The following is a 131,608-nucleotide window of genomic DNA, read 5'->3' on the forward strand; positions in this document are numbered from 1 at the left end:
GGGGTTTTGGGGGGTGGAAGGGGTGTGAAATGGCGGGCGTTACCTGGGTGCGGAGCTCTCTGCTTCCACCCCGCGGCCGCCGCGCTCCCTCACGGAGCCCAGCGCTGCCGCCGCCATTCCCCGCCTTCCCCTCAGGGGCAGAGGCGGGCGGGAACGGCAGCGCAGGGGCTCCGCGGCTCCCTGCTGCATGCTGGGAGCTGTAGTCTGCCAGCACGGCACTTCTGGGCAGCCATGTTGGCCTGAAGGGCATGGCGGGAGTTGTCGTCTTCTGGTACAGCCCTGCTGTGGGGGCCATGTCCCCACAGGACGTGCTAGGAGCTGTAGTCGCAGTGCTGTTGCCTCAGGGTGTCCGTTCCATGGAGGCAGGCCAAGGGAGCCTGGAACAGCCCCGCTCTGAGAGGCGCCATGGAGGCGCTGCCCAGCGTTGACCACGCTCGGGCACCACGGGAGCTCTGCTCGGTCCGGGCTGCCCGGCTGAGGGCAACTGGGCCGAACTGGGGGGGGGGGGATGGGAAAGAGGTGGAGAAGGACTAGCTGTCTTGGAAATTCAAGATGGGGGTGACTCTCTTTTTGCCACGGGATCCCCTCAAGACTTGGTCGTTTTCCCTTCCAGTCCCCTCAGGCCTAGGGCCCTCCCCGTATCCACTAGGCCCCTCTGAACCCCTCTCTGGTGCTGGGGTTGCCTCAGCCCGACCCGGTTGCCCCCTTAGAACCTCTCAGCGCCCCAATGCGCCTCTGGATGTGCTCTGGAGGCCTCAGTTTGCCGCCTGCTCCCCGCAGCACCCCTCTGTTAGCCTCCTTGCACCCTCCCTTTGAGCCTCGGGAACCCTCCCTTGATCCTCCTTGTGCACAGAAGCCCACCGTTGGCCTTCGCTGAGGCCAGTGAAGGGCTCCTGGGCACTGTCTAACCACAGGGCTCCTCCATTTGCCCTCTAGCTGTCCTAGGATCGCTCTAGCCCATTCAGGACCCCTCCTGAGGCCTTCATTGCACCCCAGGCTCCTCCGCAGGACCTCTAGCACCCTAAGAAACCCCACTAGACTGGGGGCCTGGCCCCCTAGACTCTACAATACCACTTTACTCCCCTCAGCACTCCTCCATAGGTGTTGGTTATGCCCCAGAGCCTTCTGTTGCTCATCTAGCCTTCTTAGGAACCGTCGAGTCCCCTAAGCATCCCTTCTGAGGCATTCATGGTGACCGAGGCACTCTGTTTGTCCTTTAGTCCCTCTAGGACCCCTGCAGTTGCCCTCTAGCCCCCTTAGCCCTCTGCTTGGAAACTCTCCGGCATCCATCACGGTGCGGGGAAGCGGCGACGCAGCAACAGCAGATGCTGGGGCCTCGCTGGGATGCCCGGAGACCCGCGGGGTTGGCCGCAGCTGGGACCACCCTTCCTGTGTGCTCTCCTCGCTGCGTGTCAGTTACACACGCGAAGGACACCATGTAAACCAGTTTAGGCTTCTTGTTCCAGCTTTGTTAAAATAGAGCCATTTTCGTGAGAAGAGCTGTGCCTCTGCCTGGCGGAGCAGCGCCAGCAGCACAGTGCTCGCAGGGTGGATCCCGATCCCTCGGAGAGCTCAGGATGACGATGGTCTGAGCTGCCAGGGAAGCGACTGAGGCGTTGATGTCTTCTTCCATGGGCTGAAGGGCCGCGACAGAGAGAAACAGAGGCGAGATGAACCGCCGTGTGTGCAGAGACCCCCGTGCATCCATCCCCTCCGGCCCCACCGGCCCCGTGCTCGGGATGCCCTGGGCCGGCAGGAGAGGGCTGAGGTGGTGTTCCCGGTGGGGCTGGCAGGAGCGTGGTGGCGGGGCTCTGGGCTGGCTGCAGGCCTGGCTGACCCACCAGGGCTGGAAAGCGTGGTGGGATGGAGGGTCCAGCTCCTCGGGGGTGTCCTGCGGTATTCCTTGGGTCTGGCAGCCAGAGAGTCTCCCTCTCCACACCGGGAATAAGCCCTCATGGCTTTTGGGGCCAGTACCTGTCTCCTGGTGGAGAGAACTTCACCAGGCTGATGACCGGTTGCGTGGGGGACTGGTCGGTCAGCAGGACAAGCAGCGATGCCACGCTCTGCCGGGCTGACTCCATGTCGATGCTTTCCAGGTTTCCGTGGGTGCAGCTCATGATCTTTGGCACCTGGAGGGGACACAGGGGAGGATGGTGCTGACACTGGAGTGCGGCCATTTCCTCAGCTGCCCCTGCCATCCCTATCTGCTGGCTTAAGGGGGCTTCAGGTGCCCGAGACACCAGGGTTTGGGAGGGAGGGATGGAGGCAGGAACAAGGCCTGACAGGGCTCAAGGGCAGGGCAATCCAGCCACCGGCCACTTACATCCGCCAGCCAGAAGGCAGGGTCTCCCGTGACCACAATCCAGCACGCTGCTGGCCAGCTGCTTCTTGTAGATGTTTTTGTAGATCTGCTGGATCCCTGGTGAGTCAGGGCTTTGCAGGGCCAGGCCGGCCACGGCTCCCAAAGCAGCTATCCGGGCGGCAGCCCCGCGTGGGAAGAGCTGCAGGCTGCTCCGGTGTGCGGGGAGGGGGAGATGGCCTGGCTGGAGGCTGCCTGGCTCCTTACCTCCAGTGTGGAATTGTTGGCCAGCAAACGGCTCGGCGCCCTGATCCTTCCCAAGGCTCTCTCCCGCACAGCTGCTCTCTCAGAGCTGGGCTGGACTCGCACAGGCCATTAAGGCTTCCTCTGCTCTCGAGCAAAGCCTGTAGTGGGCTTCCTGGCCTAGGGGTCTCGCAGGCTTGGGACAAATGCCCCGGGCCAACCTTGTGGCCAGGCAGGAAGGCAGATGCCACCCTCTTCAGCCACTGTGGTCCTTACGAGCGCGCTGGGTGGCCCCTGGTTACCCGAGGGAGGAGGGCACCCTCCCTGCGGTACGCTGTCTCTGCACGGCACTGCCGTCGGGAGCATCCGCTCAAGAGGGGACACCCCCTTCCCCCCAGGCTGAGGAACAGCCCCTGTGAAGCCCGCTCTTTGCACGTGCCAGACCCGCAAGATCTTCTGCAGCTGACTCTGGAGGCAGGAAAGCTGAGCACCACCGTCTCTAGCATGGTGTCCATGGCTTCCAGGGTCTGCAAGGAGGACAAAGAGTTGTGGCAGTGTTTCCCGCTGTCCCTCTCACCTCCAGGAGACCGATCACAATTCCCAGAGCCAAGGGAGGACTCCCGTGCTGCTTCACGGTGCCTGGGAGAGACCCGGGGCCATCTGCTGCGCGTAGAGCAGCCTGCGGCACTGGACGTGGCCAAGCCCATGGGAAGGGGACGAAGGGATGAGGGTGGGATCGCAAAGCCGAGCCCCTGCCCTGCCTTGGATCTCCGGTCCTGTCGCAGCACGGGGTGGGCAGGGAGCAGCCCAGAGGGACTGGGGGCTCCTGTAGCTCAGCCAGCACTTACGCTTCAGTGGAAGGAATAGGCAGGGACAGACATTTCCTCTTCTGGAGGAAGCAAGAAGTCACTGGAGAAGCAGGCTTCCAGGCAGCTTTTCTCTTTGCCCTCCAGCACCGTCTCCGCTGAGCTGCAAAGAGAGAGAGGGGCCAGTGGGACACTGGTGCTTGGAGCAGTGCCTCCAGGCCTCGTGCAGGTGGACACGGAGCTCTGGGGCAGGGGTTCCCAGGAGGGATGGGACAGGTACCTCAATTCGGCGATGGGCAAGCATGGCTTTCAGCCACGCCGCCACGCACCGTTGGTCCCTGGGCTCCTCTTCCAGCAGCACCTGCAAAGCACAAGCGGGATGGGACCTGGCAGGTCCCTCGCCCTGCCCAAGCGCTGTCCTCACGGGGTGCGGGTGCTGGGGGGCCTTGCCCCCTTCCCCAGAGCCGCCGGCTGTCCCCTCACCTTGATGTTCTCTGCCAGCCTGTAGCTGTGGCAGGCGAGAGCAGCGGAAGGAGATCCACCCTTCCAGATGTTTCTGGAGGAGACCATCGATGATGTGGTTTAGCGCAAGCCGATTGTGAGAAATATAATATGCAACAGGATTTTGGGCACCCGAGTGGGAGAGAATAAGGGAAAAAAAATGCTTCGTGCAACTTTCCCTGTTATTCAGTGCTTGAGCAACTCCTGCTCCTTTCCTGTGGCATCAACATCCAGCCCTAAATTTCACCCTTTTCCACCCAAACCCACATTCGGAGGTGACCGAGCTCTCAGCCTTCGTGCTTGCAATTCAGCGAATTTTTCATATGCAAATGATCCCTACGCAATTAATCAAGTTTTTAAAAATCCATTTACTTAGCAAACTTTCCAGTCCAACATTATCTTATGCAAGTGACTCCCTGGGCTGGAGGGGTGGACCCAGGAGTCCAGGGCGGTCTTGAGGGTCACCAGTGAACCCAGACATGGAGTGGAGAAGGTGTCCAGGGGTCTTGAAGGTCTTGAAGGGCCCCAGTGAATCCACACATCTTGGAGGGAACCCAGCGTCCAGGTGTTCCGAAGGTCCCGAGTAAAACCAGAGATCAGGAGTGGGATCCGCGCATCCCGAAGGACCCTAAACCACCATTTTCTGGCCCATTCCAGGGCCAATCCCAGTAGATCTTGGGACAGGGGATGGGGGGCACCCGATTGTGACACGATCAGGTCACAGTGGGACAACCCAGCATCGTGGTAACCTGCACATCCCCATGAGGCCTCGGTGAACCCGAGGCCACTTCAGGGCTGTCTCTTGCAGCTGCCGAGGAAAAGATGAACAAAAAAAATAGTGTTGATTTCACCCTGATACCAACCTGAAGCGAAGGGACATCCAAGATGGAGGAACGCCATCCCAGCGACATCACCACCACTCAAATGGGCAAAAGGCTCCGTGCACACAAGCTGCTGACGCTGCAGACGCTCGCCACCCATGGTGACGTCTCCAGGGGCTCTTTCCACAAAAAACATTGACATTTTCATGCTAAAACACCCAATCTGGAAATGCCGATGTTGACTGGGTGCTGTCACCAGAGAGGCTGACGGCTTTTCTTCTTTTTTTTTTTTTTTTTTGCAGAAATCATTGCTGTTTGGGGGGCCGTGTCGAGTTATGTCAGAGAGGAGATTTTGAAGGACAAGGTGGGGCAGAGCAACGTGTCTTTGTCCTTGTCCCCCCATGCCACCAAGGGGCACATCGGTCTTTCCGATCCGGTAAAAGTCTCCCCACTGAACGTTGACTTTACAGGAGACAAAATGGTGCCGATTGTCTTCTTGGTCTATCGAAGTCAAAGATATAACCCCCAAAAGTCCCAGATTTAACCCAAAGAATGGCTTTGTCACCTTTTGGCCACCTCTGATCCCCACAGCCAGGTTGGAAAGACCAAACAGTTGATATGGGACATGTTTGTGGTTTCTCCCAGGCAGTGGAAACTTCCTGGGTCTTCTCCAGCTGGGGGGACGTTTTCTAGGCTTTGGCTTCACCAAATCTTTTTAAAGCCGAAGAGGGGATATTCAAGACTGTAGGGCTTCTGCGAGGGCTTCCCTGGGATCACGGAGGTACCAAGCACCATCCCACGGGGTAGCACAAGGTCATTTGGAGATATTCAAAACCCAACGGGAGCCAATCCTGGACAACCAGCTTCAGCTGGCCCTGTTGGAGCAGTAGGGTTGGAATATAGGCTCTCCAAAGGTCTCATCCCACCTCAACGGTTTCCTGATTCTTTTTTTTCTAGCAAAACCAAGATCATAATTAGTTCTTCTTTCTGTCAACTCCAGGGTGTGAAGATAGTTGGACTTGGCACTTTCTACTCACTTGAGGTCAAAGTGCCCACTGGGAAGGATCAGTGGTTCCTTGCCACCAAACCGGCGTTTCAGCTGGCCAAGAACATTGTGGACCTTCATGGGCTGACGTATGCTGACGTGGACATACCTGGTGGGGAGATGGAAACCTTCGCTTCTCCCTGCTGGCACGTTCGGGCGAGGGAGGGCTTGGGGGTGGTGTGAAGTGCCCGAGAGAAAAGACCATACCCGTGATCATAACCATGTCCATCACCAAGTCCATGACGGTGTGCATGACTATATTCATGACCGTGATTGGTCAGTTCTGCAACTGGCTGTGGGGCAACCAGAAGCCAGGCTCTTTGTTTTGGGTGACGCTTTCCTTTGGGGTGACACTTTTCTTCGGGGTGGCACCTTTCTTTGGGGTGACACCATCTCCTCATTGACTTTGGTGCCCCAGAGGAACCGCTCTGCCACCAAAGCATCTGCCACTGAGGGCTGAGGGTATCTCAGGGTCCTCTGAAGTTCTCTACGGAGGGTCCATATCAACCCTCGGACGAGATGTCCCATGGGGTGACAGCTATGCAGCAACGTACCCTGCACGTCGAGGAGCCACTGAGACTTTCCCATCACCCACCGACCCGCTGCATCGCTTCTGTATTTCCTCTTCTGTTTTGCTCTAGCCGAGACCCACATTTGTACGATGAATTTTACTCGATTGCGACTCGAAACCTCCATTCCTCCGTCCAAGGCAAAGGCTTGCATCGAGGAGACCCTCATCGTCCTCTTCCACTGCCTGACCGTGGGATATAACATCAACTTTGTCTTCAAAGACATAGGCGTCCTTTCCATCAGAGGCAAAAAAGCCACGATGAGATTTTATGAAGACCTAATTTATTGGATGGATGCAACTGGATGCCTTCGAAATCATTTACTTCGTGTAAGTGTATCTCCACGGGCTGAAGAAGGTGTCTAAAAGAGTAAGGTGTTGGTGGTACCTTCTCGGTCTCGCTCACCTTCCTGAAAGCTGTGTCTTTGTGTGGGAGATGGGTTTCCTCCACCTCATCTCAATGCCTTGCTGTCGCAGAATCCAAGGACAAAGGATTTGGTCATTTTGGCGGGAGAAAGAGCTGCGACCGAGTTCTACCCCGGCAGTCTCATGGAGCTGCCAAGGTGAGGCCACCAAAAATGTCCCTGGTGACAAAAATGTCCCTGCCTTTTCATCCTGGGCTTTGCTTTTGCTCCGTTACGGGGAAGCGTGGGACAATTTTTCCCAGTTGCTGTTGCTTTCTGATTTCCAGGCTGGAGCTGAAGGTGACAACGGGTTCACGATCTTCCTCAGAGGGCTCCACAACATCCAACCAAGAGGAGAATTTGGGCGAAGAGGTTACTTGTTCCAGCAACGAAACAGGTGATACAACAACTGACCATCCACGTGGGTTTCTCATTCATGCCCGGGGTTTGGAGCAATGGTCACGGTGCAACAGGGTTCAAAACCATCTTGAGATGCTGCTTTCAGCTTTGGTAAATCCTTCCCAGCAAGCCTCCATTCTCAATATAGCATAAAAAGACATAAATGGGAAAAAAAAGGAAAAAATATGTATATCCTGAGTAAAATCACGTGGCAACACGGGACTGAGGAATGCGACAAGACGTGGGAAGGGCCGAGGAGCTCCCGGCCAAGATGGGTGGTGCTTTTATCCACAACCGGAGCAAATCCCTGTGGTTTTTGTGCTTGAATTATCCCAGAAAATATTCCAAGGGGATCTGTTGGTTTTCAGGAAGGCATTGCCCTCTCTGCCTCCTTTCCCAAGATAAATTCCCAGGAGGCAAGATGGGAAACGGGAAGGAAGAAACAAGGAAGCAAGCGAAGAGAAGAGGGATCTCCCGCCTGGTGAGTCTTGGAAAACTGGATGCCTCTTCTTCCCCAACACAACCAGGTTTGGCAGTGGCCAGGCAAAGGGCGGGACGGCTTTTGGCACCTTCTTCCCCAGGAATCCTCCATTTTCCATCCCTCATTTCATAACATTTTGCAGGTTGTAGGATTCATTTCTTTGTCTTGTTTTCTTTTTTTGTCCTTTGCTCCCACCACCGTTTAACCGTAGGCGGCTCCTACCGCATCCGAGCAGCTTTTCCAGGCAAGAAGAAGAAGAACCAAGTCCTCCAGGTGCTCCTCCAACCCCATGGCCCAGCACTGACCAGCCTAGCAGAGCGTTCAAGGTACACGATGCGGCTCGGTGGCACTAAGACACTAAACAAGCGATTTTTTTTTTTTAATCAACTCAATTCTGCAGCCCTTAACGTGTGCCTGAATATTAAATTCCTTCTTTGGGATTTTGCTTTAAAAGCTGCAAGCTACTCATTATTATTATAATTTATTATTTAACCTGATATTCTCACAAACCCCGTAATAACGCTGTATTTTGACATCGCTCCTCGCGTTCGCTTTTATCCAGAAGAGGATGAAAAGTTTCTTTTTAAGCCCAGGGGCTTAAAAAGATCAGCAAAAAACCCGTTTCCGTTTTACCTTGACCCGCAAAAAAAAAAAAAAAAACAAAAAATCGCCTCAAAACCAAATTGCATTCGCGTGTCTCTGCGGAAAACGTGCTACCAAACCACACAGTGGCACCTACGGGACCTCCCAACGTCTTGGGTCGAAACGATGGAAAAAACCGAAATGGCTGAAGTGGAAAAGGAGAAAAAAAAGGAGCGAAACCCAAAAGCAAGGGAGGGATGAGGTATTTCACTTTGCTGGAAAAAAAAAAAAAAAGAGGAAAGCTGAACGCCTTGAGGATATCGTACAATCGCTGGTCTTGCTTTGGTCTAAAACAGTCGATTTTGGGGGATTATGGGTTTTTTTCTTTACGTACCACTGGCCGCGGGAGGTGGAACCAAGAATTCCAGAAATTCCATTTGAGTACGACCCACAAAATGTCAAGTTTCAGATCCCGGTGCACATGGTAAGGACTTGGGGGTTTTTTTCCAGGAAAATCCCAATTTCCTCCCTTTCCTGGGCCAAGGAAATGATTTTCCATTTAATCCTCGAAATGTTGCAATGAATCATTTTCAAAATGATTCGGTTTTCCAGTGTCTGCCGTACGCCTAACCCGACGTCTCTCCTTTTGCAGGAGTTTGTGGGAAAGGCGACTCCCAACCCTTCAGCCCTTGTGGGGAAGAGGGAATTTGGCCGCTTTCGAAGGGCACAAAAGGAGGAGAAACGGGGAAAAGACGTCAAAAAAATCCCTCTGCAGAGGAAGAGAAAGCAACGGCCTCGCCGAGGGTATCCCCCAAACCAGTAAGTTTGCCCCGGCCTGGCTGCCTTGGGGGTTGAACCTTCAGTGGTTGAAATTTGGGAAAGGGTTGAACCTTCGGTGGTTGAACCTTCAGTGGTTGAAATTTGGGAAAGGGTTGAACCTTCGGTGGTTGAAATTTGGGAAAGGGTTGAACCTTCGGTGGTTGAACCTTCAGTGGTTGAAATTTCGGAAAGGGTTGAACCTTCGGTGGTTGAACCCTGGGAGAGGGTTGAACCTTCAGGGGTTGAACCTTCAGGGGTTGAACCTTGGGAGAGGGTTGAACCTTCACGGGTTGACCCTTCAGGGGTTGAACCTTGGGAAAAGGTTCAACCTTCAATGGTTGAACCTTCAGGGGTTGAACCTTCAGCGGTTGAACCTTGGGAAAAGGTTGAACCTTCAGTGGTTGAACTTTGGGAAAAGGTTCAACCTGCAATGGTTGAAACTTCAGGGGTTGAACCTTGGGAAAAGGTTCAACCTTCAATGGTTGAACCTTCAGGGGTTGAACCTTCAGCGGTTGAACCTTGGGAAAAGGTTGAACCTTCAGCGGTTGAACTTTGGGAAAAGGTTCAACCTTCAATGGTTGAACCTTCAGGGGTTGAACCTTCAGGAGTTGAACCCCGGGAAAGGGTTGAACCTTCAGCGGTTGAATCTTGGGAGAGGGTTGAACCTTCAGGGGTTGAACCTTCAGGGGTTGAACCCCGGGAGAGGGTTGAACCCCAGGTGGTTGTAGGGCAGAGAAGGCCACCAAAGCCACCAAGAGGATCATTCCCTCCTGGGTCCCAGGACGATCCCAAGCTGACCAGCGGTTTCCTGCACAGGGAGGGGCGACATCGCACCCCAGCGGGGAAGGGAGCAGCTCCCGGAACGCGCGTCCTCACCGCGGCCAGCCCCATTTCACCGCTTTTCTCCCCAAAGCGCAACCCGCTTCCGTTCCACCCCGTAGGACCGCGGCCACGTCTCGGTTCCGGGCAAGGCGGGAGTGGGACGGCGCTCGGCCCCGCCGCGGCGGTTGGGAACTTCCGCTGCGGAATTAAATGAGGGGTTCGATTGTGACGAGGGGTTTTTTGGGGGGAGTTAAGGAGACTCCAGACACCCGGGTCCTCTACAGACCCACCCTCGGACATCTTGGGCCTCTGTGGATCCCTCCGGATGCCTGGTGGGATCCTGAAGGACCAGAGGAGCCGGGTGTTGGGGCGGCGGATTCGTCGAGGGCCCGGGTGTTCGGGTGGGATCAGTAGAGGAGCACCCATGGGTGGGGCTGCCTCCCACCCCCGCGGGAGCGCTGCCCTCCAGCATCGGCTTTGGGGGGACCCTGGGAGACGCAGCCCCAGCGCCCGTGCCCCAACACCCCCCATACACCCCAGCAACACCCCACACGCACCCCAGCAGCCCATCCCAAAACGTCAGGCGGACACAGACGATGCACCCCAGCTACACCCCAACTGCACTCCAGCTACGCCCTGCACCTCAGCTACACCCCAACGGCTCCCCTAAATCCCAGCTGTACACCTGCAGCCCTACAACACCCCAAAGTACACCCCAACTACACCCATACACCCCAACTGCGCCCTGAGAACACCCGACTGCACCCCAAACACACCCCTGTCCCCCAACTACACCCCAGCTACACCCATACACCCCAGCTGCGCCCTGAGAACACCCGACTGCACCCCAAACACACCCCTGTCCCCCAACTACACCCCAGCTACACCCATACACCCCAACTGCACCCCGAGAACACCCGACTGCACCCCAAACACACCCCTGTCCCCCAACTACACCCCAACTACACCCATACACCCCAACTGCACCCCGAGAACACCCGACTGCACCCCAAACACACCCCCCTGTCCCCCAACTACACCCCAGCTATACCCATACACCCCAAATGCACCATGAATACACCTGACTGCACCCCAAACACACCCCTGTCCCCCAACTACATCCCAACTACACCCATACACCCCAAGTGCACCCCGAGAACACCCGACTGCACCCCGGGAACACCCCTGTCTCCCAACTACACCCCAACTACGCCCCCGACATGAACGAACACCCCCAACCCTGCACAACCATGCACCGCCGCGCTGCCCCAGCACCCCCAACCCCACCCTCGCCCCCTGCGTAGGGGGTGCCGCCGGCGTCAGGGTGTCCCTCGTCAGGGTGTCCCTCGCTAGGGTGTCCCTCGTTACAACCGCCTTGTTCAGGCCGCGGGAACTGCAAAACCAGCGGTTTATTTCACAGCTTCGGCCGCCCGCGACAGCGCCCGGACGGGGGAGGGGGGAACCCCCAGCCCCCCCAATTCCCCCCCCCAAAGTACCCCAAAAACCAGGGCCTGTTCCCGGCCACCCAAATCCCCCCAAAATGCCCCCAAAACAGGGCCTGGTCCCACCCCAGGACCCAAAATCCCCCAAAACCGGAGCTTGGTGTGGCCCCCCCCAAAAAGGACCCAAAATCCCCCCAAAACGCCCCAAAACCAGGGCTTGGTCCCAGGACCCCCCCCCCCCAGGGATCCCCAACCCTCCTGAGACCCCAAATCCTCCTGAACTGCCCCCAAACGCCCTGGGGGAAGGGGGGGGGGGAGGGGTCCTGCTGTGTCCTGGGGAGGGGGACCCCGGCTCTGCCCCGGACCCCCCCAAACCCCCTATGGAGAAAAGGGGTCCCCCCCATACCCCCCAAAGCCCCTATGGAGGATCTGGGGTCCCTCTGTCCTGGTGGGGTGTCCCCCCCCCACCCCCAGAGCACCCATGGGTGCCCCCGAATGGTGGGTTTGGGGGTGTGGGGGGGGGGGGGGTTTGGGGACCTCTTGGTGGCAGGGACAGGCGGTGGCAGCGGGGTGGGGGGGGTCCCGGTGGCCTCGCGCCCCCTCATTTCGCCGTCATCATCTGCACGAACTCTGCCAGGAGAGAGGGGGTGGTCAGCGGGGACGGGGACACGGCGGGGACAGGGGACACCGCGGGGTCCCCAAAGGAGGTGACACGGTGGGGTCTGGACCCTCGGAGATGGGGGAACGCGGTGGGATCCCCCGTTCGCGGTGACAGGGGTGACAGGAGATGCGGACGCTGCTCCCGTCCCCGTTCCTGTCCCTGCTGTGTCCCTGTCCCCAACGCAGAGCTCTTGCTACGGGTGACACGGTGGCGCCCCAGGCCGGTGGTGACAAGGGGACGTGGTGGTACCCCAGGCTAACGGTGATGGGGGGAACGCGGTGCGGTACCGGGGAACGAGGAGCCCCGTGGGGGGGTGCCAGCGGGGTCCCATTGGGTGCCTGCGGGTGACAGAGGAGACGCTGGGTGACAACGGGGACCCCCAGGGTGACAGTGGCGCTCACCCTCGTAGTTGACCTGTCCGTCACCGTCGATGTCGGCTTCTCGGATCATCTCGTCCACCTCCTCGTCCGTCAGCTTCTCCCCCAGGTTGGTCATCACGTGCCGCAGCTCCGCCGCGCTGATGTACCCGTTCCCATCCTGGGGTTGGGGACACGGCGGTGACACCGCCGCCTCGCCAACCCCCGCTGTCCCCACGCCTGTCCCCGACTCACCTTGTCGAACACACGGAAAGCCTCGCGGATCTCCTCCTCGCTGTCCGTGTCCTTCATCTTCCTCGCCATCATGGTGAGGAACTCGGGGAAGTCGATGGTGCCGTTGCCTGGGGCGGCGGGGACAGTGAGCAGGGGGACAGGGGGACGAGGGGACAGGCGGGGACAGGCGGCGGGCTCACCGTCGGCGTCCACCTCGTTGATCATGTCCTGCAGCTCGGCCTCGGTGGGGTTCTGGCCCAGCGAGCGCATGACGGTGCCCAGCTCCTTGGTGGTGATGGTGCCGTCCCCGTCCTTGTCGAAGAGCGAGAAGGCCTCCTTGAACTCTGGGGACCGTCACCGCGGGGACGGCGTCAGGCGCTGTCACCAGCGGGGGCCGGGAACAGCCGGGGGGGGGGGGGGGGACACGACGACAACCCCCGCCACGCACCCCTGTCACCCTGACGGCCAGTGTCCCCTCCTGCCTGCCCTTGTGCCACCCCCTGGCACCCAGTGGTACCTCCCGGGTGTCCCGCTGTCACCCCGACAGCCCAGTGTCCCCTCCTGGGTGTCCCAGTGTCACCCCGACACTGCCAGTGTCTCTTCCTGGGTGTCCCACTGTCACCCCGACAGCCCAGTGTCCCCTCCTGGGTGTCCCAGTGTCACCCCGACACTGCCAGTGTCCCTTCCTGGGTGTCCCACTGTCACCCTGACACCCCAATGTCCCCTCCTGGGTGTCCCGCTGTCACCCCAACACCCTAACATCCCCTCCTGGGTTTCTCAGTGTCACCCCAACAGCCCAGTGTCCCCTCCTGGGTGCCATGCTGTCACCCCAACACCCTAATATCCCTTCCTGAGTGTCCCAGTGCCACCCCCACACCCCAGTGTCCCCTCCTGGGTGTCACACTGTCACCCCAGTGTCACCTGCGATCTGCTCCTCGGTGAGCTGGTCAGCCTGGGGGGGGGGCGGACACAGGTGAGGGGGCACCCACAGCCCCCCCCCAACACCCTGACACCCCCCCCAGCACCCACAGCCAGCCCCAACACCTCCCACAGCCCCCCAACACCCCCCCAACACCCTGACACCCCCCCAGCACCCACAGCCCCCCAACACCCTGACACCCCCCAGCACCCACAGCCCCCCCAACACCCCTTCAACACCCCTCCAGCACCCACAGCCCCCCCAACACCCTGACACCCCCCGGCACCCAGAGCCATCCCCAACACCCCAACACCTCCCACAGCCCCCCAACACCCTGACACCCCCCCAACACCGACACCCCCCAGCACCCACAGCCAGCCCCAACACCCCAACACCTCCCACAGCCCCCCAACACCCTGACACCCCCCAACACCCCCCAGCACCCACAGCCAGCCCCAACACCCTGACACCCCCCCAACACCCTGACACCCCCCCAACACCCTAACACCCCCCAGCACCCTAACACCCCCCAACACTCTGACACCCCCCCAACACTCTGCCACCCCCCCAGCACCCACAGCCATCCCCAACACCCCAACACCTCCCACAGCCCCCCAACACACTGACACCCACCCAACACCCCGACACCCCCCCAACACCCCGACACCCCCCAGCACCCACAGCCCCCCGAACCATCGGTGACCCATTGCCATAGCAACCCACCTCCCTCAGCAACCCCTCCGTCGCCACAGCAACCCCCGTAGGGCCTCCCCCCCGCCCCATAGCAACCCCTTGGTCACCATAGCAACCCCAGCAGGGCTCCCCCCCCCCCCGGCCCCATAACAACCCCTTGGTCGCCATAGCAACCCCGGTGGCCCCCCCCCGCCCCATAGCGCCCCCCGTCGCCATGGCAACGCCGGTGCCGCCCCCTGACCATGGCGCTCCGGTGGCGGCGGGAGGCTCCTGAGGCCGCAGCACCGCGGATCCTTCCGCTGGCCCCGCCCCTCCCGCAGGCCCCGCCCCTCCCGCCCGCCAGGGCCCGCCCCCGGCGGAAGGATCCCGCTGGCTCGTTGTGCGCCGCCGCCTCATTGGCTGGGGAGGCGCGGCGGGCTCAGAGCGCCGCTCTGATTGGTCGCCGCTGAGCCGCAATGCGCCAAGGAGGCGGCAGGCGGGGACAAACCCGGAAGGGGGAATGTCACGTGACACGGAGAGCCCCGCCCCCTCGCGGGGACGGTCGCTATGGCAACGCGCGCCACGCCCCGCCCTCCCGCCAACGGCCGCTCCCGTCGCCGTAGCAACGGGGGCGTGGCGACGGGCGGGCCGTGGCGACAAAGCCCCGCCTCCAGCCGGCGGTCTCTATGGCAACAGCGGGGGCTTGGCCCCGCCCCCCCGGCCGCCTGGGTCCCCCCGCCCGCCGCCCGGAGGCCGGGGCCCCCCCGCCCTGTTTACAATAATTACTTTATTTTATCATTAATTACAGACGGTAAAATCGCCCGCGGGGGGGGGGGAGGGGCCACGTCCTGGGGGGGGCCCACGGGGGGGGGGAGGGGGCCAAATCCTGAGCACAGCCCCCCCCCCCAAACCATATCCCCCCCCCCCTCCATCTCCATGCACCTATTGCTTGTTGGGGGAAGGGCAGCCCCCCCCCGGGGGGGGCAACGTCAGCAGAGGGACCCCCCTCCCCCAGGACCCCCCCCCCCCCACGGTGCTGCCCCCGCTCCCCCCCAAACTGGGCAAACTGGGAGCACTGGGAGGGGAATAAATACAATCTTCCAATATATTAAAAACCCCCTGGGGGGTGCTGGGGGGGGGGGGGCACCCTTGGGTGGGGGGCACCCCTGGGTGGGGGGGGTCACATCATGCCCAGCTGCAGCAGGGTGTTGGCGTACATCATGGGCTTGACGTTGGGGTGAGGCTGGGGGAGAGAAAGGGGGGGGGGGGGGGGTGAGGGGGCAAAGCTGCCCCCCCCCCCCCCCAAAAAAACCCCAAGCCCTAGGGCACCCATGGGTGCTACTGCCTGCAATTGCCCCTCCCAACTGGCCCCTAGAGCCCCCCAGCCCCAGGGCCCCCAAATAGCCCCTAGGAGCCCCCCATAAGCCCAGAGCCCCCCAGCAGCCCCAGGAACCCCCCATAGGCCCCAGAACCCCCCAGTAGCCCCCCAACCCATGAGCCCCCCAGTAGCCCCTAGAAACCCCCCCAAATAGCCCTTATGAGCCCCCCCAATAGCCCCAGAGCCCCCCCAATAGCCCCTATGAGCCCCCCCAGATGCCCCAAAGCCCCCCAGCCCCCCAATAGCCCCTAGGAACCCACCCCAAATAGCCCCTAGGGCCCCCCAGTAGCCCCAGGAAACGCCCATAGGCCCCCAGAGCACCCCAGTAGCCCCTAGGGCCCCCCATAAGCCCCAGAGCCCCCCAATAGCCCCCCCAGCCCCTGAGCCCCCCAATAGCCCCAGGAACCCCCCAAATAGCCCTTATGAGCCCCCCCCAGAAGCCCCAGAGCCCCCCATAACCCCTATGAGCCCCCCAGCCCCCCAATAGCCCCCCAGCCCCTGAACCCCCCAAATAGCCCCTAGGAATCCCCCCAATAGCCCCCCATAGCCCCTATGAGCCCCCCAGTAGCCCCAGGAACCCCCCCATAGGCCCCAGAGCACCCCAGTAGCCCCTAGGCCCCCCCAGAAGCCCCCCCAGCCCCTGAACCCCCCAATAGCCCCTAGGAACCCCCCAATAGCCCCCCCAGCCCCTGAGCCCCCCAAATTGCCCCTAAGCCCCCCCAATAGCCCCTAGGAACCCCCCAAGCCCCAGAGCCCCCCAGTAGCCCCTAGGAACCCCCCAGAAGCCCCCGAACCCCCCAGTCACCCCAGGCTGGGGAAGGGGGGACACCAAGGTCTTAGGGGATCTGGGGGGGAGGGCTGGAAAGTTTGGGGGGGGGGGGGCAGGGCTGAGGGTTTTTGGGGAGTCCCACATGTGGGGGAGGGGGTCTGGGGAAAGTTTTGGGGATCCCCCAGAGGGGTTGCGGGGGGGTCCCCAAGGTTTGAGGGGGGTCCTTGGGAGGTTCAGGGAACCTGGGAAGGTTGGGGGGGGGCTGCAGGGTGGCTTTTGGGGGTCCCCCAAGGAGGGGGGGGGTGGGGGGTCCCAGATTTGGGGGTGTCCCCCCCCCCCAGACTCACCACTGCTGTGAACTGGTGGAAGTCGGGGCGCAGGTCGCTGCCTCGCAGGTGGATGTAGGAGCCCTTATTGCCCATCTGGTCGCTGCGGGGGACACGGGGACGCTTGGGGACACCAAAGCAGGGTCCCCCCCGTCATCCCCCCCCCCGCCATGGGGACATCGAGGTTTGGGGACCCGCGGGGACGGGGACGCTTGGGGACACGGAGGCAGTGCTCCGCGTAGGGACAGCAAAGCTCAGGGACAAGCGGGGAAAGGGACCCCTGGGGACACCGAGGCACAGGGGACACCTGGGGACCCGACTGAGGGGACACTGAGTCTCAGAGGACACCCGGGGACCAAGCTGAGGGGACACCGAGGCACAGGGCCACTTGGGGACCCAAACTGAGGGGACAATGCAGCTCAGGGACATCCAGAGACCCAACTGAGGGGACAGTGTGACCCAAGGGACACCCGGGGACCCGACTGAAGGGACAACATGGCTCAGGGCCACCCAGGGACCAAGCTGAGGGGACACCGAGTCTCAGAGGACACCTGGGGACCCAAATGAGGGGACAATGCGGCTCAGGGGACACCTGGGGACCAGGCTGAGGGGACACCAAGTCTCAGGGGACGCCTGGAGACCCAAATGAGGGGACAATTCGGCTCAGGGCCACTTGGGGACCAAGCTGAGGGGACAACGCAGCTCAGGGGACACCCGGGGACCAAGCTGAGGGGACACCAAGTCTCAGGGGACACCTGGAGACCCAAATGAGGGGACAATGCGGCTCAGGGCCACTTGGGGACCAAGCTGAGGGGACAACGCAGCTCAGGGGACACCCGGGGACCAAGCTGAGGGGACACCAAGTCTCAGGGGACACCCAGGGACCAAGCTGAGGGGACACCAAGTCTCAGGGGACACCCGGGGACCAAGCTGAGGGGACAACGCAGCTCAGGGCCCCCCAGGGACCAAGCTGAGGGGACACCAAGTCTCAGGGGACACCCAGGGACCAAGCTGAGGGGACAACGCAGCTCAGGGGACACCCGGGGACCAAGCTGAGGGGACAACGCAGCTCAGGGCCACCCAGGGACCAAGCTGAGGGGACAACGCAGCTCAGGGGACACCCGACGACCTGGCTGAGGGGACACCGAGTCTCAGGGGACACTCAGGGACACCGAGGCCACCCCTCCCCGGTGGCACCCCAGGCGCCGGTGGCACTCACCAGTAGTTGGGGGCGGAGAAGACGGTGACACATTTGCCATCGTGGGCCACCTCGTAGCCCTCGGGCTTCACCTCGTGGCTACGGATGATGTAATCGAGGCGGTTGCGCTCCAGGAAGCTCTTGGTGACATCGGGACCGAATTGGCAGCTGACCCCACGCTTGCTGACGGAGCGACCGTTCTGCGGGAAGGCCAGCGTCACCGGGACGTCGGGGACAAAGGGGGGTGGGGGGGGTGGGGGTGACTGTCCCCAAGGTGGCGGGGAGGGGGACACGCGTCTTGGGGTTTAACTCACCTGGGGTTGCGGGTCGGACCAGAGCAGGTCACACATGGGACCTGTGGGGGAAAGGGAGCGGGGGGTCAGGGTCCCCCGTCCGCCCCAGGAGGGGACAACTCGGCCCCTCGTCGATGACAGGGATGTCACAGGCTGGGGGGGGTGGGGGGGACACACACCGGCCACCTCTCGGGGGCCATCGCCCACCTGAGTCTGGGGGCTGCCGGTTCCTTTCGATCTTTCGGATGTCATCGAGGGTGACGCCGTCCTCGCTGAAGAGGCCCCCGTGCATGATCTGGGACGGAAGCCACCTTGGTACAGGGACAACGGGGACAACGGGGACAGCGGGGACCCCCCCACTTGCAACAGGGAGCACCCACAAACCCCTGGGGACGTGGGTGGCGGGGGACAGGGACCACCGTGACTCACTGGGGACGGCGGGGACCCCCCCAGCCAAACCCCGCCAGGGACAGGGATCGCCCCGGTTCCATGGGGACGGAGGTGGTGGGGACCCCCCCCCCAGGGAAACCCCAGGCATGGGGACATCCCGGGGACAGGGCTGGGGACAGGGAGGGGACGGTCAGGGTGTCCCCTCACCAGGACTTTGCCGTTGATGCACTGGGCCAGCGGCAACCACTCGAAAACTTCGCTGAAGAGGGCGAACATCTGCGCCGTGTACTTGGCCTTCACCTCCCCCTCGAAACCGTAGATCTGGTTCATGTTGTCCGTCTCGTGGTTCCCTGCGGGGACACGGTGGCACTGCCAGGCGCGGGGACAGGGGGACAAAGCCCCGAGGACGTGAGATGGGCAGGGAACGAGGCTCCCGTCAACCAGGACGAGGCACAAGGTGCCACAGCCCGCAGCAGGGGACACGGGGACGCAGGACGTGGCCCCAAAACGAAGGAGAAGGGACACAGCCCCGCGACCCGGTCCCACGCCTGGGGACAAGGTGACACGAGATGATGCCCCACGACTGGGGACAAGGGACAGGGCCCCACAACTTGAGGGGACGAGGCCTCGTCACCGGCGGTGGCCGCGTTACCTCGGAGCAGGTGGAAGTGATCGGGGTAGAGAAGCTTGAAGCCGAAGAGCGTGAGGATGACCTCGACCGAGAAGGAGCCGCGATCCACGAAGTCCCCGTTGAATATCTGTGGCCGGTTGAGGAAAACGGCTCCCCCGCTGTCCCCGTCCCCTCGTGCCACCCGTCCCCACATTTGTCCCCACCGCGGAGGGCGGGAGGTGACACCCCGGGGTGGGGACGGCTCAAGGCCGTTCCCTCCTACGGGGATACGTAAGGGTTTGACTCGGAGGGCAGCCCGTTGAGCTCGAAGATGTTCAGCAGGTCGTAGTACTGCCCGTGGGTGTCCCCGCACACCGTCACCTTCTCCGTCTGCGTTCGGGATGAGCCGGGGTGAAATGTCACCGCTTGGGGACTTCGGCCTCCCCGCACACGCCCCGCCGGTGGCACCCGGCGAGGGGCACCCACCTCTTTCAACGTCGTTTCTACTAACGTGGGGAGCTTGGCCAACACCTCCTTCACCTGCACCAGGATCTGCGGGGACAAAAAGTCAGCGGAGGTGACAAAGACGGGGACGTGTGGCACTTGGGGACAGGCCGGAGCCCAGTAGGGGACTGGGGGGAGTCTGGGGGAACTGGGGTACCTGGTAGGCACATTTTCTGTGGAGTTTCTTCTGCTCCTTGTACCACTGCATCAGCTCCTTCATGAAAGCCAGCGTCACCTTGCCGCCATCCAGCTTGGGGCCGCTGTATTCGTCCTCGATGGCTGCGAAACGAACCCCACCCCCCCCCCCGGTGGCCGATGACGCAAGGGGACAGCGGGGACAAGTCCCCCCAAGGGCCACCGTGTCCCTGCTGTCCGTCCCCGCCAGCTCGCAGCCCCTGACGAACGCCGGCGGCCTGCTGGGGATGCTGAGCCTTGGCTGGGGACGTTCATGGGGACCCCAAAGCTCCGCTGGGCGCCCTCATGGCGACCCCGAGGTGTTCATGGGGACCCCGAGGCCCTCACTGGGACCCTGAGGCCCTCATGGGGACACCAAGACACACAGGGACCCTCATGGGGACCCCGAGACCCTCACGAGGACGCCAAGACCCTCACAGGGACCCCGAGACCCTCACAGGGACCCTCATGGGCCCCCCATGGAGACCCTGAGACCCTCACTGGGACACCAAGACCCTCATGGGGCCCCGAGACCCTCACGGGGACACCAAGACCCTCATTGGGATGCCAAGACCCACACGGGGACCCTGAGACCCTCACTGGGACCCCCATGGGGACCCTGAGACCCTCACGAGGACACCAAGAGCCCCATGGGGACCCTGAGGCCCTCACTGGGACACCAAGACCCTCATGGGGCCCCGAGACCCTCACGGGGACACCAAGACCCTCATTGGGATGCCAAGACCCACACGGGGACCCTGAGACCCTCACTGGGACCCCCATGGGGACCCTGAGACCCTCACGAGGACACCAAGAGCCCCATGGGGACCCTGAGGCCCTCACTGGGACACCAAGACCCTCATGGGGCCCCGAGACCCTCACGGGGACACCAAGACCCTCATTGGGATGCCAAGACCCACACGGGGACCCTGAGACCCTCACTGGGACCCCCATGGGGACCCTGAGACCCTCACGAGGACACCAAGAGCCCCATGGGGACCCTGAGACCCTCACTGGGATGCCAAGACCCTCACGGGGACCCTGAGACCCTCACTGGGACCGTCATGGTGACCCTGAGACCCTCACTGGGATGCCAAGACCCTAACTGGGACCCTGAGACCCTCACTGGGACCCTCATGGGGACCCCGAGGCCCTCACAGGGACACCAAGACCCTCACGGGGACCCTGGGACCCTCATGGGGACACCAAGACCCCCATGGGGACCCTGAGACCCTCACTGGGATGCCAAGACCCCCATGGGGACCCTGAGACCCTCACGGGAACCCCGAGACCCTCACTGGGACGCCAAGACCCTCACAGGGACCCTCATGGGGTCCCTGAGACCCCCACAGAGACACCAAGACCCTCATGGAGACCCCGAGACCCTCACTGGGACCCTCACGGGGACCCCGAGACCCTCACTGGGACACCAAGAACCTCATGGGGACCCTGAGACCCTCACTGGGACCCCGAGGCCCTCACTGGGACACCAAGACCCTCACGGGGACCCCGAGACCCTCATGGTGATCCCAAGACTCTGCTGGGGATCTTCACAGGTGCCCCGAGACCCTCCCGGGGACCCTTCTGGGTAACCCAAGTCTCTGCTTGGGACTCTCATGAGGACCCCCATGGTTCCCCAAGACCCTCCTGGAGACCCCCACAGCTCCTCAAGGCTGTCCTTGGGACCCAGAGCCACTGCTGGGCCACCAAGACCCCCAGGGACCCCCCCCAGGGATCCCGAGCCTCCACTGGGGGCTCTCAAAGGGGCCCCAAGACCCCCATGAGGACCCCAAGCCTCTGCTAGGGACCCTCACAGACCTCCAAGACCCCCGTGGGGACCCTGAGACCCTCATGGGGACCCTGAGACCCTCATGGAGGCCCCGAGACCCTCACTGGGACCCTCACGGGGACCCTGAGACCCTCACAGGGACACCAAGAACCTCATGGGGACCCTGAGACCCTCACTGGGACACCAAGACCCTCACTGGGACCCCGAGACCCTCATGGGGACCCTGAGACCCTCACTGGGACACCAAGACCCTCACTGGGACCCCGAGACCCTCACGGGGACCCTCATGGGGACCCTGAGACCCTCACTGGGACACCAAGACCCCCATGGGGACCCTTGAGCCTTTGCTGGGGACACTCGTGGTCCCCCTAAGACCCTCACCCTAAAAATCTTTGAGGAGAGCTCCAAGACCCTCAACGAGACCCCAGAGCCCCCCAAAATCCTCGAGCCTTTGCTGAAGATCCTCAAGTCCTCCCCGAGACCCTCAGAGCCACCTCAGAGCCACCTCCAGGCCCCCCACGGGAACCCCAACGGGGACTCTGAACCCTTACTGGGAACCCTCGCTGCCCGCTCCTCCTCCCGCCCTGCCGGCGGATAAAGGGGTGCCTGGATTTTGGGGGGACGGAAGGAGCAAGGGGGGGTTTTTGGGGGGGGGAGGGGGGGGCTCACTCATGCTCTCGATGTCGAGGGAGTCGACGACGGAGCGCTTGTGCTCGTCGCTGGCGATGGCCCGCTCGAAGGCCTTCTGCTTGACGATTTTGTGACACTCCTGGTACTTCAGCTTGGCGTCCTTGTCGTTGGGCCTCACCTTCACCACCTTCGGGGGGGGGGGGGGGGGGACACACACGAACGTCAGGGGGGGGTCACGAATGTCAGGGGATGGGGACACCCCCGCCCCGGCACCCCTCGAGGGCCACGGGGACACCCAGGGGCGACCCCGAGAGGGGACAGGGACAGAGGGACCCTCGGATGTGAGGGCTGGGCTGATGCTGGGAGGGACAGGGTGGTCCCCAAGTGTCCCCATGGCTCTGGGGCACGTGCTGATGTGGGGGAAGGGGGGGACAAGGGGGTCCCCAAGTGTCCCCATGGCTCTGGGGCCTGTGCTGATGTGGGGGAAGAGGGGGACAAGGGGGTCCCCAAGTGTCCCCATGGCTCTGGGGCACGTGCTGATGTGGGGGAAGGGGGGGACAAGGGGGTCCCCAAGTGTCCCCATGGCTCTGGGGCACGTGCTGATGTGGGGGAAGAGGGGGACAAGGGCGTCCCCAAGTGTCCCCACAGCTCCAGGGGACCTGATGACGTTGGGGGGTGACAAGAGGGCTCACCAAGGGTCACCTCCAGCTCTAAGGGACATGCTGACATTGAGGAGGTGACGAGGGGGTCCCCAAGCCTCCCCCGAGCTCAGGGGGGACACGGTGACACCAGGGGGGTCCCCAAGCCTCCCCCGAGCTCCACGGGGACACACTGACACCACAGAGGTGACAAGGGTGTCCCCAAGCCTTCCCCGAGCTCCACGGAGACACTGTGACACAGGGGGGGGTCCCCAAGCCTTCCCCGAGCTCCACGGAGACACTGTGACACCGGGGGGGGGGTCCCCAAGCCTTCCCCGAGCTCCACGGAGACACTGTGACACGGGGGGGGGTCCCCAAGCCTCCCCTGAGCTCCACGGGGACACGGTGACACCGGGGGGGTCCCCAAGCCTCCCCCGAGCTCCACGGGGACACGGTGACACTGGGGGGGGGGTTCCCCAAGCCTTCCCCGAGCTCCACGGAGACACTGGGGGGGGGGGGTCCCCAAGCCTCCCCTGAGCTCCACACGGACACGGTGACACCGGGGGGGTCCCCAAGCCTCCCCTGAGCTCCACGGGGACACGGTGACACCGGGGGGCCTCCCCAAGCCTCCCCTGAGCTCCACAGGGACACGGTGACACCGGGGGGGTCCCCAAGCCTCCCCCGAGCTCCACACGGACACGGTGACACCAGAGGGGGGGTCCCCAAGCCTCCCCTGAGCTCCACACGGACACGGTGACACCGGGGGGGTCCCCAAGCCTCCCCTGAGCTCCACGGGGACACGGTGACACCGGGGGGCCTCCCCAAGCCTCCCCTGAGCTCCACACGGACACGGTGACACCAGAGGGGGGGTCCCCAAGCCTCCCCCGAGCTCCACAGGGACACGGTGACACCAGAGGGGGGGTCCCCAAGCCTCCCCTGAGCTCCACAGGGACACGGTGACACCGGGGGGGTCCCCAAGCCTCCCCCAAGCTCCACAGGGACACGGTGACACCAGAGGGGGGGTCCCCAAGCCTCCCCCGAGCTCCACGGGGACACGCTGACACCGAGGGGGTGCCGAGGGGCACCCCGAGGCGCCCGGCCTCACCGTCTCGTAGTCGCGGAGGGCGGCCTTGAACTTGCCCAGGGCCATGTTGCTGGCAGCGCGGCGGTAGTAGCCCTTGACGTATTTCTTGTCGAGCTCGACGGCGCGCGTGGCGTCGGCCAGGGCGTAGCCGTAGCACTCGGTGCGCAGGTAGGCCAAGCTCCGGTTCCCATAGTAGATGGCGTTGGTGGGGTTCAGCTCGATGGCGCTGCTGTAGTACTTCACCGCGTTCTCGTAGTCCTTCCCTGGGCCGCCGGCGGGCGTCAGCGGGACGGGACCCCCGCCCATGGGGGGCACCCCCACCCTAGAGCAAGCCCTGGCCCCCCCACGTCTGCCCCACGTAGCTCCCAATCTGGCAGCGAGGTCGTTCCTCTAATTGCCCCCCAGCGGCTCGCTATTTCGCTGCCTGCTCCTCTACCCCCCTCTGACATGGCTGCCGGGCTAGCAGCCCCCTATAGATCCATATAGGGCAGCCCCCGACCCTCACTGCCCCGCATGGCTCCCTATCTGGCAGCCCCCCGTTGCCCCTTGCCCACCATGGCTCCCTATCTGGCAGCCCCCGCCCCCCACGGCTCCCTATCTGGCAGCCCCCGCCCCTCACTGCCCCCCATCGCTCCCTATCTGGCAGCCCCCGCCCTCCATTTCCCCCCATGGCTCCCTATCTGGCAGCCCCCGCCCTCCATTGCCCCCCATGGCTCCCTATCTGGCAGCCCCCGCCCTCCATTGCCCCCCATGGCTCCCTATCTGGCAGCCCCCGCCCTCCATTGCCCCCCATAGCTCCCTATCTGGCAGCCCCCACCCCTCATTGCTCCCCATGGCTCCCTATCTGGCAGCCCCCGCCCCTCATTGCCCCCCATGGCTCCCTATCTGGCAGCCCCCGCCCTCCATTGCCCCCCATGGCTCCCTATCTGGCAGCCCCCAGCCCTCATTGCTCCCCATGGCTCCCTATCTGGCAGCCCCCGCCCCCCATTGCTCCCCATGGCTCCCTATCTGGCAGCCCCCACCCCTCATTGCTCCCCATGGCTCCCTATCTGGCAGCCCCCGCCCTCCATTTCCCCCCATGGCTCCCTATCTGGCAGCCCTCGCCCCCATTGCCCCCTATGGCTCCCTATCTGGCAGCCCCCGCCCCTCATTGCCCCCCATGGCTCCCTATCTGGCAGCCCCCACCCCTCATTGCCCCCCATGGCTCCCCATCTGGCAGCCCCCGCCCCCCATGGCTCCCTATCTGGCAGCCCCCACCCCTCATTGCCCCCCATGGCTCCCTATCTGGCAGCCCCCACCCCTCATTGCCCCCCATAGCTCCCTATCTGGCAGCCCCCGCCCTCCATTGCCCCCCATGGCTCCCTATCTGGCAGCCCCCGCCCTCCATTGCCCCCCATGGCTCCCTATCTGGCAGCCCCCACCCCTCATTGCTCCCCATGGCTCCCTATCTGGCAGCCCCCACCCCTCATTGCCCCCCATGGCTCCCTATCTGGCAGCCCCCGCCCCCCATTGCCCCCCATGGCTCCCTATCTGGCAGCCCCCACCCCTCATTGCCCCCCATGGCTCCCTATCTGGCAGCCCCCACCCCTCATTGCCCCCCATGGCTCCCTATCTGGCAGCCCCCGCCCTCCATTGCCCCCTATGGCTCCCTATCTGGCAGCCCCCGCCCTCCATTGCCCCCCATGGCTCCCTATCTGGCAGCCCCCGCCCTCCATTGCCCCCCATGGCTCCCTATCTGGCAGCCCCCGTTGCCCCTTGCCCACCATGGCTCCCTATCTGGTAGCCCCCACCCCTCATTGCCCCCCATGGCTCCCTATCTGGCAGCCCCCAGCCCTCATTGCCCCCCATGGCTCCCTATCTGGCAGCCCCCGCCCCCCATTGCCCCCCATGGCTCCCTATCTGGCAGCCCCCGCCCCCCATTGCCCCCCATGGCTCCCTATCTGGCAGCCCCCGCCCCCCATTGCCCCCCATGGCTCCCTATCTGGCAGCCCCCGCCCTCCATTGCCCCCCATGGCTCCCTATCTGGCAGCCCCCGCCCTCCATTGCCCCCCATGGCTCCCTATCTGGCAGCCCCCGCCCTCCATTGCCCCCCATGGCTCCCTATCTGGCAGCCCCCGCCCTCCATTGCCCCCCACGGCTCCCTATCTGGCAGCCCCCGCCCTCCATTGCCCCCCATGGCTCCCTATCTGGCAGCCCCCGTTGCCCCTTGCCCCCCATGGCTCCCTATCTGGCAGCCCCCGCCCTCCATTTCCCCCCACGGCTCCCTATCTGGCAGCCCCCGCCCCTCACTGCCCCCCATGGCTCCCTATCTGGCAGCCCCCGCCCTCCATTGCCCCCCATGGCTCCCTATCTGGCAGCCCCCGCCCTCCATTGCCCCCCATGGCTCCCTATCTGGCAGCCCCCGCCCCTCATTGCCCCCCATGGCTCCCTATCTGGCAGCCCCCGCCCTCCATTGCCCCCCATGGCTCCCTATCTGGCAGCCCCCGCCCTCCATTGCCCCCCATGGCTCCCTATCTGGCAGCCCCCGCCCCCCATTGCCCCCCATGGCTCCCTATCTGGCAGCCCCCACCCCTCATTGCCCCCCATGGCTCCCTATCTGGCAGCCCCCGCCCTCCATTGCCCCCCATGGCTCCCTATCTGGCAGCCCCCGCCCTCCATTGCCCCCCATGGCTCCCTATCTGGCAGCCCCCGCCCCTCATTGCCCCCCATGGCTCCCTATCTGGCAGCCCCCGCCCTCCATTGCCCCCCATGGCTCCCTATCTGGCAGCCCCCGCCCCCCATTGCCCCCCATGGCTCCCTATCTGGCAGCCCCCGCCCCCCATTGCCCCCCATGGCTCCCTATCTGGCAGCCCCCGCCCCCCATTGCCCCCCATGGCTCCCTATCTGGCAGCCCCCACCCCTCATTGCCCCCCATGGCTCCCTATCTGGCAGCCCCCGCCCCTCATTGCCCCCCATGGCTCCCTATCTGGCAGCCCCCGCCCTCCATTGCCCCCCATGGCTCCCTATCTGGCAGCCCCCACCCCTCATTGCCCCCCATGGCTCCCTATCTGGCAGCCCCCAGCCCTCATTGCCCCCCATGGCTCCCTATCTGGCAGCCCCCGCCCTCCATTGCCCCCCATGGCTCCCTATCTGGCAGCCCCCGCCCCCCATTGCCCCCCATGGCTCCCTATCTGGCAGCCCCCGCCCTCCATTGCCCCCCATGGCTCCCTATCTGGCAGCCCCCGCCCCCCATTGCCCCCCATGGCTCCCTATCTGGCAGCCCCCGCCCTCCATTGCCCCCCATGGCTCCCTATCTGGCAGCCCCCGCCCTCCATTGCCCCCCATGGCTCCCTATCTGGCAGCCCCCGCCCTCCATTGCCCCCCATGGCTCCCTATCTGGCAGCCCCCACCCCTCATTGCCCCCCATGGCTCCCTATCTGGCAGCCCCCAGCCCTCATTGCCCCCCATGGCTCCCTATCTGGCAGCCCCCGCCCTCCATTGCTCCCCATGGCTCCCTATCTGGCAGCCCCCGCCCCTCATTGCCCCCCATGGCTCCCTATCTGGCAGCCCCCGCCCTCCATTGCCCCCCATGGCTCCCTATCTGGCAGCCCCCAGCCCCCATTGCCCCCCATGGCTCCCTATCTGGCAGCCCCCGCCCCCCATTGCCCCCCATGGCTCCCTATCTGGCAGCCCCCGCCCCTCCATTGCCCCCCATGGCTCCCTATCTGGCAGCCCCCAGCCCTCATTGCCCCCCATGGCTCCCTATCTGGCAGCCCCCGCCCTCCATTGCCCCCCATGGCTCCCTATCTGGCAGCCCCCGCCCCTCATTGCCCCCCATGGCTCCCTATCTGGCAGCCCCCGCCCCACGCCGGTACCTTTGAAGAACTCGTTCGCGCGGGTCTTGAGGGCCTCGGCCCGCTCCACCTCGGCCGGGCTCGGGGGCCGCCCGGGGCCGGGGCCGCCGCCGCTCTCCGCCCGCTCTCCCTCCGCCATCGCCGGGCCGTAAAGCGCCCTGGCAACCACCGGGAGCGCGGCCCGCCGCGCCGCCAAGCGCCGCCGCCGCTGTCGTAAAGACGGCGGGACGGGAGGGGGCAGTGTCGCAAACGGGCGCGCGCTGCGCGGGGTGGAATGGGCGGAGCCATGGAGAGGGGCGGGAGGACCGGGGAGACCATAGAGAGGAGCGAAGAGGTACCAGAGCGGTCAGGGTACGGCCTCTCTGTGTCCTCCAAGCCCCCGCAGCCCCGCGGGTCCCACGGCCCCCCCGTGTCCCCCCCATATCCCCCCGTGTCCCCGTCACCCTGTCACGTCCCCTCCATGTCCCTGTCACCTCCCCGTGTCCCCCCCCACGTCCCCATGTCCCCCCCAATGTCCCCATCACCTCCCCATGTCCCTCCGTGTCCCCCTCACCCCGTGTCCCCTCATGTCCCCCCATGTCCCTGTGTCCCCTCATGTCCCCCATGTCCCCACATCCCCTCGTGTCCCCTGTCCCCATGTCCCCTCATGTCCCCCCAATGTCCCCATCACCCTATGTCCCCCCACGTCCCCGTGTCCCCCCATGTCCCCTCCACGTCCCCATGTCCCTGTATCCCCCCATGCCCCCACGCCCCTGTCCCCCCCCATGCCCCCCCCTGTCCCCCCGTCCCCATGTCCCCGTGTCCCCATGTCCCCGTGTCCCCCCATGTGTCCCCATGTCCCTATGTCCCCTCATGTCCCCCCATCCCCTTGTGTCCCCTGTCCCCATGTCCCCTCATGTCCCCCCAATGTCCCCATCACCCCATGTCCCCCCACGTCCCCGTGTCCCCCCATGTCCCCTCCACGTCCCCATGTCCCCGTGTCCCCCCCATGTCCCCCCATGTCCCCATGACCCTGTGTCCCCCCATGTCCCCCCGTCCCCATGTCCCTGTGTCCCCCCATGTCCCCCCATGTCCCCGTGTCCCCGTGTCCCCCCATGTCCCCCCCGTGTCCCCATGTCCCCATGTCCCTGTGTCTCCCCATGTCCCCGTGTCCCTGTGTCCCCCCATGTCCCCCCCATGTCCCCATGTCCCCCCCATGTCCCCGTGTCCCTGTGTCCCCCCATGTCCCCCCCATGTCCCCCCATGTCCCCGTGTCCCTGTGTCCCCCCATGTCCCCATGTCCCCGTGTCCCCCCATGTCCCCCCTGCGTCCCCGTGTCCCTGTGTCCCCGTGTCCCTGTGTCCCCCCATGTCCCCATGTCCCCCCCATGTCCCCGTGTCCCTGTGTCCCCCCATGTCCCCCCCATGTCCCCATGTCCCCCCCAGGCAGGGGCAGAGCCCTCGGTGGGTTCAGAGCAGGTTTATGGGGGGGAGGGGGGACAGCGGGGGGGGGGGGAAGGTGACACCAGACGTGTCCCCGTGCGACACCCCCCCGGGGCCGCGTGTGCGTGTGTCCGGGCGTGAACCCCCCCCTTCGCACGCGGCCTGCGCACAAGCGCGTGCGAGCGCACGGGGCGGGGCGGGGGGGAGGGGGACAGGGACAAGGCCCCCCCCCCCCCCCAAAGCGACATTTGGGGGGGGGGCAGGGGGGCGCTCGGCCTCGCACGGGGGGGCCGGGGGTGTGCGTGTGGGTCCCAGCGGCTCTGGGCAGCGGCGTCCGGGGCCCCCCTCGTGCAAGGGCCCTCGTGCAAGGGCCCTCGTGCAAGGGCCGTCGTGCGAGGGCCGTCGTGTGAGGGTCGCCCCCCCCCCCCCCCCCCCGGGCAAGGTCCCCCCCCCCGCACAAGAGCGGTTTGGGGGGGGGGGGGGCACATGGTGGGGAGGGCTCGTGCACGAGGGCGGCTCTCGCACGAGGGCGGCTCGGCCCCGAAGGCTTTGGCGTGGGGCGCCCTCGCACGAGGCTCGTGCACAAGGGGTCCTCGCACGAGGACGGCTCTTGCGCGGGGCTCTTGCATAAGGGAGGCTTTTGCACGAGGCTCTTGCACAAGGCCCTTGCATGAGGACGGCTCTTGCACAAGGCCCTTGCACAAGGATGGCTCTTGCACAAGGATGGTTCTTGCACAAGGCCCTTGCACAAGGATGGCTATTGCACGAGGCTCTTGAATAAGGGAGGCTTTCACACGAGGCTCTTGCACAAGGGAGGCCCTTGCACAAGGATGGATCTTGCACGAGGATGGCTCTCGCATGAGGCTCTTGCACAAGGGAGGCTCTTGCACAAGGCTCTTGCACAAGGACGGCTCTTGCACGAGGCTCTTGCACAAGGCTCTTGCACAAGGATGGCTCTTACACAAGGCTCTTGCACAAGACCCTTGCACAAGGATGGCCCTTGCACGAGGCTCTTGCACAAGGGAGGCTCTTGCACAAGGGAGGCTCTTGCACAAGGATGGCTCTTGCACGAGGCTCTTGCACAAGGGAGGCACTTGCATGAGAACAGCTCTTGCACAAGGACGGCTCTTGCACGAGGCTCTTGCACAAGGCTCTTGCACGAGGATGGCTCTCACATGAGGCTCTTGCACAAGGGAGGCTCTTGCACAAGGCTCTTGCACAAGGGAGGCACTTGCATGAGAACGGCTCTTGCACAAGGCCCTTGCACAAGGATGGCTCTTGCACAAGGATGGCTCTTGCACAAGGGAGGCTCTTGCACAAGGATGGCTCTTGCACGAGGCTCTTGCACAAGGCCCTTGCACAAGGATGGCCCTTGCACGAGGCTCTTGCACAAGGGAGGCCCTTGCACAAGGATGGATCTTGCACGAGGATGGCTCTCGCATGAGGCTCTTGCACAAGGGAGGCTCTTGCACAAGGATGGCCCTTGCACGAGGCTCTTGCACGAGGGAAGCCCTTGCACAAGGATGGAGCTTGCACGAGGATGGCTCTCGCATGAGGCTCTTGCACAAGGTCCTTGCACAAGCATGGCTCTTGCACAAGGCCCCTGCACAAGGACGGCTCTTGCACGAGGCTCTTGAACAAGGGAGGCTTTTGCACAAGGCTCTTGCACGAGGATGGCTCTTGCACAAGGGAGGCCCTTGCACGAGGACGGCTCTTGCACGAGGCCCTTGCACAAGGCCCTTGCACGAGGACGGCTCTTGCACGAGGCTCTTGAACAAGGGAGGCTTTCGCACAAGGCTCTTGCACGAGGGATGCCCTTGCACGAGGCCGGCTCTGGCACGAGGCCCTCGCACGAGAGCGTCTCTCCCCGGAGCTGGGGGCTGCGCAGGACGGGGCGACAGAAAAGGGGGTCCCCGGGGGGGGGGGGGGGGCTCCGGTGGTCCCAGATTTGGGGGGGGGGGGTCCCCGGGGCCCCCCAAAGGGGCATTTTCAGCCCAGCACCGAGTGGGGGGAGGGGCCCCCCCGGGGGGGCCAGGCCGAGGTAGGAGGGGGGGCCCTGGGGGGGGGCCATGGGAGGATTTGGGGGGTCCCCCAAAAGTGGGGGCTGGGGGTGGGGGTCCCCTATGGGGGAGGATTTGGGGGGTCCCAAAAGGGGCGGGGGGGGAGGTGGGGCCCCAAGGGGCGGGGTCCCCATGGGTGGGGGGCTCGATTGGGGGGTCAAAGCCCGCCAAAACTTGGGGGGGGGCTAAGGGGGGATAAATGGGGGGAGTTGGGGGCCCCAGGCGGGGGGGAGGGACACTGGGGGGCACCCCAAGATCTGCGGGAGGGGTCATGGCTTTTGGTGCCCCCCCCCCACTGGGGACGGGGATTTGGGGGGGCCCCACTGGGTGCCGGATTGGGGGCCCCCCCACTTTTAGGGTGGGTTTGGGGGGGGGGCTGTGGGTTTTTTGGGGTCCCCCATTGGGAAGCAGAGGGGGTGTTTCAGGGCCCCCCCTTTGCTTTTTTTTGGGGGGGCGGTGTTTTGGGCCCCCCCCCTTGCGGTTTTGGGGGGGGGCGGGGGTTGGCCCCCCCCCCCTTCCTTTTTTGGGGGGTGTCGGTGTTTGGGGGTCCCCATCCTGGGGGGGGGGCGGTTTGGGGGGGGCCCCTTCCACAGGAGCCCCCCCCTCAGTTGCTCTCCAGACGCCGGCCCTGGGGGGGCCCCCCCGGGCGCCCCTCGGCCTCATCTTGGGGGGTCCCCAGGCCATCAGCCAGCAGCGCTGGGGGGGGGACACACACACACATTATTGGGGTGTCCCCCCCCCAGGTCCCCCCCCCCATTTTGGGGACCCTCCCATTTCCCCCCTCAAATTTGGGCTCCCCCTTTCCGCTTGTGCGCCCCCCCATTTCACCCCTGCTATGGGGGTCCCCCGATTTCCCCCCCACCCCCCAATTTTTTTGGGGGGGGGGAGGTGCCTCCCCAGATTCCACCCCCCTCCCACATTGGGGACCCCCTTCCCACATTGGGGACCCCCCCGGGATTTTGGGTCCCCCCATTATTAGATTAACCCCCCCGCTTTTGGGGTGCCCCCCCTAGGTTTTGCCCACCCCCCAATTACCACCCCCACATTATCGGGGTCCCCCACCCAATTATCGCCCCCCCCAATTATCAGGGTCCCCCCTCATTATCGGGGTCCCCCCATTATCAGGGTCCCCCACCCAATTATCCCCCCCCCCCATTATCGGGCCCCCCCCCATTATCGGGGCCCCCCCCCCCCCGAGGGGCTGCTCCTGCCCCAGGCGGGGGGGGGTCACTCCCGGGGGGTCCTCCCCACTCAGCAGCAGCCCCTGGGGGGGGGACACACACACACGGGGGGGGACACAATGGGGGGACATGGGGACACGGGGGGGGACATGGGGACAGGGCACCCTGCCCCCCCCCGCGCTGTCCCCAACCCCATGTCCCCACAGTGCCCCCCCCCGTGCCCCCCATCCCTACACCCCCCTCCCTCCCTCCCCCCCCCCGTGTCCCCCCTCCCCGTGTCCCGCCCCCCGCCCACGCGCGTGTCCCCCCCCGCCCCGTGTCCCCCCCCCGTGTCCCCCCCGTGTCCCCCCGTACCAGGCCGAGGGGGGGCAGCAGGTGGGGGTCGAGCTCGGGGCGCTTCAGGGGGGCCCCCGCGTCCTCCCCGCTCGGCTCCCGCGCCCTGGGCGGCACCGTCACACCACGCCCACGCGAAGCCACGCCCACGCGAAAGCCACGCCCACACAACCCCTCCGACCACGCCCACACACGCCCCGCCCCCTCCGCCTCGCCCCCACCCTCCCCAACCCCACCCCCTGCAGCCCTTCCCAGCAATAAGCCCCGCCCCCTTAGCCCCAACAAGCCCCTCCCCAAACAAGCTCCGCCCCCAAAGCCCCTCCCCATTAAGCCCCTCCCCATTAAGCTCCTCCCCAGAGCCCCACGCTAACAAGCCCCTCCTCAAGCCCCCCACTCAGCCCCGCCCCGTAGCCCCGCCCCTCCGCCCCGCGGCCCCGCCCACCTCTTCCTGGCGGGGCGGGGCGTCGGGGCGGGGCCGAGGGCGGGGTCGCTGCCCCAGCGAGGGAGGGCGGGGCCAGGGCGGGAGGGGGCGGAGCCGCGGCCGGGGAAGCTGCGGGCGCGGGGGCGGGGGGGCGGGGCCTCGGCCGCCGGCGGGGCGGGGCCTGGTGGTGGGCGTGGGCCCCGCCCCCGAGGCGCTTCGGCCCCGCCCAGCTGGAAGTCGCCGTCCATGGGGATGTAGGGGGCCAGCATGGCCAGGTCCAGGGGGGAGGCCTGGGGGGACAGGGGACAGGGTCACACCCCCCAGCATGGCCAGGTCTGGGGACAGGGGGACAGGGGGGACAGGGGACAGGGGGACAGGGAGACAGGAGGACAGGGTCACCCCCCCCCTCCAGCATGGCCAGGTCCGGGGACAGGGGACAGGGAGACAGGAGGACAGGGGGACAGGAGGACAGGGGGACAGGGTCACACCCCCACAGCATGGCCAGGTCTGGGGACAGGGGGGACAGGGGGACAGGGAGACAGGAGGACAGGGGGACAGGGTCACACACACCCCCCCAGCATGGCCAGGTCCGGGGACAGAGGGACAGGGGACAGGGGGACAGGGTCGCCCCTCACCCCAATATGGCCAGGGCTGGGGACATGGGGACATGGGGACAGGGTCACACACACACCCCCAGCATGGCCAGGTCTGGGGACGGGGGGACAGGGGGACAGGGGGACAGGGGGACAGGGTCACGGTCCCCCAGCATGGCCAGGTCCGGGGACAGAGGGACGGGGGGACAGGGGGACAGGATGACAGGGGGACATGGGGACAGGGGGACGGGGGACAGCAGGGGACCCCCAGCCCCCCCGCACCTGCAGGGCCGTGCCGGGCCCCGGGCTCCCCGCAAAGAGCTTCTGCACCTCGAAGAGCAGCTCATCCCCGGGGGGCTGGGGGGGGGCACAGCCACGGAGCCCTGAGCCCCCCAGCCTGCCAGCACCCCCAGCGACCCCCAGGCCCCACCGGCCCCCCGAGCTTGGGGAGGACCCCCAGAGACCCCCATTTCCCCCCAGGACCCCCCATTTCCCACAGGGACCCCCCATGTTCCCACAGGGACCCCCATTTTCCCCTGGGACCCCCCCAGACCCCCAGAACCTCCCCATGTTCCCCAGGGTCCCCCCATGTTCCCCCAGAGACCCCCCATTTCCCCCAGGACCCCCCATGTTACCCAGGGACACCCCGAGACCCCCAGGACCCCCCATGTTCCCCCAGAGACCCCCCATGTTCCCCAGGGACACCCCCATGTTCCCCCAGGACCCCCCAGACCCCCAGGACCCCCCATTTTCCCCCAGGACCCCCCATGTTACCCAGGGACCCCCCCAGACCCCCAGGACCCCCATGTTCCCCAGAGACCCCCCCATGTTCCCCAGGGACACCCCCATGTTCCCCCAGGGACCCCCCAGACCCCCAGGGACCCCCCATTTCCCCCAGGGACCCCCTATATTTCCCCATGATCCCCCCCCAGACCCCCAGGACCCCCCATGTTCCCCAGGGACCCCCCCAGACCCCCAGGACCTGCCATATTCCCCCAGGGACCCCCCATTTTCCCCCAGGGACCCCCCATTTCCCCCAGGGACCCCCCATATTCCCCCATGATCCCTAATTTCCCCCAGGGAGCCCCCATTTTCCCCTGGGGACCCCTCATTTCCCCCAGAGACCCCCCCTATTCCCCCAGGGACCCCCCATTTTCCCCTGGGGACCCCCCATTTCCCCCAGGGAGCCCCCATATTCCCCCAGCGACCCCCCATTTTCCCCTGGGGACCCCTCATTTCCCCCAGAGACCCCCCATATTCCCCCAGGGACCCCCCATTTTCCCCTGGGGACCCCCCATTTCCCCCAGGGAGCCCCCATATTCCCCCAGGGACCCCCATTTTCCCCCATGACCCCCCCAAGCCCCCCAAAAGGCCTCTCAGGGCCCCCCCCAAGGGGCCCCCCGCCCCCCCCCAGCCCTGCCGGGACCCCCCAAAAGCCCCGAGGCCGGACTCACCGGGGATGGGCTGCGGGGGTGACGGCGGGGGGGAGCCGGGGGGGGATCGAAGATGGGGGCGAGGAGCCGGGCGAGTTCGGGGGAGCAGAAGCGCCGGGGGTCCCGCTGCAGCACCGCTTCGGGGACGTGGGCCGGGCGCACGAAGGCCAGCACCCGTGGGCCCCCCACCCCTGTCCGCACAGTCACATGGGGGGGGGGGGGAACCCCCAGGGACCCCCCCAGGGACCCCCCAGCACCCCCCCCCTGTCCGCACCCTCACACGGGGCTCGGGACCCCCAGAACCCCCACCCCAAGGATCCCCCAGGGACCCCCCAGCACCCGTGGGCCCCCCACCCCTGTCTGCACCCTCACATGGGGGGGGGGAACCCCAGAAACCCCCCAGGGACCCCTCCAGCACCCACAGACCCCCCCACCCCTACCCGCACCCTCACGTGGGGCTGGGGACCCCCAGGGACCCCCAGCACCCACAGACCCCCCCACCCCTACCCGCACCCTCACGTGGGGCTGGGGACCCCCCAGGGACCCCCCAGCACCCACAGACCCCCCCACCCCTACCCGCACCCTCACATGGGGCTGGGGACCCCCAGGGACCCCCCAGCACCCACAGACATCCCCCCCCACCCGCACCCTCACAGGGGGATGTGGACCCCCCAGGGACCCCCCAGCACCCACAGACCCCCCACGGGGCTGGGGACCCCCCAGGGACCTCCAGCACCCCCAGCCCCCCATGCACCAAGCCCCAGCGCCCCCAGTGCTCCCAGTACCCCCCCGTAGCACCACATCTCCCCCCTTCCCAGTGCTCCCAGTTGCCCTAACTGGTGCCCACCCAGGCTGAGGTTGAGGACGGCATCGGGGGTGGCGGGGCCGGGGGCGGGGGGGGGCAGGCGGCGCCCCTCCCCCCGGCGTTGGGTCTGCTCCAGGGACAGCACCACCCCCCGCTGCTCCACACGGCTGGGGGGGGGGGGGGGGGGGGGGGGCAAAAATTGGGGGGACACGGACGGACAGACCGCCCCCTCCCGGGGCACCAACACCCCCCCCCCAAAATGAGTTTGGGGGCTGAACCCCCCCCGGGCGCTGGGCATGGGGTGCTGCCCCCCCCAAGCACTGGGTACAGGGGCTGAGATTTGGGGTGCTGCCCCCCCCCAGGCATCATTTATGGGGTGCCCACCCCCACTGGGACGCAGATTTGGGGTGCTGCCCCCCCCCAGCACCAGATTTGGGGGCTGAGATTTGGGGTGCTGCCCCCCCCCCAAGGCCCCACTTAGGCACCACCAACGCCCTGCGGGCGCCCGCTGCCGCGCAGAGGCCCTGTCCCCCGTGTCCCCATGTCCCCGTGTCCCCCGTGTCCCTGTGTCCCCTCGTGTCCCCCCACCCTGTGTCCCCCCGTGTCCCCCATGTCCGTGTCCCCTCACCCCGTGTCCCCCCATGTCCCCCTGTGTCCCCTTGACCCGTGTCCCCCGTGTCCCCCTGTGTCCCCTTCCCCCGTATCCCCCCGTGTCCCCCCGTGTCCCCTTGCCCCGTGTCCCCCGTGTCCCCCCGTGTCCCCTCGTGACCCCCCACCCTCTGTCCCCTCGTGTCCCCTCGCCCCGTGCCCCCCCCTGCCCCCCGTGCCCCCCCGCCCTGTGTCCCCCGTGCCCCCCATATCCCTCCATGTCCCCCCATGTCCCCCCATGTCCCCTTGCCCCGTGTCCCCCATGTCCCCCATGTCCCCCCGTGTCCCCCCACCCCGTGTCCCCCATATCCCTCCATGTCCCCTCGTGTCCCCTCGCCCCGTGTCCCCCCGTGTCCCCCGTGTCCCCTCGCCCTGTGTCCCCTGTGTCCCCCCTGTTCCCCCCTGTCCCCTTACCCTGTGTCCCCCGTGTCCCTCCATGTCCCCTCGTGTCCCCCTGCCCCGTGTCCACTGTGTCCCCCATTTTCCCTTGTGTCCCCTCATGTCCCCTCCCCCCGTGCCCCCCCGTGCCCCCCCGTGCCCCCCCTCCCCCCCCGTGCCCCCTCGCCCTGCCCCCCCCCCCCCCACGTCCCCCGCGTCCCCCCGCCCCGTATCCCCCCGTGTCCCCTGTGTCCCCCGTGACCCCCATATCCCTCCATGTCCCCCCGTGTCCCCTCGCCCCGTGTCCCCCCGTGTCCCCCCGTGTCCCCCCAACCTGAGGACGAAGTGGAGGCAGACGATGCCCTCGGGCTGGGCGCTGCGGCTGTTGGCGATGACGGTGGCCTGGGTCTGCGCCCACAGGAACCCCCCGCGCTTGGCCAGGAACCGGTACTGGTTTGTCACCGCCTGTCCCTTGCTCAGCACTGGGGAGACGGGGGGGTCACCACCCCATGGGTGACCCGGGAAGGGTCGGGGTACCCGGGGAGGAGGGTGGTGTTGGGGTGCCCCAGGGGGCTATTGGGGTGCCCAGGGGTGCCCAAGGGGGGATATTGGGGTGCCCCAGGGGGATATTAGGGTGCTCAGGGGGGCCAGGAGGGATGGTGGGGTTCCCAGAGGGGATTTTGGGGTGCCCAAGGGGGATATTAGGGTGCCAGGAGGGATGGTGGGGTTCCCAGTGGGGATGTTGGGGTGTCCCAGGGGGATATTAGGGTGCTCAGGGGGGCCAGGAGGGATGGCGGGGTTCCCAGAGGGGATTTTGGGGTGTTCAGGGGTGCCCAAGGGTGCCCAAGGGGGGATATTGGGGTGTCCCAGGGGAATATTAGGGTGCCAAGGGGGGCCAGGAGGGATGGTGGGGTTCCCAGAGGGGATGTTGGGGTGCCCAAAGGTGCCGCAGGGGGATATTGGGGTGCCCAGGGGTGCAGAGAGGGGATGTTGGGGTGCCCAAGGGTGCCCAAGGGGATATTGGGGTGCCCATGGGTGCCCAGGGGTGATGTTAGGGTTCCCAGGGGGATGCTGGGGTTCCCAGAGGGGTGTTGGGGTTCCCAGGGGGTTGTTGGGGTTCCCAGGGGGATATTGAGGTTCCCGGGGGGATACTGGCGTTCCCAGGGGGATGTCGGGGTCACGGGGAGATGTTGGGGTTCCCGGGGGGTTGCTGGTTTCCCAGGGGGATGTCGGGGTTCCCAGGGGGATGTTGGGGTTCCCAGAGGGATGCTGGGGTTCCCAGGGTGATGTTGGGGTCCCGAGGGGATGTTGGGGTTCCCAGGGGGATAATGGGGTTCCCGGGGGGATGTTGGGGTTCCTGGGGGGTTGCTGGTTTCCCAGGGGGAAGTTGGGGTTCCCAGGGGGATACTGGGGTTCCCAGGGGGATGTTGGGGTCCCGAGGGGATGTTGGGGTTCCCAGGGGGATACTGGGGTTCCCAGGGGGATGTTGGGGTCCCGAGGGGATGTTGGGGTTCCCAGGGGGATAATGGGGTTCCCGGGGGGATGTTGGGGTTCCTGGGGGGTTGCTGGTTTCCCAGGGGGAAGTTGGGGTTCCCAGGGGGATACTGGGGTTCCCAGGGGGATGTTGGGGTCCCGAGGGGATGTTGGGGTTCCCAGGGGGATAATGGGGTTCCCGGGGGGATGTCGGGGTTCCCGGGGGGTTTTGGGGGGCACTCACGGGTGTGCACGCTCCTGCTGAGGGTGTCGGAGTCGAGGGCGTGGACGTACTCGTAGAGGGAGCAGCCCAGCAGCTCCTCGGGGGCGTACCCCGCCACCTCCCCGATCCTGCGCACCCCGACTCAGCCCAGGGGGTCCCCCCGCATCCCGGCCCGGGGCGGGGGGGGCCTTGGGGGGGCCCCAGGGTGTCCGGGGGGGCACTTATGGGGTCCTGGGGGGACCCAAGAGGGTCCTGGGGGGGCTCTTGGGGGGCCCTATGGGATGCTGGGGTGCCCCTAAGGGGCCCTGGGGGGCTCTTGGGGGTCTGGGGGAGCCCTATGGGGTGCTGGGGTGCCCCTAAGGGGTCCTGGGGGGGCCCTAAGGGGCCCTGGGGGGCACTTATGGGGTCCTGGGGGGCCCCAAGAGGGTCCTGGGGGGGCTCTTGGGGGGCCCTATGGGATGCTGGGGTGCCCCTAAGGGGCCCTGGGGCGGCTCTTGGGGGTCTATGGGGTCTGGGGGAGCCCTATGGGGTGCTGGGGTGCCCCTAAGGGGTCCTGGGGGGGGGGCTAAGGGGCCCTGGGGGGGGCTGGTGGGGTGCTGGGGGGCCCCAGGAGGGTCCTGGGGGGCTCTTGGGGGCCTGGGGGGGTCTGGGGGGCCCTATGGGGTGCTGGGGGGGCCCTAAGGGGTCCTGGCGGGCACTTGAGGGGACAAAGGTGGGTTTTAGGGTGCTGGGGTCCAGAGGGTGCTGGGATTTGGGGGTGACTGGGTTCTGGGGTGCTGGGGTTAATGGGGTGACTGGGTTCTGGGGTGCCAGGGTCTGGTGGGTGGGTTTGGGGGTGCTGGGGTTCAAGGGGTGGGTATGTTTTGGGGTGCTGGGGTTTGGTGGGTGGGTTTGGGGGTGCTGGGGTTTTGGGGGTGGCTGGGTTTTGGGGTGCCGGGGTTCGGTGGGGGGGTTGGGGGTGCTGGGGTTCAGGGGGTGGCTGGGTTTTGGGGTGCTGGGGTCTGGAGGGTGCTGGGGTCCGTCAGGGGGTTTGCGGGTGCTGGGGTCCAGCGGGTGGCTGGGTTTGGGGGTGCTGGGGTTCAGGGGGTGCTGGGATTTGGGGGCGGGTGGGTTTTGGGGTGCTGGGGTTCGGTGGGGGGGTTTGGGGTGCTGGGGTTCAGGGGTGGCTGGGTTTTGGGGGTGGGTGGGTTTTGGGGGGCTGGGGTTCAGGGGGTGGCTGGGTTTTGGGGTGTTGGGGTCTGGAGGGTGCTGGGATTTGGGGGTGGGTGGGTCTGGAGGGTGCTGGGGTCCAGGGGTTTGGGTGGGTTTTGGGGTGCTGGGGTTCGGTGGGGGGTTTGGGGTGCTGGGGTTCAGGGGTGGCTGGGATTTGGGGGTGGGTGGGTTTTGGGGTGCTGGGGTCCAGAGGGTGCTGGGATGTGGGGGTGCCGGGGTCTGGGGGGTGCGGGGATTTGGGGGTGGGTGGGATTGGGGGTGCTGGGGTTCAGGGGGAGGCTGGGTTTTGGGGTGCCGGGGTCTGGAGGGTGCTGGGGTCCGGCGGGTGGATTTGGGGGTGCTGGGGTCCAGTGGGTGCTGGGATTTGGGGGTGGCTGGGTTTTGGGGTGCCAGGGTTCAGGGGTTTGGGTGGGTTTTGGGGTGCCGGGGTCTGGAGGGTGCTGGGATTTGGGGGTGGGTGGGTTTGGGGGTGCTGGGGTCCAGCGGGTGGCTGGGTTTTGGGGGCGGGTGGGTTTTGGGGTGCCGGGGTCCAGGGGTTTGGGCGGGTTTTGGGGTGCCGGGGGGGGGGATTTTGGGGGTGTCCCGTCCCCCCCCCCCCCCCACCTGTCGTCGCAGTAGGTGAACTTCATGTCCATGGAGTGGCGGCTGAGGACGGTGCCGGAGCCCAGGGGGGTCTCGATGGCCCCCGGGTGGGGGATGGCCTCGCAGATCAGCACCAGGCAGCGCGGGGGGGGGCCCCCCCCCCCGGCCCCCGCGTACGAGCGCATGTGCCCCGCGCAGGGCAGCCCCTGGGGGGGGGGGGGGACACACGACACAGGGACACCCCGAAATCCCTACGGACCCCCCCGCCGAGGGGCTGTGTCCCCCGTGGCGCCCCCATGGCCCCAGGCACCACGCTGTCCCCACCGGTGTCCTGTCCCCTCGCAGCCCCCCCGTGTCCCCTTCTGTCCCCGTTTTCCCCCCACGTCCCCCGATGTCCCCACATCCCCCCACGCCCCCGTGTCCCCCAATGTCCCCATGTCCCCCATGTCGCCGTGTCCCCCCACGTCCCCCACGTCCCGCCGTGTCCCCACGTCCCCGTGTCTCCATGTTCCCCCTGTGTCCCCATGTCCCCACGTCCCCCATGTCCCCCTGTGTCCCCACGTCCCCCACGTGTCCCCATGTCCCCATGTCCCCCACGTCCCCCTGTGTCCCCATGTCCCCCACGTGTCCCCATGTCCCCCTGTGTCCCCACGTCCCCCACGTGTCCCCATGTCCCCATGTCCCCCACGTCCCCCTGTGTCCCCACGTCCCCCACGTGTCCCCATGTCCCCATGTCCCCCACGTCCCCCTGTGTCCCCATGTCCCCCACGTGTCCCCATGTCCCCGTGTCCCCACGTCCCCCATGTGTCCCCATGTACCCATGTCCCCCACGTCCCCCTGTGTCCCCACGTCCCCCACGTGTCCCCATGTCCCCATGTCCCCCACGTCCCCCTGTGTCCCCATGTCCCCCACGTGTCCCCATGTCCCCCCTGTGTCCCCATGTCCCCACGTCCCCCACGTGTCCCCATGTCCCCCACATCCCCCTGTGTCACCATGTCCCCATGTCCCCCACGTGTCCCCATGTCCCCCCACATGTCCCCATGCCCCCACGTCCCCCATGTCCCCCCATGTCCCCCACGTCCCCCTGATGTCCCCATGTCCCCACATCCCCCCGTCCCCATGTCCCCATGTCCCCCACATCCCCCTGATGTCCCCATGTCCCCACGTCCTCCATGTCCCCCCGTGTCCCCATGTCCCCCCACGTCCCCCTGTCCCCCCATGTCCCCATGTCCGCCCGTGTCCCCATGTCCCCCCACGTCCCCCACGTCCCCCCGTCCCCCCCCGTCCCCCTGTCCCCTCGTGTCCCCCTGTCCCCCCACCTTCCAGGAGGCCGCCTTCAGGTTGAGGCAGCGCCCGCGCCCCGTCAGGGTGCTCTTCATCCGCAGGGAGAAGCTGCGCCCCGAGCGCTCCCCCCGCCGCCGCGGCACCGCTGGGGGGGGACGGGGTCAGGGGGGGCCCAGGGGGTCCCCAGGGTGTCTGGGGGGGGGCCCAGGGGAGACCCAGGGGTGCTGGGGGGGGTCCCCAGGGTGTTTGGAGGGGGCAAGGGCAGACCCATGGGTGCTGGGGGGTCCCAGGGGTGTTTGGGGGGGTCCTAGGGGTGCTGGGGGTCATTGGAGGGTGCTGAGGGGGGTCCTAAGGGTGTTTGGGGGTCCTAGGGAAGACCCAGGGGTGCTGGGGGGTCCCAGGGGTGTTTGGGGGGTCCTAGGGGTGCTGGGAGTCATTGGAGGGTGCTGGGGAGGGTCTCCAGGGGTATTTGGGGGGTCCTAGGGGTGCTGGGGGTCATTGGAGGGTGCTGAGGGGGGTCCTAAGGGTGTTTGGGGGGTCCTAGGGAAGACCCAAGGGTGCTGGGGGGGTCTCCAGGGGTATTTGGGGGGGTCTTAGGGGTGCTGGGGGTCATTGGAGGGTGCTGAGGGGGGTCCCCAGGGTGTTTAGGGGGGCCCTAGGGGTGCTGGGGGTCTCAGGGGAGACCCAGGGGTGCTGGGAGGGTGCTGAGGGGGTCCTAAGGGTGTTTGGGGGTCCTAGGGAAGACCCAAGGGTGCTGGGGGGGTCTCCAGGGGTATTTGGGGGGGTCCTAGGGGTGCTGGGGGTCATTGGAGGGTGCTGAGGGGGGTCCCCAGGGTGTTTGGGGGGTCCTAGAGGAGACCCAGGGGTGCTGGGGGGGTCCCCAGGGTGTTTGAGGGGGGCCCAGGGGGGACCTAAGGGTGCTAGGGGGGTCCCAAGGGTGCTAGTGGGGGTCCCAAGGGTGTTTGGGGGGCCCAGTGGAGCCCCAGGGGTGCTGGGGGGGGGTCCCCGGGGTATTTGGGGGGGTCCTAGGGGTGCTGGGGGTCATTGGAGGGTGCTGAGGGGAGTCCCCAGGGTGTTTGGGGGGTCCTAGGGGTGCGGGGGGTCATTGGAGGGTGCTGGGGGGGGTCCCAAGGGTGTTTGGGGGACCCAGGGGAGACCCATGGGTGCTGGGGGGGTCCCGGGGTGCTGGGGGGGGTCCCGGGGTGCTGGGGGCGGCGGGGGCCTCACCCTGCCGGGGGCTGAGCACGTCCTGCAGCTCCTCGTGGTCACAGGGGTGCACGAAGTCGAAGACGCTGTGGCCGATCAGCTCCAGCTGCGGGGGGGGGGGGGGTCACGGGGGTGTCGCACGCCTCGCACGAGCACCCTCGCACCAGCGCCCGTACAGGAGCGCTCTCGTGTGAGCACCCTTGCACGGGCACCCTTGCACGAGCACCCTCGCATGGGCACCATCGCATGGGCACCCTCGCGTGGGGCCTCACACAGGCACCCTTGCACAAGCACCTTTGCACGGGCACCCTTGCACAAGCACCCTTGCATGGGGCTCCGCACAAGCACCCTTGCACAAGCACCCTCGCACGAGCACCCTCGCACGAGCAAACTTGCATGGGGCCTCGCACAAACACCCTCACACCAGCACCCTTGCACAAGCACCCTTGCATGGGGCTCCACACAACCACCCTTGCACAGACACCCTTGCACAAGCACACTTGCACGGGGCCTCACACAAGCACCCTTGCACAAGCACCCTTGCATGAGCACCGTCGCAAGAGCACCCTTGCATGGGCACCCTCACACGAGCACCCTCACACCAGCACCCTTGCACAAGCACCCTTGCATGGGTCCTCACACCAGCACCCTCACACCAGCACCCTTGCACAAGCACCCTTGCATGGGTCCTCACACCAGCAGCCTTGCACAAGCACCCTTGCATGAGCACCCTCACACGAGCACCCTCGCAGGAGCACCCTTGCACAAGCACCCTTGCACAGGGCCTCACACAAACACCCTTGCACAAGCACCCTTGCACAAGTACCCTTGCATGGGTCCTCACACCAGCACCCTTGCACGAGCACCCTCGCACGAGCACCCTTGCATGGGTCCTCACACCAGCACCCTTGCACGAGCACCCTTGCACAAGCACCCTTGCACGAGCACCCTTGCATGGGGCCTCACACCAGCACCCTCACACCAGCACCCTTGCACGAGCACCCTTGCATGAGCACCCTTGCAAGAGCACCCTTGCATGGGTCCTCACACCAGCACCCTTGCACGAGCACCCTTGCACAAACACCCTTGCACGAGCGCCCTTGCACGAGCGCCCTACCCACGCAGCTGCCCGTCCGCCCCCCACCCATGGGTGCCCCCACCCCAACCTGGCTGAGCCCCAGGAGCCGGTTGACGTTCTCGGAGAGGAAGATCATGTCCCCCGCCTCGCTCAGCACCATCACGAAGCCGCTCAGCGCCTTCAGGTAGCACCCATCCACCTCCTCCGCCGCCGCCGCCCAGGCGCCTGAGGGATGGGCACCTCAGGGTGGGGGGTCCCCAGGGGGCTGGGGGGGGGGCTGGGATGCTTGGGGGACCCCAGGGTGCTGAGGGGGGGCTGGGGGGGCTTGGGGGACCCCAGGGTGCTGAGGGGGGCTGGGGGTGCTTGGGGGACCCCAGGGTGCTGGAGGGGGGCTGGGGGTGTTTGGGGGACCCCAGGGTGCTGAGGGGGTGGGGGCTGGGGGTGCTTGGGGGACCCCAGGGTGCTGGAGGGGGGGCTGGGGGTGCTTGGGGGACCCCAGGGTGCTGGGGGGGGCTGGGGGTGCTTGGGGGACCCCAGGGTGCTGGGGGGGCTGAGGGTGCTGGGGGGGGGCCTGGGGGAGCTCAGGGAGTCCCCAGGGTGCTCAGGGGGTCCTATGGGTGCTGGGGGTGCTCAGGGGATCTCCTGGGTGCTTGGTGGGGGGCTATGGGTCCCAGGAGGTCCCATGGTTCCCCAGGGGTCCCAGGAGGTCCCATGGGTGTTTGGGGATCTCAGGAGGTCCCAGGAGCTCCCATGGTTCCCTGGGGACCCAAGGTGGTCCCATGGGTGCCTGGGGGTCCCCAGAGGTCTGAAGAGGTCCCATGGGCATCTGGGGGTCCCAGGAGGTCCCATGGGTGTTTGGGGATCTCAGGAGGTCCCAAGAGGTCCCATGGGTGCCTGGGGGTCCCAGGAGGTCCCGTGGGTGTTTGGGGGTCCCAGGAGGTCCCAAGAGGTTCTATGGTTCCCCAGGGTTCCCAGGAGGTCTCATGGGTGTCTGGGAGTCCCCAGAGGTCTGAAGAGGTCCCATGGGTGCCCCAGGAGGTCCCAGGAGGTCCCATGGTCGTTTGGGGGTCCCAGGGGGTCCCAGGAGGTCCCAAGAGGTTCTATGGTTCCCCAGGGGTCCCAGGAGGTCTCGTAGGTGCCTGGGGGTCCCCAGAGGTCTGAAGAGGTCCCATGGGTGCCCCAGGAGGTCCCCTGGGTGTCTGAGGATCTCAGGAGGTCCCAAGAGGTCCCATGGTTCCCCAAGGGTCCCAAGAGGTCCCATGGGTGCCTGGGGGTCCCAGGAGGTCCCGTGGGTGTTTGGGGATCTCAGGAGGTCCCAGGAGGTCCCCTGGGTGTTTGGGGATCTCAGGAGGTCCCAGGACGTTCCAAGAGGTCCCATGGTTCTACAGGGGTCCCAGGAGGTCCCCTGGGGGTTTGAGGATCTCAGGAGGTCCCAAGAGGTCCCATGGGTGCCTGGGGGTCCCAGGAGGTCTCATGGGTGCCTGGGGGTCCCCAGAGGTCTGAAGAGGTCCCATGGGTGCCCCAGGAGGTCCCCTGGGTGTTTGGGGGTCCCAGGAGGTCCCAAGAGGTCCCATGGTTCCCCAAGGGTCCCAAGAGGTCCCATGGGTGCCTGGGGGTCCCAGGAGGTCCCGTGGGTGTTTGGGGATCTCAGGAGGTCCCAAGAGGACCCATGGTTCCCCAAGGGTCCCAGGAGGTCCCATGGGTGTTTGGGGATCTCAGGAGGTCCCAAGAGGTCCCATGGGTGCCTGGGGGTCCCAGGAGGTCTCGTGGGTGCCTGGGGGTCCCCAGAGGTCTGAAGAGGTCCCATGGGTGCCCCAGGAGATCCCCTGGGTGTTTGGGAGTCCCGGGAGGGGCTCACCGGCGGCGAGGAGGCGGTGGACGCGCAGGTAGCTGATGGTGAGGCGCATGATGGAGGCCTTGTCCAGGTGGGCGCTGACGCCGCGGGCGAAGGGCAGGGTGTGCGCCAGCTGGTAGAAGACCTCGGTCTCCCGGCTGCGCCGGCATCGCGCCGCGTCCCGCGAGCGCTCCTTCCGCAGCTCCGGCGTCGACCTGCCGGCGCCCGCCACCACCGTGGGTGCTCGTGGGCGCCCGCGGCTGCACCCCGGGCACCCACGCTGGACCCACGGTGCACCCGCTGCACCCGCACTGCGCTCACAGCATCCTCGCTGCACCCCACGCTGCACCCACGTTGCACCCCAGGCACCCGCGCTGCACCCTGGGGTACCCACGCTGCACCCACGCTGCTTCCCAGGCACCCACACTGCACCTTAGGGCACCCACACTGCACCCCGTGCACCCCCTGCACCCCACCCTGCACCCACGTTGCACCCCAGGCGCCCACACTGCACCTTAGGGCACCCACACTGCACCCTGTGCACCCCCTGCACCCCACCCTGCACCCACGTTGCACCCCAGGCACCCACACTGCACCTTAGGGCACCCACACTGCACCCCGTGCACCCCTTGCACCCCACGCTGCACCCACGTTGCACCCCGGGCACCCGCGCTGCACCCTGGGGCACCCACCCTGCACCCACGTTGCACCCCAGGCACCCGCGCTGCACCCTGGGGCACCCACGCTGCACCCCGTGCACCCCAGACACCCACACTACACCCACTCTGCACCCACAGCACCCACCCGCCCCGCACCACGTCCCGCCAGCTCCCCCCAGCACCCAGGGGTGCTCACAGGCACCCGCACCGTGGGCGCAGGGACGCTGTCCCCAACACCGGCACTGTGAGTGAGGGGACAATGTCACCGCGAGCCTGGAGACACCATCACAGGGACGTGGGGACACTTTCACCAGGGGGACAACACCGTCACTGGGGGCACAGAGACACCCAGTGACACCAACACCGTCACTGTGAGCACAGGGACACCCGGTGACACCAACACCAGCACTGTGGGCACGGGGACACCCAGTGACACCAACACCATCACCGTGAGCACAGGGACACCCAGTGACACCAACACTGGCACTGGGTGTCCATGCGTGTCCGTGTGTCTGCCTGTCTCCGTGAGGCCGTGTCCATGTGTCTGTGTGTGTCCGTGTGTGTGTCCGGGTGTGTCCATGTCTGTATCCGTGCGTCCGTGTGCCCACGCGTGTCTGTGTCCATGTGTCCGCCTGTCTCGTTGCGGCCGTGGCCGCCTGTCCGTGTGTCCGGGTGTGTGTCCTGTGTGTGTCCACGTGTGTATCCGTGCATCCGTGTATCCACACATGTCCGTGCGCCCACGCGTGTCCGTGTCCGTGTGTCCGCCTGTCTCGGCGTAGCCGTGGCCGCCTGTCCGTGTGTGTCCGTGTGTGTGTCCGTGTGTGTCCACGTCTGTATCCACGCATCCATGCTTCCACACATGTCCGTGTGCCCACGCGTGTCCGTGTGTCTGCCTGTCTCCGTGAGGCTGTGTCCGTGTGTCCATGTGTGTCTGTGTGTGTGTCCGTGTGTGTCCACGTGTGTATCCGTGAGTCCGTGTGCCCACGCGTGTCCGTGTGCCCACGCGTGTCCGTGTGTCCGCCTGTCTCGGTGCGGCTGTGGCCGTGTGTCCATGCGTGTCCGTGCCCGTGTGTCTGCCTGTCTCCGTGAGGCCGTGTCCATGTGTCTGTGTGTGTCCGTGTGTGTGTGTGTCCGTGTGTGTCCATGTCTCTATCCGTGCGCCCACACGTGTCCGTGTCCGGGTGTCCGCCTGTCTCGGCACAGCTGTGGCCGCCTGTCCGGGTGTGTCCGGGTGTGTGTCCTTCTGTGTGTGTCCACGTGTGTATCCGTGAGTCCGTGTGCCCACACGTGTCCGTGTGTCCGCCTGTCTCGGTGCGGCTGTGGCCGTGTGTCCATGCGTGTCCGTGCCCGTGTGTCTGCCTGTCTCCGTGAGGCCGTGTCCATGTGTCTGTGTGTGTCCGTGTGTGTGTCTGTGTGTGTCCCCGTGTGTGTCCATGTCTGTATCCGTGCGCCCACACGTGTCCGTGTCCCCACGCGTGTCCGTGTCCGTGTGTCCGCCTGTCTCGGCGCGGCCATGGCCGTCTGTCCGTGTGCGTGCGGGTGTGCGTGTGCGCCGGGGGTGCGTGCGTGCGGCCGGGACGGGCTGTTCTTGTCCCTGGCGCTGTGCCCGGGGGCCGCGGCCGGGGGACACGGGGGGGGGGCACCCACCAAGGGGGCGGGGCCATGCAAATGCATGCGAATGTATGCAAATGAGAGGCCAGCCCGCACGTGCCTTGGCAGCTCCCGCTCGGGACAGGGTGGCCTCTCCCCCCCCCGCCCCCCCCCCCCCCGCCTTCTGGAAGCACTGGGGAAACTGGGAGGAACCGGGCTCTGACTGGGACCAGAATGGCCACTAAGGGGGACCAGAACCAGCCACTAACTGGGACCAGAACCGGGCACAGACTGGGACCAGAACGGCCACTAACTGGGACCAGAACCAGCCACTAACTGGGACCAGCAACAGGCTCTGACTGGGACCAGAACAGCCACTAACTGGGACCAGAACCAGCCACTGACTGGGACCAGAACGGCCACTAACTGGGACCAGAACCAGCAACTAACTGGGACCAGAACCGGGCACAGACTGGGACCAGAACGGCCACTAACTGGGACCAGAACCAGCAACTAACTGGGACCAGAACCGGGCACAGACTGGGACCAGAACGGCCACTAACTGGGACCAGAACCAGCCACTGACTGGGACCAGAACGGCCACTAACTGGGACCAGAACCAGCCACTAACTGGGACCAGAACCAGCCACTGACTGGGACCAGAACTAGCCACTAACTGGGACCAGAACCGGGCACTGACTGGGACCAGAACGGCCACTAACTGGGACCAGAACCAGCCACTGACTGGGACCAGAACCGGGCACTGACTGGGACCAGAACAGCCACTAACTGGGACCAGAACGGCCACTAACTGGGACCAGAACCAGCAACTAACTGGGACCAGAACCGGGCACAGACTGGGACCAGAACGGCCACTAACTGGGACCAGAACCAGGCACTAACTGGGACCAGAACCGGGCACAGACTGGGACCAGAACGGCCACTAACTGGGACCAGAACCAGGCACTAACTGGGACCAGAACTGGGCACTGACTGGGACCAGAACCAGCCACTAACTGGGACCAGCAACAGGCTCTCACTGGGACCAGAACGGCCACTAACTGGGACCAGAACCAGCCACTGACTGGGACCAGAACGGCCACTAACTGGGACCAGAACCAGCCACTAACTGGGACCAGAACCAGCCACTAACTGGGACCAGCAACAGGCTCTGACTGGGACCAGAACGGCCACTAACTGGGACCAGAACCAGCCACTGACTGGGACCAGAACGGCCACTAACTGGGACCAGAACCAGCCACTAACTGGGACCAGAACTGGGCACTGACTGGGACCAGAACCGGGCACTAACTGGGACCAGCAACAGGCACTGACTGGGACCAGAATGGCCACTAACTGGGACCAGAACCAGCCAGCAACTGGGACCAGAACAGCCACTGACTGGGACCAGCACCGGGCACTAATTGGGACCAGCAACAGGCACTGACTGGGACCAGAACCAGCCACTAACTGGGACCAGAACCAGCCACTGACTGGGACCAGAACTAGCCACTAACTGGGACCAGAACCGGGCACTGACTGGGACCAGAACCAGCAACTAACTGGGACCAGAACCGGGCACAGACTGGGACCAGAACGGCCACTAACTGGGACCAGAACCGGGCACTAACTGGGACCAGAACCGGGCACTGACTGGGACCAGAACCGGGCACTAACTGGGACCAGAACGGCCACTAACTGGGACCAGAACCAGCCAGTAACTGGGACCAGAACAGCCACTGACTGGGACCAGCACCAGGCACTAATTGGGACCAGCAACAGGCACTGACTGGGACCAGAACCAGCAACTAACTGGGACCAGAACCAGGCACTGACTGGGACCAGAACAGCCACTAACTGAGACCAGAACTGGGCACTGACTGGGACCAGAACCGGGCACTGACTGGGACCAGAACCAGGCACTAACTGGGACCAGAACGGCCACTGACTGGGACCAGTACTGGCCAGTAATTGGGACCATAATCAGACACTGACTGGGACCAGCACCGGGCACTAACTGGGACCAGCACCAGGCTCTGACTGGGACCAGCAACAGGCACTGACTGGGACCAGAGCCAGCTACTAACTGGGACCAGCAACAGGCGCTGACTGGGACCAGAACCAGCCACTATCTGGGACCAGAACCGGGCACTAACTGGGACCAGAACCAGCCACTAACTGGGACCAGCAACAGGCGCTGACTGGGACCAGAACCAGGCACTGAATGGGACCAGCAACAGGCACCGACTGGGACCAGTACTGGCCACTAACTGGGCCCAGCACCAGGCACTGACTGGGCCCAGTACCGGCCCCTGACTGGGCCGGGGGGGGCCGGGCGGCCCTGGCCACGTCACGCCAAGGCCACACGTGATGTACACACACGCGCACGTGGGGCCCCCCCGGGGCGGGCGGCACCGCGCGGCCTCGCACACGCGTGTGCATGGGGGGGTGGGACCCCGGTGTCGCGTCACGGCCCCCCCCCCCCCGCCCCGGGCTGGCGCCGGCCTTGTGCAACGCCCCGTTGCCGCGTGGCTCGCACGAGGAGGCACGAGGACGCACGAGGACGCACGAAGCTCGCACGAGGCTCGCACGAGGACGCACGAGGACGCACAAAGCTCACACAAGGCTCGCACGAGGATGCACGAAGCTCGCACGAGGCTCGCACGAGGACGCACGAAGCTCGCACGAGGCTTGCACGAGGATGCACGAGGCTCGCACAAGGCTCGCACGAGGATGCACGAGGACGCACGCGGCTCGCACGCGGCTCGCACGAGGACGCACGAAGCTCGCACGACGCTTGCACGAGGATGCACGAGGCTCGCACGAGGATGCACGAGGACGCACGAGGCTCGCACGCGGCTCGCACGAGGACACGCCCGGCCTCACGCCGACGCACGGGGTGCACGAGGACGCCCACCAGCTGCCGCCCCTCGTGCGAGGATATCCCCGCCCCCCCCCCCCCATCGGTGGGTGCCACAGCCCCCCCACCCCCCACCCAAAGGGGGGGGTCCCACCCCTTTCCGGGACCCCACCCCCCTCCGGGACCCCACCCCCCCGAGGGGGCCCGATCCTGACACACCCCCTCCCTGAGGTCCCTGCCCCGGGCCCCCTCCCCTCCAAGGGGGCCTGATCCTGACCCCTCCCCGAGGGGGCTGGATCCTGTCCCCCTCAGGGTCCCTGCCCTGCGACCCCCTCCCCGGGGGGCCCGATCCTGAACCCTCCACGGGGGGGGGGGGGCGAATCCTGACCCCCCCACACACACTGGGTCCCTACCCCGGGATACGCCCCCCCCCCCACCGCCAAGGGGGCCCGATCCTGACCTCCCCGCCGGGGTCCCCCGCCCCGGGACCCCCCCAGGGGGCCCGATCCTGCCCCCTCCCTAAACTCCCTGCCCCGGGACTCCCTCCCTGGGGGGCCCGATCCTGCCCCCCCCCGGGGTCCCTGCCCCGGGACTCCCTCCCCGGGGGGCCCGATCCTGCCCCCCTCCCCCGGGGACTGGATCCTGCCCCCCCCCGGGGTCCCTACCCCGGGACCCCCTCCCCGGGGGGCCCGATCCTGGCCCCCCCCAGAGGGGCTGGATTGTGCCCAACCCCCCCGAGGTCCCTGCCCCGGGACCCCCTCCCCGGGGGGCCCGATCCTGCCCCGCCCCGGCCCCCCCCCCCAGGTCCCCGGGGGGCCCGATCCTGCCCCCGTACCTCGCCCCGGGCCGCCCGTCCATGGCCGCCGCCGCCGCCGCCGCCCTCTGCGCGCCCGCACCCACCGCGCCGAGCCCCCTCCCCGGCCACGCCCCCTCCTCCGGCCACGCCCCCCACCACGCCCCCCACGCCCCTCCCATTGGCCGCCGGCCAACGCCCCCAGCCCCGGCCACGCCCCCCGCCCTTTGGCCCCTCCCCTGGCCCCCGGCCAAGACCCCAGCCCGGGCCCCCCTTAAGCCCCGCCCCTCCGCCAGCCGGCCAGACGCCCCGCCCCCCCACCTGCCACGCCCCCGTCGACACCCGGCCAGACCCCGCCCCCTACCCCACTTCGCCCCGCCCCTTTCCGAAAGGGCGGGGGGAACGGCGCAGCGCCCCGGGGGTGTCCCCGGCCCCGCTGCCGCCCCCCCAGCCCCGCCCACCGCCTCGGCCCCGCCCCCCTGACCCCCCCTACCCCCCTGCAACCCCCCACCCCGGCCGGGTCCCCCCACCCCTCCCCTCTTCCCAGCCCCGCCCCCCCTTCTGCCGCCGTGGCCGCGCCGAGGCCCCGCCCCTTTTGGTTGCCCCGCCCCCCTTTTCCCCGCCTCCCCTCTCCGCGCATGCGTCGTCACCCGGAAGTGGAACCGAAGCGGCGGCGTGACTCGGAAGTGGGACGCGAGGGCGGCGCGCACGAGTGGAGGCGAGGGACCGGAGCGGAGCCGCCATGTGAGGGGGCACCGGCACCGGGACCGGGACCGGGACCGGGTGGGGGGAGGGAGGCCGGGGGAGGCCGCACCGCGTTTCGTCCCGTCCCGTCCCGTCCCGTCCCGTCCGGGCCCTGGTTCGCCACCCCCCGGGTCCCGCCCCGGAGGCCCCCGCGGCCCCACCGGTGTCTCCTGAGGCCCCGGTTCCCCGTCCCGGTGTCCCCTGCCCCCCCCCAGTGTCCCCATCCCGGTGTCCTCTGCCGCTCCCAGTGTCCCCTGCCACCCCCTGTTCCCTGTCCCGGTGTCCCCTGCCACCCCCCGGTGTCCCCAGACATCCCCAGTGTCCCCTGCCACCCCCGGTGTCCCCAGGCCCCCCCCCCCCGTACCCTGTCCCGGTGTCCCCTGCCACCCCCGGTGTCCCCAGGCCCCCCCCCCCGTACCCTGTCCCGGTGTCCCCTGCCAGCCCCGGTGTCCCCAGGCACCCCCTGTACCCCGTCCCGGTGTTCCCTGCCACTCCTGGAGTCCCCTGTCACCCCTAGTTCCTTGTCCCCAGTGTCCCTTGCCACCCCTTGTTCCCCATCACGGTGTCCCTTGTTAACCCCTGGTGTCCCCAGACACTCGTGGTGTCCCCTGCCACCCTCGGTTCCCTGTCACCAGTGTCCCTTGCCACCCCCTGTTCCCCATCCTGGTGTCCCCTGCCACCCCTGGTGTCCCCTGCCACCCTCTGTTCCCCATCCCAATGTCCCCTGCCACCCCTGGTGCCCCCTGTCACCCCTTGTTCCCCATCCCAATGTCCCCTGGTGTCCCCTGCCACCCTCTATTCCCCATCCCAATGTCCCCTGCCACTCCTGGTGTCCCCTGGCACTGTTAGTTCCCTGTCACCAGTGTCCCTTGCCACCCCCTGTTCCCCATCCTGGTGTCCCCAGACACCCCTGGTGTCCCCTGCCACCCCTTGTTCCCCATCCCAATGTCCCCTGCCACCCCTGGTGCCCCCTGTCACCCCTTGTTCCCCCTCCCAATGTCCCCTGCCACTCCTGGTGTCCCCTGCCACCTTTAGTTCCCTGTCACCAGTGTCCCCTGCCACCCCCTGTTCCCCATCCCGGTGTCCCCTGCCACCCCCTGGTGCCCCCTGCCACCCCCTGTTCCCCATTCCCCATCCCAATGTCTCCTGCCACCCCCTGGTGTCCCCTGCCACCTTTAGTTCCTTGTCACCAGTGTCCCTTGCCACCCCCTGTTCCCCATCCTGGTGTCCCCTGCCACCCCTGGTGTCCCCTGCCACCCCTTGTTCCCCATCCCAATGTCCCCTGCCACCCTCGGTTCCCTGTCACCAGTGTCCCTTGCCACCCCCTGTTCCCCATCCTGGTGTCCCCTGCCACCCCTGGTGTCCCCTGCCACCCTCTGTTCCCCATCCCAATGTCCCCTGCCACCCCTGGTGCCCCTTGTCACCCCTTGTTCCCCCTCCCAATGTCTCCTGGTGTCCCCTGCCACCCTCTATTCCCCATCCCAATGTCCCCTGCCACTCCTGGTGTCCCCTGCCACTGTTAGTTCCCTGTCACCAGTGTCCCTTGCCACCCCCTGTTCCCCATCCTGGTGTCCCCTGCCACCCCTGGTGTCCCCTGCCACCCTCTGTTCCCCATCCCAATGTCCCCTGCCACCCCTGGTGCCCCTTGTCACCCCTTGTTCCCCCTCCCAATGTCTCCTGGTGTCCCCTGCCACCCTCTATTCCCCATCCCAATGTCCCCTGCCACTCCTGGTGTCCCCTGGCACTGTTAGTTCCCTGTCACCAGTGTCCCTTGCCACCCCCTGTTCCCCATCCTGGTGTCCCCTGCCACCCCTGGTGTCCCCTGCCACCCCCTGTTCCCCATCCTGGTGCCCCCTGCCACCCCCTGGTGCCCCCTGCCACCCCCTGGTGCCCCCTGCCACCCCCTGTTCCCCATCCCAATGTCCCCTGCCACCCCCGCTGTCCCCAGGCCCCCCCAGCACCCCCAGCCCCAATGCCCCCCCTCCGCTATGTCCCCATCTGGACGCCTCGCCTTGTCCCCGTGCTGTCCCCTCAACGTCCCCGTGCTGTCCCCTCAATGTCCCCGTGCTGTCCCTGCGCAGGAGCCTGCTGAACAAGCCCAAGAGCGAGATGACGCCGGAGGAGCTGCAGAAGCGGGAGGAGGAGGAGTTCAACACGGGGCCGCTCTCCGTCCTCACCCAGTCCGTCAAGAACAACACCCAGGTCCTCATCAACTGCCGCAACAACAAGAAGCTCCTGGGACGCGTCAAGGCCTTCGACAGGTCCGTGTCATTGTCCCCAAGGTGTCCCCAAGGGGTTCCCCGGGGTCTTTGGCGTCCTGCGGGGTTGTATCGGTGTGATCTTGGGGTGTCCTGCTGTGCCCGGGGGCTCCCCGGTTCTGCTCTCCCTTATCCTCGGGGTTTATGATGTCCCCATGGGTCACCCCAGGGTCCCCAATGTCCCTTGGGTCACTCTGGAGTCCCCCCATGGTCCCAGGGTCCCCCCCACAACCCCCAGTGTCCCCCTGGGTCACTCCAGAATCCCCCCAAGCGTCCCCCTACAGTCCCCAATGTCCCCCTAGGTCACTCTGGGGTCCCCCCATGGTCCGCAGTGTCCCCCTCGGTCACTCCAGGATCCCCCCACGGTCCCCGGTGTCCCCCTGGGTCACGCCAGGATCCCCCCGCGGTCCCCAGTGTCCCCCAGGTCACTCTGGGGTCCCCCCGTGGTCCCAGGGTTCCCCCACAGTCCCCAATGTCCCCCGGGTCACTCTGGGGTCCTCCCAGGGTCCCCCCATGACCCCCAGTGTCCCCCTGGTCACTCTTGGTCACCCCCCAGGGTCCCCCCACGGTCCCCAATGTCCCCCGGGTCACTCTGGGGTCCCCCCAGGTTCCCCCACAATCCCCAATGTCCCCCTGGTCACTCTGGGGTCCCCCCACGGTCTCCGCACTGTCCCCAGTGTCCCCCTGGTCACTCCTGGTGACCCCCCAGGGTCCCCCCACGGTCCCCAATGTCCCCCTGGTCACTCTGGGGTCCCCCCACGGTCCCCAGTGTCCCCCGGGTCACTCTGGGGTCCCCCCAGGTCCCCCCACAATCCCCAATGTCCCCCTGGTCACTCTGGGGTCCCCCCAGGTCCCCCCATGTCCCCCTGGTCACTCTGGGGTCCCCCCAGGTCCCCCCACAATCCCCAGTGTCCCCCTGGTCACTCTGGGGTCCCCTCACGGTCCCCAATGTCCCCCTGGTCACTCTGGGGTCCCCCCAGGGTCCCCCCACGGTCCCCAATGTCCCCTTGGGTCATGCTAGTGTCCCCAAAAATGCTTTTTGGGATCTCCAGGGTGGCCAGTATCCCCCAAAGTGTCCTCCGTGGTCCCCCTGGGTCACCCCGTGGTCCCCAATGTCCCCATCGGTCACCCCCAAAGAGCCTCTGAGGTCCTCAGTGTCCCTGCAGGGTCCCCAAAGTCCCCCTGGGGTCCTGCCCTGGTGTGACCCAGCGTCCCCCTGCTCCCGCGTGTTCCCCTCCAGGGAACTTGGGGACCCCAGGGGGACCCAAAGGGACCCTGGAGGTCCCGCTGGGGTGCTCCCGTGTCCCTCCAGTGCTGCTGGCGTCCCCAAAATCTTGCTGGCGTCCCTAAAATCTCGCTGGGATCCCCAAAATCTTGCTGGCGTCCCCAAAATCTCGCTGGGATCCCCAAAATCTCGCTGGGGTCCCTAAAATCTTGCTGGCGTCCCCAAAATCTTGCTGGCGTCCCTAAAATCTTGCTGGTGTCCCCAAAATCTTGCTGGGATCCCCAAAATCTTGCTGGCGTCCCTAAAATCTTGCTGGGATCCCCAAAATCTTGCTGGTGTCCCCAAAATCTTGCTGGGGTCCCTAAAATCTTGCTGGGATCCCCAAAATCTTGCTGGCGTCCCCAAAATCTTGCTGGCGTCCCTAAAATCTTGCTGGCGTCCCCAAAATCTTGCTGGGATCCCCAAAATCTTGCTGGTGTCCCCAAAATCTTGCTGGGGTCCCTAAAATCTTGCTGGGATCCCCAAAATCTCGCTGGGGTCCCCAAAATCTCGCTGGCGTCCCCCTGGTCCTGCTTGATCCCCTCAGGGCCCCCCCCTCCCCAAATTTCTCCTGCTCTCACTCAATCTCCTCCCCGCGTCCTCCTGCTCCCCCAACCCCTCGGGGAACGCGCAGCCCCCCTCAACCAGCTTTTGGGGGTCCCCCAAATATATTTATGTGTCTGTGTGTGTCCCCCCCCCCGCCCCTTCCCTCTTCAGGCACTGCAACATGGTGCTGGAGAACGTGAAGGAGATGTGGACGGAGGTGCCCAAAAGCGGGAAGGGGAAGAAAAAATCCAAACCGGTCAACAAAGACCGTTACATCTCCAAAATGTTCCTCCGCGGCGACTCCGTCATCGTCGTCCTGCGCAACCCCCTCATCGCCGGGAAGTAGGGGACCCCCCACCCCCCGACCCCCCGGATCCCTCTTTAGGACCGTCCACCCCCGCCTTGGGGTGCCCAGCCGGGTCCTGGCGTCCTCGGGGTGCGCCCACCCTACCGGCCCCCCCCCCCCCCGCCCCCCAACACCTTGCGCACCCCCCTGGGCCCTCACGCAGGGACCCCTTCCCTCTCCCACCCCCCCCCCCAGGGGGGTATTTTGGGGGGGGGGGGTGTCTGTGCCCCTGGGGGGGGGGTGGGGTGTGCAGAATTTTGGGGTGTCGTGTGTGTTGTGTCGTCGTCCCGTCCCCCCCCGGGGCAATAAAGCTGGTTCGTTCCTACCCGGTGTCACCCTTTGTGCCCCCCCCCCCCCGGGGTCGATTTCCCCCCCCCCGGGATCGATTCCCCCCCCCCCCCCCGGGATCGATATCCCGCCTCCCCCCCCCCCCCCCGCTCCGGGACCTCCCGGCCTCGCTTTGCGCGGGAAAACGGGGGGGGGGGGGGGGAGCGCAGGGGCGTGGTCAGCGCTGGCCACGCCCCCTCCCGCGGCAGCGTCCAGGCGCCGCTCTCCTGCGGGGCCACGCCCCCCCCCCCCCCGCGGAGGCCTCGTCCAACCAGAGGAGGCCGTGGCGCTGGGTCCGCCTCCTTTGTATAAGCCACGCCCCCTGTCCAGGCCACGCCCACCCCTCCCGCCGGAGTTTGACGCCGGCGCTGCCTGGGCGAGGTGCGAGCGCGGGATTCCTCGGCCCCGCCCACCCTGCGGCTCAGCCCCGCCCACCCCCGGTCCCGGGACCCCTCCCCGGGGCCTGGGACCCCCCCCGGATCCGGGACCCCCCCCTCCGGGGCCGTTTGACCCCCGGTACTTGCCCCCCCCCCCCCCCCCCCAGATGCGGCACCCGGGGGGCAGCGCCCGGGGCCCGAGGCCGCCCCGCAGCCAACGGTGAGGGGGGGGGGGCGGGGGCACCGCGTGTCGCTGTCACCCCCCCGGGTGTCCCCACGCTGGGCCCCTGGCCGGTGTGTGTCCCCCCCCCACGGTGTCGCCTTCCGATGGCCCCCCACCAGTGTGTCCCCCCCCATGTCCCCGTCGTCCCCCCCGGTGTCCCCCCCATGTCCCTCTGTCCCCCCCCACAGCCCTGTGTCCCCCCCCGTGTGTCCCCCCCCCAGTGTCCACCCCATGTCACCCCCCCATGTCCCCGATGTGTGTGTGTGTCCCCCCAGTGTCCCCCCATGTCCCCGTGTCCCCCCCGTGTGTCCCCCCCAGTGTCCCCCCCATGTCCCCGTGTGTCCCCCCATGTCCCCCCCCATGTCCCTGTGTCTTCCCCCCAGTGTCCCCCTCCCCAGCCCGGTGTCCCCACCTCAGTGTCCCCCCCATGTCCCCCCCCCCCCAGTGTCCCCCCCCATGTCCCTGTGTCCCCAGCCCTCAGTGTCCCCCTCCCCAGCCCGATGTCCCCCCCCCGATGTCCGTCCCCCCCAGCGTCCCCCCCCACAGCCCCGTGTCCCCCCCGGTGTCCCCCTCCTCCCGTATCCCCCCCATGTCCCCCCCCCCCCGGTGTCCCCCCCCCCAGCCCTGTGCCCCCCCCGCTGTCCCCCCATGTCCCCGTGTCCCCCCCAGGCCCCCCCGCCGGGACTGGCGCTGGCTGCTGCGGGACCTGGCCGGGATGGTGCCATGGCCCCGCGGCGGGGGGGACCCCGCACCCAGGTACGGGGGGGGGGCACCCGGGAGGGGGGTCTGGGTGCTGGGGGGGGGGGGGGGGCTTGGAGAGGGCTGGGGGGGGGAGTAGGGTGCTGGGAGGGGATGGGGGGTGTCTGGGTGCTGGGGGGCTGGGGGCTGGAGGGGGGCTGCACCCCCAGACCCCCCCCCCAGGGGCAGGTGCTGCAGCACGTCCTGGGCTACATCCAGCACCTGCAGAGGAGCCTGAGCGCCGCCCGGGGGGGGGCAGGTAAGGGGGACCCCCCCCCCTCCCCAATTCAGGGACACCCCCCCCGGGACCCCCCCTTCCCACCCCCAAGCCCTCCAGTCCCCCCCAAACCCATTCTGGGACCCCCTTCCAATGGAGGCCCCCCCAAATGGGGACCCCCCCCGGGACCCCCCTCCCCCCCAAGCCCTCCAGTCCCCCCCAAACCCATTCTGGGACCCCTCCCCTAATTGAGGACACCCCCCCCCCATTCAGGGACCCCCCCCGGGACCCCCCTCCTCTCCAATCCCCTCCTTCCCCCCCCCCAAGGCCTCCAGTTCCCCCCAGACCCATTTGGGGACCCCCCCCCTAATTGGGGACCCTCCCCAGTTGGGGACACCCCCCAAATGGGGACACCCCCCCAATTCAGGGACCCCCTCCCTGACCCCCCCCGGGACCCCCCCCCCCAAGCCCTCCAGTCCCCCCCAAACCCACTCGGGGGACCCCCCCCCAAATGGGGACACCCCACCCCCAGTGACACCCCCCCCCCGCAGGCCACCCCGGTGACACCGCGGAGGTGGGCCCGAGCACCGGGGCCACACAGGGGTAGGTGACATTTGGCGGGAGGGGACAATTGGGGGCGGGGGGGGCACCCATAGGTGCTGACCCCCCCTCGCCCCCCCCCCCCAGGCAGCGGCTGGTGCCCTACGAGGAGGAGGAGGAGGAGATGGGGGGGGCCGGCAGCCCCTGGCTGGGCCCTACTGGGCCATACTGGGAGGCACTGGGCTGGGAAGGGGGGGTCCCCTTGTCCCCGCCCCCGCGGCGGGGGGGGCTGTTGGGGCTCAGCCCCTCCCTCTTGGCCTCCCCGCCCCCCCCGGGGCCCCCCGATGACGTGGCACGAGGTGGGTTGGGGGGGGGGGGGCACGGGGGGAGGGATGTCCCACCGTGTGTGCCACCCACTCAGTGTCACCCTGTGTCACCCCCCCCCCAGCCCTCTTCGCAGACGTCTGTCTCAGCCCACAGGTGGGGACCGTCACCCCCCCCCCACTGTCACCCCCACTGTCACCCCCCAGTGTCATATCCACCCCCCACTGTCACATCCCCCCAGTGTCACACCCCCCCAGTGTCACCCCCCCAGTGTCACAGCCTCCCCCAGTGTCACCCCCCCAGTGTGTCAACCCCCTAGTGTCACCCCCCCAGTGTCACCCTGTGGTGTCACCACCACCCCCAGTGTCACCCCGCCCCAGTGTCACCCCCCAGTGTCACCCCCCACTGTCACCCCCCAGTGTCACACCCCCAGTGTCACCCCCCCCCAGTGTCACAGCCTCCCCCAGTGTCACCCCCCCCAGTGTGTCAACCCCCTAGTGTCACCCCCCCAGTGTCACCCTGCGGTGTCACCACCCCCCCAGTGTCACCCCCAGTGTCACCCCGCAGTGTCACATCCCCCCAGTGTCACCCCCCAGTGTCACCCCCACTGTCACCCCCCAGTGTCACATCCCCCCAGTGTCACCCCGTAGTGTCACCACCCCCCCAGTGTCACCCCCACTGTCACCCCCCCAGTGTCACATCCCCCCAGTGTCACCCCCTCCCAGTGCCACCCCCCAGTGTCACATCTCCCCCCCAGTATCACCCCCGTGTCACCCCCCAGTGTCACCCCTCCCACTGTCACCCCCCAGTGTCACCCCCCCAGCGTCACCCTCCTCAGTGTCACCCCGCGGTGTCACATCCCCCCCAGTGTCACCCCCCCAGTGTCACCCCCCCCAGTGTCACCCCCCCAGTGTCACCCCGCGGTCTCCCGCTTGTCCCCGCAGGCCCCGGCAGTGGCACCGCAGGAGGCGGGGGCCGACGGCAGGCGGGTGGGGACCCCCGGGGTGGCCCTGGGGACAGCGCGGGGACGGGGACGGGGACAGGGACAGGGCGGCCCCCCCCGCCCCAAAAAGAAATGCGTGAACGGGTTCATCATGTTCTGCCGCCTCAACCGGAAACCCTACATCAGGTGGGGACACGGGGACACGGGGGGGACGGGGGGACAGCGGGGGGGACGGGGACCCTGGGGACATGGGGACAGCGGGGGGGACGTGGGGACCCCAGGGAGGATGGAGACCTTGGGGACATGGGGACAGCGGGGGGGACGTGGGGACCCCAGGGAGGATGGAGACCTTGGGGACATGGGGACAGTGGGGGGGCATGGGGACATGGGGACAGCGGGGGGGACATGGGGACATGGGGACAGCGGGGGGCGTGGGGACATGGGGACAGCAGGGGGACGTGGGGACCCCAGGGAGGACGGAGACCCTGGGGACATGGGGACAGCAGGGGGAGCATGGGGACAGCGAGCGGGGCGTGGGGACATGGGGACAGCTGGGGGGACATGGGGACAGTGGGGGGCGTGGGGACATGGGGACAGCGGGGGGACGTGGGGACAGGGGGGGGCATGGGGACATGGGCACATGGGGACAGCGGGGGAGACGTGGGGACCCCAGGGAGGACGGAGACCCTGGGGACATGGGGACAGCGGGGGGGGCATGGGGACATGGGGGCAGCAGGGGGCATGGGGACATGGGGACAGCGGGGGGGCATGGGGACATGGGGACAGCGGGGGGGACATGGGGACATGGCGACAGCGGGGGGCGTGGGGACTTGGGGACAGCGAGGAGGGTGTGGGGACATGGGGACAGTGGGGGGGACATGGGGACAGCGGGGGGGACGGAGACCCTGGGGACATGGGGACAGCGGGGGGGACATGGGGACCCCAGGGAGGACGGGGACCCTGGGGACATGGGGACCTTGGGGATGTGGGGACAGTGGGGGGGACATGGGGACCCTGGGGACAGCAGGGGGGACATGAGGACAACAGGGGGGACATGGGGACCTTGGGGACATGGGGACAGCGGGGGGCATGTGGGGACCCTAGGGGACCTGGGGACATGGGGACCCTAGGGGACCTGGGGACATAGGGACCTGGGGACAGCAGGGGGGACATGGGGACCCCAGGGAGGACGGGGACCCTGGGGACATGGGGACCTTGGGGACAGCAGGGGGGACATGGGGACCCCAGGGACAATGGGGACATGGGGGACTGGGGGACATGGGGACCCCGGAGGGGACATGGGGACACCACGGGGACCCCAGGAGGACGGGGACAGCCGAGGAGGACGTGAGCTCGGGGGGGGGGGGGGGGAGACACGGGGACCGGGGTGAGCCCCGGGGTGGTGACACCCCCGGTGACGGTGACGGTGCCAGCGCCCACCCGGGCCTGGCCTCCACCGCGGCCACGCGGGAGCTGGCACAGCTCTGGCGCAGCCTCAGCCCCGACGAGCGCCGGCCGTACTGGTACGTACTGGTTCATACTGGGCGCCGGGACAGCGGGGTGTCACCCCGCCCCAGGACACCTGGCTGTCCCCTGTCCCGGTCCCCCCCGCAGTGTCCCCTCTGTCACCCGCAGCCTGCGGGCCCGGCGGTTCAGCCGTCTGCACGACCGGGTGATGCGGCCGGACGGTGACGGTGACGGCGACGGTGACGGTGACACCGAGCCCCCCGCGCCCCTCCAGCTGCTGCTGGCCACCCGCGCTGGCCCGCTCGGGGGGGGCCCTCTGCCACCCTGATGTCCCCTCCTGGCCCCAGCCTTGTCCCCATCTTGTCACTGTCCCTGTCCCCATCCCTGTCCTCATCCCTGTCCCTGTCCCCATCCTGTCCCTGTCCCTATCCCATCCCTGTCCCTGTCCCCATTCCCGTCCCCATCCCTGTCCCTGTCCCCATCCCTGTCCCTGTCCCCATCCCCATCCTGTCCCTGTCCCCATCCCTGTCCCCATCCTGTCCCCGTCCCCATCCTTGTCCCCATCCCATCCCTGTCCCTGTCCCCATCCTGGTCCCCATCGCATCCCCATCCTGTCCCCATCCCTGTCCCCATCCCTGTCCCTTGTCCCCATCCTGTCCCTGTCCCTATCCCATCCCTGTCCCTGTCCCCATCCCTGTCCCCATTCCCATCCCCATCCCTGTCCCCATCCTGTCCCCGTCCCCATCCCGGTCCCCATCCTGTCCTTGTCCCTGTCCCCATCCCTGTCCCCGTCCCTGTCCCCACCCTGGGGACAGCCCCATTCCTGCTGGTTTTAACCCCAAAACTATTTATTCGCTGGGGGGGGGGGGGGGGGCTGGCCCTGTCCCCTGGACCCTTGGGGACCCTTGGGGACCCCCTGGGGCCACCTGGGGACCCCTGGGGACACTTGGGGACCCCCCGGGGGCAGCGGCCATCGCTGAGCTGGGCAATAAAATCCCTTTGGTGCCTCTGTCCCCCCCCCTTGTCCCTCTGTGTGTCCCCCCCCCCCCGTGTCCCCAATGTCCCCAATGTCCCCAACCAGGCCGACAGCGTCATCGGAGCCATTTTATTGGGGGGGGGTGGCGGGGGGGGAGGGGTCCGGACCCCCTCAATTCTTCTTGGGCCTGGAGGCCTGCGCCAGCGACCACAGCGAGTAGCAGGTGCCTGCGGGGGGCGGGGGGCTCAGGGACCCCCCAGGGGACCCCGGCATTGGGGGGGACCCCCCCCCCCAAGGGACCCAGGTGTTGGGGGGACCCCCTCCCCCGGGTCTGTGCCCCCCGGGTCCCTGTGCCCCCCCCCAGGTCCCTGTGCCCCCCGGGTCCTTGTGCCCCCCCCTCCCCCGGGTCCCTGTGCCCCCCCCAGGTCCCTGTGCCCCCCGGGTCCTTGTGCCCCCCCTCCCCCGGGTCCCTGTGCCCCCCGGGTCCCTGTGCCCCCCAGGTCCCTATGCCCCCCGGGTCCCTGTGCCCCCCAGGTCCCTGTGCCCCGCCCCCGGGTCCCTGTGCCCCCCAGGTCCCTGTGCCCCCCCGGGTCCTTGTGCCCCCCAGGTCCCTGTGCCCCCCGGGTCCTTGTGCCCCCCGGGTCCCTGTGCCCCCCCAGGTCCCTGTGCCCCCCCAGTCCTTGTGCCCCCCGGGTCCCTGTCCCCCCCAGGTCCCTGTGCCCCCCAGTCCTTGTGCCCCCCCGGGTCCCTGTGCCCCCCAGGTCCCTGTGCCCCCCGGGTCCTTGTGCCCCCCAGGTCCCTGTGCCCCCCAGTCCTTGTGCCCCCCGGGTCCTTGTGCCCCCCAGGTCCCTGTGCCCCCCCAGTCCTTGTGCCCCCCGGGTCCCTGTGCCCCCCAGGTCCCTGTGCCCCCCCCGGGTCCCTGTGCCCCCCCAGGTCCCTGTGCCCCCCCGGGTCCCTGTGCCCCCCCAGTCCCTGTGCCCCCCCAGTCCCTGTCCCCCCCAGTCCCTGTGCCCCCCCGGGTCCCTGTCCCCCCCAGTCCCTGTGCCCCCCCAGTCCCTGTCCCCCCCAGTCCCTGTGCCCCCCCGGGTCCCTGTCCCCCCCAGTCCCTGTGCCCCCCCAGTCCCTGTCCCCCCCAGTCCCTGTGCCCCCCGGGTCCCTGTCCCCCCCCAGTCCCTGTGCCCCCCCGGGTCCCTGTCCCCCCCAGGTCCCTGTGCCCCCCGGGTCCCTGTCCCCCCCAGTCCCTGTGCCCCCCCGTTCCGCCCGTACCCACGGAGCAGATGAGGGTGGTGAGGTGGTAGAGGGCCGAGTCCATGGCCCCCCCTTGAGGTGCACCGGGAGCCCGTTGTCCTCCTGGGGGGGGACAGGGGACATCAAGGGGGGGCCAGGACCCCCCACTCCCCCCCCCGCCATGGGACCCCCCCCCTCACCTGGAAAAGCTTCTGGTGCTCGGGGACGCGGTTGTGGAGGTGCCGGGGGGGGGCGGGGGGGCCCAACGGCCGCACGCGCCCCCGGGGGGGGGCCGGGGGGGGGGGGGGGTGTGAGGGTCCCCCCCAGGGACCCCCCCAGGTCACCTGCACCCCCATAACCCCCCCCATAGCCCCCTATAACGCCTCCCATAGGGCCCCCCCAGACCCCCTCCCATAGGACCCCCCCCCTTTAGACCCCCCCCCCCTTTAGACCCCCCTCCCTATAGGCCCCCCCCATACGAGCCCCTCCCACCCTATAGGCCGCCCCCCCTTTAGGGGCCCCCCCATAGGGGCCCCTCCCACCCCATAGGACCCCCCCCTTTAGGCCCACCCCCCCCCATAAGGGCCCCTCCCACCCCATAGGACTCCCCCCACCCTTTAGGACCCCCCTCCCTATAGGGTCGTCCCCCCATATGGCCCCCCACTTCCTATAGGATCCCCCCCATATGGCTCCCCGCTCCCTATAGGGTCCCCCCACCCCATAGGACCCCCCCCCCCCCATAGGGTCGTCCCCCCCCCCCATAGGGTGTCTCCCCCATAGCCCCCCCTCCCGTGACCCCTTCAGAGGGCTCTTCCCAGGCCCCCCCCCGCCCCATATCGCCCCCCCATATCGAGACACCCCCCTCGCCCCATATCGCCCCCCCATATCGAGACACCCCCCCCCTCGCCCCATATCGCCCCCCCATATCGCGACACCCCCCCCCGTACCCGCAGGAGCCTCATGCTCAGCTCGGCCCCGATCGTCCTCTACCGCCACAGAGGGCACGGGGGGGGGGGGGCGAGGGGGGGCACGGGGGGGCGGGGCCCGGGACAGCCAGCCCCGTCACGCGCCCGGGTGCCACCCCCCCCCGTGGCCCCGCCCCGGTCCCCTCCGTGTTGTCCCCCCCCCCCCCCCGCGTCACTGTGGCCCCCCGCGGGGCCTTGTGACACCCCCCCCCCCCATGTCCCCAACCCCGTGTCCCCACGGCCCTGTGACCCCCCCCGTCCCTGTCCCCATGACCGTGACCCCCCCTTGTCCCCAACCCCCGTGTCCCCATGACCCCCCCCGTGTCCCCACGGCCCTGTGACCCCCCGTGTCCCCCCCCATCCCCATGACCCCCCTGTCCCTGTCCCCATGACCGTGACGCCCCCCTTGTCCCCAACCCCGTGTCCCCACGGCCCTGTGACCCCCCCGGCCCTGTCCCCATGACCGTGACCCCCTCGTGTCGTGTGTCCCCCCCCCCGTGTCCCCACGGCCCTGTGACCCCCCCGGCCCTGTCCCCATGACCGTGACCCCCTCGTGTCCCCCCCCGCGTCCCCACGGCACTGTGACCCCCGGTGTCCCCCCACGTCCCCAGCCCAATGTCCCTTCACCCCGTGTCCCCCTGGTGTCCCCATGTCCCTGTGGTGTCCCCCCATGTCACCCTGGTGTCCCCATGGTGTCCCCCTGTCCCTGTGATGTCCCCCCCATGTCCCCTTGGTGTCCCCCCATCCCTGTGACAACCCCCCGTGTCCCCATGTCGTCCCCGTGTCCCCTTGGTGTCCCCGTGATGTCCCCCCCGTGTCCCCTTGGTGTCCCCATGTCCCTCTGACATCCCCCCATGTCCCCCTTGGTGTCCCAGTGTCCCTGTGACGTCCCCCTCATGTCACCCTGGTGTCCCCATGTCCCTCTGACATCCCCCCATGTCCCCCTTGGTGTCCCAGTGTCCCTGTGACGTCCCCCTCATGTCACCCTGGTGTCCCCATGTCCCCCCATGTCACCCTGGTGTCCCCATGTCCCCTTGGTGTCCCCATGTCCCTCTGATGTCCCCCCCATGCCCCCTTGGTGTCCCCATGTCCCTGTGGTGTCCCCATGATGTCCCCTCCATGTCACCCTGGTGTCCCCGTGATGCCCCCCCCGTGTCACCCTGGTGTCCCCGTGTCCCTGTGGTGTCCCCATGATGTCCCCTCCATGTCACCCTGGTGTCCCCGTGGTGTCCCCGTGATGTCCCCCCCGTGTCACCCTGGTGTCCCCGTGTCCCTCCGACGTCCCCCCCCGTGTCACCCTGGTGTCCCCGTGTCCCGCCCTGTCCCTGTGTCCCCGTGGCGGGGGGACGACACCCAACAGGCAGTGACAGAGGGGACAGGAGGGGGACACAGCCCTGGGGGGGGGCAGCAGGTCCCCAAGGGGCTGGGGGGGACATTTGGGGACATTGGGGGGGGGGGGGTTGGGGTGCTGGGGGGCACAGAGGGGACATTTGGGGACATCGGGGGGTGCTGGGGGGCACAAAGGGGATGGGGGGATTTGGGGACATCGGGGGGGTTGGGTGCTGGGGGGGCACAGAGGGGACATCTGGGGACATTGGGGGGGTGCTGGGGGGCACAGAGGGGACATTTGGGGGGATTTGGGGACATCGGGGGGTTTTGGGGTGCTGGGGAGGGCACAAAGGGGACATTTGGGGACATTGGGGGGTGCTGGGGGGCACAGAGGGGACATTTGGGGACATCGGGGGGTTTTGGGGTGCTGGGGGGGCACAAAGGGGACATTTGGGGGGATTTGGGGACATCGGGGGGGTTGGGGTGCTGGGGGGGGTCCCCTTGCGCCCCCCCCCCCCGCAGCAGCGCAGGGCTCTTGGCAAAGGGTTTTATTGAGGCCCGACCCCCCCCCCCCCCAAAACCCCACCAAATAAATATACAATAAAAAGCAACCGGCGTTAAAAAGGGCAAATTTGGGGGGGGGGGGGCAAGGGGGGGGCCCAGGTTTGGGGGGCCCGGGGGGGGGAGGGGGCCCAGACTATCACACAGTGATAAGGCGGCGGTGACGAACCCCCGGGGGGGGGCGATGGGGACAAGGGGGGGGGGGGGGGGCTTCGTGGCTGTACAAATATACAAGGGGGGGGGGGGGTTTGGGGGGGCCCCCGGGGGTTTGGGGGGGGGCCTGGAGGGGTTTGGGGCACCCCCGGGGGGGTTTGGGGGCCCCTGGGGGTTTTGGGGGGCCCCCGGGGGGTTTGGGGGGCCCTGGAGGGGCCCCGGCTTGGGGTAGTGTTGGGGGGCCCCCCCCCGGGGGGGGATATGGAGCCGTGCTGCCCCTATGGGGGGCTATAAGGTCCATAATTGCCCCTGGGGGGGGGGGGGGGGATAAGGCCCCTAATTGCCCCCCAGGGGGGTGTGTAGTGCCCCCCCTGCCCCCCCCGGGGTGTATAGATCCTATAGGTGCCCCCCAGGGGGTGTAGTGTTGTTCCCCCCCCCCCCGGGGGGGATAGGTCCCATAGGTGCCCCCGGGGGGGTGTAGTGCCCCCCCAGGGGGTATATAGAGGCCATAAGTCCCCCCCCGGGGGGGGGGCACAGAGCCCTTAACTGCCCCCGGGGGTATACAGAGCTCCTAATCGCCCTTGGGGGTGCCTATAGAGCCCATAAGTGCCCCTGGGGGGGTACACAGAGCCCATAACTGCCCCCGGGGGTATACAGAGCCCATAACTGTCCCCAGGGGGGTGTATAGAGGCCATAAGTGCCCCCAGGGAGGGTACTTAGAGCCCAGAACTGCCCCGGGGGGGTATATAGAGCGGCTAAGTGCCCCCTGAGGAGGTATAGAGAGCCCATAAGTGCCCCTGGGGGGGTATACAGAGCCCATAACTGCCCCCGGGGGTATACAGAGCCTGTAAGTGCCGCCAGGGGCACATATAGAGCCCATAACTATCTCCCCAGGGATATATAGAGCCCATAATTGCCCCTGGGGGGGTATATAGAGCCCATAACTGCCCCCCCCCCGGAATATATAGAGCCCATAATTGCCCCCGGGGGGTGTATATAGAGCCCATAACTGCCCCCCCCCGGAATATATAGAGCTCATAATTGCCCCCAGGGGGGTATATAGAGCCCATAACTACCCCCCCAGGGATATATAGAGCCCATAATTGCCCCTGGGGGGGTATATAGAGCCCATAACTGCCCCCCCCCGGAATATATAGAGCTCATAATTGCCCCCAGGGGGGTATATAGAGCCCATAACTACCCCCCCAGGGATATATAGAGCCCATAATTGCCCCTGGGGGGGTATATAGAGCCCATAACTGCCCCCAAAGGGGTACACAGAGCCTATAACTGCCCCCGGGGGTATATAGAGCCCATAGGTGCCCCCAGAGGGGCGTATAGAGCCTATAGGTGCCCCTGGGGGTATACAGAGCCCATAGGCGCCCCCAGAGGGGGGTACAGAGCCCATAGGTGCCTCCCGCACCCCAGGGGGCAGCTGGGGGGGGGGGGGCAGGAGAGCCCCGAGGCCTCCCTGGGGCGTCACGAGCTGCAGGGAGCCACCGGGCTCAGCTCCCCGGACGTGGGGGGGTGGGGGGGGAAGGTGACAAAGGCCACCCCGCGCGTCCCTCCGGTGTCGTCCGTCCCCCCCGCTGTCCCCATGTGTGTGTGTGTGTGTGTCCCCCCCCCTTCCCGGCGTCACACGAAGACCTTGGCGAGGGCGTCGGCGCCGGCGCTGGCGCTGAGGGCCCGGCTGGGGTGGAAGGCGACGGCGTGGACGGCTTCTTCGTGTTTTTTGCGGTGCGCCGTCAGCTCCTGGACGCAGGTTTTGTGGGCCAGGTGCCACAGGCGCAAGGAGCAGTCGTGACCTGCCGAGGACACGGAAGGGGACACTCGTGACGTTCGGGGAGGGGACATTCGGGTGTCCTCGGGGGGGGGGACACGACACTTCGGTGTCCTAGAGGGGACCCCGGCGTCCTGGGGGGGGACCCCGGCGTCCGGGAGGGACGTGGGTGCGGCGGGGAAGGGACGTGGGAGTTTGGGGTGGCTGAGGGAGGATTTTGGGGACAAGGGACACATAAAAAAAAAGGGGGGGGGGATTTGGGGAGCGCAAGGGGGGGGTTCAGGTCCCCTGGGTCACCCCAGGGTGGTGACAGCAGGGAGGGGACAGGACGGTGACGGCAGCGGTGGCGGAGAGCGGGGAGGGGACAGGACGGTGACGGCAGCGGTGGCTGAGGAGTGCCGAGATCCAACGCTCTCGTTTCAGAGACGGTGGGGAGGGGGACAGGGTTGGGGACAAGGACGGGGTTGGGGACAAGGACGAGGACGGGGGACGCTTACTGCCGGACATGAGGAAGACGCCGTTGGGGTCGACGGCCAAGCAGGTGACGGCGTCCAAGTGGGCCACCATGGAGTGCACGACTTTACCTGGCGGTGGGAAATAGGGGAGGGGGTGGCAGCGGTGACAGGGACGTCCCCAACCTCCTCCCCGCCCCCCCCCCCCCCGGCCTCGTTAGGGCTAACGAAGCCCCCAGCCCAACCTGTCCGGTTGTCGAGGAAGCGGATGCCGCGGTCGTCGCTGGCGGTGATGGTGAGGGGCTGCGAGGGGTGGCTCACCACTTGGTTGACCTGGCTGCCACCTGCGTGGGGACGCCAGGATCAGGCCCTCGGCGGTGACAAAGGGGGGGGACACCCCCGTCACCCGTTCACTCACCGCCATCCGGCCGGGCTTCGAGCGCCAAAACGGCTCGAGCCGCCTCTACGTCGTAGAGCACCGCGGCGCCCGTCCGGAAAGCCACCACGGCGTGGTTGGGTTGGGTGGTGGAGAAGGTGACGGAGGTGGGGACACCGTGCTCTGCAGGGAGGGGAGGACAAAGAGGGTGACAGGGGGGGTGGCGGGGACGTCCCCGACGCCGAGGGGACGCCCCCCTGCCCCGCTCACCGCTCTGGGCGTCGTAGGTGCCGAGGCAGGCGCCGTCTTCGCGCCGGGGGTCCCAGATGCGGACGGTGCCGTCGGCGGAGCAGGAGGCCAAGCGGTCGCCGGCGGGGTTGAAGGCCAGGCCCCAGACGGCGTCACCGTGACCCTCCAGGACGCCGCTGAGCACCCCGGGGTCTGGGGACAGCGGGAAATGTCACCTCGGGGGGGGACGGGACGGGACAGCGTGGCTGAGGGGGTGGCACGGCAGCCGGAGGGGTGGCACGGCAGCCGGAGGGGGACGCTGCGGTGATGCCGCGGGCAAAGGGGGTGACGCCGCAGCCGGAGGAGGGGGTGACGGGGTAGGGTTGGGGACCGGCGGGTGCGGATGTCACCCAAAGGGAGGGGACACCCACCGTAACCGTCGTAGGGGTCCATGTCGAGGTCGGGCAGGCGCCAGCGGCGGATGCGGGCGTCCACGCCGGCGCTGCAGCACAGGGCGCTGTCGCGGCCCATGGCGACGGCGAGCACCGGGCCCCTGCGGGGATGGGGATGAGGTGACAGGGACCCCGGGGGTGTCCCCAGAGCCACCCGTTATCCCCCCAGACTGGCCCGTGTCACCCCCCCAAGCCCAGCGCCCCGCTCCCCGTCCCCTACCTGTGCCCGCGGAAAGCGTACACCGGCTCCACGTCCAGCGCCGCGTTCCTGGAAAGGGGACAAAAGGCGGGTGACAACTGCGCCGAGGGGTGTCCCCGTCCCTGCCACCCCTTTGTCACCCCTCCCAGCACCCACTTTTTGGGGGCGACGGGCTTCTGGAGGTTCCAGAGTTTGAGGGTGCCGTCCTCGGAGGCGGTGAGCAGGGCGGCCTCGGCGGGGTGGAAGGCGAGACCCCGCACGGCGTCGTAGTGGCTGCGCAGGGTGAATTTGGGGCTCCACGTCTTCTTCAGGGCGTCCCGGCCCTCCGGGAGCTGCGGGGACACGAGGGGACAGTGGCAGGGGAAGGTGGCAGGGGACGGTGGCACCCCATGACCCCAGCTGGGGCTCGTGGCAGGTGGCTTTTGGTGGCCGGAGGGCGAGGAAAGGAGAGGGGGGACCGAAGGGACGTGATGGGGACCGGGGTGGTCCAGGGTGGACAGTCACAGGGGGCTGGGGACACCGTGGGGACAGCGGAGCCCAGGGGACGCTCAGGGCAGGTTTGGGGACAGCGGAGCCCAGGGGACGCTCAGGGCAGGTTTGGGGACACCGTGGGGACAGCGGAGCCCAGGGGACGCTCAGGGCAGGTTTGGGGACACCACGGGGACAGCGGAGCCCAGGGGACGCTCAGGGCAGGTTTGGGGACACCACGGGGACAGCGGAGCCCAGGGGACGCTCAGGGCAGGTTTGGGGACACCACGGGGACAGCGGAGCCCAGGGGACGCTCAGGGCAGGTTTGGGGACACCGTGGGGACAGCGGAGCCCAGGGGACGCTCAGGGCAGGTTTGGGGACACCGTGGGGACAGCGGAGCCCAGGGGACGCTCAGGGCAGGTTTGGGGACACCACGGGGACAGCGGAGCCCAGGGGACGCTCAGGGCAGGTTTGGGGACACCACGGGGACAGCGGAGCCCAGGGGACGCTCAGGGCAGGTTTGGGGACACCGTGGGGACAGCGGAGCCCAGGGGACGCTCAGGGCAGGTTTGGGGACACCGTGGGGACAGGAGAGCCCAGGGGACGCTCAGGGCAGGTTTGGGGACACCGTGGGGACAGCGGAGCCCAGGGGACGCTCAGGGCAGGTTTGGGGACACCGTGGGGACAGCGGAGCCCAGGGGACGCTCAGGGCAGGTTTGGGGACACCGTGGGGACAGCGGAGCCCAGGGGACGCTCAGGGCAGGTTTGGGGACACCGTGGGGACAGCGGAGCCCAGGGGACGCTCAGGGCAGGTTTGGGGACACCGTGGGGACAGCGGAGCCCAGGGGACGCTCAGGGCAGGTTTGGGGACACCACGGGGACAGCGGAGCCCAGGGGACGCTCAGGGCAGGTTTGGGGACACCGTGGGGACAGCGGAGCCCAGGGGACGCTCAGGGCAGGTTTGGGGACACCGTGGGGACAGCGGAGCCCAGGGGACGCTCAGGGCAGGTTTGGGGACACCGTGGGGACAGCGGAGCCCAGGGGACGCTCAGGGCAGGTTTGGGGACACCACGGGGACAGCGGAGCCCAGGGGACGCTCAGGGCAGGTTTGGGGACACCACGGGGACAGGAGAGCCCAGGGGACGCTCAGGGCAGGTTTGGGGACACCGTGGGGACAGCGGAGCCCAGGGGACGCTCAGGGCAGGTTTGGGGACACCACGGGGACAGCGGAGCCCAGGGGACGCTCAGGGCAGGTTTGGGGACACCATGGGGACAGCGGAGCCCAGGGGACGCTCAGGGCAGGTTTGGGGACACCGTGGGGACAGCGGAGCCCAGGGGACGCTCAGGGCAGGTTTGGGGACACCGTGGGGACAGCGGAGCCCAGGGGACGCTCAGGGCAGGTTTGGGGACACCACGGGGACAGCGGAGCCCAGGGGACGCTCAGGGCAGGTTTGGGGACACCATGGGGACAGCGGAGCCCAGGGGACGCTCAGGGCAGGTTTGGGGACACCGTGGGGACAGCGGAGCCCAGGGGACGCTCAGGGCAGGTTTGGGGACACCGTGGGGACAGCGGAGCCCAGGGGACGCTCAGGGCAGGTTTGGGGACACCACGGGGACAGGAGAGCCCAGGGGACGCTCAGGGCAGGTTTGGGGACACCACGGGGACAGCGGAGCCCAGGGGACGCTCAGGGCAGGTTTGGGGACACCGTGGGGACAGCGGAGCCCAGGGGACGCTCAGGGCAGGTTTGGGGACACCGTGGGGACAGGAGAGCCCAGGGGACGCTCAGGGCAGGTTTGGGGACACCACGGGGACAGCGGAGCCCAGGGGACGCTCAGGGCAGGTTTGGGGACACCACAGGGACAGCGGAGCCCAGGGGACGCTCAGGGCAGGTTTGGGGACAGCGTGGGGACAGCAGAGCCCAGGGGACGCTCAGGGCAGGTTTGGGGACACCACGGGGACAGCGGAGCCCAGGGGACGCTCAGGGCAGGTTTGGGGACACCACGGGGACAGCGGAGCCCAGGGGACGCTCAGGGCAGGTTTGGGGACACCGTGGGGACAGCGGAGCCCAGGGGACGCTCAGGGCAGGTTTGGGGACACCACGGGGACAGCGGAGCCCAGGGGACGCTCAGGGCAGGTTTGGGGACAGCGTGGGGACATCGGGGGGTGACTCACGTCACAGCTGAGCTCGTTGTCGTTGGTGACGGTCAGGTCGGCCAGGTCCCCCAGGCTGACGGCGCCGCCGCCGATGCTGTCCATGATGAAGACGTCGGAGGTGATGCCCAAAGACCCTGCGGAAGCCAGCGGCTGGGCGTGACCCCCCTAAGGGACACGGGGACCCCCCGAGGGGACACCGGGACACCGCCCCCCCCCCCCAAGACCGTACCTTCATGAGGTCGCGGTGGCCCCGTAGCCACTGGTTTCGGTGGGAGCCCGTCCACGTCCCGCAGGTCGGCCAGGATCCCCCGCAGCCGGCCCCGGCGGCTCTCTGCGGGGATGGGGGGGGTCAGGAGATCCGGTACCAAAGTCGGGGGGGCCAAAGGGCCCCCCCCCCCCCCCCCCCAAATCCATCGCTGCCCCCCGGTGCCGCTCACCGAGCTCCACGCCCTCCCCGGCGCGCCGGCCGGCCCCGTTCTCTCCGGAACCCAGGAAGTCGAATTCGTTGAGGGCGTCCTCGGAGTCTTCGTCGTCATCCTCATCCTCCACCTCGGGCAGGAGGGGTTTGGGGGTGAGCTGAGGAAAAGGGGGGGAGGGGGTCACGGCCCCGTTTTGGGGGGACCCCTGAAGCCAGTGGGAGAGAAGATGGTGGAAATGGGGGGGCACAAGGGCCTCTGGGTTTGGGGAACCCCCCCCCCGGGGTTTGGGAGACACCCAGGTGTGGGGGAACGCCAGGTTTAGGGAACACCCAGGTTTGGGGGACCCCCAGGTTTGGGGGGGGCACCTCAGGTTTGGGGGATGCTCAGTTTGGGGAACCCCTCAGGTTTGGGGGACCGCCCCAGGTTTGGGGGATACCTCAGATTTAGGGGACCCCCAAGTTTCGGAGACCCCTCCCAGCTTTGGGGGACCCCCAGCTTTGGGGGACCCCCAGGTTTTTGGGACACCCAGCTTTGGGGGACCCCTCCAGCTTTGGGGGACCCCCAGCTTTGGGGATCCCCCCAGCCTTGAGGGACACCAAGGTTTGGGGGACACCCAGCTTTGGGGACTCCCCCCAGCTTTGGGAGACCTCCAGCTTTGGGGGACACTCAGCTTTGGGGACCCCCCCAGCTTTGGGGGACACCCAGGTTTGAGGGACACCAAGGTTTGGGGGACACCCAGCTTTGGGGGACTCCCAGCTTTGGGGACCCCCCCGGTTTTGGGGGACCCCGAGGTTTGGGGGACACCAGGGTTTGGGGACCCCCCCGGCTTTGGGGACCCCCCCGGATTTGGGGGACACCCAGGTTTGAGGGACACCAAGGTTCGGGGGACATCCAGCTTTGTGGGACCCCCCCGGTTTTGGGGGGACCCCCCCGGTTTTAGGGGACCCCGAGGTTTGAGGGACACCAAGGTTTGGGGGACATCCAGCTTTGGGGGACCCCCAGCTTTGGGGGGACTCCCCCGGTTTTGGGGGACCCCGAGGTTTGGGGGACACCAGGGTTTGGGGACCCCCCCGGCTTTGGGGACCCCCCTGGCTTTGGGGGACACCCAGGTTTGAGGGACATCCAGCTTTGGGGGACCCCCAGCTTTGGGGGGACTCCCCCAGTTTTGGGGGACCCCCCCGGCTTTAGGAGACACCCAGGTTTGAGAGACCCCCAGCTTTGGGGAACCCCCCCAGCTTTGGGGGATCCCCAGCTTTGGGGGACCCCCAGCTTTGGGGGACACCAGGGTTTGGGGACCCCCCCAGCTTTGGGGGACCCCCAGCTTTGGGGGACACCAAGGTTTTGGGGACACCAAGGTTTGGGGGACACCCAGCTTTGGGCCCCCCCCCCCCCCCGATTTAGGGGGTGCCTCGATTGGGGGGGACACCCCCCCCCCCCCAAAATTTTGGGGGTGCCTCTTGCCTTGACTCGCTGCTTCTTGTGCTGGGCGGGAGGAAGGCTCTCGGCATCCTCGTCCTCGTCGCTGTCCTCGTCCTCGCCGCCGCCGGGCGGGAAGGGGACCTGCTCCAAGCCCCCGCCGCCCCCCCGCTCTTCCGTCTCCTTCCCGGCATTCCTGAAGGCGGGAAGCACCGGGATGGAGTTGGGGGGACCCCCAAAAACACCCCAAAAATCCCACCCCCCCCCAAGCTTTCACCTCTGGATTTGCTCCTCGATGCGTCGCACCAGGAGGGAGTCGGTAGCCGGGGGGCTACCGGGGGCCGGTGGGGCCGGTGGCCCGCGGCCCAGCAGCGAGCGGACGCGACGTGACCTCATGTCCAAGATGGTGTCACTGTACCCCACTTCCTCCAGGTACCTGGGGGGACAGAGGGAAAACGGGGTGCTCAGGGTACCCCAAAACCCACCCGACCACCCCGCTAGCCACCCAACTCACTGCCGCAACAGTTGCCGGCCCTCTTTCCAAGCCAACGGGCCACCTTCCAGCGATGTCACCTCCACGGGGCCGTTGGACACTGGGGGGGGGGGGAGGGGACACGCACGGGGGGTCAGGCACCCCAAAAGCCACCCGTGTCACCCCCATTTTGGGGACGGGGACGCTCACCCGGCTCCGGCCCCTCCGGTTTCTTCTCCCCCGGCGTCGGCTCGGTGCCGAATTTCAACTTGTGATACTTGGACCTGGAAAGAAGCGGAAGGGGACAAAGAGGTGACAAGTGGCCTTAAAATGAGGGGGTGGCCCCGTGAGGCGAGGAGGGGGACGGTGACCCCCAAAAGGAGCGTGGGGACCGCCGGAGTTTTGGGGTGTCCCCCACCTCTCCTGTTTGAGGGCGTATTCCAGCATTTTGATGCGGCGCACCAGGTCGGTCTTGAGGTTTTCCTGTCCCTTGCGTTCGCCTTGAAGAAAAGCCACCTGCGCCTGCGGGGACACGGTGACAGGGGACACGGTGACAAGGGACACCCGGGCCGCTGCCACCCTCCTGACCCCCCCCCCCCCCCCCCCAACAGCAGCCTGCCCCTCCCCCGGGTGCAGAAGTGACATGGGGACGAGTGGCTCCGGTCACCGGGACAGGAGGTGGCAGCGGGGTCGGCCACGGGAGTGACACTTGGGGTTGGTGACAGACCTGGGAGGGACACTGGTGGCCCCAGGAGTGACACCGGTGGCCCCAGGAGCAGTGCCAGTCCTGGGAGGGACACTGGTGGTCCTGGGATGACAGTGGTGGCCCCAGGAGTGACACCAGTGGCCCCAGGAGCAGTGCCAGTCCTGGGAGGGACACTGGTGGTCCTGGGAGGACACCAGTGGCCCCAGAGCTCGATGCCAGTCCTGGGAGGGACACTGGTGGCCCCAGGAGTGACACTGGTGGCCCCAGAGCTTGATGCCAGTCCTGGAGGGACACTGGTGGCCCCAGACCTCGGTGCCAGTCCTGGGAGGGACACTGGTGGCCCCAGGAGTGACACCAGTGGCCCCAGGAGCAGTGCCAGTCCTGGGAGGGACACTGCTGGCCCCAGACCTCGGTGCCAGTCCTGGGAGGGACACTGGTGGCCCCAGGAGTGACACTGGTGGCCCCAGAGCTTGATGCCAGTCCTGGAGGGACACTGGTAGTCCTGGGAGTGACACTGGTGGCCCCAGACCTCGGTGCCAGTCCTGGGAGGGACACTGGTGGCCCCAGAAGTGACACTGGTGGCCCCAGAGCTTGATGCCAGTCCTGGAGGGACACTGGTGGCCTCAGGAGTGACACTGGTGGCCCCAGACCTCGGTGCCAGTCCTGGGAGGGACACTGCTGGCCCCAGGAGTGACACCGGTGGCCCCAGGAGGAGTGCCACTAGCCCCAGGTTCTGTGATGGCCCCAGGAGTGACACCAGTGGCCCCAGAGCCCGGTGCCACCAGGGGTTGGGGGGTCCCCAAAACTGGGGTGCAGCGGGGTCCCCAGTGCCAGGGCTGGGGGGTCCCCGATATCGGGGTGCAGGGGGGTCCCTGACATCGGGGTGCAGGGGGGTCCCCAATCCCGAGCCTGGGGGTCCCTCAGACTGGAGCTGAGGGTCCCTGATACTGGGGCAGGGGTTCCCCAAAACTGGGGTACAGGAGGGGTCCCCAATACCGGGGGGGGTCCCCAATACCAAGGCTGAGGGGTCCTGGGGGTCCCCAAAACCGGGGCTGAGGGGTCCCCAATACAGGGGGATCCCCAATACTGGGGCTGGGGGGGTCCCCAATACCAGGGGTGCTTCACACTGGGTCTGGGGGTCCCCAGTACCGGGGTGGAGGGGTCCCAGGCCTGGGGGTCCCCAATCTCGGTGGGGGGGTCCCCAATGCCTGGGGGGGGTCCCCAATCCCCAGGGCTGGGGGGGTCCCCAATACAGGGGGGTCCCCAATACCAGGGTTGAGGGGTCCCAGGCCTGGGGGTCCCCAATCCCAGGGTTGAGGGGTCCCAGGGATGAGGTTCCCCAATCCCGGGGGGGTCCCCAGTCCCAGGGGGGTCCCCAATACCGGGGCTGAGGGGTCCTTGGGCTGGGGGTCCCCAGTACCGGGAGGATCCCCAATACCAAGGGGTCCCCAATACTGGGGCTGAGGGGTCCCGGGGCTGGGGGTCCCCAGTACCGGGGGGATCCCCAATACCGGGGGGTCCCCAATACCGGGGGGTCCCCAATACTGGAGCTAAGGGGTCCCGGCGCTGGGGGTCCCCAATCACTGGGGGTCCCCAGTCCTGGGGCTAAGGGGTCCTGGGGGTCCCCAATCCCGGGGGTGCTCAATCCCGGGGCTGGGGGGGTCCCCAATCCCGGAGGGTCCCCAATCCCGGGGCTGAGGGGTCCCGGGGCTGGGGGGTCCCCAATCCCGGAGCTGGGGGGACGGGGGGGGGGGGGGGTGTCCTCCATCCCGGGGGTGCTCCAACCCGGGGCTGGGGGTCCCCAATCCCGGGGCTGGGGGCTCCCCGGTGCCGGCCGCGGCCCCCCCCCCCGCCGCGGTCCCGCCGGTGCCCGCCCCCCGCTCCCGCCGCCCGGCGGCCATTTCCTCCCAAGATGGCGGCGGCGGCGGCGGCCCCGGTAACCCCCGGCGGGGCCCGGTGGGGCTGGGGATGGGGGGGGGGGGTGTCGGAGGCTGAGGGGGGGTCCCGGGCGCGGTGCCGGTACCTGGAGCTCGGCCCGCTCCGCCTCCCAGCGCCCCTTCTCGGCCTCGAAGCGCGCCCATTCGTGCTGGATGAAGTGCAGGATACCGGGCAGGCTCAACCCGCCTCGACCCGCCGGTTCGGGCCCGGGAGCGGGGCTGGGGCCGGGGGGGGGCCCGGCGGGGGGCGGCTGGGCCCTCGCCGCCGCCGCCGCCGCCCGCTCCGCCGCCATCACGGCTGCCACAAAGGGAGCCGCGGGGCCGCCGCCGCCGCCGCTTCCTGCCAGAAAGGGAGCCGGAAGCGGGGGGGCGGGGCCGGCCGCGCGTTACCCGGGCAACAGCGCCCGCGGGCGGGACGGGGCGGGGGGGGGGGGTGTAGGGGGCTATAGGGGGTATAGGGGGTGTAGGGGTACGGGGGTGTAGAGGATATAGGGCGTATAGGGGTATAAGGGGTACAGGGGGTACGGGGGTATAGGGGGTGTAGGGGATATAGGGGTATAAGGGGTACAGGGGGTACGGGGGTATAGGGGGTGTAGGGGATATAGGGGGTACAGGGGGTGTAGGGGGTACGGGGGTACGGGGGTGTAGGGGATATAGGGGGTACAGGGATACAGGGGGTGTAGGGGGTACGGGGGGTACAGGGGGTGTAGGAGATATAGGGGGTATAGGGCTATAAGGGGTACAGGGGGTACGGGGGGTACAGGGGGTGTAGGGGGTACGGGGGTGTAGGGGGTACGGGGCGTGTAGGGGATATAGGGGGTGTAGGGGTATAAGGGGTACGGGGGGTATAGGGGGTGTAGGGGGTACGGGGGTACAGGGGGTGTAGGAGATATAGGGGGTATAGGGCTATAAGGGGTACAGGGGGTACGGGGGGTATAGGGGGTGTAGGGGGTACGGGGGTGTAGGGGGTACGGGGCGTGTAGGGGATATAGGGGGTGTAGGGGTATAAGGGGTACGGGGGGTATAGGGGGTGTAGGGGGTACGGGGGTACAGGGGGTGTAGGAGATATAGGGGGTACGGGGATACAGGGGGTGTAGGGGATATAGGGGTATAAGGGGTACAGGGGGTACGGGGGGTACAGGGAGTGTAGGGGGTGTAGGGGCTATAGGGGGTGTAGGGGTATAAGGGGTACGGGGGTGTAGGGGGTACGGGGGGTACAGGGAGTGTAGGGGGTGTAGGGGCTATAGGGGGTGTAGGGGTATAAGGGGTACGGGGGGTATAGGGGGTGTAGGGGGTACGGGGGGTACAGGGAGTGTAGGGGGTGTAGGGGCTATAGGGGATATAGGGGTATAAGGGGTACAGGGGGTACAGGGAGTGTAGGGGGTACAGGGGGTGTAGGGGATATAGGGGGTGTAGGGGTATAAGGGGTACGGGGGGTATAGGGGGTGTAGGGGATATAGGGGGTGTAGGGGGTACGGGGGGTACAGGGGGTGTAGGGGATATAGGGGGTGTAGGGGATGTAGGGGGTACAGGGGGTATGGGGGGTGTAGGGGATATGGGGGTGTAGGGTGTACAGGGGTATAGGGAGCGTAGGGGGTATAGGAGCTATAGAGGGTATAGGAGGTGTAGGGGTATAGGGGATACGGGGGTAGAGGGGCTATAGGGGGTGTAGGGGGTACAGGGGCTATAGGGGATATGGGGGGGTATAGGGGTGTAGGGGGTATAGGGGCTATAGGGGATACAGGGGTATGGGGATACAGGGCTATAGGGGCTACAGGGGCTATAGGGGATACAGGGGTATGGGGATACAGGGCTATAGGGGCTATAGGGGCTACAGGGGCTATAGGGGATACAGGGGTATGGGGATACAGGGCTATAGGGGGTGTAGGGGCTATAGGGGATACAGGGGGTATAAGGGATACAGGGGGTATAGGGGCTGCAGGGGATGGGGGTATAGGGGCTGTGGGGGATACAGGGAGTATAGGGCTATAGGGGACAGGGTAGAGGGCTATAGGGGATGGGGGGACGGGGGGTGTAGGGGCTATAGGGGGATACAGGGAATATAGGGGCTGCAGGGGACGGGGGTGTAGGGGCTGTAGGGGATATAGGGGGTATAGGGCTATAGGGGATACAGGGTGTATAGGGGTGCATGCAGCTATAGGTGCGCATATAGACACCTATATGTGCGGGCGCGTATATCTGGGGGTACACGGGGCCTATAGATCTTATGGGTGCCCGTCCCGTATATAGGCGTGGCGCCTATAGGTGCCTGCAGCAACCCCTCCAACCCATGTACGTATATAGGGGCTGCCCGTATAGCGTTGCTATAGCAACCGGGGCTGGCGTTGCCACGGCAACCTCAGCTTTGGGGGGAGGGGATGCCCTGGGCCCCTGCTGGGGGGGGCATTAATGGGTCTCCCCATTAATTAACCCCCCTCGTTAATGATCTCCCCATTAATGACCCCCTCCATTAAGGGGTCTCCCCGTTAACGAACCCCCCTCATTAACGGGCCTCCCCATTAACGGGCCTCCCCGTTAATGAGCCCCCCCATTAACGAGCCCCCCTCGTTAATGGCTCTCCCCATTAATGAACGCCATTAATGGGTCTCCCCATTAATGAGCCCCCCTCGTTAATGGCCCCCTCATTAACGGGCCTCCCTGTTAACGAGCCCCCCATTAACAAGCCCCCCTCTTTAATGGGTCTCCCCATTAATAGGTCTCTCCATTAATGAGCCCCCTGTTAATGAGTCTCCCCATTAATGAGCCCCCCATTAATGGGTCTCCCTGTTAATGAGCCCCCCGTTAACGAGCCCCCCTCATTAATGGGTCTCCCTGTTAATGAGCCCCCTGTTAACGAGCCCCCCTCATTAATGGGCCTCCCCGTTAATGAGCCCCCCATTAATGAGCCCCCCTCGTTAATGGGTCTCCCCATTAATGGGCCTCCCCATTAACGAGCCCCCCTCGTTAATGGGCCTCCCCATTAATGGGCCTCCCCATTAATGAGCCCCCCTCGTTAATGGGCCTCCCCATTAACGAGCCCCCCTCGTTAATGGGCCTCCCCATTAATGAGCCCCCCTCGTTAATGGGCCTCCCCATTAACGAGCCCCCCTCATTAATGGGTCTCCCCATTAACGAGGGGGGCTCGTTAATGGGTCTCCCCGTTAATGAGGCCCCCCATTAACAAGCCCCCCTCATTAATGGGTCTCCCCATTAACGAGCGCCCCTGTTAAGGGGTCTCCCCATTAACGAGCGCCCCTCGTTAACGACCCCCCCTCATTAACGCCTCTTTCCCCCTCCCAGCGCCGCCGCCGAGCCCCGGCTGAGACCTCCCCGCTCGTGCCACGTGTGGCAGCACCGGTAGGACCTGGCTGGGGCGGCGGCAGCGGGGGGACACACACACACACCCCCCTCATTAATTAATTAACGAGGGGGGATGCTAATTAAGACCCTCGGCATGCGGGTGACGCCGTGCCAGGCCGCTCTGGCCGGAGCCATCGGCCTCAACCTCCTCCTCCTCTACTGCGCCTGGCGGGGGCCGGGGGCGTCCCCGCCGCCCTCCTGCCGGCCCCACCGCGGCGTCCCCGGCGTCACCGTCCTCCTCCGGGACTTCGAGGACTTCGAGAACGATTTGGCGGGGACGGCGCGATCCTTCGCTTCCTTACCCGTTCCGGTAGTGGTGGCTGCCGAAATGCCGCCGTATCCACCGGTACCGTTACCGGCTGGGGTCGAGGTGTTACCGTTACGTCCCGTCGCCGACCGACCGCCGCCGTTGGCGCATCCCGAACTCCACGTCCGCACCCGCCACGTGGCTTTGGTTCCCGACGGCACCCGCGCCGTCCCCGGTTTGCTGGAACGGATGCGGGACGCTTTGGAAGAAAACCCCGGCGCCGTTCGGTTGGTGGCGGCGCCGGTGGGATCGGCGCCGTTACGGTGTTTGGAGCTGCGGTTGGAACCGCGGGCGTGGACGGCGCGGTACGGCCCCGGCGCGCCGGGTGTTTGCCGGGCGGTGGAAGGGACGGCGGTGCTGTTGCTTCGTACCCGCGATCTCTTCGCTCTCCCCTTCCCCTTGGCGCGACCGGTGCCCACCGCGCTCTTCGTCCAAGCGGCGTTTCGGGGTTGGGGGTTACGGGTGATACCGGCGGCGTTCCCGGCGGCACGGCGATCCCCCGTTTCTCCTCACGGGCGTTGGAAAACCGAAAACCTGGCGGAAAACCGCCGGCGCCGGTTGATGCGCGATCTCGGCATCAAACGAGAGGTGTTGGCGGACGGGCGGGAACGCTGGTACGGCTGCGGCAAGGAGACGGCGCGGTGTTTCGGCACGGTTCACGCCCGTACCCCCCAATACCTCCTCGCCGGGCGCTGGACCCCGCCGTGCTGCCTACGGGCGCTACGGGAAACCGCCCGGCACGTAACCGGGGTACTGGAGGCCGCCGGAGTACGGTACTGGTTAGAAGGGGGGTCGTTACTGGGTGCCGCCCGCCTCGGAGACATCATCCCTTGGGATTACGACGTGGATTTGGGAATTTACCGGGAGGACGTCGGTAAATGCCGGTGGTTGGCGGCGGCGGCGACGGGGGAGGCGGTGGAAGACGCCGAGGGTTTTCTTTGGGAGAAGGCGGCGGAGGGAGACTTTTACCGCGTTCACTACAGTCGGAGCAACCGGTTACACGTGGACCTGTGGCCGTTTTACCCCCGCGGCGGGGTGATGACCAAGGACACGTGGTTGGGGCACCCCCAAGACGTGGAATTCCCCGAAAGTTTCCTCCGTCCCCGGGTGCCGATGGCTTTCGCCGGCTTTACCGCCATGGCGCCCAACAACGCCCGCGCCTTCCTCGAGTTGAAGTTCGGAGCGGGAGCCATCGAGAACCCCGAGTACCCCAATCCCGCCGTCAAGCGCCTGGGGCACGACTGACGGGGGGGGGGGGGTGTCCCCCCCTGTGGGGTGTCCCCCGCCGGTGACAATAAACCCTCCGGTGACACCCGCTGCACCAAAGCCTCGCCCCTGCGTGACGCCTATGGGGCTCCCTGGGGGTCCCTCTGCCACCTGGGCCACCCCCAGGGTCCCCAATCTGTCCTGGGGTCCCCCCGGGCCACCCCTAGGGTCCCCAATGCATCCTGGGGTCCCCCGGGCCACCCCCAGGGTCCCCAATCCGTCCTGGGGTCCCCCCAGGCCACCCCTGGCCACCCCCACAGTTCCCAATCCGTCCTGGGGTCCCCCCGGCCACCTCCAAGGTCCCCAATCCGTTCTGGGGTCCCCTCGGGCCACCCCCAGGGTCCCCAATCTGTCCTGGGGGGTCCATCTGCCACCTGGGCCACCCCCAGGGTCCCCAATCTGTCCTGGGGTCCCCCCGGCCACCTCCAAGGTCCCCAATCCGTCCTGGGGTCCCCCCGGCCACCTCCAGGGTCCCCAATCCGTCCTGGGGTCCCCTCGGGCCACCGCCAGGGTCCCCAATCTGTCCTGGGGGGTCCATCTGCCACCTGGGCCACCCCCAGGGTCCCCAATCTGTCCTGGGGTCCCCCCGGCCACCTCCAAGGTCCCCAATCCGTTCTGGGGTCCCCTCGGGCCACCCCTGGCCACCCCCAGGGTCCCCAATCCGTCCTGGGGTCCCCTCGGGCCACCCCCAGGGTCCCCAATCTGTCCTGGGGGGTCCATCTGCCACCTGGGCCACCCCCAGGGTCCCCAATCTGTCCTGGGGTCCCCCCGGCCACCTCCAAGGTCCCCAATCCGTTCTGGGGTCCCCTCGGGCCACCCCTGGCCACCCCCAGGGTCCCCAATCCGTCCTGGGGTCCCCTCGGGCCACCCCCAGGGTCCCCAATCTGTCCTGGGGGGTCCATCTGCCACCTGGGCCACCCCCACAGTCCCCAATCCGTCCTGGGGTCCCCCCGGCCACCTCCAAGGTCCCCAATCCGTTCTGGGGTCCCCTCGGGACACCCCTGGCCACCCCCACAGTCCCCAATCCGTCCTGGGGTCCCCTCGGGCCACCCCCAGGGTCCCCAATCTGTCCTGGGGGGTCCATCTGCCACCTGGGCCACCCCCAGGGTCCCCAATCTGTCCTGGGGGGTCCCCCTGGCCACCCCCAGGGTCCCCAATCCGTCCTGGGGTCCCCCCAGGCCACCCCTGGCCACCCCCACAGTCCCCAATCCGTCCTGGGGTCCCCCCGGCCACCTCCAAGGTCCCCAATCCGTTCTGGGGTCCCCTCGGGACACCCCTGGCCACCCCCAGGGTCCCCAATCCGTCCTGGGGTCCCCTCGGGCCACCCCCAGGGTCCCCAATCTGTCCTGGGGGGTCCATCTGCCACCTGGGCCACCCCCAGGGTCCCCAATCTGTCCTGGGGTCCCCCCGGCCACCTCCAAGGTCCCCAATCCGTCCTGGGGTCCCCCCGGGCCACCCCTGGCCACCCCCACAGTCCCCAATCCGTCCTGGGGTCCCCCCGGCCACCTCCAGGGTCCCCAATCCGTCCTGGGGTCCCCTCTGCCACCTGGGCCACCCCCAGGGTCCCCAATCTGTCCTGGGGTCCCCCCGGCCACCTCCAAGGTCCCCAATCCGTCCTGGGGTCCCCCCGGGCCACCTCCAGGGTCCCCAATCTGTCCTGGGGGGTCCATCTGCCACCTGGGCCACCCCCAGGGTCCCCAATCTGTCCTGGGGTCCCCCCGGGCCACCCCCAGGGTCCCCAATCCGTCCTGGGGTCCCCCCAGGCCACCCCTGGCCACCCCCACAGTCCCCAATCCATCCTGGGGTCCCCCCGGCCACCTCCAGGGTCCCCAATCCGTCCTGGGGTCCCCTCGGGCCACCCCCAGGGTCCCCAATCTGTCCTGGGGGGTCCATCTGCCACCTGGGCCACCCCCAGGGTCCCCAATCTGTCCTGGGGTCCCCCCGGCCACCTCCAAGGTCCCCAATCCGTCCTGGGGTCCCCCCAGCCACCTCCAGGGTCCCCAATCCGTCCTGGGGTCCCCTCGGGCCACCCCCAGGGTCCCCAATCTGTCCTGGGGGGTCCATCTGCCACCTGGGCCACCCCCAGGGTCCCCAATCCATCCTGGGGTCCCCCCCGGCCTCCCCTGGCCACCTCCAGGGTCCCCAATCCGTCCTGGGGGGTCCCCCGGGGCACCCCCAAGGTCCCCAATCCATTCTGGGGTCCCCCCTGGCCACCCCCAGGGTCCCCAATCCGTCCTCGGGTCCCCCTGGGCCACCCCTGGTCATCTCAGGGTCCCCAATCCATCCTGGGGTCCCCCTGGGCTACCCCTGGCCACTCCCAGGGTCCCCAGTTAACCCCAGTGGTCCCCCCCATCCATCCTGGGGGTCCCTCTGCCACCCTACCTGTCCCCGGCCACCCTGGGGGTCCCCAGGAGTCCCCAATTAACCCCAGCGGTCCCCCACCCACCCTGGGGGTCCCCATGGGTCCCCAGTTAACCCCGGGGGTGCCCCCACCCATCCTGGGGGTCCCCAGTTAACCCCTGGGGATGCCCCCACCCATCCTGGGGGTCCCCATGGGTCCCCAGTTAACCCCTGGGGATGCCCCCACCCATCCTGGGGGTCCCCAGTTAACCCCGGGGGTGCCCCCACCCACCCTGGGGGTCCCCATGGGTCCCCAGTTAACCCCGGGGGTGCCCCCACCCACCCTGGGGGTCCCCAATTAACCCCTGGGGGTGCCCCCACCCACCGTGGGGGTCCCCAATTAACCCCGGGGGTGCCCCCACCCACCCTGGGGGTCCCCATGGGTCCCCAGTTAACCCCGGGGGTGCCCCCACCCATCCTGGGGGTCCCCAATAATCCCTGGGGCCCCCCCAAAGTCCCCTGGGCCCCACCCCCCACCCCAAGCAGGGCAAGGGGGGGGGGGAAGGCCTTGTGCCCCCCCCCATTTTGCGCCAAAATGGAGGTCGCCCCCCCCCCCCCCCCCATTCCGACAGGCGCGGGGTGGGGGGGGGGCGCTCCGGCACATCACAACCACGTTTATTCCCAACAGGACGACGGGGGACACGGAGCGGGGGACACGCACGACACCAAAAGCCCCGTGCCACCCCCACCCCCCCCGGGGTGGGGGGTGGGGGGTCCGAGGAGGAGGAGGAAGGCTCGGGGGGAGGGGGAGGAAGGTTTGGTCCCGGTTCATTCCAGCGACTGCAGCATCAGGAGCTGCTTGAGCACCTTGGTCTGGCTCGTCTCCCGGATCTCCCCGGCCAAAAACATCTCATCCACCACCGTGTAAACCTGCGGCCGGGCCCCAGCACCGTCAGGGGACGTCCCCAGCACCCCCAGGACCCCCCTACTGGGGTGGGGGGTTCCCCAAAACCCCCCCCTTAGGCTAGGAGGAGCCCCCCCCCCCCCCCCCCCTCACCTTGTAGAAATTAAAGACCAAATCGAGCTCGCAGACGTTGTGAAAATACTCGTTGAGGACCTGCGAAAAGAACCGGGCAGGATGCGACCGCGGGGGGGGGGGGGGGGGAGGGGAAATCGTTAGCGCGGCCTTCGTTCATTAAAAACCGGGGAAGGGGTTTTCCTCACCTCCACGAAATTATGGATGGCTTCGAGGTAAGCCAGGTTGTTGTCGGTGACGTCGACGCAGATGCAGAAATAAAGCCCGGCGTAACGGCGGTAGATGATCTTGAAGTTGCGGAACTGGGTGGGAAGGAGGGGGGGGGGAAAAAAAGAAAGAGGAAACTGGGAGGACTGGGAGGAGCGAGACGCAGCTGAGAACGGGGAAAGCCGCAGCGCTCGGATTCGAGGCTGATCCAGCTCCGTTGGGGTTAAGGGGGGGGGGGGGGGAGGGGAGGAAGAAGAGGAGGAGGGGGTTTTGGGGTGAAATTGGAGCGTTTGGGGGTTTTTTACCTCCACAAAATTGGTGTGTTTGGCGTCGCGGACGGTGACGACGGCGTGAACTTCCTCGATCAGCTTCTGTTTCTCGTCATCGTCGAACTGCATGTACCACTTGGCCAGGCGGGTTTTCCCGGCCCGGTTCTGGATGAGGATGAAGCGGATCTGCTCCGGGAAGGAGGAAGGACACAAAATGGAGGCTGGGGGGGGGGGGGGGGGGGCAATAGGGGGGCCCCCCCCCCTTTGGGGGGGAGTTTGTGCCCCCCTAAAGTATCTCCCTATAGGGATGCTGTAAAGAACGCCCCCCCCCCCCAGCTGCTGTGCCTGCCCCCCCCAAAGCCCCCCGCTATAGGGTCACTATAATGGGGGGTGCTATCGGGGTCCCCCCAAGCTGCCCCATCCCATAGGGCACCCCAATAGCCCTTCCCTATAGGGACACTATAGTGGGGTGCCCTATGGGAGCCCCCCCAAGCCCTTCCCTATAGGGACACTATAGTGGGGTGCCCTATGGGAGCCCCCCCAAGCCCTTCCCTATAGGGACACTATAGTGGGGTGCCCTATGGGAGCCCCCCCAAGCCCTTCCCTATAGGGACACTATAGTGGGGTGCCCTATGGGAGCCCCCCCAAGCCCTTCCCTATAGGGACACTATAGTGGGGTGCCCTATGGGAGCCCCCCCAAGCTCCAGTACCCCCCCCAAGCCCTTTCCTATAGGGACACTATAGTGGGGTGCCCTATGGGAGCCCCCCCAAGCCCTTCCCTATAGGGACACTATAGTGGGGTGCCCTATGGGAGCCCCCCAGGCTACTCCCTATAGGAAAACTATAATGGGGTGCCCTATAGGAGCCCCCCCAAGCCCTTCTCTATAGGGACACTATAGTGGGGTGCCCTATGGGAGCCCCCCAAGCTACTCCCTATAGGAAAACTATAATGGGGTACCCTATAGGAGCCCCCCCAAGCCCTTCCCTATAGGGACACTATAGTGGGGTGCCCTATGGGAGCCCCCCCAAGCTCCAGTACCCCCCCCCAAGCCCTTTCCTATAGGGACACTATAGTGGGGAGCCCTGTGGGAGCCCCCCCAAGCCCTTCCCTATAGGGACACTATAGTGGGGAGCCCTGTGGGAGCCCCCCAGGCTACTCCCTATAGGAAAACTATAATGGGGTGCCCTATAGGAGCCCCCCCCAAGCCCTTCTCTATAGGGACACTATAGTGGGGTGCCCTATGGGAGCCCCCCCAAGCTCCAGTACCCCCCCCAAGCCCTTCCCTATAGGGACACTATAATGGGGTGCCCTATGGGAGCCCCCCAAGCTACTCCCTATAGGGACACTATAGTGGGGTGCCCTATGGGAGCCCCCCAAGCCCTTCCCTATAGGAAAACTATAATGGGGTGCCCTATGGGAGCCCCCCCAAGCCCTTCCTTATAGGAAAACTATAATGGGGTGCCCTATAGGAGCCCCCCCCAAGCCCTTCCCTATAGGGACACTCTAACGGGGCGCCCTATGGGCCTCCCCCGCCCCATGGGACACCCCCCCAAGCCCCCTCCCCTCAGGGGGGAGCCCCCCGGGCCTCTCCCCGCCGCAGGCCTCGCCCTTTGGGCCCCCCCCCGTCCTCACCATGGCGGTCCCGGTCCGTGCCCCCCCCTCCCTCCCGCCCTACCCGCCGGATATCCGCTCCGGCCGCGGGGCACGCCGGGAATCGTAGTTTGCGGCCGTAGCCCGGCGGACTACACTTCCCAGCGGGCTTTGCGCGGGGGCGCGCGGGGCATGCCGGGATATATCCCCCCTTTCTCCCCTTTCCCGCTCCGCCGCGCATGCGCGGTCCCCCGCCCCCGTCGGCGCGGGAGGAGGCGGAGGCGGGGGGGGGGAGGAGGAGGAGGAGGAGGAGGAGGAGGAGGAGGGAGGGAGGGAGGGAGGGGAGGAAGGCGCCGCCGCCATTACAGGCCGAGCCCGCCCCGGCGGCCCCGCCGCCCCCGCCCCGCCCGCCGCCCCCCGCCGCCACCGCCCCGAGGGGGGAGATGGCGCCTCCGCCCTCCGCCGCCCCCGGCCCGGCCCGCCGCCGCCGCCGCCGTCACGGTAAGGAGCGATCGTGTTCACCTCACGCACGGACACACAGACACAGACACAGACAGACAGACAGACAGACAGACACACACACACACACACCCCCCCGGGTTGGGAACAATGGGGCCGCCCCACCCCCGCCGGCCGCCGAGCCGCCGGGCCGGCCCACAGCCCCGCCGGGGGGGGGGCCGTGAGGGGAGCGGGGCCTCAGGCCCCGGGAGGGGGGACCCCCCCTCTTTGGGGGGAGGAAGGGGGGGCTCATCCCGGGCCTGGGGGTCCTCACGTTGAGGGGGTGAGGGGGGGAGACCCACCCCCCCTTTAAGGGGAGGGGTCCTGGGAGGGGAGACCCCCCCCACCCTTAAGGGGAGATGCCCCCCCCCTTTTAGGAGAGGGGTCCTGGGAGGGGAGCCCCCCCCCCCTTCTTAAGGGGAGGGGTCCTGGGAGGGGAGGCCCCCACTTTAGGGGAGAAGAGCCCCCCCCCCTTTATGGGGAGGGGTCCTGGGAGGGGAGACCCCCCACCCACCCTTAAGGGGAGGGGTCCTGGGAGGGGAGACCCCCTCTTTAGGGGAGAGGAGATTCCCCCCCCACTTAAGGGGAGGGGTCCTGAGAGGGGAGGACCCCCCCCCCCTTTATGGGGAGGGGTCCTCGGAGGGGGAGACCCCCCCCCCACCCTTATGGGGGGGGGTCCTGGGAGGGGAGACACACCCCCCCCCCTTTAAGGGGAGGGGTCCTGGCAGAGGAGACCCCCCCTTTAGGGGAGAGGAGACACCCCACCCCCACCCCCCTTATGGGGAGGGGTCCTGGGAGGGGAGGAGGTAGGGGGCCCCCCCCGTTATGGGGGGTCCCGGGTTAAGGGAGGCTCAGAGGGTGGGTGAGGAAAGGGGAGACCCCTTAAGGGGGGGCTTGGCCCCCTAAATTAGGGGGTGGAGGGAGGAAACCCCCCCTCCCCCATTAAGAGCTTGGGGGGCTTCTCCCCCCAGCACCCCACTTTGCACTGGGGGGGGGGCTGCTGCCCCAGTTTGGGGGGGGGTTCAATCCCCCGTCCCCCCAGTTTGGGGAGGGGGAGGCATCGCCCACCCCCAGCTTTGTGCCTCTGTGGAGGGGCTGGGGTTTGGGGGGGGTCCATGGGGGGGCTCCCCCACAGCGGGGGCAGCCATAGCCCCCCCTTCCCCCTCCCCAGCCCCCCCGGAGCGGGGGGCAAGCCCTAACCCCCCTCCCCAAAAACAAAAAAAAGGGGGGGGTCTCCTCCTCCCTGCACCAGCAGCCTGGTTTTTTGGGGTGCCCCCGCCTTTTTGGGGTCTCCCCCCACTCTTATTGGGGGGGGCATCTCCAGCATCCGCCTTTTTGGGTTACAAACCCCCCTTTCCCCCCCCCCCCCTTTTCATTTTTCCGGCCCGTTTCCGAAATCTTTCTCCGCCAACCCGCGTTCCTCCGGTTTTTCCGGCGCCGGCAGCGATTCCCCCCCCCCCCCAAAATGAGGTCGGGGTTCCACCGGTGCCGGAGCCGCCCGCCGGCAGCTGCCCCGGCTTCTTCGGAACGAAGCCGACGTTGCGGCGATCCCCACCGGCAATTAAAAAGCGCCTTTTTATTCGGTAATAAATTGACGGCGCCGGCTGCGGGCCGGGGAAACGGTTAAGGCGTTCGCCGGGAGATTAAGCTTCGCACAATGATTCTTTATATCGGGGGGTTTTAACGGAAACGGGGGCTTTGATTTCTCCATTTTTATTATTTTATTTTATTTTTTTTTTTTTTTTTTTTCTTCCTCCAGGAGCTGCCGTATCCGCACGAGCCGCCGGTAATTGGCGTTTAAATCCGCAGAGATAAAGACGGGCCTGACGCGCGCTCGGGCCGGCTGGTGATGTAATTTTTAATGGCCTGAATTCATTGATTTCTGCTTTCGCCCGGGGAGGAGGAGAAGGGGGGGGGGGGGGGGGAAGCAGATTTGAGAAACCGCTTGATTTTAAAATTAAAAACCTAAAAAGGTGCCGAGGCTGCGCCGCGGAGGACGCCGCTCCTGCGCCGGGGTTTCCTCTCCTTTCCTTATTCCCTCTCGATTCGGGAAAGCTTAATTAGGATAACGTGCTTCGGCAGGCTTTGGATGGTGCTTGGGAAAAGAAATTTAAATTCTTTTTCCTTTTTTTTTTTTTATTTTTTTATCCTCACGCTTTCTCCGTCCGCGTTCCCGGGTGTTTTGGGGCGGCACCGCTCCCCTCAGGGAGCTTCGATTTTCCTTTTGCCACCTTAAAAGATTAAAAAAAAAAAAAAACAAAAAAAAACCGGCTGTTGCGGTTCTGAGCTGTGCCAAACGTCCGATTTTAGGACTTTCCCTGCTCGGCTTCTCGTGCGTCTCCTTATCCAGGCTCGGAGGAGGGGATTCGGGGAGCGGCGCATCCGAAAGAGCGGCTTTGCCGGAGTGTGGCACGAGCAGGAGAGGGTCGGTGGCTGCGCTCCGGCTCTTCCTTCCTCTCCGCACCCGCTTCGCTCTTCTTTTTTTTTTTTAGTCTTTATTTTATTTTTTACCTTCTTGCCCACCCGGCTTCGGTTCCCTCCCGGTGTCTCCCCGGCCGCGTCTGCTTGGTGGGTTTTCCCTGCAGCGTCGCGGCATCAGCAAACGGTGATTTTTGGAGAGATTTGGGCTTTACCTGGCTCTGGGGTGGATTTGGGGATATGGATTTGGAAGCTTGTCCTCTCCGGAACGGCGTGAGCATCTCGTAGAGGCCGGTGTTTTCGCACGGGGCTTCATTCGGCTGATTTTCTGCTGTCCCCCAAAATCGTGGCGGGTTTTCTTGGAGCCGGGCCGTAAACCCTGCGGAAAGGCGCCGGATAACGGCCTAGGTCCGACTTCCCCGCCTCCGAACTCCAGTAAAACTGGGAAAATCAGGGGGTAGACGCGTGCCGAGCTTCGTGCCCGCGGCCGCCCGACAGCAGCAGGGCAACGGCGGCCCTCGTTTCGGGGTGAATTGGCTTAATTGGGGCGGGCGAGGGGTCGGGGCGGCGAGGCCCGCTCGTTTTCCTGAAGGAAACGGGATTTATTGCGATCGCAGTTGGGAATGGGGTGCGGAAAAGTGATTTTTACGGTGACGTGAGGTATCGGCGTGGCTGTCATGGAAGGTGATGCTTGCGTTCGCGCTGGGCTCGAAGCCTAATTAGTCATTTTCTAGCCACGGCCGACTTAATTGGTGCGCGCCAGCGTTTGGCCGGGCTGGAACTCAACGGTTGGTCTTTGCTCCTTCGCTGAGGGATCTCTACGACTTTCACATCCTTTGGCCTCCTCCTTGCTGATTCATTTGGACGTTGCCCCGGTTTATTTTCCTTGAAAATGAGTTTCGAGTTCGCTAGCCGGCGGGGCAGGGTGATTCACGCTCCGGTACCTTCTCGGCGAGGCGGCCGGCGGCGTTAACCGCCCGGGTTGGGTGGGATGGACGGCTCCGGCTCCGCCGCGGAGACGTTTCTGGTTGGGTTTTGCTTTGGTTGGGTTGAACGCACCTGGGGCTGTTGGTGGCAAGACACCGCCGAGGGCTCCGGTTGGTCCATAAATACGGATCTATATAAATGTACGCGCGCGTACGTTGACTGCAGTCAACGGGTCAACGTCCAAACGGAGCTCAGCAACGAGCGGTGGCCCTCGGAGGTCCGTACTGGGACCAGTACTGTTCCATACCTTCATCGACGACCTAGACGGTGGGCCGGCAGATGACACCAAGCCGAGCGGTGCCGTCGGTACCCTCGAGGGAAGAGCTGCCATCCAGAGGGACGCGGAGGCGTTGGCCAACGTCAACCTCGTGAGGTTCGACAAGGCCAAGCGCCGGGTCCTGCAGCCGGGTGGCGGCGATAGACGGGCGGAGGAGGACTCGGGGACGCTGGTGGGTGACGAATGGGACGTCGCGCGCGCTCGCAGCCCAGAAAGCCGCGCGGCCCGCTCTGCCGAGACGCCCCGCTGCGTCCAGCTCTGCGATCCCCGGCGCAAGACAGACGTGGACGCGCTGGAGCGGGTCCCGAGGAGGCCACGGAGATGGTGCGGGGCTGGAGCAGCTCCGCTGCGGAGAGAGGCTGAGGGAGTTGGCGTTGTTCCGCCTGGAGAAGAGACGGAGACGTATCAAAAAGAGGGAGAGGGATTGTTACCAGGGTCCGTAGGGCCGGGACGAGGGGCGACGGTTTGAAACCGAGAGAGGGGAGGGCGAGGTTGGACGCAAGGAAGAAATTCTTTGCGATGAGGGTGGCGAGACGCCGGAGCAGGTTGCCCGGAGAAGCTGGGGCTGCCTCATCCCTGGAAGCGTTCGAGGTCAGGTTGGACGGGGCTTGGAGCAACCTGATCCGGTGGGAATCGTCGCTGCCGGAGCTTGGCCTGGGTGGTCTTGAAGATCCCTCCAACCCACGCCATTCTATGATTCTATACGTATATATACACACGTACGTGTTTACTTATATATATAGAAGCGTATACGTGTAACCCTGCGGTCTGAGTCTTCGTGAAGCTGTTGGCAGAGCCAACAACTCAACCCAACGCCACCTTCCTAACGACCCGCCTCAAAGCCGGGTTCTACCCTTCTCCCGCCGGGAACGCCGCTGGAGGAGCTGGCCTTGCCTCGGGGTTCGAGCCGCGCTCGTTTGCGAAACCCCCTTCGTTAGGAGAAGCTCGCCGTTTCGCAGGCTTCCCTTGGGCCCATCGCCGAGTCCCCGCGGAGAGCTCGCGCCTCGCCACCCAGCGCTCCATCCTACCTGCCGGCGGAGAGCCGGTGAACGAACGGATCCGTCTCCACCGCCGGTACGCCAAAAATTACCCCAAAACAAACCCCGTAAGAGGTCGTTTTGCCCGGCGCTTCGCCGAGACAATTAATATTCACGCGGAACTGCGTATCCCTTTCCCTGTCCCGATAGCGCTTGACCTTTGCCTTTTGTCTCGGGATTACCGAATTGTTTTTCAAAGCTTTTACGAATTGACGAACGCGGCGGCATCGCCGAGGCTGCGTTGAAGACGGCGGCGGGGCAACTTTTAAACACCTAGATGAGAAGAAATGGCACTTAGATGAAGATTCCCCCCCCCCCCGCTATGTCGTTTTGATGCGGATAACCGTCCCAGATTTTTATTTTATGACGGATAAATAGTGGTTTATTGGAAAGGGGTTGTAGCCTCGAGGTGTATTTATTTTTGCTTAACGTTATCGCCGACTCAGCAGCGCCTTTGCTGTGGCGCGAGATGCTCCCGGATGCCGCCTCGTTGCAGAAAAACCTTTGCCTACCTGTTGCGAGATGCTGTTCAACCACGTATTTATTCCCTCCCCGCTTTCCTTTTAGTCCGAGAGATTTAATGACCCCGCTGAGGAGATCGCGTCCAGGCCGCTTGGCTCCTGAGCCGGGTATTTCCACCGTTTAAACCGTCGGATTAGTTCACGGCGCTTCGAAGCGCCTCGCCGAAATGCCTGCGATAAGCGTGGCTGGCTCCGGACGACCCGAATAGGCTGCCATGGCGGGATTGCGCCGCGTGCTTTCCCCGGAGAAGGGGAACGCCGAACCCAGTCCTCCCGTTTTTAAGCTTCACGGTTGGGTTTGGGTTTTTTTGTCTTTTAGGGCTTCGAGCAAGTTCAGGTTTGCCACTTAGAGAGGACGGAGCGACCGTAGGTTTGGCGTCTGAGGCTGGTCTGCGGCACCGGGTGGTTTAACCGGCAGCCGGAGAGACGCGGAGCTCAGGGAGCAGCAGCGTCTCCGGTGCACCCCATCACCGGGTGGCTCCGGATGGTTTTTTTGGTGATGTTAATACACCCAGAAAACGAAGCGCTGGAGAGGCCCCGCGTCCCCGCCGTTTCTTTTCGTCTCTCCCTCTGCGTAGTCTGGCTTTTAATTGAACACCTTAGCTTATTTCATTTAAAATACGCTCTTTTTTTCTTCAAAATGCAACGTTTGGAGGGGTTCTGGGTGCAGGACCACGCGGGACGGAGAGGTTTGTCCCGTGGCGGGCCGCCTCTGGCCGGTCACCGCTTCGCAAACAAGACGTAGGCGAGGAGGGAGCTGTCTCTCCTTAAACTCTCCGCACCCTGGCTTTCATTTCATCCGATTTCCCAGTGGGAATGCCGGTTCTACCGTTATTTTAGCCCTTGGCTTCGTGCTGTGCAGAGCGCTCGATGCCCCGGGCGTCTGTGGCAGCGGGTTGAGGAGGAAGAGGATCCCGTCGACCTGGGGAAGAGAGCTGCGACACGGAGGTTATTCCCCTTAAATAAATGAAAAGCCGTGCCAAAAACTGGCTGGCGGCGGCCGCGCTGCCGTCGGGTCCCCTGCCCTTGAGGGTTTTCGAGTCACAAGCCGGAGTTTCTCCTCCCGCGGTACCCGCCGGGGCCTTCGTGACCCTGGTGAGCGCCGCAAAGAGCATGAAGAAAGCTTTGTCTCCGGTTTAATAGCGTTTGGGAAGCTGCTTAATTGAACGGACTATTAATTCCGGGGTTGTTGCGACACACGCAGGCGGCGAGAGTTGGGGACTGGCGTGGAAAGCCGGGTTTAGCGCCGGCAGCCGCCCAGGCTTATCGGCAGCCAGGATTGCGTGAGCGGTCGTCGCCGGTGGCTGTGGTCGTACCCAGGTTTCAGGTAGCTGGGGGTGGAAAATACCTTTTTTTCTTGGTTTTTTTTTTCCTTTTTGGGTCTGCTGCCAGCTTCTTAAGAGGAAACAATAGCTAAATTCCCCCCACTTTGCTGGGAATCAACAGAGCGGGTCCCTTTTTCTTCCTGGTCTTCCCAGCTGGACTTTGCGGAGTAAATGAGTAACTCCTGACTCAGGGATTTAGGGGAGAAAACGAAAGCGAGTGCCGTTTGACACTGGTTTTCCCCTTCCCGTGCCCCGAGCGGAGGAGAAAGGACGTCGCTTCGTTAGGCTGAGCTCAACGAGGAGCCGAGGACGCGCAGGCGTGAGTGCGAAGCTTTCTGCGGCTCCTGGGTCCGAATCTGGGGGTGGGTTACTTATCCTGACGCCAGGCTGATCCCGCCGGCTGCTTTCCCAGCAAAAAAAAACCAAAAACAAAACAAAAACCACGGCGAAAACGGGCAGGATCCCATGTGCCGGGCCAGGACGGATCCCGCCGCGCGTCCCAGCGCTCCCCCAAAACCTGCTCTTACGCCGCTGCGCTTCCAAAACTTCGCACCTCTTCTTTTTTGAGGTAATTAAAGCGTCATTTTAAAGGTACGAAGCTGCCGCGCAGGAGGAAGCGGGGGAAATGACTCTCCGGAGTTGCATAGGACGCGCGGTGACTTTTTGTTTTTTTGGAACTATTATCCACATCTAATTTCTATAATTTTGGCGCGGAGATCCCACCCGCGATGTGCTCAGATGTCCCGGTCCGTCGCTTTTTGCCAGTGTAGGAAACGGCTCGTGCAAGCGAACGTGAGCAGGACGAGGTGACGGTGTGAAGCCGAAGGAGCCGCCGCCTTTGGAATTCGCTTTTGCTCCCGAAACCCGTTTATGGAAACGCTTTTGGAACCGTGAGTTTTGCCGACGGAAGAGGAAAAAGGCTTCTCCACCAGGCAGAAGTGAACAGAAAACCTGAATTTCCCCAAATTCGTCGGACGACGCTGTCGCCGCGCCCTGCAGTTCGTTAATAAATTGCCCGCTTTGTGCCAAAGATTAACACGGGAAACGGTGTGGGATCCTCCACGCCGGCCCTTCCTCACCCTTGTTGGACCCTTGGTACGTCGCTGCCGTCGCTCGTCGCGGATTTGGTCTCGGAAATCAGCAGTTTCCCGGCTCCGGGGGGTTTTATTTTTTGCAGAAAATTGGGAAAGTGGTTTTATGTCCGTGAGAAGGTTGGGCACGGCTGGGGAGACGCTTCGTCGTGCCGCGCGCCCGAGGATAACCCATCTGGTGCATGAGATTAAGCGTTTCGGACCCAGATGGTTAAAAGCTTAAATCAATCTTTACAAAGATCCGAACGACCCATTTTGGGGACTTTCTGTTACTGGGACGTGGTGAGAAAATTTACAACCGGGAGGGAATCTTTCCGTCCTGGCGCCCGTGTGGTGATTCCGGCTGCCGCATCGGCCGGGCTCTCCGGCGGAGAGGAGATGGGGGAGCAGCGATGGTTTTACCGGTCAGGCAAACCAGTTAAAACAGCGCTGGGGGTAAGCTGGGGCATGCTGGCGTCTTGCCAGGCTCTGGGCGTTCGGCGCTCGCCCTCCAAAACGGGGAGAAACGGCAAAGATTGAGGGGGAAGAACGGTGTTCCCGACGGAGCGGCAAGAAAAAGCTGTGGAAGGAGCTCCGGCCAGCCTCCCCGGGGAGTAACTGCGTTCCTTCAAATCGAGCGATGAGTAATTATTTGAAGCAATTAAAGGTTTGACAGCGGCTTGGCAGCATAGTTTACATTGCACCGGTGCTGCGGCTGTTACGCCCTTTTACCTGCAAGAGTCTCTCACCTTGAGGAGTGACACGCGCTGGTGATAAGTGACGTTCCCGCAGGAAACAGCGCGTCCGTGGAAGAGCTGAGTTTGCAGCCCGCCTCTTAAAACGCCCAAAACTCTTTGCGTTTAAGCCCAAACGCCCTCTTCTTCTTCTTCGTGGCCTTCAAATCGCCTAACCTCGTGAGGCGGCTGATGCGGGTGACCTCGCGGAGGGGTGAAATGTGGGGTTTTTTTGAGGTCAAACGAAGGTGAGGGTAGGTTTTGGAAAGCAAAGCGCCCGGCGGCGTGGCAGGTTCGCAGCGGCCTTTGCCGTGTGATTCAGCCCAACCGGGGAACTGGTAGAACTGCACCATCCAGACATCAAAGCGGAGGAGACGTTGTGGAAGGCCCGCGCTCCTTGGGTTGTTCCGACGACCCGTGGTGTCATCCGCACGCGAGTTAATTTTGATTTTTTTTTTTTTTTTGCCGTAAGCTGAAAGCTCTTCCGCTGTCGGATTGTAAAGCGAACAATCTCAACTGCCGCGTTTTAGAATCGCGGAAGGTTTTTGGGTTGATGGGACCTTCAAAGATGGCCCGGTCCAACTCTCCTGCGCGGGCAGGGACATCTTCCGCTAGACCAGGTTGCTCCAAGCCCCCTCTGTAGAATCGTAGAAGGGTTTAGGTTGGAAGGGGCCTTCAAAGACCACCCAGGCCGAGCTCCTGCCGTGGGCAGGGACATCTCCCACTGGATCAGGTCGCTCCAAGCCCCGTCCAACCTGACCTTGAACGCTTCCCACGATGGGCCATCCCCACCTTCTCCGGGCAACCTGCTCCAGCGTTTCACCGCCCTCGTAGTTTCAAGAGCGGTAATTAGGATCGTCCCTCCCTCGAGCGCTGCTCCCTGTGGGAAGACTTCCTCGCCTCGGCCGATGCTTGAGGCACGTTGGTCACTTCTTCAAGGCTTTAGTTGGATCTCTCTCTCTATTGTTTTTTATTTTTTAAACTAGTCTGATCCTATTAGATCCCATCTGTCCGCGGGGAGCGAAGAGGTAATCCTCCCGGTCGAAGCGGTATCGGGCGTTAAGCCGGCGCTACGCTTGATCTTAGGTCAAAAGGCAAAGAAAAGACGGGACGGTTGGTTTTTACTCGCTTTCGTTGAATCGGAAACACCCGCGACTCAAACCCTCTCCCCCAGGCTCCGCCGGGGATCCCCTCGTCTCTTCCCTCCGCTGCCGAGCCGGTTTTCTTGCTCCCTGCCCGGTTGAGGGGCAGACCGTGACCTCGATCTGCCACAAACCCCGCGGTCGGCTTGTGGTTTGCGCCCACAGGCCGCTCGCGACAACGGTGGGGAAGCTGTGCCCGCTGCGGTTAGCGCTCGGTCGGATGCTGCGGTTGACGCGTCTTCGCCGCTGCCGGTATCTCCCCGGCGTCGGCGCTAGGGGTTTTATGCAATCGTACGGGCGGAATTAGATGTGTTTGGGGTTCCTGAGGTGAAACGCTGATGGTTTTTTCTCTTTCTCCTAGGGGGAAACGTCGGCCGTCCAACGACAGGGACCAGCAAGAACTGAAGCGCTGCTGGTACGTACAGGATGGGAACGACGAACTTCGTCGCCTCGGCGCCCTGCCTGGCTTGAGAACCGTCACCCCGCCTTCCACCGAGCTCCCAAGTCGCACCGGGTGCCGGAAACACTAATCCTCTTGGAAGCAGTTGACTGGGACAGGATGTGTGGACGATGATGATGGCAAGAAAGCAAGATGTTCGCATTCCCACCTATAACATTAGCGTGGTGGGATTGTCCGGGACGGAGAAGGAGAAGGGACAGTGCGGCATTGGGAAATCCTGCCTTTGCAACCGGTTTGTACGGCCCAGCGCGGATGAGTTTCATTTGGACCACACTTCGGTTCTCAGCACCAGTGACTTTGGGGGAAGGGTGGTCAATAATGACCATTTCCTCTACTGGGGGGAAGTTGTGCGTTCCCTGGAGGACTGCGTCGAATGTAAAATGCATGTTGTGGAGCAGACGGAGTTTATCGACGACCAGACCTTTCAGCCTCACCGCAGCACGGCCCTGCAGCCCTATATCAAGAGGGCTGCCGCGACCAAACTGGCGTCGGCTGAAAAACTCATGTACTTTTGCACTGATCAGCTCGGGCTGGAACAGGACTTTGAACAAAAACAGATGCCGGATGGAAAGCTGCTGGTGGATGGCTTTCTTCTCTGCATTGATGTTAGCAGGGGTATGAACAGGAACTTTGATGATCAGCTCAAATTCGTTTCAAATCTTTACAATCAACTAGCGAAAACAAAAAAACCCATCGTGGTGGTCCTGACAAAGTGTGACGAAGGCGTGGAGCGGTACATTAGGGATGCACATACTTTTGCCTTAAGCAAAAAGAACCTCCAGGTCGTGGAGACGTCGGCTAGATCCAATGTGAACATTGACTTGGCTTTCAGCACCTTAGTGCAGCTGATTGATAAAAGCCGGGGAAAGACCAAAATCATCCCCTACTTCGAAGCTTTGAAACAGCAAAGCCAACAGATCGCTGCTGCTAAAGACAAGTACGAGTGGCTGGTCAGCCGCATCGTCAAAAACCACAACGAGACGTGGTTGAACGTGAGCCGCAAGATGCAGTCCTCTCCGGAGTATCAGGATTACGTCTACCTGGAAGGGACGCAGAAAGCCAAAAAGCTGTTTCTGCAGCACGTCCACCGCCTCAAGCAGGAGCACATAGAGCGCCGGCGGAAGATGTATCTCGCCATGCTTCCTCAGGCGTTTGAAGCCCTCATCCCGGACCTGGATGAAATAGATCACCTGAGCTGCGTAAAAGCGGAGAAGCTCTTGGAGACGAAGCCGGACTTTCTGAAATGGTTTATCGTCCTGGAAGAGACGCCCTGGGACGCCACGAGCCACATCGACAACATGGAGAACGAGCGTATTCCCTTCGACCTGATGGAGACCCAGCCTGCCGAGCAGCTCTACGAAGCTCATTTAGAAAAGCTGAGGAACGAGAGGAAAAGGGCAGAAATGAGAAGAGCTTTCAAAGAAAACCTGGAGACTTCGCCTTTCATCACGCCCGGGAAGCCCTGGGAGGAAGCCCGCAGTTTCATTATGAACGAGGATTTTTACATGTGGCTGGAGGAGTCGATTTATATGGATATCTACAGCAAGCACCAAAAACAGATCATCGAAAAGGCCAAGGAGGAGTTTCAGGAGCTGCTCTTGGAGTACTCGGAGCTGTTTTACGAACTGGAGCTCGACGCTAAACCCAGCAAGGAGAAAATGGGCGTCATTCAGGACGTCTTGGGCGAAGAGCAAAGGTTCAAAGCTCTGCAGAAGCTGCAGGCTGAGCGGGACGCCCTGATTTTGAAGCACATCCACTTTGTGTACCACCCGACGAAGGAAACGTGTCCGAGCTGCCCGGTTTGCGTAGACTCTAAAATCGAGCACCTGATCAGCTCCCGCTTCATCAGGCCTTCCGAACGCAACCAGAAGAACTTGCTTTCGGACTCCAACATCGACAGGATCAATCTGGTGATCCTCGGCAAGGACGGTTTGGCGCGCGAGCTGGCCAACGAGATCCGGGCGCTCTGCACCAACGACGACAAGTACGTGATCGAAGGTAAGATGTACGAGCTGTCCCTGAGGCCGATCGAGGGCAACGTCCGGCTCCCCGTTAACTCTTTCCAGACGCCCACCTTTCAGCCTCACGGTTGTCTCTGCCTTTACAACTCAAAGGAGTCGCTGTCCTACGTGGTGGAAAGCATTGAAAAGAGCCGGGAGTCGACCATCGGTAGGAGGGATAATCACTTGGTTCACCTTCCTCTGACGCTCATCCTCGTTAACAAGAGGGGGGACACCAGCGGCGAGACGCTACATAGCTTGATCCAGCAAGGCCAGCAGATCGCGAGCAAGCTGCAGTGCGTCTTTCTGGACCCCGCGTCTGCTGGCATCGGGTACGGCCGTAACATCAACGAGAAGCAGATCAGCCAGGTTTTGAAGGGGTTGCTGGACTCGAAACGCAACTTAAACCTCGTCAGCTCGACCTCCAGCATCAAGGACCTGGTGGACGTCGATCTTCGGATCGTCATGTGCTTGATGTGCGGCGATCCCTTCAACGCGGACGACATCCTTTTACCCATCCTGCAATCCCAGACCTACAGACCTTCGCAGTGCGGCAGCAGCAGCTCCGTCCTCCTCGAGTTATCCATCGGGCCGCACAAGAGGCGCGTGGAGCTCTCCCTCCTTTCCTACCATTCCTCCTTTAGCATTAGGAAAAGCCGGCTCGTCCACGGGTACATCGTCTTTTACTCGGCGAAACGCAAGGCGTCCCTGGCCATGCTACGTGCCTTTCTCTGCGAGGTGCAGGATATCATCCCCATACAGGTTGTGGCGCTCACGGACGGCTCCATAGACATCCTGGACAACGACTTGAGCCGAGAGCAGCTCACCGAGGGCGAGGAGATCGCCCAGGAGATCGACGGCAAGTTCACCACGATACCTTGTAGCCAGCCGCAGCACAAGCTGGAGATTTTCCACTCGTTTTTTAAAGATGTGGTGGAGAAAAAAAACATCATCGAAGCCACCCACATGTACGACAACGTGGCCGAAGCCTGCAGCACGACGGAGGAGGTGTTCAACTCGCCTCGAGCGGGCTCCCCTCTCTGCAACTCCAACTTGCAGGACTCGGAGGAGGACGCCGAGCCCCCCACTTACAGCCCCTTCAGAGAGGACACGTCCATGCCCGCCCTGCCCAAAGACCACTCGAAGCTTTCCATGGAGCTGGAGGGGAACGACAGCTTGTCTTTCATTTCCGTCATGAACACTTTTGAAAGCAAGCTGAACAACAAAGTACCTCCTCCGGTGAAACCAAAGCCCCCCGTGCATTTTGACATTACGAAGGGGGACCTGTCGTATTTGGAGCAGGGGCATCGGGACGGGCAGAGGAAGTCCGTGTCTTCCAGTAGCTGGTTGCCCCCCGACTGCTTCGATCCTTCCGATTACGCCGAGCCGATGGACGCCGTGGTCAAACCCAGAAACGAAGAGGAGAACATTTACTCCGTGCCTCACGACAGCACCCAGGGCAAGATCATCACCATCCGAAACATTAACAAAACCCAATCCAACGGCAGCGGCAACGGCTCGGACAGCGAGATGGACACCAGCTCCCTGGAACGGGGTCGCAAGGTGTCGGTCGTTAGCAAGCCCGTGCTGTATCGGACGCGCTGCACGAGGCTGGGCAGGTTTGCTAGCTACCGAACCAGCTTCAGCGTTGGGAGCGACGATGAGCTGGGACCTATTCGAAAGAAAGAGGAAGACCAGACTTCCCAAGGGTATAAAGGCGATAACGCCGTTATCCCCTACGAAACGGCCGACGGGGAAGATCCGAGGAGGAGGAACATCTTGCGCAGCCTGAGGAGGACGACGAAGGTAGGCCGGTGCTTTCTGCCCTTCGGTCGTGGGATTCGGGGGGTGGAGGTTGGGGCGTACCGCCAGGTGTAAAGGGTGAACGAGGGCGGGAGCCCCCGCCGTCACCTTCACGGTGTGTTTTTTCATGTGTTTACTGATTGATCGAGGAGTCGGGTGAGCGCAGAATCTCTTTGTTTTATTGTGCGTTAACTCGCTGCTGGCATGGACTGCGTGAACTTGCGGTCCTATACCAAAATCACCTCCATCGGTTCCACCACGGGCGTTCGGCTCCGACGACTTTATCCTCACGACGCGCTTCTGAGAAAGTTCATTCCTCCCTCAGAAGTTACGAGTTTTGAGGTACAATTAACCGAAACGCGGCCTCCATCTGCCTTGTAAATTCTCTTTAACGTGGATGAACGTAGTAAAGTTACTATTATTGGCACAGAGTCGTTTAAAGAAATGGGGTGAAGCTCGATGTGTCCGACCAGAGGAGACGCTGGGAAGTTGAGGACGCGTCTCACTTGGTGTCTCTTGCCGCTCTCGCGTGGCTCTTCTCAAGGCACTTCTCTAGATGCGTCGTGCTGCCGCGGCTCTACAAAATCCACCTGGATTCGCTGCCGCTCTTCGGCACGATGGTGGATCTGCTTTTTAGAGGGTGAAACCGGTTTTGGATGAGCCCGCCAGTTCGAGGTGCCGCGTGGTTGAGTAGTCTTTGGACTTCTTGGCCAACGGTTGGCTCGTTGAAGGCCAACGGTTGGCTCGTTGAAGGCCAACGGTTGGCGCGCTGAAGGCCAACGGTTGGCGCGCTGAAGGCCAACGGTTGGCGCGCTGAAGGCCAACGGTTGGCGCGCTGAAGACCAGCCTTCACCCGTTGAAGGCCAGCGTCGGTGCCTCGATGGCCAACGGTTGGCCGTCAAAGCCACGCGGCCCTGAGCGTGACGTGGCGGTGTTGGGGACGTGGTGGGTGTCCCGCCCACCCCAAGACGTGGCGGACATCTTGGCTCCCGCGCGTGGATGCGGATGGAGAAGCCAAGCCGTGCTTGCGTGGTCCGTGGGAACGAAACCGCCTGGCGCTGCGGCGGGATGGAAGCACGCGCACGCATATATATATATAGATACAACATATAGAAACGTACGATACACGCATTATATACGTACAGACGCAAACATATACATACAGATATATCGTACACGCGGCGCGTACATGCGGCGCATACACAGGCACTCACGCATCACGCCCACAAATACATGCGCACCCATTAAATATACATTACATTAAATATATACAATAAATATACACACATTAAACACGGTACGTGTTAAATATACGTACATACAGACATCACAGATGTCACGTATATACATACACACAGAGACACATATATTTACACACTCACATACGTGCACGCGTGTTATATACACAGATATACGTGCTTATATGTTCACATATACACGCGTATCATATATAAACGCTATATACACGCGCACGCATATAAACACATGCTATACACACGTCCATACGCCCACTATATATGCACACGTAGGTGCACGCGCCCGCGTTATAGACACATCTATACAGGCACGGACATTATATTCACTCATATACGTTACAATGTGGGCGTATATAGGTGTGCGAGGAAGAGGGGAGGCAGGAGGAGGAAGGGAAGCGGGGGCTGCGCTGCCCCGGACCTGGCAGAGGGAGCAGCGGCAGCCGCCGGACGTCCTGCTCGGGGCCGCCTGCCGCTGCAAAACCAATCCCGGTAATTAAGAGGCGTTATTAATTTCCACTTGGAAACAAAGGGAGAGCCGCCCGCAAGGATCTGCCAAGCAGGAAGGAGCAAAACGAAATCCTCCTCTCCTCGGCTGGGGCTGGAGCGACGCCCTCGGCCTCCGGGAACGATCCCGGTGCCTGCGCCGTCGAACCGAGAGCTTCCTCGGTTTCCCTTCTACATCCGAAAGCATCGTTTTCCGCTCGCTGCGTGAAAGCAAGCTCCGTCTGGGTGCTCCCGCTCCTGGCGGGGTGCTCGGGGAGAACTGGTTGCGCTCATCCAAAAACGGTGTTTTGAGGCTCCTCCCCCCCCCTAAAAAAGGTGTTTCCCCAAAAAAGGTTTCGACCCACGCAGGCAGAAACTTCCCTTACGGTGACAGATAGCTCGATCCCGTGGTGTGGGACACCCCCTTCCCTTCTGCAAGGGGAAGAAGCTTCGCTGACGGGACCGGGTTTCCAGCCGGCAGGTTTGGGTTTATAGTTGGCTTTTTTGGGTTTCCAGCTGGCGTTTCGGGTGTCGCTCCCGTGCCGTATTGCGGCACGTCCCGTTTTCCAAGGGGAAACCGAGGGACGTGGCCGGGCAGCGGGTGCTGCCGCTAATAGCGGTGCTCGGCATTTTAATTGCTCCCCCTTAATTTCGGGGATTTATTTTTGAGTCACAGCTTCATCTTCGTTTTGCCGATGGGGAGGGTGCGCGGTGGCAGGTACCACCCTGCCCCCAGGCTGGAGGAAGCGTTTGGGGTTCCACCTTTGCTTTGGTGACGCGTTGCGGGATTTATTTGCTCGTTCTTGGAAGTTTAGTAGCAAAATCCTGATCGTGGAATGGGTTCGGTTGGAAGGGACCTTCAAAGATCCATGGGTAGGGACATCTTCCACTAGATCAGGTTGCTCATCCATAGATCCATGGGTAGGGATATCTTCCACTAGATCCACTAGGTTGCTCATTCCATAGAATCCCAGAAGTGTTTTGGGTTGAAGGGACCTTCAAAGACCACCCAGTCCAAGCCCCTGCCGTTGGCAGGGACATTTCCCGCTGGATCAGGTTGCTCCAAGCCCCGTCCAACCTGACCTTGGAACACTTCCCACAGTGGGCCATCCATAGCTTCTCTGGACAACCCGCTCCTGCGTCTCACCGCCTTCATGGTACAACATCTCTTCCGTACGTCCAACAAACGCCCGTCAGTTTAAAACCGTTGCCCCTTGCCCTGTCCCTACAGACCCTGGGGAAAGCCTCTCTCCATCTTCTACGCCCCTTTATATATTGAAAGGCCACCAGAAGGTCTCTCTTTAGTAAGACCATGTCTCTGCCAAGTGTGTCCTCACCAGAGAAGGATCACCTCCCTCCGCCTGCTGGCAACGCTTTGTCTAACGCAGCCCAGGACACCGTTGGCTGCCTTTGTGGCGCCTTGCTGACTCATGGTCAACTTGGGGTCCACCAAGATCTCCAGGTCCTTCTCTGTCGAGCTGCTTTCCAGCCGGGTGGCCCCTCAGCGTAGGTTGGTGCCTGGGGTTGTTCCTCCCCGGGGGCAGGACTTTGCACTTCTCCTGGTTGAACTTCAGCAGGTTCCCATCAGCCCCTTTCTCCAGCCTCTTGAGGTCCCTCTGGACGGCAGCACGACCCTCGGGGCTATCAGCCGCAATTTGGTGTCATCTGCCCCATCATCCAGATCATTAATGAAGATGTTAGGACTGGATTGACCCCTGGGGTAGACCACTGAGCACCGGCCTCCAACTAGACTTTGCTCCGCTGCTCACCACCCCTTGGGCTTGGCCATTCAGCCAGTCTTCAACCCACCTCCCCCTCTGCTCAGCAACAGCTTCTCCAGGAGAATCTGATGGAGATGGTGGCAAAAACCCTACTGAAGCCCAGGCAGAGCCTGTCCACCGCTCTCCCCTCGGCTACCGGGCCAGCCGCTTCACCCTAGAAGTTCCCCAAGTTGGGTGAACTTCGCCTTGGTGGAATCCCATTGGATTCTCCCATTTTCTGGTCATTCCCTTCTTCACCTAGAGAAGTTTTTTCAGCTAAAAACTGGCAAAAATGCCTATTTCGATGAAAATATATATATTTTTTTGGACGATTTTTCCCGTAAGCCGTGACATCCAAGCGGCTTCGCCTTAGACGTTGGCGAGCGATGACGGTGGGGATGAAATCCGTCAGCCTCCGGTTGGGTTTAATATCCCGTAGCGGGGAAGGGAGCGTTGGGAGAAGTGGTTTCCCCGTCCGTAACTGCCATCTCCGCCTCGCTCTGGAATAAATAAGTTATTTGTGAGGATAATAATTTATTTGAATAAATAATAATAGCAGCCCGCTTGAATAAATGTCCTATTCGTAATATAATAATAATATATAACGTAACATGCGTCGGGATAAAGAATAATCCATTAGGATAAATAATAATCCATTGGAATGAATAATAATGCGTTGAAGTGAATAATAATGTGTTGGGATGAATAATAATCCATTGGGATGAAGAATAACGTGTTGGGATGAAGAATAATCTGTTGGAATTAATAATAATGCGTTGGGATGAATAATAATCTATTGGAATAAATAATAATCCATTGGGATGAAGAATAATGCGTTGGGATGAAGAATAATCCATTGGAATGAATAATAATCCGTTGGAATGAGTAATAACGCGTTGGAATTAATAATAACGCGTTGGAATGAATAATAATCCGTTGGAATTAATAATAATCCATTGGGATGAATAAAAATTCATTGGAATGACTAAAAATTCATTGGGATAAATAATAAATTGCTTGAATAAATAGCGATCCACTGGAATTGGTACGTTATCCGGGTCCGGCGGCTGTCGGTGAGGATGTTGCGGATGCGGGAGCGTCTCCGGGAGGGTTTTTCCCTCCCCGGCTCCCGCTGGATCAGGCCCAGTCGGGAACTCAGCCCGGCAAAGCCGTGTTTTAGGCTACGCTCGGCACGGTTCGGTCGGCCGAGGAGCAGCGGGAGCTCGTCAGGGCTGCGGCTTTCCCAGTCGGATCGGGTCATGCCGCTCCTGCCAAAATAACTGGATTTTGGCTGCCGATATCCTTCGCCGTGTAAAGATTCGAAGAGCGGCCTCCGCATCCTTCCCGTCTCGGCGGTAACGGGTCAACTTGCGGATTTAAGCGTCTAAATAAACGAACGTATTTGGGGTATCGGCCTCAACTCCGCTCCGCTCTCTCCCGCAGAAACCAAAGCCCAAACCTCGGCCGTCCATCACGAAGACGACGTGGGAAAGCAACTATTTTGGGGTGCCTTTGACCAACGTAGTGACTCCGGAAAAACCCATCCCCATCTTTATCGAGAGATGCATCGAATACATCGAAGCGACAGGTAAGAGCGACCGGCCGCGGGGTTTTCTGTCTCTTGTAGGCCGGAGCGCGACGGCAACGTACGGCAAGCTCCGGTCGCCGCGTTTTACCTGGGAAGGCGTCAAATTCCCCGGATCCTTTTTTTTTTTTATTACCAAAACGAGCGTGCTCGGAGGAACGCCGGCCTCGGCCGTTTGCTGTTCCCATCCCGGTTTCGGAGGCGAAGGGCTGAAATAATTCAGGCGAACTCCGGCTGCCGATGTTTTTTTCGGGGTTCGCCTTGCACCTTTCCCTCAGCCGTTGATGTCGGTGGGTACGGCGTGACGTTTTCAGCCTCCGGCAGCCCTAATTAACACCAAAATAAGCTCCAGGCATTTTTCCCGACGGCTTTTTCCCCCTTCAGGCTCTTACTCCGGGTAGGTGTCATGGGGAGACCGGCCAGCGCGTGCTTCCCCTTTTCTCCGGCATTTTTATTTTGCCGATGGCAAAGCGTGAGCCGACGCCGCTCCAAGAAAAACAGCCGATGCCGCTTCACCTCCCGGTCTCCCAGCCGGAAAATCCAGGCAGTGTTTTCCCTTCGGGAAAACCGGGTTTTATTTCTTTCCCTCCCCCTCAGCGCACCAAAAAAAATGAATATTATTTGGGCAAAGATGCCTTGCGCGGAAGAGACGTCGGTGCCATCGCAGCGTGCTGTAATTGGAATTAATCGTTAACGCTTTAAACGGGCACAAAGGAGGTGAAACCTGGGGATAAATCACCTAAAATCCAGGTTACGGGTAAAAAAAAATAAATAAAAAAAATAGGTTGGGAGGGGTAAAAAGATAAATTGGGGGTGAGAAAGTGTGCGTGGAGCTCTGGGGGGGTTGGTTCGACTTCGATGTTTGACGTTGGCTCGGCTTCGCCGTTTAATTTTTGAATTGCGAAAATAAAATTCCCTGCGGGGCGCTGGGTTTGAAAAGGTGAAAAATCATCGGTAAGGGGAACGCCTCAACAAAATCGCAGGTTGGGTTTAAACTGGGATTTCCCGGAGGGGCGGGGATTCGGGGTATCGTCGCTTCCAGGCTTTGGGGAGCGAACGTATGGATTTTTCACGCCTAGAAATGAGGATTTATGGGGGGGGGGGGGGTTGACCCTAAAACCCCCCCTCCGCTTTGCGCAAGCCCCCCCCCCTCCCCCCCCTTGCACCGATACTCTTTTTCCTCGCCAGGGCTGAGCACCGAAGGCATTTACCGCGTGAGCGGAAACAAGTCGGAGATGGAGAGCCTGCAGCGCCAGTTCGACCAGGGTAACCTCCGCGGTCGGGATTTCCTCCTTTCCCACCCCAAAATTCGAGGGAGGCCCGCGCCCAACGCGCCCGCGTCCCCTCCGCCGCCGCCAAAGCGGTTTTAGGATGAAAACCGCGTTTAGACGCGCTTCGCGCTTGTTTTTATAACCCGCCGCGGCCGCGCTGCCCTGTGCCGTCCCAATCGGCGACGCCAGGCTCCGGGACTCTCCGGTTCCCTGCGTTTTTCCAGGTGTTTTATCCGTTTTCACACCCTTTCTTCGCCCCCTCGTGCCGCCGGGCGCCGGCGTTCGGCTCCTCTGTGAAACGGAGAGGTGGTATTGCGCCGACGGCAACGCCGAGCCGCTTCGGGGCGAACCCCGCCGTCGGCTTCCCCCTCGGCTCTTCGGGGTGCGACCGTGAGCCCGGGGACGTAACCCCGAGACTCTTCCCCTTGCAGATCACGGCCTGGATCTGGCTGAGAAGGATTTCACCGTCAACACCGTGGCCGGTGCCATGAAGAGTTTCTTCTCCGAGCTTCCTGAACCCCTGGTCCCTTACACCATGCAGGTTGAGCTGGTGGAAGCCCACAGTGAGTACGCCTCGGCCCGTTTCCTTATTAATTCACGCCGTAGCAGCTCGTTTGCGGGCACGTCTCGTTAATTCATACCATCAAAGCCCATTTGCGAGCACGTTTCCCTATTAATTTACACCCTCCAAGCTCGTTTCTGGCCGGAGATGCTCTGCCCCGGCGTCGCCGCTCGGCGCCGGCCTGCGCCGGTGAGCGGCGGGGGTTTAAGTTTTGGGAAAAGGGATGATCCGCTCGAGCTGCTGGCCCAAAAAATCCCCCTCGCCGAGATCCCACGGCGGGACGCTGCCACGACCGGCTGCGATGCCTGGCGAGCGTTTCTCTGTCGCGGCAGCTCCCCGATTCCTCCGCTTTTCCTTCCCGGTAGAAATCAACGACCGGGAGCAGAAACTCCACGCGCTGAAGGAAGTACTGAGGAAATTTCCCAAGGAGAACTACGAGGTCTTCAAATACGTCATCGGGCACTTGAACAAGTACGTATCGGGGTTCCCGGGACGCCGGGAGGGCTCTGGGACACCCCAAAACCCCCCGTCATGCCGGGACTTGGGGTCGCCTCTACAGCCGGCCGGTGTCGAGGCCATCGGGTTCCCTGACCGGCATTTTGCCGGTGGCGTTTTGTCCCTTTTCTCCCGCCGTAGGGTCAGCCACAACCACCGGGTGAACCTGATGACCAGCGAGAACCTCTCCATCTGCTTCTGGCCCACCTTGATGAGACCCGACTTCAGCACGATGGACGCCCTGACGGCCACCCGTACCTACCAGACAATCATCGAACTCTTCATCCAGCAGTGCCCCTTCTTTTTCTACAACCGGCCCATCCTCGAGCCCCCCAGCGCCGTTCCCGGTTCGCCATCCGCCGCACCTCCCGGCGCTCCCTTCCTCCCCGCCACGCCGGCTACGGTTCAACCCTCCCCTCCCCGGACCCCGCCACCGTCGCCGCAGTCGCCCGTCCAACCGCTCCTCCCGCCCCAGCTCCACGCGGAGCAGCACACGCTGTGAGCTGGCGCCGGCCGAAAAAACAAACAAAAAAAACCCAACAAAAAAAAAAACCAACAAAAAAACCAACAAAACAAATCAACAAAAAACCGGAAAAAAAAAAAACCACAAAACCACGAGAATTTGGTCTGGTCTGGGGCGCCCGGCGGAGACGGGGAAGCGAACGCCGGGCTTGGGCTCGCCGTTTCCCGCCCCGGCGCAGACTTGGGCGCGGCGGGAGCGCGCCGGGACGCTCGGATTTGGGGTTCCGGGAGGAAATTTTTTTTTTTCCCCCACCTTTTTCGGTTTGGGCAAAGGGAGGTCGAGGAGCGAATCCGGCGCCGGCGGGACGGTGGGGTTGAGCCGGCGGAGCCGCGTGCCGGGGCGCTCGGCAGATCGGACGCTTCGCCGACTGTCCCTGGACTTTTCGCCTCGGCGCCGCCAAACCCCCTCGCATCCCGTGGGACGCGGCCGGCGGCTCAGCCGGCACCGTCTGAAGCTCATCCAACGTGGCCCGAGGCTCATCCGGCACGGCCCCAGCTCTCCCAGTATGGTCCAGTATGGCTCGTCCGACGCGCTGCGGTGCAGACCGAGGCTCATCCAGTGTGGTCCGGCACAGCCCCGGGCTTCTTGAGTGCAGCCCAAGGCTCATCCAACGTGGTCCAGCTTAGCCCAAGGCTCATCCAGTGTGGTCCAGCTTAGCCCAAGGCTCATCCACCATAGTCCGGCTTAGCCCAAGGCTCATCCAACGTGGTCCAGCATGGCCTAAGGCTCGTCCAACGTGGTCCAGCTTAGCCCGAGGCTCATCCAGCATCATCCAGCTCAGCCTAAAGCTCATCCAGCATGGTCCAGCATGGCCTAAGGCTTGTCCAGCTCAGCCTAAAGCTCGACCAGCATGGCCTAAGGCTTGTCCAGCTCAGCCTAAAGCTCATCCAACATGGTCCAGCATGGCCTAAGGCTGGTCCAGCATGGCCTAAGGCTTGTCCAGCTTAGCCCAAGGCTCATTCAATGTGGTCCAGCATGGCCTAAGGCTCATCCAACATGGTCCAGCTTAGCCTAAAGCTCATCCAACGTGGTCCAGCATGGCCTAAGGCTTGTCCAGCATGGTCCAGCTTAGCCTAAGGCTTGTCCAGCTTAGCCCGAGGCTCATCCAGCATGGTCCAGCTTAGCCCGAGGCTCATCCAACGTGGTCCAGCTCAGCCTAATGCTTGTCCAGCATGGTCCAGCTTAGCCTAAGGCTCATCCAGCTTAGCCCAAGGCTCATCCAACGTGGTCCAGCTTAGCCTAAAGCTCATCCAACATGGTCCAGCATGGCCCGAGGCTCATCCAGCATGGCCTAAGGCTTGTCCAGCATGGTCCAGCTTAGCCTAAGGCTTGTCCAGCTTAGCCTAAGGCTCATCCAACATGGTCCAGCTGAGCCCGCGGCTCATCCGACGCGGTCCAGCTCAGCCCGCGGCTCATCCGACGCGGTTCAGCTCAGCCCGCGGCTCATCCGACGCGGTCCAGCTCAGCCCGCGGCTCATCCGACGCGGTTCAGCTCAGCCTGCGGCTCATCCGACGCGGTCCAGCTCAGCCTGAGGCTCATCCGACGCGGTCCAGCTCAGCCCGTGGCTCATCCGAGACGTCCCACCGCTCGCCCGCCGCATCCCAAGACTCCCCCGCCGCGCCCCCGAGGCTCAGCCGCCGCCGCATCCCAGGAATCCTCCGGATGAATCCCAGGACCTCCCCGGGGGGGGGACTCCCCCCCCCCCCCCTTTTCCAGGGATCTCTCCCGGGATTTTGGCACTTACCGGAGGGGAGGGATCGGGCCCGTTGCCCCCCCCCCCTCCCCCGCACCCCGTTTTTGGCTGGATTTGGGGTTTTTCTCCGGAAAAACCGGTGCTGATTTTGGGATTGAGCCGACGGGGATTGGGTCAAACAAACACAAAAAAACGGGAATTTGGTTGCGGTGAGGACGCCTGGGTCCTGTGGGGGTGGGGTGCCCTGGGTGGGGGATGGGGGGCACCCGGATGCCTGGGTCCATCCCCACCCCCCCCCCCATCTTGCTTCCCAGTACCGGCGTGGTTTTAAACTGGATTTTCATGGTACCACTGGGAGAGCACGGGGAAGGCTCCCGCCGCCCCTCCTGGGTCTCTTCGCACTTTAAGACGCCCCAAAACCCCCCCAAACCGGTGACGAAAACAACCCAAATCCCCCCCAAAAAAAAAACCCTGCCCCCCCTCCCCCCAGGCCCACGGAAACCCCAAAAAGGGCTTTTTTCCCCCCAATTTCTCCAGTCTCGTGCTTTAAAACAAAAGTCTTGGTGTAAATAGCGGCCGCCGGCTCGGGTTTATTTTTTTTTTTAATCCAGAAAATTGGCCAAAAAACCCCGAAAAGAAGAAAAAAAAAAAAGAAAAATAGGGAAAAAAAAAAAAAAACACCCAAATTTTCACCCGGGGAGGGGTTTTTTCCTGTTAAAAACCGCGGTTTTGGTGCCAGAGGAGCCTTTTTTTGAGTTTTTTTTTGTTCAGCGCTGAAGGGTTGGGGGGGAAAAAAAAGGCAAAATCAGGGAAAAGCCGAGGGGGAAAAACGGCGGCGTTGCTTCTCCCCTCCCCCCCCCCCAAAACGGGGCAAAACCCGAGGATTTAACCATTTTCCCCCTTCCCCGGCGCCGTTTTGGGCCCGAACCGCCAATTTTGGGGTCGCCTCCCCGTTTATTTTGGTTTTTCCATTCGGTTGAACCCCATTTTTTAAATTTTGGGGGGGGCCTAAGTCGCCGGGAAGCCTGATTTTAACGCAGCAAATTATTGAAATCATCAAAAAAAGAAAAAAACCCCATTTTCATTTCTAATTTCCCCTTTTTTCCGTTAAAACCCCATCGACCGGCGGCAAAAAAAAAAAAAAAAAGGCAAAAATACTGGTTTTCTTGATTCCTTTGCCAAAAAAAAAAAGAAAAAAAAAAGGATTTGGGGGTTTTTCGAGGGGTTTTGGGGGGGGTTTTTCCCCCCGCCGGCGAAGGGGGCGGCGGGAAGGACGGCGCGAGCGGTTTGGGTTTATTTTTCTTTTTTTTTAATTTGTCTTTTTAGGGCCTAACCCCTCCCCTCCCCCCCCCCCCCCCCCCGTAGTTTTGGTGATAGACGTTGCCTTTTTTCTGCTTCTTTTAAGGACGTTTTTACGTTTTTAACGATTTTGTGGTAAATTTTGCAGGGCCGATGCGCTTTAGTGCATGGAAACGGGGGAAAAAAAAGAGAGGAAAAAGGAAAAAAAGCGAGGGGGGCAAAAAAAAAACCAAGGCGAAAAAGGAGAAAAAAGGACAAAACCGAAAGGAAGGCGGAAAAAAAAAAAGAATCATAATAAAGGCGGAGCGGCTGCGGAGTTCTTGGGGCGGGGGGGGGACTGGGAACCAGTTGGAAACTGGGATTGGACTGGGAAGCAGTTGGAAACAGGGCTTGGCGGACCGGGAACCAGTTGGAAACTGGGATTGGACTGGGAAGCAGTTGGAAACAGGGCTTGGCGGACCGGGAACCAGTTGGAAACTGGGATTGGACTGGGAAGCAGTTGGAAACAGGGCTTGGCGGACCGGGAACCAGTTGGAAACTGGGATTGGACTGGGAAGCAGTTGGAAACAGGGCTTGGCGGACCGGGAACCAGTTGGAAACTGGGATTGGACTGGGAAGCAGTTGGAAACAGGGCTTGGCGGACCGGGAACCAGTTGGAAACTGGGATTGGACTGGGAAGCAGTTGGAAACAGGGCTTGGCGGACTGGGAACCAGTTGGAAACTGGGATTGGACTGGGAACCAGTTGGAAACCGGGAATGGGGCACTGCGGACTGGGAAGCAGTTGGAAATGGGGCTTGGCGGACTGGGAACCAGTTGGAAACTGGGATTGGACTGGGAACCAGTTGGAAACCGGGAATGGGGCACTGCGGACTGGGAAGCAGTTGGAAATGGGGCTTGGCGGACTGGGAACCAGTTGGAAACTGGGATTGGACTGGGAACCAGTTGGAAACCAGGAATGGGGCACTGCGGACTGGGAAGCAGTTGGAAATGGGGCTTGGCGGACTGGGAACCAGTTGGAAACTGGGATTGGACTGGGAACCAGTTGGAAACCGGGAATGGGGCACTGCGGACTGGGAAGCAGTTGGAAATGGGGCTTGGCGGACTGGGAACCAGTTGGAAACTGGGATTGGACTGGGAACCAGTTGGAAACCGGGAATGGGGCACTGCGGACTGGGAAGCAGTTGGAAATGGGGCTTGGCGGACTGGGAACCAGTTGGAAACTGGGATTGGACTGGGAACCAGTTGGAAACCGGGAATGGGGCACTGCGGACTGGGAAGCAGTTGGAAATGGGGCTTGGCGGACTGGGAACCAGTTGGAAACTGGGATTGGACTGGGAACCAGTTGGAAACCGGGAATGGGGCACTGCGGACTGGGAAGCAGTTGGAAATGGGGCTTGGCGGACTGGGAACCAGTTGGAAACTGGGATTGGACTGGGAACCAGTTGGAAACCGGGAATGGGGCACTGCGGACTGGGAAGCAGTTGGAAATGGGGCTTGGCGGACTGGGAACCAGTTGGAAACTGGGATTGGACTGGGAACCAGTTGGAAACCGGGAATGGGGCACTGCGGACTGGGAAGCAGTTGGAAATGGGGCTTGGCGGACTGGGAACCAGTTGGAAACTGGGATTGGACTGGGAACCAGTTGGAAACCGGGAATGGGGCACTGCGGACTGGGAAGCAGTTGGAAATGGGGCTTGGCGGACTGGGAACCAGTTGGAAACTGGGATTGGACTGGGAACCAGTTGGAAACCGGGAATGGGGCACTGCGGACTGGGAAGCAGTTGGAAATGGGGCTTGGCGGACTGGGAACCAGTTGGAAACTGGGATTGGACTGGGAACCAGTTGGAAACCAGGAATGGGGCACTGCGGACTGGGAAGCAGTTGGAAACAGGGCTTGGCGGACTGGGAACCAGTTGCAAACTGGGCTTCGACTGGGAACCAGTTGTAAACAGGGCTTGGCAGACTGGGAACCAGTTGCAAACTGGGCTTGGACTGGGAACCAGTTGCAAATGGGGCTTGGCGGACTGGGAACCAGTTGGAAATGGGGCTTGGCAGACTGGGAACCAGTTGCAAACTGGGCTTCGACTGGGAACCAGTTGCAAATGGGGCTTGGCGGACTGGGAACCAGTTGCAAACTGGGCTTGTCGGACTGGGAACCAGTTGGAAATGGGGCTTGGCGGACTGGGAACCAGTTGGAAATGGGGCTTGGCGGACTGGGAACCAGTTGCAAACTGGGCTTGGACTGGGAACCAGTTGCAAATGGGGCTTGGCGGACTGGGAACCAGTTGCAAACTGGGCTTGTCGGACTGGGAACCAGTTGGAAATGGGGCTTGGCGGACTGGGAACCAGTTGGAAATGGGGCTTGGCGGACTGGGAACCAGTTGCAAATGGGGCTTGGCGGACTGGGAACCAGTTGCAAACTGGGCTTGGCAGACTGGGAACCAGTTGTAAATGGGGCTTGGCGGACTGGGAACCAGTTGCAAACTGGGCTTGGCGGACTGGGAACCAGTTGTAAATGGGGCTTGGCGGACTGGGAACCAGTTGCAAACTGGGCTTGGACTGGGAACCAGTTGCAAACTGGGCTTGGTGGACTGGGAACCAGTTGCAAAGTGGGCTTGGCGGACTGGGAACCAGTTGCAAATGGGGCTTGGCAGACTGGGAACCAGTTCCAAACTGGGAATGGGGCACTGCAAACTGGAAACCAGTTGGAAATGGGGCTTGGCGGACTGGGAACCAGTTGCAATCTGGGCTTGGACTGGGAACCAGTTGTAAACAGGGCTTGGCAGACTGGGAACCAGTTGGAAATGGGGCTTGGTGGACTGGGAACCAGTTGGAAATGGGGCTTGGCGGACTGGGAACCAGTTGCAAACTGGGAATGGGGCACTGCAAACTGGAAACCAGTTGTATATGGGGCTTGGCAGACTGGGAACCAGTTGCAAACTGGGCTTTGGAAAGCAGGGAAACCAGTCACAAACTGGGCTTGGCGGACTGGGAAACAGTTCCAAACTGGGAATGGGGCACTGCAAACTGCAAACCAGTTGTAAATGGGGCTTGGTGGACTGGGAAGCAGTTCCAAACTGGGAATGGGGCACTGTAAACTGGGAACCAGTTGCAAATGGGGTTTGGCGGACTGGGAACCAGCTGCAGACTGGGAATTGGGATGCAGAACTGGGACTTGACTGCAAACTGGGAACCAGTTCCAAACTGGGAACGGCCAGCAAACTGGGACCTGGGCACTGCAAACTGGAAACCAGTTCCAAACTGGGTTTTGCAGCCCGGGGAGAAGCTGCAAACTGGGAAACGGCAGCCGAGCGGCCGTTGCGAACTGGGAAACCCCGTTCTCGGGGGGACTGGGCACCGCTCGGGCACTGGGCTGCAAACTGGGAATTTTCCCCTCTTGTGGGGGATTTTTTTCCCACATTTTGGGAATTTTTCCCTCTTTTTGGTTTTTTTTTCCCCCCTTTTTCAATTTTTTTTCCTCTTTTTAGGAATTTTCCCCCTCTTTTTTGGGATTTTTCCCCTCTTTTGGGGGATTTTTCCCCTCTTTTGGGGGATTTTCCCCTCTTTTGGGGGATTTTTCCCCCTCTTTTTAAAATTTTTTCCTCTTTTTGGGAATTTCCCCCCCTCTTTTGGGGGATTTTCCCCCTCTCTTTTGGGATTTTTCTCTCTTTTGGGGGATTTTTTCCCTCTTTTTGGGGATTTTCTCCTCTTTTTGTGGGATTTTCCCCTCTTTTGGGGGATTTTCCCTCTCTTTGTGGGGATTTTTTTCCTCTCTTTTTTGGGATTTTTCCCTTCTTTTTTGGGATTTTCTCTCTCTTTGGGGGATTTTTTCCCTCTTTTGGTGGATTTTTTCTGTCTTTTGGGGGATTTTTCCCTCTTTTGGGGGGATTTTTCCCCTCTTTTGGGGGGATTTCCCCCCTTTTTTTTTGTGATTTTCTTCCTATTTTGGGGGATATTTCCCCTTTTTGGGGATTTTTTCCCTCTCTTTCGGGGGATTTTTCCCTTCTTTTGGGGGATTTTTTCACTTTTGGGGGGATTTTCCCCCACTTTTGGGCATTTCTGCGAACAAATCGGGGCCACATCGGGCCTTTTTCCACTTTTTTTTATTTCCCAGCCCAAATCCTCTGCCCCGTTTCCCCCGCGCCGACCGCGGGGGGCTACAAAAATTGGGCTGAAAACGCCCGATTCCGGCACGGCGCCCCGAGAAACCCTCGCTTTTTTTCATAAAACCCCCGAAGCGGAGCCACGCGGCAGCGATTTTTGCTCAACCCCCCCCCCGTTTTTCGCAGCAGGAACGAGGGTGAATAAATAGAAAGCAACCAAAATTGGGGGGTTTTGCAGAAAAACGGCGTCTGGGGGGCGGGGGGGGGGGTTGGCGTGAGCGATCCCGACCTTGGCGGGGTTTAATTGGGTTTTAATCCCTCCTGGGGTGGGTTTAATCCCTTCTGGGGTGGGTTTAATCCCCTTAGGATGGGTTTAATCCCTGCTGGGGTGGGTTTAATCCCCTTAGGATGGGTTTAATCCCTCCTGGGGTGGGTTTAATCCCTGCTGGGGTGGGTTTAATCCCCTTAGGATGGGTTTTATCTCTCCTGGGGTGCGTTTAATCCCCTTAGGATGGGTTTAATCCCTGCTGGGGTGGGTTTAATCCCCCTAGGATGGGTTTAATCCCTCCTGGGGTGGGTTTAATCCCTTCTGGGGTGGGTTTAATCCCATTAGAATAGGTTTAATCCCTGCTGGGGTGGGTTTAATTCCCTTAGGATGGGTTTAATCCCTGCTGGGGTGGGTTTAATCCCTGCTGGGGTGGGTTTAATCCCCTTAGGATGGGTTTTATCTCTCCTGGGGTGCGTTTAATCCCCTTAGGATGGGTTTAATCCCTGCTGGGGTGGGTTTAATCCCCCTAGGATGGGTTTAATCCCTTCTGGGGTGGGTTTAATCCCTTCTGGGGTGGGTTTAATCCCATTAGAATAGGTTTAATCCCTGCTGGGGTGGGTTTAATTCCCTTAGGATGGGTTTTATCTCTCCTGGGGTGGGTTTAATCCCCTTAGGATGGGTTTAATCCCTGCTGGGGTGGGTTTAATCCCCCTAGGATGGGTTTAATCCCTTCTGGGGTGGGTTTAATCCCTGCTGGGGTGGGTTTAATCGTCCCAGGGGCAGTTTTAATCCTCCTGGGGGGTTTAATCCTCCTGGGGCAGGGGTTTAATCCTCCTGGATGGGATTTAATCCTCCTTGGGCAGGGTTTAATCCTCCCAGGCTGGTTTTAATCCTTCCGGGGGGCTGGTTAATCCTCCCAGAGCAGTTTTAATCTTGGGGGGGGAGTTTTAATACTCCCAAGGGGGGATTTAATACTCTGGGGGGGGGACTTAATCTTGCCAGGGTGGTTTTAAGCTTTTGGGGGGGGGTTAATCCTCCCAGGGGGCGTTTAATCCTCCTTTGGGGGGGGCAGTTTAATCCTCCCAAGGGGCTTTTAATCCTCTTGAGCTGAGTTTAATCCTCCTGGGGTGGGTTTAATCCTCTGGGATGGGGTTTAATCCCCCCTAGGGTGGGTTTAATCCTCCTAGAGTGGGGTTTAACCCCCCTGGGGTGGGGTTTAATCCCTCCTGGGGTGGGTTTAATCGCTCCTGGGGTGGGTTTAATCCTCTGGGGTGGGGTTTAATCCCCCCTAGGGTGGGTTTAATCCTCCTAGGGTGGGTTTAATCCTCCTGGTGTGGGGTTTAATCCTCCTGGTGTGGGGTTTAATCCCCCCTGCCATGAGTTTAATCCTCCTGGGGTGGGTTTAATGCTCCTGGAAAAGGGTTTAATCGCCCCTGGCATGAGTTTAATCCTTCTAGGGTGGGATTATTCCCCCCAGGGTGGGGTTTATTCCCCCCAGGGTGGGGTTTAATTCCTCCTAGGGTGGGTTTAATCCTCCTGGAAAGGGTTTAATCCCCTCTGGCATGGGTTTAATTCTCCTAGAGTGGGTTTACTCCCCCCAGGGTGGGGTTTAAGCCCCCTGGGTTGGGGTTTAAGCCCCCCTAGGGTGGGTTTAATCCTCCTGGGGTGGATTTAATCCTCCTGGAAAAGGGTTTAATCCTTCTGGGGTGGGTTTATTCCCCCCAGGGTGGGGTTTAAGCCCCCCCGGGTGGGGTTTAATGCCCCCGGGGGTGGGTTTAGTGCTCCTGGAAGGGGGTTTAATCCCCCCTAGGGTGGGTTTAATGCTCCTGGAAAGGCTTTAATCCCCTCTGGCATGGGTTTAATTCTCCTAGGATGGGTTTATTCCCCCCAGGGTGGGGTTTAACCCCCCCAGGATGGGTTTCGTGCTCCTGGAAGGGGGTTTAACCCCCCCCAGGGTGGGTTTCGTGCTCCTGGAAGGGGGTTTAACCCCCCCCAGGGTGGGTTTAAGCCCCCTGCGTTGGTTTTTACCCCCCCCAAAGCGATTTCCCACCCACCCCCACCCCACCCGAACGCCTTTCCCCACCCCATCACTTTCGGGGGGGGGGGGGGGGGTCCCTGTCGTGTTTGTGTGTGTGTGTGTGTGTGTGTGTGTCGTCGGCCCCCCCCCCCCCCCTTTTCCCAGTCCCCGCGTCACTTTTCGGGGGGTTCCTCGGGGACGATCTCCACCTCCAAGCGACCGACGTAGAGGGAGAGGGCGCAGAGCCAGAGCAGGGCCAGCAGCGCGGCGGCGGCGGCGTTGGCGGCGGCGGTGGGCGCCGGCAGCATCATGGGCCGTCGCAGCAGCACCAGGTTCACCAGGTAGGAGCCCACCCCGTAGGAGACGCACAGGCCCCCCAGGATGAAAAAACCTAAAAAAAGGAGAAATAAACCCCCAAAAAAAAAAGAATATTGGGGGGAGGGAAAGCGCCCCCCCCCCCAGGGTGGGGGTTTATTTTATTGGGACAAGAAAGGGGTAAAAAGGGGCAAAATTTGGCAAAATGAAGGTCCCCAAAGGGCCGCGGACCCTAAAATGGAGGAAGTGGTCCCTAACAGGGAGGAAAGGGCTCCTAAAAATGGAGGAAATGGCCCCAAGAGGGAGGAAGTGGCTCCTAAAATGGAGGAAGTGGCTCCCAAAATGGAGGAAGTGGCCCCCCAAAATGGAGGAAGTGGCCCCTAAAATGGAAGAAGTGCCCCTAAAATGGAGGAAGTGGCCCCAAAATGGAGGAAATGGCTCCTAAAAATGGGGGAAATGGCCCCTAAAATGGGGGAAATGGCCCCAAAATGGAGGAAATGGCCCCTAAAATGGAGGAAGTGCCCCTAAAATGGAGGAAGTGGCCCCCAAATGGAGGAAGTGGCCCCCAAAATGGAGGAAATGGCCCCTGAAATGGAGGAAGTGGCCCCCAAATGGAGGAAGTGGCCCCCAAATGGAGGAAATGGCTCCTAAAAATGGAGGAAATGGCCCCTAAAAATGGAGGAAATGGCCCCAAAATGGAGGAAATGGCCCCCAAAATGGAGGAAATGGCCCCTAAAATGGAGGAAATGGCCCCCAAATGGAGGAAATGGCCCCTAAAAATGGGGGAAATGGCCCCTAAAATGGAGGAAATGGCCCCCAAATGGAGGAAGTGGCCCCTGAAATGGAGGAAGTGGCCCCTAAAAATGGAGGAAATGGCCCCAAAATGGAGGAAATGGCCCCTAAAAGTGGAGGAAATGGCCCCCAAAATGGAGGAAATGGCCCCCAAATGGAGGAAGTGGCCCCTGAAATGGAGGAAGTGGCCCCTAAAAATGGAGGAAATGGCCCCAAAATGGAGGAAATGGCCCCCAAAATGGAGGAAATGGCCCCTAAAATGGAGGAAATGGCCCCCAAATGGAGGAAATGGCCCCTAAAAATGGGGGAAATGGCCCCTAAAATGGAGGAAGTGGCCCCCAAATGGAGGAAGTGGCCCCCAAATGGGCACCCACGGGGGCGGGGGTGGGCCCGTGGCTGGGATTTGGGTGGGTTTTGGGGTGCAGGGAGGGTGATGGGGCGGGGGGGGGGGGTGGGGGTCTGGGGGGGTGGTTCGAGGGTGGGTGTCCCTCCCCAAGGGGTAATGGGTGTCCCCGGGGGGGGTGGGTGTCCCCAAGGGGGGGTGTCCCAGGGGGAAATGGGTGTCGCTGGGGGTGGGGGTGTCCCCAGGGTGGGTGCCCCTGGGGGTGGCCGTGTCCCTAGGCTGGGTGTCCCCAGGCTGGGTGTCCCCGGGGGTTTGTGTGGGTGCCCCCAGGGGGGTGTGGGTGTCCCTGGAGGGGTGTAGGTGCCCCCGGGGGGGGATGTGGGTGTCCCCAGGGCGGGTGTGGGTGCCCCAGGGGGGGTGGGTGGTGTGTCCCCAGGGGGGTGGGTGCCCCCAGGGGGAGTGTGGGTGCCCGAGGGGGGGGGTGTGGGTGCCCCCCCCGTCCCCACCGTAGGCTGCGTCGCGGCCGGTGTCGCTCTGGACGTAGGAGATGACGCCGACGCCGGTGGCCAGGAGCCCGTTACGGAACCAGGACAGGAGACCTGGGGGGGGGGGGGGGTGTGACAAAACGGGGGGGGGGGGCTCAGCGGCGACCCCCGGGACCCCCCAAACCCCGCCCCCTCGCCCCAAACCCCGCCCCCAAACCCCGCCCCTCACCGCCCTCCAGCGCTTTCCGCAGCAGCCAAGCGTCCGCCCGTTCCAGCTCGGAGGCGGCGGGCGGCGGCGGGGGCGGCGGCGGGGCCCGGCCCAGGCTGTACCGAGCTCCCCGCAGCCTCCTCAGCGCCGCCGCCGCCCTCCCCGCGCCTCCCCACCAGCCCATGGCGGCCCCGCCACCTCCCGCTTCTTCCCGGCGCCGCCGCCGAACGCTCGTTGGACGCCGCCGCCGCCGCTCAACGCGGGAGAGCGCGCCTATTGGTGGAACCCCGCCGCCCGTCACCGCCGACCCGCCCCGCGCGGGGGATGGCGTACGGCGATAGGCCGGCGCGCCGCGTCCCGCCCCCTCCCAACCGGAAGAAGCGTTTTTATTGGCTACGCGCGGGGGACGTCGGGAAGAGCCCGGCGGCCCGGTTACCGTTGTCCCGGAAACCCCCCGATTCGCCCCAAAACCCGCAAGAAAAATGGCCAAAACACCGGTTTTCACCTTAAAACGCCACTTTATGGGGCGGGGCCTCGCCGCCGGTACCGGGGGCGGGGCTTGTTATTGTCGGGTGGCACCGGCCGCACTCGCTTCCGGCACCGCCACCTGGCCCCGCCTCCTCCTTCAGCGCGCCCGCCCATTGGCTGCAGTAGACAACACGCCACGCCCCCAAGCGGAGAAGGGCGCGTGGCCGGCGATAGGAAACCACGCCTCCAGCGGGGAGGGGGGCGTGGTTCTCTGGAAAACCACGCCCCCTCAGCTGTAGCTCCCTCAGCTGTAGTAGTAAACACGCAGCGCCCCCTCCAGCGAGGAGGGGGCGTGGCCTGCACGGAGCCACGCCCCCCGGGGAAGCGGGGGCGTGGTGAGCAAGGAAGCCCCGCCCCCGCGAGGGGCGGGTACGGGGATTTTGGGGTGAAATCAGCGGTGGGGAGGGGAGGGGGGGGGGGCGGGGGCGGGGGGGGGGGGGCACCCCAAAACAAGGCAAAACCCCTGCAATTTGGGGCTGCGTCCCCCCCGCAGCGCCCCCCCCCGGGGTCTCCGTCCCCCTCCCAGTGCTCCCAGTGCTCCCAGCGCTCCCCCTCACAGCTCGTCCTCGAGGCCGTCGTCCTCCTCGGGGAAGTCCCCGGGGGTGACGCTCTGGGGTTTGACGAAGGCGCCGTACTTGGGCTGGCACTCGAAATAGCGGCGGGCGCCCACGCTGCGGCGGCGGGGGACGGGATGAGAAAAACCAGTTTGGGGGGACCCCCAAAGAGCCCCCTCCCCCCCCCCCCCCGGGAGAGGGGACACTTTGGGGACAATTTTTGGGGACCTTACCTGCCGTCGTGCTTGCCCAGCGGCTCGTCGTAGCGGACGCCCACCCAGTATCCCGGCTTGAAGTCGGTTTGGCCTGCGGGGACGGGACGTCAGCGGGGGGGGGGGGGGATTTGGGGACGATTTGGGGACAATTTGGGGACAATTTGGGGACAATTTGGGGACACGTACCCACGTACATGATGGTGGCCCGTTTGCAGGGCTGTCCCGGCACCCGCACCTGGCAACGGGCGCCCACGGGGAGGGCGGCGGCCAGCGCTGCCTCCTGCGCCCGCCGCTGCTGCTGCTCGGCCGCCTGGCGCTGCGTCCCCTCCGCGTCGTAACGTCCCCAGCGCCGCTGGCGCAGGAAGGAGCGCAGGGACTCTGCGGGGACGCCGGGGGGGTGGCACCAGGGGGGTCCCCGATGGAGGGTGGTGACGCGGTGGGGACGGGGGACATCGTTTTGGGGGGGGGGTGGGTGACAGGGCAGGGGCGGTGGCAGCGTCACGGCGGGGGACAGGGACACAGAGGGGACGGGGACGGTGTCACCGTGAGGGATGGTGACACAGAGGGGACAGGGAGAGCGTCACCGTGGGGGACAGGGACACAGAGGGGACGGGGACGGTGTCACCGTGAGGGATGGTGACACAGAGGGGACAGGGAGAGTGTCACCGTGGGGGACAGTGTCACCATGAGGGATGGTATCACAGTGGGAATGGGGACAGTGCCACTGCGGGGGACAGTGACACAGTGGGGACGGGGACACAGAGGGGACAGTGACACAGAGGGGATGGGGACGGCATCACTGTGAGGGACAGTGACACAGAGAGGACAGGGAGAGTGTCACCGTGAGGGACAGGAGGTGGTCACCTCAACTGGGGGGACGGTGACACGCTGGGGACAGGGACAGTGTCACCATGGGGGACGGTAACACAGTGGGGACGGGGACAGTGTCACCGTGAGGGACAGGGGGTGGTCACCTCAACTGGGGGGACGGTGACACGCTGGGGACAGGGACAGTGTCACCATGGGGGACGGTAACACAGTGGGGACGGGGACAGTGTCACCATGAGGGACAGGGGGTGGTCACCTCAACTGGGGGGACGGTGACACGCTGGGGACAGGGACAGTGTCACAGTGGGGACGGGGACAGTGTCACCGTGAGGGATGGTGACTCAGAGGGGACAGGGAGGGTGCCACCGCAGGGGACGGTGACACAGTGTCACCGTGAGGGACAGGGGGTGGTCACCTCAACTGGGGGGACGGTGACACACTGGGGACAGGGAGAGTGTGACCATGGGGTACGGTGACACCGAGGGGACAGGGAGGGTGTCACCGTGGAGAGAGGGACAGACAGACAAGGGGGGACGGGGACAGACAGACAAGGGGGGGACGCCGGCGTCACCTGGCCGCTTCTCGTAGTCGCTGTCAGCCATCTCGTACTTCTCCACCTGCGAGACGTCCTCGTACTCCCCGATCCGCGCCCCGCTCCGGTCGATCACCTGTGACACCCATTTTGGGGTGAAAAAGGGCAAAAAAAGGGGTTGCACCAGCACCGGCGGGGGGAGAAGCGGGGGAGACGGGACTCACGTGCACGCGGCAACCGTCGGCCACGGGGTAGGAGCCCAGCAGGGCCTCGTCGCAGTCCAGGCGTCCCAGCAGCTCGTCCTCGGCGCTGTACAGCTCCAGGTCCATGCAGGAGGCCGGGCTGCCCACCACCAGCTCCAGTTTGCACTGGGGGAGAGGGTGGGGGGGGGACTGGTGGGTGGTGGGAACCGGTCCTGGCCCCACCTCGGTCCAGGCAGGGGAGAGGGGATCCCGCCCCGGGGCTGGGGACAGCGGATTTGGGCCTGGTTGGGATCCTGGCTCCGTGAGGAAGAGGAGGAAGGGGGGTCCCGGGGGGACCCAGACCCCAGTGAGGAGGAGGAAGGGGGAGGAAGGGGGGTCCCAGGGGGCTCAGACCCCAGTGAGGGGGGGGAAGGGGGAGGGAGGGGGGTGCCAGGGGGGTCGGGCCCCAGTGAGGAGGAGAAAGGGGGAGGAAAGGGGGTCCCGGGGGGACCCAGACCCCAGTGAGGAGGAGGAAGGGGGAGGAAGGGGGGTCCCGGGGGGGGACCCAGACCCCAGTGAGGAGGAGGAAGGGGGAGGAAGGGGGGTCTCAGACCCCAGTGAGGAGGAGGAAGGGGGGTCCCGGGGGGGGGCCCAGACCCTCATAAGGGGGAAGAAGGGGGGCTCAGACCCCAGTGAGGAGGAGGAAAGGGGGGGGTGGTCCTGGGCCCCGGCGAGGAGGAGGAAGAGGCCCTGGGGGGTCCCAGACCCCGGTGAGGAGGAGGAAGGAGGGGTCCCAGGTGCCAGTGAGGAGGAGGAAGGGGGGTCCCGGACCCCAGCGGACAAATAGGGGCTCGGGGGGGGGGGGGGAGATCCCCGTGAGGAGGGGGGGTCCCGGGCCCCGGGGGGGAGGGCCCCGGTGAGGGGGGCCCCGGTGAGGAGGGGGAGGTCCCGGTGAGGAGGAGGATCCTGATGAGGAGGAAGGGGCCCGGTGCCGCTCCCCATGAGGGGAGGGAGGAGGAGGAGGAGGAGGCGAGGGCGGCTCCCGCTCCGTGAGGCGGGAAGGCTGAGGAGAGCCCCGGTTACCGGTACCTTAAACTCGGCGATGGTGAGCCCGGTGCTGTAACGCTTGTGGGCGCGGAAAGCGTTCAGGCTGCTGCTCACCGCCAGCGACACGGAGCCACCCCCGAGCACCGGTACCGGTACCGGGCCCGGCCCGGCCCCGGGCTCCGCCACCGCCGCCGCCTTCATGGTGCGGCCCGGCCGCCGCCGCCGCCGCCGCTTCTGGAACCTTCGGCCCGCCCCGCTCCTTCGCCCCGCCCCCGCCTGCCGACCAATCGGCGCCCCCGCACCGCCCCGCGCGCGGACGGCTGGCCAATAGGGAGGGAGCGGACCCGCCCGCCCACCGCCGCGCAGCCAATCGGGATGCGAGATGGGGAGGGGCGGGAGGAGGGCGGGGCGGGGCGCGCGGGGCGGGGAGCGGGCGTGCAAGGCGCGGGGCGTGCAATAGAGCAGTGCACGGGGCTGCGGGTGTGCAAGGCGCGGGGGTGCGGGCGTGCAAGGCGCGGGGCGTGGAATAGAGCAGTGCACGGGGCTGCGGGTGTGCAAGGCGCAGGGCGTGCAATAGAGCAGTGCATGGGGCTGCGGGTGTGCAAGGCGCGGGGGTTGTGGGTGTGCAAGGCGCGGGGGAGCGGGCGTGCAAGGCGCGGGGCATGCAATAGAGCAGTGCACGGGGCTGCGGGCGTGCAAGGCACGGGGTGTGCAATAGAGCAGTGCACGGGGTTGCGGGTGTGCAAGGCACGGGAGAGCGGGCCTGCAAGGCGCGGGGCGTGCAATAGAGCAGTGCACAGGGGTGCGGGTGTGCAAGGTGCGGGGGTGCGGGCGTGCAAGGCGCGGGGCGTGCAATAGAGCAGTGCACAGGGGTGCGGGTGTGCAAGGCGCGGGGGTGCGGGCGTGCAAGGCGCGGGGCGTGGAATAGAGCAGTGCACGGGGCTGCGGGTGTGCAAGGCGCAGGGCGTGCAATAGAGCAGTGCACGGGGCTGCGGGTGTGCAAGGCGCGGGGGAGCGGGCGTGCAAGGCGCGGGGCGTGCAATAGAGCAGTGCATGGGGCTGCGGATGTGCAAGGCGTGGGGCGTGGAATAGAGCAGTGCACGGGGCTGCGGGTGTGCAAGGCACGGGAGAACAGGCATGCAAGGCGCGGGGCGTGCAATAGAGCAGTGCACGGGGTTGCGGGTGTGCAAGGCGCAGGGGTGCGGGCGTGCAAGGCGCGGGATGTGCAACAGAGCAGTGCACGGGGCTGCGGGTGTGCAAGGCGCGGGGTTGCGGGTGTGCAAGGCACGGGGGAGCGGGCGTGCAAGGCGCGGGGCGTGCAACAGAGCAGTGCACGGGGCTGCGGGTGTGCAAGGCGTGAGGTGTGTACGTGTGCAAGGCACAGTTTGTGCAACAGAGCAATGCACGGGGCGGGAGGGGATGCAGGTGTGCAACGCACGGGGGTGCAGGTGCGCGATGCACAGGATGTGCAATAAAGCAATGCACGGGGGGGCACGTGTGCAATGCACGGGGGTGCAGGCGTGCAAGGCACGAGGCGCGTACGTGTGCAATGCCCAGTTTGTGCAACAGAGCAATGCACCGGGGGGGGGGGGGGGGGTTGCAGGCGTGCAATGCCCCCGGGGTTGCCCCGCGCAGGCGCCGCCCGCGCCCCGCCCCCCCCCCGCGCGCTTTGTTCCCGCGCGGCCGCCGTCGGGGGGGGGGGGGGGAGGGGCCGCGCGCAGGCGCGGGGCCGCCATGGAGGGGGACGGCGGCTACGAGCCGGGATTCGTGGGGATCCGGTTCTGTCAGGAGTGGTGAGGGGGCGGCGGGGACCCCGGGACCCCCAACCCCCCCCCTCGGGACCCCCAACCCCCCCCCCCGGGGCCCCTCCCCCCCCCCCGGTTCCCTCCTCAGGCCCCCCCGGCCTCCTCACACCCCCTCAAGGCACCCCCGATACCCCCTGTCCCCCCTCAGCCGCCCCCCAGGGCTCCCTGACCCCCCCCCCCCGGGTCCCCCAGTCCCCCCTCAAGGCTCCCCAATACCCCCTGTCCCCCCCCAGCCCCCCAATACCCCCCGGGGCTCCTTGAGACCCCCAGGGCTCCCCAGTTCCCCCCTGTGACCCCCAGACCCCCCTCAAGGCTCCCCGATACCCCCTGGGCCCCCAGGCCCCCCCGGGCTCCCCGACACCCCCTCTGGGTTTCCCTGATACCCCCACCCTCCCCATTACCCCCCAAATACCCCTGTGCCCCCCCCAGAGACCCCCTGAAGGCTCCCCAATACCCCCCTGTCCCCCCAGCCACCCCCAGGGCTCCCTCATCCCCCCGGGTCCCCCAGACCCCCCTCAAGGCTCCCCGATACCCCCCGAGCCCCCCAGACCCCCCCCGGGTTCCCCAACACCCCCTCTAGCCTTCTCCGACACCCCCCACCCTCCCCATTACCCCCCAAATACCCCCGTACCCCCCTCCCCCGAGACCCCCCTGTCCCCCCCAGCCCCCCAATACCACCCGGGGCTCCTTGACACCCCCCAGTGCTCCCCAGTTCCCCCCCGTGACCCCCAGACCCCTCCTCAAGGCCCCCCAACACCCCCAGGCCCCTCAGAACCCCCCCCCCCCCCCCCCACTTCTCCCTGACACCCCCTGCGTCCCCCAATTCCTCCCCCAGGGCCCCCCGATACCCCCTCGCCCCACCCCAGCGCCCCTTGGTTGCCCCCCAGCCCCCCCAAAGACCCCCCAGGGCCCCCAGTCCCCCCAGAAACCCCTTAGTGACCCCCCCATGTCCCCCCCCCAGCAACAACATGCTGTACCCCAAGGAGGACAAGGAGAACCGGATCCTGCTCTACGCCGTGAGTGTCCCCCTGCCCCGCCACTGGGACCAGTCCCAGGCTACTGGTCTGCGTGTCCCCCGACCCCCGTGTGGCACTGGGACCAGTGCTGGGGGGCATACTGGGACCAGTTCCACCATCCTAACGGGCTGTGCCCACCTCCGCAGCCGCCACCGCGACCGGTCCCAACGCCTCACGGCGCCGCGCCTCTCCCAGTTTGGCACTGAGACCAGCCCCAGCGCCTCATGGGGTTGTTCCCCGCCTTTCCCAGTTTGGTACTGGGACCAGTCCATAACCCTCGCTCTTCCCCCCCCCCAGTGCCGCAACTGCGACTACCAACAAGAGGCCGACAACAGCTGCATCTACGTCAACAAGATCACCCACGAAGTCGAGTGAGTTCGTTAGCGGCGCGGCTTCGTTAGCGGCGCGGCTTCGTTAGCGCTCCCAGAGGCCTGGGTCCCCGTCCCAGCGTTTCCCAGCCCAGGCGGGGCGTTGCAAGAGAAATTAAGAAGGGAAAAGTAATTAAAAAGGGGTAATTAATAAGAAAGTAATTAGTAAATTAGGTCATTAATAAGGGAATAATTAGGGAGAGGTAAGGGGTGAGTGATTAATAAGGGGAGGTGAATAGAAGGTAAATAATGGGGCAATTAATAAAGGAGAACACATTATTAGTTAATAGTAATAATAGTTAATAATATTATTGGTTAATAATATTATTGGTTAATAACAATATTATTATTTGTTAATAATAATTATTCATTAGTAATAATTAGTAAGTATTAATAAGGTAATAAGGTAATTGAAGCAGTTAATAAGGCTGAGGGAAAACTGGTGGGGAATTAATGAAGGACGGTAATAAAGGAGAACAATTCAAGAGCAATTAGCGGGGGGGTAATTAATAGGGGTAATTATTAGAGGGAATTAATGAGGGGGTTCCCAGGGTTATCAATAGGCTGGGGGTAATTAAGGGGGGTAATTAACGGCCCCGGGGCGTCTCCTCGCAGCGAGCTCACGCAGATCATCGCCGACGTCTCCCAGGACCCCACGCTGCCCCGCACCGAGGACCACCCCTGCCAGAAGTGAGCGGGGACGTCGGGGACCCCCGTGGGGGTGTGGGGGACCCCCCCCAGGGATGTGGGGACATTGGGGACCCCCGTGGGGACATTGGGGACCCCGCGGGGACATGGGGACCCGCATGGGGACATCGGGGACCCCTGTGGGGGTGTGGGGACCCCTGTGGGGGTCTGGAGACCCTCCGGGGACATCAGGGACCCCCCCAGGGATGTGGGGACCCCCCAGGGACATGGGGACCCCAGTGGGGGTGTGGGGGGACCCCAGTGGGGGTGTGGAGGGGCCCCAGTGGGGGTGTGGAGGACCCCCGTGGGAGTGTGGGGACCCCCATGGGGACATCGGGGACCCCGCGGGGACATGGGGACCCGCATGGGGACGTCGGGGACCCCCAGGGGGGTGTGGGGGACCCCCCCAGGGACGTGGGGACATCGGGGACCCCTGTGGGGGTGTGGGGACCCCTGTGGGGGTCTGGAGACCCTCTGGGGACATCAGGGACCCCCCCCAGGGACGTGGGGACCCCCCAGGGACATGGGGACCCCAGTGGGGGTGTGGAGGACTCCCGTGGGGACATCAGGGACCCCCATGGGAGTGTGGGGACCCCCATGGGGGTGTGGGGGACCCCCCAGGGACGTGGGGACATCGGGGACCCCTGTGGGGGTGTGGGGACCCCTGTGGGGACATCAGGGACCCCCCCAGGGACGTGGGGACTCCCCAGGGACATGGGGACCCTCTGGGGACATCAGGGACCCCCCCAGGGACGTGGGGACTCCCCAGGGACGTGGGGACCCTCTGGGGACGTCAGGGACCGCCGTGGAAGTGTGGGGACATTGGGGACCCCCATGGGGATGTCGGGGATCCCCCAGGGATGTGGGGACATCGGGGACCCCCGTGGGGGTGTGGGGGATCCCCCAGGGACATCAGGGACCCCCGTGGGGAAATCAGGGACCCCCCAAGGGTGTGGGGACCCCCCAGGGACATGGGGACATCAGGGACCCCCCAGGGATATGGGGACATTGGGGACCCCCGTAGGGAAATCAGGGACCCCCCAGGGGCGTGGGGACCCCTGTGGGGGTGTCGGGGACCCCCGTGGGAGTGTGGGGACCCCCGTGGGGACATCGGGGACCCCCATGGGGGTGTGGGGGACCCCCCAGGGACGTGGGGACATCAGGGACCCCCCAGGGATATGGGGACATTGGGGACTCCCGTAGGGAAATCAGGGACTCCCCAGGGGCGTGGGGACATCAGGGACCCCCATGAGGGTGTGGGGGACCCCCCGTGGGGACATTGGGGACCCCTCAGGGACATGGGGACCCCCATGGGAGTGTGGGGACCCCCATGCAGACATTGGGGACCCCAGTGAGAGTGTGGGGGACCCCCATGGGGACATCGGCCCCCCCCAC

The 131,608-nt window shown here is 64.7% G+C and overlaps 12 protein-coding genes and 2 long non-coding RNA genes across 20 annotated transcripts in view; 5 read left to right on the plus strand and 9 right to left on the minus strand.

Annotated features, from left to right (window-relative positions):
* Positions 1-11,510: 11,510 nt before the first annotated feature.
* On the minus strand, positions 11,511-14,441 carry CALM3 (calmodulin 3). Its single transcript, XM_087729667.1, has 6 exons — positions 14,337-14,441; positions 13,405-13,435; positions 12,684-12,827; positions 12,505-12,611; positions 12,295-12,430; positions 11,511-11,862 (listed from the first exon to the last, which is right to left on the minus strand). The coding sequence occupies exons 1-6, from the start codon at positions 14,337-14,339 to the stop codon at positions 11,834-11,836; spliced, it is 450 nt and encodes a 149-aa protein (XP_087585793.1). The 5' UTR covers positions 14,340-14,441; the 3' UTR covers positions 11,511-11,833.
* Positions 14,442-15,167: 726 nt separating this feature from the next.
* Positions 15,168-27,904, minus strand: PPP5C (protein phosphatase 5 catalytic subunit). Its single transcript, XM_087729781.1, has 13 exons — positions 27,712-27,904; positions 23,879-24,120; positions 22,175-22,322; positions 19,700-19,821; positions 19,525-19,590; positions 19,330-19,428; positions 19,081-19,186; positions 18,636-18,778; positions 18,246-18,333; positions 18,060-18,100; positions 17,767-17,945; positions 16,569-16,650; positions 15,168-15,317 (listed from the first exon to the last, which is right to left on the minus strand). Exons 1-13 carry the CDS (start codon positions 27,827-27,829, stop codon positions 15,255-15,257), a joined length of 1,497 nt encoding a protein of 498 aa, XP_087585907.1. The 5' UTR covers positions 27,830-27,904; the 3' UTR covers positions 15,168-15,254.
* Positions 27,905-32,360: 4,456 nt separating this feature from the next.
* On the minus strand, positions 32,361-33,230 carry LOC148052604 (uncharacterized). Its single transcript, XR_015698505.1, has 3 exons — positions 33,128-33,230; positions 32,707-32,791; positions 32,361-32,435 (listed from the first exon to the last, which is right to left on the minus strand). It is a non-coding gene; the product is annotated as an uncharacterized LOC148052604 (long non-coding RNA).
* Positions 33,231-33,318: 88 nt separating this feature from the next.
* Positions 33,319-51,898, minus strand: HIF3A (hypoxia inducible factor 3 subunit alpha; the record flags this gene model as incomplete). The annotated part of the gene is made up of 12 exons (XM_087729652.1): positions 51,800-51,898; positions 45,880-46,070; positions 44,110-44,246; positions 42,965-43,049; positions 41,773-41,882; positions 40,475-40,659; positions 38,681-38,787; positions 37,298-37,445; positions 35,980-36,104; positions 35,154-35,323; positions 33,982-34,056; positions 33,319-33,396 (listed from the first exon to the last, which is right to left on the minus strand). Coding segments are annotated over exons 1-12 (1,434 nt in total), but the record flags the coding sequence as incomplete, so codon positions are not given.
* A 471-nt stretch (positions 51,899-52,369) lies between these two features.
* Positions 52,370-57,123, plus strand: SNRPD2 (small nuclear ribonucleoprotein D2 polypeptide). The gene is made up of 3 exons (XM_087729730.1): positions 52,370-52,501; positions 54,583-54,762; positions 56,741-57,123. Coding segments are annotated over exons 1-3 (357 nt in total). The 5' UTR covers positions 52,370-52,499; the 3' UTR covers positions 56,916-57,123.
* A 2,558-nt stretch (positions 57,124-59,681) lies between these two features.
* On the plus strand, positions 59,682-62,572 carry MEIOSIN (meiosis initiator). The gene is made up of 4 exons (XM_087729653.1): positions 59,682-59,696; positions 60,606-60,790; positions 62,038-62,127; positions 62,240-62,572. Exons 1-4 carry the CDS (start codon positions 59,682-59,684, stop codon positions 62,397-62,399), a joined length of 450 nt encoding a protein of 149 aa, XP_087585779.1. The 3' UTR covers positions 62,400-62,572.
* A 609-nt stretch (positions 62,573-63,181) lies between these two features.
* On the minus strand, positions 63,182-64,563 carry LOC148052607 (uncharacterized). Its single transcript, XR_015698506.1, has 3 exons — positions 64,475-64,563; positions 64,314-64,397; positions 63,182-63,274 (listed from the first exon to the last, which is right to left on the minus strand). It is a non-coding gene; the product is annotated as an uncharacterized LOC148052607 (long non-coding RNA).
* Positions 64,564-67,786: 3,223 nt separating this feature from the next.
* Positions 67,787-78,688, minus strand: STRN4 (striatin 4). Of its 2 annotated transcripts, XM_087729744.1 has the most exons (17): positions 78,430-78,688; positions 76,119-76,222; positions 75,911-75,984; positions 75,743-75,821; positions 75,506-75,664; positions 75,274-75,424; positions 73,831-73,969; positions 73,623-73,724; positions 73,412-73,527; positions 70,926-71,101; positions 70,791-70,838; positions 70,550-70,671; positions 70,161-70,331; positions 69,933-70,073; positions 69,760-69,858; positions 69,560-69,646; positions 67,787-69,087 (listed from the first exon to the last, which is right to left on the minus strand). In XM_087729744.1, the coding sequence occupies exons 1-17, from the start codon at positions 78,634-78,636 to the stop codon at positions 68,918-68,920; spliced, it is 2,145 nt and encodes a 714-aa protein (XP_087585870.1). In that variant the 5' UTR covers positions 78,637-78,688; the 3' UTR covers positions 67,787-68,917. The 2 variants fall into 2 exon arrangements, with proteins under 2 accessions (XP_087585870.1, XP_087585871.1); XM_087729745.1 differs by lacking the exon at positions 75,743-75,821 and having other exon boundaries at positions 78,430-78,629.
* A 1,736-nt stretch (positions 78,689-80,424) lies between these two features.
* On the plus strand, positions 80,425-83,325 carry FKRP (fukutin related protein). The gene is made up of 2 exons (XM_087729731.1): positions 80,425-80,635; positions 81,644-83,325. Exon 2 carries the CDS (start codon positions 81,777-81,779, stop codon positions 83,253-83,255), a length of 1,479 nt encoding a protein of 492 aa, XP_087585857.1. The 5' UTR covers positions 80,425-80,635; positions 81,644-81,776; the 3' UTR covers positions 83,256-83,325.
* A 2,949-nt stretch (positions 83,326-86,274) lies between these two features.
* AP2S1 (adaptor related protein complex 2 subunit sigma 1) lies at positions 86,275-88,820 on the minus strand. Its single transcript, XM_087729798.1, has 5 exons — positions 88,762-88,820; positions 87,165-87,314; positions 86,841-86,954; positions 86,674-86,733; positions 86,275-86,546 (listed from the first exon to the last, which is right to left on the minus strand). Exons 1-5 carry the CDS (start codon positions 88,762-88,764, stop codon positions 86,445-86,447), a joined length of 429 nt encoding a protein of 142 aa, XP_087585924.1. The 5' UTR covers positions 88,765-88,820; the 3' UTR covers positions 86,275-86,444.
* Positions 88,821-89,115: 295 nt separating this feature from the next.
* On the plus strand, positions 89,116-113,951 carry ARHGAP35 (Rho GTPase activating protein 35). 3 transcript variants are annotated; one of them, XM_087729796.1, is made up of 8 exons: positions 89,116-89,220; positions 90,977-91,068; positions 99,090-102,994; positions 107,934-108,078; positions 109,264-109,341; positions 109,778-109,909; positions 110,274-110,379; positions 110,545-113,951. In XM_087729796.1, exons 3-8 carry the CDS (start codon positions 99,299-99,301, stop codon positions 110,903-110,905), a joined length of 4,518 nt encoding a protein of 1,505 aa, XP_087585922.1. In that variant the 5' UTR covers positions 89,116-89,220; positions 90,977-91,068; positions 99,090-99,298; the 3' UTR covers positions 110,906-113,951. The 3 variants fall into 3 exon arrangements, with proteins under 3 accessions (XP_087585922.1, XP_087585923.1, XP_087585921.1); XM_087729797.1 differs by having other exon boundaries at positions 90,977-91,063; XM_087729795.1 differs by having other exon boundaries at positions 89,129-89,220; positions 90,977-91,003.
* A 6,486-nt stretch (positions 113,952-120,437) lies between these two features.
* On the minus strand, positions 120,438-122,929 carry TMEM160 (transmembrane protein 160). Its single transcript, XM_087729764.1, has 3 exons — positions 122,473-122,929; positions 122,265-122,357; positions 120,438-120,699 (listed from the first exon to the last, which is right to left on the minus strand). The coding sequence occupies exons 1-3, from the start codon at positions 122,633-122,635 to the stop codon at positions 120,482-120,484; spliced, it is 474 nt and encodes a 157-aa protein (XP_087585890.1). The 5' UTR covers positions 122,636-122,929; the 3' UTR covers positions 120,438-120,481.
* Positions 122,930-123,395: 466 nt separating this feature from the next.
* Positions 123,396-126,598, minus strand: TBCB (tubulin folding cofactor B). Its single transcript, XM_087729763.1, has 6 exons — positions 126,380-126,598; positions 125,333-125,476; positions 125,148-125,244; positions 123,935-124,126; positions 123,767-123,839; positions 123,396-123,650 (listed from the first exon to the last, which is right to left on the minus strand). Exons 1-6 carry the CDS (start codon positions 126,536-126,538, stop codon positions 123,533-123,535), a joined length of 783 nt encoding a protein of 260 aa, XP_087585889.1. The 5' UTR covers positions 126,539-126,598; the 3' UTR covers positions 123,396-123,532.
* A 213-nt stretch (positions 126,599-126,811) lies between these two features.
* Positions 126,812-131,608, plus strand: part of POLR2I (RNA polymerase II subunit I) — a 12,301-nt gene continuing 7,504 nt past the window's right edge. For 2 of the 4 annotated variants that reach the window (XM_087729586.1, XM_087729585.1), the window contains exons 1-4: positions 128,029-128,130; positions 129,104-129,158; positions 129,456-129,529; positions 130,142-130,216. In XM_087729586.1, coding sequence (XP_087585712.1) covers positions 128,072-128,130; positions 129,104-129,158; positions 129,456-129,529; positions 130,142-130,216 — 263 coding nt within the window. In that variant the 5' untranslated portion in view covers positions 128,029-128,071. Of the gene's footprint in view, positions 127,699-128,028; positions 128,131-129,103; positions 129,159-129,455; positions 129,530-130,141; positions 130,217-131,608 lie in introns of those variants that run through there. The other 2 variants (XM_087729584.1, XM_087729583.1) reach the window with 2 other exon arrangements.

The sequence above is a fragment of the Nipponia nippon genome, unplaced genomic scaffold (genome assembly GCF_047370975.1).
Source record: "Nipponia nippon isolate SJK-2023a ecotype South Korea unplaced genomic scaffold, ASM4737097v1 scaffold_46, whole genome shotgun sequence".
Taxonomy (NCBI): Eukaryota; Metazoa; Chordata; class Aves; order Pelecaniformes; family Threskiornithidae; genus Nipponia; species Nipponia nippon.

Coding starts and splice junctions, on each gene's coding strand:
- CALM3 (XM_087729667.1), bottom strand. Junction 12,828..13,404: donor CACCGAGGAGCAGATCGCAG/GTGACACTGGGG, acceptor GACGGTCCCCAG/AGTTCAAGGAGGCCTTCTCG. Junction 11,863..12,294: donor CGGACAGGTCAACTACGAGG/GTGAGCGCCACT, acceptor CTCTCCTGGCAG/AGTTCGTGCAGATGATGACG.
- PPP5C (XM_087729781.1), bottom strand. CDS start 27,829: ATGGCGGAGGGAGAGCGGGCGGAGAGCGGCGGCGGCCCCGGCCCCGGG. Junction 19,591..19,699: donor ACAGAAAATGTGCCTACCAG/GTACCCCAGTTC, acceptor TTGTCCCCGCAG/ATCCTGGTGCAGGTGAAGGA. Junction 18,334..18,635: donor GCATCAACGGCAAAGTCCTG/GTGAGGGGACAC, acceptor CTTCCGTCCCAG/ATCATGCACGGGGGCCTCTT.
- SNRPD2 (XM_087729730.1), top strand. Junction 54,763..56,740: donor CGCGTCAAGGCCTTCGACAG/GTCCGTGTCATT, acceptor TTCCCTCTTCAG/GCACTGCAACATGGTGCTGG.
- MEIOSIN (XM_087729653.1), top strand. Junction 60,791..62,037: donor AACCGGAAACCCTACATCAG/GTGGGGACACGG, acceptor TGACGGTGCCAG/CGCCCACCCGGGCCTGGCCT. Junction 62,128..62,239: donor GACGAGCGCCGGCCGTACTG/GTACGTACTGGT, acceptor TGTCACCCGCAG/CCTGCGGGCCCGGCGGTTCA.
- STRN4 (XM_087729744.1), bottom strand. CDS start 78,636: ATGGCGGCGGAGCGGGCGGCGGCGGCGGCGGCGAGGGCCCAGCCGCCC. Junction 75,985..76,118: donor TACGCCCTCAAACAGGAGAG/GTGGGGGACACC, acceptor GCTTCTTTCCAG/GTCCAAGTATCACAAGTTGA. Junction 73,528..73,622: donor GCCACCGCGACCTCATGAAG/GTACGGTCTTGG, acceptor TGGCTTCCGCAG/GGTCTTTGGGCATCACCTCC.
- FKRP (XM_087729731.1), top strand. CDS start 81,777: ATGCTAATTAAGACCCTCGGCATGCGGGTGACGCCGTGCCAGGCCGCT.
- AP2S1 (XM_087729798.1), bottom strand. Junction 86,955..87,164: donor AACACACCAATTTTGTGGAG/GTAAAAAACCCC, acceptor CTTCCCACCCAG/TTCCGCAACTTCAAGATCAT. Junction 86,547..86,673: donor TGGTCTTTAATTTCTACAAG/GTGAGGGGGGGG, acceptor GCCCGGCCGCAG/GTTTACACGGTGGTGGATGA.
- ARHGAP35 (XM_087729796.1), top strand. CDS start 99,299: ATGATGATGGCAAGAAAGCAAGATGTTCGCATTCCCACCTATAACATT. Junction 109,910..110,273: donor TGAGCTGGTGGAAGCCCACA/GTGAGTACGCCT, acceptor CCTTCCCGGTAG/AAATCAACGACCGGGAGCAG. Junction 110,380..110,544: donor GTCATCGGGCACTTGAACAA/GTACGTATCGGG, acceptor CTCCCGCCGTAG/GGTCAGCCACAACCACCGGG.
- TMEM160 (XM_087729764.1), bottom strand. CDS start 122,635: ATGGGCTGGTGGGGAGGCGCGGGGAGGGCGGCGGCGGCGCTGAGGAGG. Junction 122,358..122,472: donor GCGGAAAGCGCTGGAGGGCG/GTGAGGGGCGGG, acceptor CCCCCCCCCCAG/GTCTCCTGTCCTGGTTCCGT. Junction 120,700..122,264: donor CGGCCGCGACGCAGCCTACG/GTGGGGACGGGG, acceptor TCCTTTTTTTAG/GTTTTTTCATCCTGGGGGGC.
- TBCB (XM_087729763.1), bottom strand. CDS start 126,538: ATGAAGGCGGCGGCGGTGGCGGAGCCCGGGGCCGGGCCGGGCCCGGTA. Junction 125,477..126,379: donor TCACCATCGCCGAGTTTAAG/GTACCGGTAACC, acceptor CCTCTCCCCCAG/TGCAAACTGGAGCTGGTGGT. Junction 123,840..123,934: donor GGCCACCATCATGTACGTGG/GTACGTGTCCCC, acceptor CCGTCCCCGCAG/GCCAAACCGACTTCAAGCCG.